We start from the raw sequence: 137505 nt of genomic DNA, 5'->3' as shown, positions 1-137505 counted from the left end.
TGGAGTAAGAGAAAATGGGCATAGTGTGATGCTGCAAGAAGATTTAGCGCTTCGAGCCGCGCATGGGAGCTGTGCCGTAAGAGGTGACTTTGTCTGGTGGAAGCCCCTGCAGCAAAGCCAGGCTGCAGATGTCAACCCTAAGCCAGCAACATCACGTGGCTGTGTCAAGAGGATCAAAGGGTCAAAAGGATCCTGGTGTCACCAAGGCTGAGGTCCTGGGATTAAGGAGATGGGATCCTGCCACTTCTGTGCTGCTGTTGTCCACCATGTGCCCTTGTCCTCTCCCTCTCCTGGGAAGCACACACCCATGGTGGAGCTGTGCACAGGCCTTCATGAAGTTCCCCGAGGTCCTGGAGGCTGCCCAGTGTCTCATGGCCATCTCCTGCCCAGCCACTTGCTGGACTGGCTGCTGATGCTGGCGGGGGGGTATCTGGACCGCTCAGAGGAGGTGACAGAAGTACTGCTTGGCCTCGGCTCACTAGAGGGACCTGATGGTCGAAGTTTCACCAGAGCTCCCAAGGAAACAAGGGAACTGCCACTGCCAAAGAACATCTCAGAGAAGGAATAGGCATCTTTCAGGTGTCCGTGTGGGACTGGAGGTGTCTCTGGCCCATGGGATGGGCTCCTGGAGGCTTCACACTGGGCATCCCAAGCACGTGGTGTGGCTGAGACAAGCTGGACTGCTCCCAAGTCACGGGGAGACTAAAACAGAAGGAAACACCCACCTTTATCTGACTCAGAAGGAAGGTTGTGAGGACCCACCTTGCTGCTGGGAGCCCAAGAGGGCGCAGGGCATGAGAAGGAGCTACAGGGCTACGAACTAAAGGGAGTTATCAGCCACCGGACGTCCTGGCTGGCAGATACCCGAGCCTGAGCCTGGGACGGTCTCCCAGCCGGGGAACAGGGCCAGCAGAGGCACGAGGCTGGGGACGGGGATGGGGATGACGGCGGTTCTTGGCCACAGGTCTGCCAGGGCAAAGCCTGGGCAGGAGGTTGGTTTCCTCTGGGAGGCGAGCTTGTGGCGGAGATCGTGGCACACTCCTTGCCCATGGGAGCGAGCCGGGGGCACGTGGGGAGAGCAGCCGTCCCTGCCGGGGCAGCCCATGGCAGGGCAAGATCTGGCACAGGGCGACTCCTTTCAGGAAGGCTCACCCGCACAGCTCTCCAGGACTCGCTGTCTGGCACCGGGAGCCAACTTCCAGGAACTCCTGGCTGCCTGGGAAAGCCTCGGCCGCTTGCACATCTCCAGCCTTTTATGGAGCTTGTCCTCCACTGCTGAACTCCCCCTGCCTTCTCCCATCATCCCGGATGGCGTGGCACAGGCATGGCCGGCTGCGCTCCCGCACGCCTTGATCAGCCAAACGGGCAGCCCCTGCCATGGGGACTGGCTGCCGGCACTGCCAGGCATGGGCAGGAGGAACCGGGGACCCTGCAGTACCTGGGCTCCGGAGGCAGCGGAGGGGACCACCGGGCGGGAAAGAGCTTGGGCAAGGATTTGAGGTCTCTCTGGATCTGAGCGCTGGCAGAAGGTGTTGATGTGCATCACCGTGACACCTCCTCTGAGCACCACAGTGTGTGTGGGTAGAGCACACGGCCGCTGGGCTGGGGCTGTGTGTCTGCGCAGGGGCAAAGGCATGGGGCAGCACAGCAGGAGGGCATCCGCGGCTGCGTGTGAGCACCCACACACTGCTTCACCTCCTTCCCTGCACGCGCTCGCGTGTGTGGGCACCATCCCATTGGTGCACGTTTGCCTGGGTCCCCCCGTGCACAGCCCCAGTTTGTGTCTGCGTCCTGAGATGCATGGACAACCCCGGTCCAGCATGTCTGACCCCCCCCAGCAGACATGGGGGTCTGGGCAGGGGGCTGCATGCAGGGCAGGGGAGGACACAGCTCCGGCTGTGATGGTTGGGGCCGCACCGGTCCCTGCGTGGGGCGTCATCCCCTGCCAGCTCTCCCGACAGTTGTCACTTCCAGAAGAAATCTCAGGGTTTGCCAAGGGACATGGCTTCCTCCAATTGTCCCCCCGAGCAGCGGTGCCGGGCTGGGCACAGGGCTGTGATTAGCCCATGGCCTTGGCACCGGGGCCAGCAGGGCCAGCACTGTGCTAGGTGGGGCAGCGAGATAAGGGTCCCAGACGTAAATAACAGCAAAGCCAAGGCTGCCAAGGCACCCAGACAGGAGATTTGAAGACATGCACCTTCCGCAGGGACACCTTGTTCTTAGCAGAGAGGTCATGGCCAGTGGAGGTCCCCTCCATGCCCTGGTGCTGTGGAGACACAGGGGCACCTTGCTGTGGTGTCCTGTGTCCTGCTGGCGCGGTGGGCTGCAAAGCAGGGTTGGTGGGTGGCAGAGGATGGTGGAGCTGGGAAGCAAGGAGAGGCCATCGCTGCTGGCCTCTGCCTCCCAGCTCACAGCAGAGAGGTAGAGCCCGGGGCTCAGCCGCCTCGCGCAGATCCTTGCAGCAGGAGCCCTGGAGTATCCTGAGGTCTGAGCAAGTGTTTTGCGGGGGGACGGGAGCCTCCAGCGCTGGCAGAGCTTCCTGGGGCTTGCAACAGGGGCTGTGCCTGGGCGAGAGGCTCAGCCCCGGGCAGGCAGCACGGGACCCTCTGAGCACAGCCCGGGCTGGGGGGCTCAGCGCTGACCCAGCAGAGCAGGGACCCTGGGGGCAAGGCTGTGGGGCGGCCCCCGGCACCAAGGTGGGGTTGGGAGAGGGAGAAAGCACTGGGTGGGCTGAGTCCTCTCCAGCCATGGGGGGACGGGAGCCATGAGGAAAATCCAGGATAGAGCCAGGTGCAGGGAGCCTGGCCAGCACGGACCACATCTTCCCCAGGAACGTGCCTGTTTAGAGGCACATCTCATGGAAAAAGTGATCTGTGGGGCTCCAGCTTTAGCTTCTCACCGCACATCTTGTGCATTTTTTAGGCTACTTCGGTTTTTAATCAGCAGTTGGGAAAAAAGTTATGCAAACTGTTTCATTGAAAGCTTCTTATTTTACATGACTCGTTATAACTGAGCATCTGGGTCCTCAGACTTACTCGTGACTCTCTCCACCTGACAATGGTGCAGTGGAAATCCCTGCGAGGCCTCTGGTTCTCCTGCTGGGATTTTCCACAACCATGAGCAGAAGCCCAAGGGCGGCAGCAGCTCTCCAGGCACTGCCTTGGGGCACTGATTTTGGGGACAAACTTTTTAGCAGGGCCTGTTGTGATAGGACAAGGGGTTTCAAAATAAAAGAGGGTAGATTTAGACTAGATATAAGGAAGAAATTCTTTACAATGAGGGTGGTGAGACACTGGCCCAGGTTGCCCAGAGAGGTGGTCGATGCCCCATCCCTGGAAACATTCATGGTCGGGTTGGACGGGGCTCTGAGCAACCTGATGCGGTTGAAGATTTCCCTGCTCATGGCAGGGGGGTTGGACTAGAGACCTTTAAAAGTCTGTTCCAACCCAAACTACTCTATGATTCTACGATTCTCTGATTCCTTGATTTGTCAGTGGCCAGGGATCCAAACTCTTTGCTCCCCCATTCCCGGGCAGCTTGGTCCAGACACACCCCACAGTGCCTTAACACAGTATTTTACAGCCTTTCCAGCTACTTGTTCCCCACATCCCTCTTCAGCATCAAGAATGTGTCCTTTAGCACCAGCTCCTGCTCAGCCCAACCTCTGCTGGCTGCCAGGGGCATTTTAGGGGGCTGGAGGTGGCCTGACAGTGTTTCGTCCTTCTGGCACACTTTGGGCATCCCGCTCCATCCCATCCCATCCCGACTGCGCTTCCTCTGAACACTGCCCATCCCATCCCGCCTGGCAGCCACTGCTGGACAATTTCTCATCCAGAAACAACTCCTGATAGTCAGGGTGACTCCTGGGCAGGGAGAGCTTCCTGCACAGCCCTCAATAGGCATTTTGGCCAGCCAAGGGGCCGTGGGAAGGCAGAAAGCCTGGAAAGACCCATCTTCTTCCAGTGTCTCCAAGGCTGCTGTTCCCCAAGGTCCCCTCATGTAGATAATGGCCTCTTCATCCTGTTGGCCAGCTCTGCTGTCCCAAAACCACCAAAAGCTTGTTGAGAGGATCAAGGTCATGGTTCTGCCTGTCACGTGTCATCAGGGTGTAATAACCACCCCGATGCAAAGGAAAGGGCCGGAGCAGAGTGGGCAGGGTTTGGACGCAGGCCGCAGGGCCACCTGGGGAAGGAGAAGAGCTTCAGGAAGGAGGAGAAAAGGCCAAGGGGTCCCCAGTGGGGGCACGGGACTGGCCACCAAGACATTGGCACATGCCTGTCCTGGCACCGCTTGTGGCACTGCTCACAATGTGCCCAGCCCATCGATGCCGTTTGGAGGTGCCCGTGGGGCACAAGCGAGGAAGAAGAGAGGCTGGGTCTGTGCAAGGAAAGCCCACGCCAGTCCAGCTTTGCCCCTCCATGCATCTGGGAGGGGGAGCAGGCGCTGGCAGTGCTGGCTGGACCCCTGTGCTGGGACCAGCCCCTGGCAGCGCTGCCACAGCATTGCAGCAAGCACAGAGTTTGCTCTGGCGCTTTGTCATCCCTCTGGGAGAAGCTCTTTGGAGGCATTTCCCACGTTACCCAGATGCCTGGACCCCCTCGTGCCCAGGGCATTCATCCTGCATGCTGCCAAAGAGGCCGGGGTGGGCAGGAGGTCATGTGCTGAAATGGTGAGCAGCCGACAGTTGGCGGTGCCCAGGCAGAGCGGGCAGGTGGGCTGCGGGCAGCCTGCCACCTTCTCCATCCTGGTCCGACCTGGACGAGGGCCCGGGCAGGCAAGGGGGGAAGGCTGCAGGAACTTGATAATGGGTGTGGAGGGTGGGGATGCGGGGCTGGCTCCGGGCTGCCCAAGGAGAGCCGTGGTCGCAGCCGGGATCTCAGGGCCGGCAGCAGCTGAGGGATGCTGAGGGGCACACAGGAGCCCTGTCTCTTGGAGCTGCAAGGGGCTTTGGCTGGAGCCCAGTGTCTGTCTAAGACACCAGAGTCCATAGCTTCCTCCTGGGGTCCTCTGAACGCATCCCCAAGATCACCCCACCCCACCGCCATGCTGCCCATGGCCAACTAGTCCACCAATAGTTGGGTGTGCTCATCCCCCCACTCCACAGGCAAGGGGAGGGTCTGGCACCATCACAGTGGTGCTGTGTGCCTCAGTTTCCTCTGTCATCCTAGACATGGGCAGATAGGACGCCAGGGCTGGAATACGGCTTGTGTGGCCCCATCAGAGCAGGCCTGGGGAAGGATGATGGTCTGAGATCCACAGGGCATCACAGTGAGACCTCAGGCAAGGTGGGAACCTGCTGGCACCTGTGCCAGGGGTTTCCCAGCAGGATGACTCTGTCTGGTGCCATAGCCGTGGGTCAGGGAGCCATGGCGGGGTGCAGAGGGCAGCCCCATGCTGCTGCCGTGCCCTGCCTTGCCCTGGCAGCTGGGCTCCTGCCCCTCTGCTCTCCATGCTCCCATCCACTGCTCAGACCACGGACAATTTGCTCCTCCTGACGTGTCCTTGCATTTCCCTATAGCACATCTCCGAGGGATGCTCTCCCCATGGCACTCTGGGGATTCAGCTCCATGCTGCCAGATGGGGGCTGCTCTGGCTGCCGCTGCCCGCCAGGACGCTCCTGCTGCTGCGCTGCATCACCTCTCATCTCCGCTTCAGCAACCGAAACAGCCGACGTTCTCGCAGCCTGCCCAGCCCCAGCCCCTCGTGTGACCCAGACAGGCCCTGCTGTGAGGGAACAGGGGGTCAAGGGCCACGCAAACATCTGGAGGGAGGTGCAGCCCGTCCCGCATCCGTGCGGAGGGCCTCCCTGCAGACAGGCAGCGCTTGGGGGTCAGGGGGAGCCCCAGGGGCTGTGCCCCCAGTCCCCTGCCGTGTCGGGGTGGGGGTGTGCTGGCAGCATCCCTCAGACGCAGCCGGTCTGAGGACTCCCAGCAGCAGCACACAGCTGGCTCGCCGGCACATCTGGAGCCGCTCAGGCAGGTCCAGGCAGCTGCCCACGGAGTGCACAGCAGTGAGGGCAGGGCCGCTCTGCCGGGAGGCAGGCCAGCCTTGGGGCAACGGGGGTGCCACTGCACCCCACTAGAGCCACACCAGGGCATGCTGCTGTCCCCACTCACTCCCCTGCCCCATCCCTGGAGGACCTCATCCCTTGTCCCCGGCACTGGCATGGCACTCGAGGGCTAGGCTGCAGGGATCGGCTGAGCAGCAGAGGTGGGGCAAGGTGCTATATGTCTGCTGTACCAGCCACCCCGTCCAGGATGGATGGGCTGCTCTACCAGCACCCCCTTGCTGCCCATGGGTGTCTCCTGGAGGGACAGACAGATGGATGGACAGGAACAAAGGACAAGAGCAAACTGCAGAGGGAGCATGGCAGCAAGGCACGGGCACGACTGATTGGAGAGGGTCAGCCAGAGCAGCCCAAGTACCCCCTGTCTTGTTGGACCTGGGCGTTAGTATCGGCTGTCCCTATGGACTTTGGGGTCCTCCTCCCATGCAGCCGGTGTCCTTTGCCTGGGATTCCTGCATATTCCCAAGCGAGGAGCCAAGAAGGTCTCAGGTAGGCTTTGGAGAATCTCCTGGAGATGGCCACCACATGGTGAGTGGGTGAGTGGGGCTACCAGCACAAGGAAAACATGTCCCAGAACCACTCCTGCCCAACAACTCCACCAGCAGCCCAGTGGAGAGCCCCAGCACAGCCCTCCTACCTCACTACCACTCTTTAGGCAACCTGCCTCTCCCTCTGTATAAGACCCCTGGCCAGCCAGGGTCCTCTCATATGAGCTTCCACCGGGTGATGATAGAGCCCTCCAGAGCAGATGATACCTGGATGCCCTCCTGGGGCTGGAGGCTCGGTCTCTCTGCTCTTGTTGTCAGTGCCACGAGCATCGCTTCTGCATAGAACAGGAAAAAGTGCTGGTTACGTTGAAACAGGGCACAGATCTGGAGGTGAAACCCATCCTGTCTCCTGGCCTTGCTGCCAAGCAAGCCCAGATCTGCCTGTTCTGCTTCCTGAGCAGATGAGCCAAGCCTCTGTGGTGCCCCCACGCATTTCCCTACCAGGCACCACCAAGCTCTGCCCAGAGGACAACTCGGTCCAGCCAGTCTGCCAGAACCTGTTCCCCACCACCAAATGTGCTCAGCTCTGGCGAACACAGCAGAGCAGAGCACGGCCACCAGGAAGAGGTGTTCCCCTTGCCTCTCCAAGGCATGGCTGTCTGCTTCAGAGCAAAGAGTCTCGATCCATGTGGTTTCTCCATGCCAGCTTGAACAATTTCTACCAACCTACCAGCCCAGGGAGGCTCTTGCCTGTACACGTGGTGGAGTCTGTGCTGCCCGCTGTGTCAGTGGGACCACCTCCAGAGCATCTGCTGACCACCAACCCTTCTCCAGCCAGAGAGGACCCACCGCTGCCCACCAGCAAGCTGGCAAGGGAAGGGGAGAGAGGGAGTGGTGTCCCAGTGCCGGAGTAGAAAACATCATTAACGAAGCATCAGTAGCTCATCAGGGGAAAGCAAGGCTGTTCTCAATTAGCTCAGATCTAGATTAGGCAAGAGAGGTGAGTAACAGCGTGGGCTGGACCCATGTAAAGTTATTGGCTCAAACAGACTAAAAAATAAACTATAAAAAAAAAAGAGAGAAGAAATACCATATTCAGGTCTGGTTTGTTTATTCAGAAATAGAGAAAATTAAAACATAAGTACTAGGACAAAATATGCCAGCTCTAAATTCTGCCTGAGATGATGATTTTATTAGCAAAGAATCTGGATCTCAAGTTATGTCTCAAAACAACACAAAACCAGATGCAGAGGTCAATACTCTCATGCCTAATAACAATGCTTTCAGTGACATCCTTAAGGAAGAGACGGACTCATCGGTATTGCAAGAGACTTTTCAAACATATTTGGACAGCAAAGAAGACAGCAAGATTTTGCCATTAGAACCTGCAATTTAAGTTGAGACAGAGCATAATGAAAGCTCTGTTCCAAATGCAATCCCATGACATCACTAAGACTCAACAATTAGCATCAGCTGCTTCCCAAGTAGTTTGAAAAATGGAGATAAAGTCATAACTCATTAGCTAAAGTCATCCCCTAAGAAAAATCAGCGGTATCCTGAAAGAAAAGGAGGTTTGAAGTCTCAACCTAAAGCTGTTTCCAAAGGGAATAACAGCAAAACTAGTAGGAAATAAAAAGTATGTGAAAGTCATACAACTCGAAATGTTCACGACAGAACTAAGACAAATGTCAAAAAATAAAACCCTTGCAGCAGAATCCAGTCCTGTGGACAAAACACTCTCCCCGCTACCAACCAAAGAAAAGAAATCTCGCAGGTCAGCAGGAGCAGATCCAAACTTTCCAGGTTTGGAAGAGGCTATCCACTTCCACAGAACAATGTGGGCGTGACAGCAGTGTTGTCCACTTTGAAAGAAGATATTAAAAAAAAAAAAACTAAGGATTGTCACAGAAACGGTTCGGAGATCCTGCAACAAAAACAAGGACTGGGAGCACTGGGACCAGATGGCATCTGTTATGTGTCTTAAAATCTTTTCTCGGTTGCACTCATTTGTGTGCAAAACTTGAACATTTTTCACCCCGTTGCAAAACTTCCCAAGCAGAGTGGCACAAGGGAGGTGAGAGCTAACGATGAAGAATGAAGGTTTGGACAGCAAAGTGTCTGGCTAAAGGGATGTCTCCCAACTATTTGAAAAGTTAGGATTGATCAGATGAGAGCTATGACCACTTTGGCAGACACCGGTATCTCCCATGGCAACAAAAATGGAGGCAGATGAATGAGACACTCTCCGCAGGTTGACTTCTGATTGCCTGTCAAGTGCAATGGCTCTGCATGGATGTGACATGAGCACCTCCTCCAGCTCCACTCCTATGGACGTGAGAGGCACTGCAAGTTCCATCGGTGGTATCATAGCCTGCTTTCAGCAAGCCAGATCTCCAATCCAAAGCTGCGATCTAGACATGGCTCATGTCTGGCAGAGAGTCTCCCAGGAGGACTTGTTGGCCTTGCTTACTGCTATCTGGAAAAGCTGATGAGTCTCCACCACAAAAAAATGCCACTATGAGTCCCTGCTCATTACTGGCATTTAAGATCTCATAACATTATGCCAGCATCGGAGAAGATATGAAACCTTTTGCAGTTTGGGATAGACAAATATGGTACTGTAATCGTTATACAGGCGCCCAGTGGGGGTGGGAATAGAGTCTCCAATACCATGGGGAACCCTCTCTTATCTTTGAAGAAAGCTACAAAATACATGGCATTTGGCATTTTAAAGGGTGTGTATCAGCAACGCTGATGGTAAAAAGAAGCTTCTTTAACTCTTGAAAGTCAAACAGTGAAAAAAACTATTTCGGACACTTTTTACTTACAGTCGTGTCTTATGGTCTCAGTGTGGGAAGATTAGTGACTGAGATGGTTGGATGGGATGACCACAAAATAAGCCATCGTGACCTGAGGGCAGGTGCTTGCAGCACATTTGCACCTAAACAGCAAATAATGCACAGAAAAGCAGTAAAGTCTTTGTGTTTAGGGACTCTCAGAGAAGGTACAAGGCTGATCTCAGAGGAGCGGATGGCAGAAAAGTAAAAGAAATGGAAATGGAAGGACGTGGAGGTGAAGGCTGCCCATCTGCACCCATTCAGCTCCTGGGAGTAGAGAGCCGCTTACACCCTGCATGGTCCCCTCCCTGGGTTGCTGCAGGTGCTGCTTGAGCCCACTGGTCCCCCAAAAGCTGCTGCTCTGGCAGCTCATGCTCTCCTGACTCTTGCTGACCATCGTTTCAGGGTGGCCAGAGGAAAGCACACCTGGTGCAGCCACAGGGCCGGCTCCTTTCCCTGCTAAGTCCCCCTCCTAATTGTGGGTTTGGTCTGTGGGTTTGGTTTCCTCTCTCCTCCTGGGCCCTCGGGTCTGCAGACAGGAGCTTCCAGCAGCCCTGTGCAGTGAGGAGGGTCCGGCCCCGTGAGACCCCGACCCAGCTCTTGCTGCCTACAGAACCCCAGAAGTGACTGTGGGTTTCTAGAGAAAACCAAATCACTGTCAAGGCTTGGTCCCTGTCTGGTGGCCTTCTCTGAGCAACTCAAGCACACAGGTGAAGGCTGTGGTTAGTAAATATTGTGGCTTTTCCTATGGTGTCTCCAGCTTGGTGATACGGGAAAAGCTCATCTGCCTGGGGACACGGTCCAGGTCCACAGACTCACTGCTCTCCCACTTCCAACCCATGTCCTGGGGGTCTGGCTCTGACCATGCCCTCTCTAACGGGAATATAAACGCCATAGGAACCTTTTTTCACCTTAAAAAGACCCACATTTCGCCTGGCGAAGCAAAGAGAGCGCAGAAGATGCGCAATGGCCGCTGATGTGATTGCTTGACTGCCTGGAGGCAACCAGGCGGCTGATGAGCACCACTGAACGGGAGCCAGCAGCAGGGCAGTGTGGATGTTCACTTTCAGATGCACCAAATTTACAGCCGTGAGCCCATAGATATGACTTGAACATCAGAGCCCTGACAACGTTGTCCCATGACCATCAAGACCATGAACCATCTTTTGGCTAAAGATCCCCTGCCGGAAAGGCATCCAGTCTGCGTGTGACGATACTGAGGAGAATTCAACCTCTGCCCTCTGCAATTAGTTCCAGTCACGGTCAGTGTTGAAATATGCGCTAGTCCACATTCGAGCAGGTCTAACTTTAACTTCCAGCCTTTGGGTCTCATTATATTAATTCCTCTGCGAAATAAAAGAGCTCCCGAGTACTTATGTCATGTTTTGATTTTGCAAGGAAGAAACTGCGTCTGTCATACCTTCCTAATACGTGAAGTAAATTCAGGCAAATTTGACAGTTAGTGGCCTTAGGAGGTACTTTCTAAGGGTTTTTTAAAGTCGGGCAAGTGTGTGGGAGGAGAGAAGCTCTGCTGGTTTCTCTCCCTTCCCATAAAATTCCTCCAGGGAGGAGTGTGGAAAAAGCTTTTGTCGGTGCCCACATCTTTATAGAGTAGATGATCCGGGAGGGGATCTGTTACTCAGACCTTCGTTATCTCAATTAAAATATTGACCCACCAGGAGACATCCCCTTGGAAAATTCCTGCGTGGAACAGGACACCCACCCCACGAGCTCCTTGTCACCAGTAATGAACTATCCCACAGTCTCCCACCCAGCCTGAGCTCCGGCTGCCGGCTCCTGCTCCTCGGTGCGTGGTCCCTTGAGCCCTGCTATCACAGGAGCACTTGCGCCCCGGGGTATCGGTGCCTGGGGATGAGCGGGGACCTCGGAGACAGCCTCTCTGCCTGCACAGCACTGGGATGCTCCCCCCTCCCTCCAGATCTGTGCATCACGGGATTTTGCAAGGGGGTTTTTCCAGGATAAACAGTTGAGATGAACTCATGGAAATCTGAGGCTTGTTAACCCTTGTTAACAGCCACTGGCAGGAGCCCAGGGACTCGGAGTCCCCGCGGAGGGCAGCCTGGGTCAGGTTTTTAGGGAGAGATGCTGGACAGGAGGGGCTGCGCAGGTGACCGTGGCAGTGGGGCTGGCGGGGCTGGACGTCTTGTTCTCCTGTCTCTCAGCCCAATTAACATCACCTCAGAGAATGAGGTCATCGTAACGGCCAGACAGTCTGGGAAAACACTTTCACAGCTCCAGGAGGATTTCCTTTTTCCTCTTTTCAATTGTTCCTCTGTGCTGCCTCCTCCGCTTGCCCCTCCCCATCCATGTCCTCAGGCCTCCTTTGCACTTGGGCAGAGGCAGGCGCCTGGATGCTGCGCTCGCACTGTTCCTTGGGGGAGGCAGGAGAGGCAGCCACAGCCCACAGAAGGGCTACGTGAGTGCTGGGGGAGACCCCAGTTGCTGCAGCGTGTTCTGCTCTGCCCGTGCTGTCGCACGGCCATGGGAAGGAGGTGGCTGCAGAGCTGCTCCTGGCTGCGTCTGGTCAGCACCAACAAGCACATCCCACCCCTGGGAGTGATGAGAAGTGACAGGGACAGTAGCTCTGTCCTTATCCTCCTGTCACCTGTTTAGGACAGTGATGCCTGATCAGTGTGACAGGCGGGAGGACCCCTATACTTTGTCACCAAGAACATGGAAGTCCTCAAAGATGGAAGTCTTCAGAGCAGATATTTATCCAAAAACATGTCTTGCAGCAGCATTTGCCAGGATTGCAGTGATGGTCCCTTTGCTTCCTCACTGCATCTCTGATCTAGAGATGCAAAAGTCTGGAGATGTCCCCCAAGGTCAGTCTGTGGCTCCTTCTGAAGTTGTCCCTGCAGGGCCCCTCCAGAAATCCGGCGATGGCAGCTGCCGTTGCCCTCCAGGGCCATGCTCAGCCACCCGGCTCTCTGCACTTGGAGATGCTCCCCCTCCTCTGATGTCCCTCCCAGCCCCAGCACATGGCTGCACAGCCTTGAGCCCTCCCTGGTTCACCAGAGACTCCTTGGCAGGACCCAAGAGTTACTCTCATGTGTAACAGTGACCACCGCGTCCTCCATCACGCTGCAGGATGGGTCCCTGCCCTGCGCAGGTGATGAGAGATCCAGGGTCAACCTGCAAGGCAAATCCTTCCCAGCCTGCGGGGCCTGGGAGCTACAGTGGGGTGTGGGAAGGAGGGAGGGATGGGGCGTAAGAGAGCGAATGGGTTGCACTGGCCAAGCTCTTGTGCAATACATCAGGGCTGCCCTGGGGGTCCCGAGGAAGACTCCCTCTGCCCCAGTAGGCCAGCACTGGGCACTTGAAAAGGATCTGCCTGACCCCCGTCCCCCTGTAATGCCGTTACCATAAAGACACAGGGATGTGCTTCATTTGCCCAGATGTCAGGTCCCACCAGCAGAGCACTCAAGGCTGCTCCAAGGGAGATAAACCCAGCCGTGGAGGATCCCGCAAGGCAGGTCCCGGGCAGGGCTGGCAGCACCTGCACGGGGGTCCCTGTCTGTGCTGAGATGGACCCCGTTCCCCTCCCAAACCCCACTGCTGAGCCCAGCCACCGCCCACAGGAGCCCCGCAGCCAACCTTGGCGGTTTGAACCCATCCGTGACCAGGGGTGCAGGGCTCAGGGACCACACTGGGTGCTGGGTTCAGCTATATCACCTACAGTTTTCCTAAAACGTTTGTGCACATCGCTGTCTCGCCCCTTTTATCACAACCCAGCACAACCTGAGTATTTAGCAGCTGTCTTCACATCACTTTGCTCCTGATTTCCTTGCTTACAAACTCATTCAACACGTACAGCCATCAGCTTTGTGGGGAAGCAGCTGGTGTTTTGGGGGCACAAACAGCAGTTTGGTAAGGGACTGGCTCAGCGAATTTAACTGTACCAAAATAGGGATCACTGGTTCACCATCCCCAGTGCTCCCCATCACCCATCGCCCCTGCCAGCCACCCAGCTCATCACGCTGCCGACCTACGTCCACCCCACTGCTCGTGGGCATCCAAAGGCCTTGCACTGAAGGGCAATAGGACCGTGTGGGCAGCAGCTATCGCTGAACCACATGGCATTCATTCAGCAGCATCGCTCTCCCAGCTGCTGGTGGTTTGTCTTGTACATCTCATCCTAAACTCCTTGGCCCCGCATCCCCAGGATCCTGCTCCCTGACCTCCTCGGGTGCTGCACGGTCACTGTGGTACTTGAGGACTCAAGAAAATGAAGAAGTGGGGCACAACACAGGACCCACACTGCATGGAGTGGCAGGTCTGGGGCACGCCAAGGACAGCGTTTGGAGAGCTCATGTGTCTGTGGCTCTCTGATGGTGCTTTGGGGCACCTCTTCATTCCGATATTGAAGAGGAACATCCAGCGTGGCCAAGACACCGAGTAAGAGGGATCCTCCGGACTTGGTGTGCTGGCAGTCACCCACAGGCAGAGATGGTCCTGACACTCCTGGGCCAGGCTGGACTCAGAGGGGAGACGTGCCTGCAGAACAGACCATGTCCCACCGCCACCTTCTCACGCTCTGCAAAACATCCAGGGAAAGAACTACAAATTCACTTTTCCAAAGGAGCTGACAGTCTTTTCCATGGCGACACCATGGCCTTGGGCTGTTGCACTCACAAGTCACTGCCATCTTATCCTCTCTGCACCTCAATGTTTATTCCCATCAGTGTCCACCATCTCTCCTCACCTTGGAAAGTGCTCCCATATGCAGCATCACTCTCCCCTCGAGCTCGCCGCCTGCCCTCTGCTCAGACCAAGCATTCCAGCGAGAGTTTGCCAGGCTGCCGTTAGACATGACCTCAGGCCAGTGTGCAACATGCTCCAGAGGTGCCTGTTTTCCTCTGGGGGGAATCCACAGCACAGCTCAGATACAGGGATACACAAACCCATCTGATATGTTCAAAGAATTACTGAGCATCTGCAAGGAGAGGGAAAGAAAAACAAACACGCGGATGAAAGGATTCCTGGAACATGACAAAGAGGAAAGAAAAGGAGACAGGGATGAATAAGGCCACCCAGACAGGTCCCAGGCTTTTCTGGGAGCCCACCATCCCCTTGAGGAGAGAGGTCCCTCAGCACCTGCTTGGTGGCCAGACTGTCACCGTCTGCCTGTCCCCTCTGTTCCTCCTCTCTGAAACATGCAGTCAGACAAGCCATTTGATGCAACTTCACCAGTAAAGAACCCTTTTCTGCAAAGCAGGGACATTGTGCCTTAACTCCCTGACCTCTGCCCCGACCACTTGGAGCAACTAATGGTTCTGCAGCTATTAAATGTGCCTCATATCTCATCCTGTCCCTCTTACATCCTCCCCAAGGAGCTCTTCTTTGCTTTCTTCACATGAAACATGCAGCCCAAGACAGACTTTTCTTACTGTCCTTGGCAGTCCACACATCCATCCGTCTTCCAGAGCTCACTCCATTGACATTCGGAAGTCTCCCAGATATTGTTCCACAGTTCCTTATTCCTGCCCAATATCAAGCACATGGTTTCATCCATTTAAAAAAAAAATAAAATAAAAATTAGGGCAACCTATTGTCTTCCAGAATAACCAGAGGAGCCGCAGCTCTAGCTGTACCTAGGGAGACCACTGGAGGAGGATGCTGAGAGCAGTTCACGTCTCTCAGGAGATGCTCAGGACTGGTCTACAAACCCCACGCTGCAGTGCTGAGGTCCCAGGCAGGGATGACCCTTCAGTTCCTGTGCTGTTGAAACCCCCGTGGTCCCCAGCAAGGACCAGGGATGAGGCTGCAGATCTCTAGGAAAGACACCTTCAGCAGCTTGAAGTCCACTCTGCCCCGGTGGACCTCCCATCTGCATCTCTGCTTTTCTCCACAACCCCCAAACGCTGATGAGGCAGGGATGGGTCTACTTGGTGTCACCTACTCTCAGGTGTCCTGGGATTTGGAGTCACTGCACCGCTTTGAAGCTCAGAGCCGCTCTTCGCTGCTGTGAGGATCAGACTCACGGTGAGAGAGGATGGGCTTACAAAAAGGAGGGATGAGGGAGGATTGCGCCCTTGGTCCCGGCGTGCAGGCAGCAGTGCTGCGGCTGGTCACTGGCCATGGGGACAGAAACAAGTCCACGCTGCCCATAGTCAGTGCTGCCTTCGTGGAGAGAAGCAGCGCCCAGGCACAGCTTGCTCACCTGCAACGCACAGACCTCTGCTGCTTTGAGGACACTTCTACAGCACTGTCGGTGTCTTCACAACCAGCTGCGGCTGCATGGGACAGTCCTGCTCCTGCTGTGCTGAGCCAAACCACGGAGCTGACCCAGCAGGAGGCTGTTTGCCATCAGGACTGGTTCCGCCCTGCACTGCACCATCGGATGAGGGGGTGCAGGTGGATGGGGAGCAGTGGGGAAACAGAGGTCTCCAGCAAGGGAGGGAGACAGACCCTTTTAGTGGCTTTAGCCTTTGGATAGACTTTGCTGGCTCATAAAACAAATCAGGATGGGATTAAGAGAGCTTTCAGTTTGGGACCAGTGCGAGCTGAGAGATCCCATGGGAGACTGACTCAGGACATCACAGCATCAGCACGGTGGAGGAAGAAAGCAGGGAAGGGACCAGCACCAGTGGGGCATCACTTGTTCCCCAGGAGCCAGAGGCTCTGGGGCACATGGGGAGGTCAGTGGCACATTGGCAGCTCTCCACTGCCACATGTGCAACCCCAGGGCCAACACCAAGGCCAGGTCCAGGTCCAGGTCCAGGTCCAGGTCCAACTACTGCTCAATGCACAGCTGGACAGCAGGAGCCACTCAAAAAGGGGCACAAGGCAGAACATGCCCTCAGGGGGTGGCTGACACAGGGACAGGAGGAGGATACTGGCAGGGAACCTGTCCCTACTACTTCTTGCCCACGTGTCCTCTCTACAGAGACCTCTCAGGCGCTCCTGTCCTTACCTGCTCCCTCCCCACAGGACCCAGCCCCTGCCCCTTGTCTGTCTCCCACCATGACCATCTCCCCTATACATCCGTCCAGCAGTGAGCTGGTCCCAGGGGATGCTGTGTGGCTGCACAGACTTTTTGCAGCTGTTTTGGTGGGTACTGTTTGACTCCATGGAGGTGAGACCTTCTGGGATCCTCCTCCAGCAGGGATGGGGAGGAATCATGGCTTGATGTGGCGTGCAATGGCAGTATCAGCCGGTGCCAGCACAAGGCACTCTGAGCATACCAGTTTATGGGTACAGCACTGGGAGAAAGCAGGGCACGGCCGACACAAGACATGGATGGAAGCTCAGCGGCTCTTTCTCGGCTGCACAGACATTACTGCTCCTGGGTCCCAGGCTTAGCTGTCGAGTCACCGAGCGCCAGGACCATTAATAGTGCAGTGACAGTGTTTAAATTGGAGCTGCCACCGCCGCAGACACAATATCTCCTCGTGCCCGAGGAACTGATTAGCAATGGCCCCGTGCTGCATTTTCCATCACCCTCTGCGGGGCGAGGGACGGATGGGGCTGGAGAGAAAAGGGTGCAAAGCGGACCTCTGGGGCTATGGTGCACCCTGCCATCACCAGGTCCTGCCCTGTAGCTCTGCCCCGTGCCCTCTCCCTCCTGTCCTTCCGCTGGAGCCCCTTCTGCAGAGCTTCAGGGCTGCGCTGCGACTTATTGTCGAGTGTTTACTGTCATTGCCGAGGAGACATTAGTTCAGATTATGTCAAAACAAAGTTATTCCAAGCTCAATCCTAGAGAAAAATATTATTGTAAGCAGTGATTGGCGAGGGGCGGTGTGTCCACCGCCAGCAATCCGAAAGCCCAGGGGGTGGGGGGGAGATAGGATCTTTGTTTTCAAGCCAGGCTCCCAGCCAAGAGCGGCCAAAGCTGAGGTAGAAGGGAGATTTTGTGAGGCAGCCAGAAATTCAGGTCAAAGCTTCGTCTCCTCCAGAAAAAAAAAAAAATCTTTTAAACTGTAAAGAGAAAGTCATGTTCCAGCCCCAGCTTTGGCCAGAGAGCATATGTGCCATATTGTCCAGGAATTGAATGTAAGGAATCCAGATATGCCATGTTATCCAAGAATCACATGTAGGAAATCCAGGAGTGACTTGTTATCTAGGAATCACATGCTGGGAAGCCAGACACAGCCTGTTAGACAGGGATTGTATGCAAGGAATCCAGATGTGGCACATCAGATGGAGGCTGGATGCAAGGAATCCAGATGTGCTGCGTTACCACGGAGCTGCAGGGAGGGATGAGAAACAGGCAAACACGTGCAGGCTGCACCTAGCCTGAAAGTGCAGGTACCCAGCTGGCTCAAGTCTTAGCTCAGAAAGATGAAAAGTAAAAAGCGACCTCAAAACCAGCGGCTGAGAGCAGGGCCAGGCCAGGCACCAGCTAGCAGGGTGGGGGACGCGGTGGCTAGCCTGCAGCAGGGCAAAGAGGAACTGGATGGGGGTGGAGGCAGCTCTGTGGGTTCAGAGACCGGCCCTGGAGATGGGGGTCAGCAGGGAGAGGTGATGGTCCTTCTCACCAGTACTGGACAATGGCCCCAGCACCGCCAAAAGAGGTCCAGGAACAAGAGGGGCCTCGAGGGCAGCTGGTGGAGGGCAGGAGATGCACCAAGGAGGAGAAGAGATGATGCGAGGGTATAAATGAGCCTGAAGAGGTGCAAATAAGGACAGCAAAATGCAGGCAAAGTCTCAGGAGAAATTCCCAGACGGTGAGATAGAGCGGGCAATGGACACCTCTCCGCAGGGCTGGAAGGGGATGGATGGGAGCTGTGGAGCTGGCTCCCCGGGGAGGGCAAAGGACGGAGCTGAGAGCCGCCTGGCTGGGCAGGGCGCCCGGCGGCGGGAGCCACCTGGCCCGAGCCCCAGGGAGCTGCGCGGGGACATCTCAGCGGGGTGGTCGCTGAGACCACCCCGGGTCCCGTCCCAGCCGGAGCAGCAGGTCAGGGGTAGCACAGCCCGCTCAGCCGGGGACACGGGCACCACAGGAGGCTGTATGGTATGGATGCTACCACCACCCCGGCAGCCCTTTCACGACCCTGGGCAGCGCTGAGGAAAAGATCTTCCCCAACACACATCCCCTGGGACCACCACCCGGCTCAGCTGGGGAGACACCTCTGCAGAGTTACAGTCCCACTCCCAGCCTTTCCCATGCCGCCTGGACATCTTCCCAGGAGTTGGGTAGAGCTTCAAAGCCGCTGGTACCATCCCCTAGCAGTCAAGGTTTGTCTGGTCCCATCCCTGAGGGAGACTGGGAATGGGTCCCGTCACTCTGGTGCTGGGGTGATTTGGTACCAGCCAATGATCCAGTGCTGTGAGCTCCCCCTAAGAGTGCCCTACAGGGCTCAGGTGCGCTGCTCTGACCACATCCCCTGCCCTTCAGGGTGTGGTCTCTCATCTGCTTCTTCTCTCAGCCTCTATTTTCGTCGGTCCCTCCCGCCCGTTGAACAAGTGCCACAGAAATAAAGCACTGGGCAGCTCTGGGGACTGGCCAAAGCACGAGCTGTGTAAATGGCACCAGGCAAAATGCCCAGTATTATTCTGGCACTGAAACAGGCTCTTTAGAGGCTGGCCAGAGCCCTCCCCTTCCACAGAGCTCCTGGAGGAAGGGGCACCCGCAAGGTGGAGGTAAATCGTGCCCCAGCCACGGCGATGCACAGAATCAGCAGATCACAGAATCACAGAATGGCAGGGGTTGGAAGGGACCTCTGGAGATCATCTGGTCCAATCCCCCTGCCACAGCAGGGTCACCCAGAGCAAGTGGCACAGGAACGCCTCCAGGCGGGTTTGGAATGTCTCCAGAGATGGAGACTCCACCACCTCTCTGGGCAGCCTGTGCCAGGGCTCTGCCACCCTCACAGCAAAGAAGTTCCTCCTCATGTTGAGATGGAATTTCCTGTGTTCCAGTTTGTGCCCGCTGTCCCTTCTCCTGTCCACGGGCATCACTGAAAAGAGTCTGGCCCCATCCTCCTGACACCCACCCTTTAGCTATTGCTGAGCATCAATGAGATCCCTCTCGTCTGCTCCTCTCCAGCTGAACAGCCCCAGGGCTCTCAGCCTTTCCTCAGCACGCAGATGCTCCAGGCCCTTGACCATCTTCGTAGCTTCTGCTGCACCCTCTCCAGCAGTTCCCCATCTTTCTTGAACCAGGGAGCCCAGAACTGGACACAGTGCTCCAGGTGCGGCCTCCCCAGGGCAGAGCAGAGGGGGAGGATGACCTCCCTCCACCTGCTGGCCACACTCCTCTTGATGCCCCCCAGGATGCCATTGGCCTTCTTGACCACCAGGGCACATTGCTGGCTCATGGTCATCCTGTTGTCCACCAGGGCTCCCAGGTCTCTTTCCACAGAGCTGCTCTCCAGCAGGTCAGCCCCAACCTGTCCTGGTGTGGGGGGTTATTCCTCCTCCCCAGGTGCAGCACCCTACACTTGCCCTTGTTGAATTTCATGAGGTTCCTCTCTGCCCAGCTCTCCAGCCTGTCCAGGTCTCTCTGGATGGCAGCACAGCCTTCTGGTGTGTCAGCCACCCCCCCCAGCTTTGTGTCATTGGCAAACCAGCTGAGGGTGCACTCTGTCCCCTCATCCAGGTCTTGATGAATATATTGAACAAGACCAGACCCAGTGCTGACCCCTGGGGGTCCAGGCCTCCAACAGGACTCTGTGCCGCTGATCACAACCCTCTGAGCTCTGCCATTCAACCATTTCTCCATCCACCTCACTGTCCACTCATCTAACCCACACTTCCTAAGCTTACCTATGAGGATGTTATGTCCTCCCTCGCTTTTTGAGGTTGGGCTGTTGGAGGGAGCAGGGAGGGGTGGGACAACAAGGATGCCCCCAGGCAGATGGGCAAAACAGCAGCAAGCATCTGAGCACATCGGTGGTTGTTCCGGAAAAAGAGCTGCACCCAGTGTCTGACCCTGCCCATGCCATCCTCTGGGTACCTCTGCTGGGTGATGATGAGCAGATTGGAGACCATTTCACAGACTAAGCGAGTTCCTTTTGCAGACACACGGTAAGTGTCAACACCACCAGCTGTACTCATGTCCTCAGCACTGTCTGATGCTTGTCTGTATTATCACATTTGGTGACTTATATCTCTATCCCATAGCATCTGCCATTCCTCTGCACTGTCTTGTCTGTCTCCTACATAATTTCTGATGTCCACCACCATGCTGGTTTCATGGTCTTCTCTGGGTGGCCTGTGGCCCAAGCAGCTCTTTGCTGCTGGACTGATCCCAGACCCACTCTCCTGCAGGGACTCTGACCCTTTGCTTAGCTGGATACCTCCTGCCAAAGGGTAAAGACCTTTTCCCCCCATTAAAACTGCTCTGTCCCCTCTCGGCAGCCTCTCCTCACCAGGGAGGAAGGAGACACGAGTAGGCGCTTGCTCCTGCTGTGGGAATCTCTTCCATGCATGGTCTTGCTGGTCCTGTTGGACAGCCTGGAGTGGCTCTCAGTGATGTGACAGTGCTGTGGTATGTGAGCAGACACCATGCCTCCCTCTCCTCTGCAGCTTGTGGCCTTGTGCTACCTGGCCGAGGCATTCCCATCCTCTTCCAGTTCCCAGCTCAGGTACCAGAACTGGCACCCTTTAGCTCATGCACCCGGACTGCCTTGCATGTCAACCTTGACAGCAGAGAGGTGACAACCTGAGTCCCACCCTCTCATGGACCTGGGTCACAGTAGGTGCCCTTCCAGCCCTGGAAGCTGCAACATGGTCCCAGATCCTCCAGTTCAACCACAACACTGTCTCCATGTCTTCCACCCCGGTGCTGCCTGGAGCCCTGAGGCTGATCAGAAACCTTCCTTTAAGAAGAAACTGTGCACACCATGAGCCCACCAGCTGGTTCCCCACAAGGGCCATGAAGGAACAGGGTGAACACCATGATTTGATCCTCGTCAGCAAAGGTTACCTGGAGAATTTCTCCTACAAGCTGGCCCAAAGCCTGGCTTGCAGGAAGACATTGTGCTGCCGTGCCAAAGTTCCAGGCAACTGTGAATCCTTCCAACATCCAAAAATCTCCTCTGGTGCCTGGTGACCCTCGAGGAGTGGGAAACTGCAGCTTGTTTCAAGCCTGAATTTGTCTAAATTAGGTTTCCAGCCAGTGGACCGTAGCATGCTTTTGTCAACACTCCCAAAAGCCTCCCCACCAGGAAACATCTTTATGTGCAATTACCTATAAAAATGCTCACGTCACCTCCCAGGCTTCTCTGAGCAAGCGGGATAAACCAAGCCTCGCATTCTGCAGTTCATTTCCCAGCCCGTGGGACCAGGGGTCCATGACAAGTGGACACCACGTCTGGTTGCACATCCCCCTCCCTGGGCCATCACGCCCGGGCTCCTGGCAGGTCTCCAAGCCCTCAGTATTGTCCTGTCTTTCCAAGACTTGTTCAATGTCAATGTCAGCATTTCAGGGGCTCTTCCGGCAGCTCGTTCCCAGCTTAAGGGTGTAAGTTAACTAGGTCTGTTGGTCCGCAGTTGCACAGCCTTCTCCTTTACAGATGTTAATTTTTTAAACCCTCCCCCGCCAGAATTGAATGTGTCTCTATGCTTCAACCCAAGCACAGGCTGGAGTCATCTATTGAATACTTATGGTTTTGCTTGTTACAATTAGACTCCATTTGTTTCATGCAGGGCTGGACTTGGTGGTTGGCTTGATTTGGTCATCCTAAATGTATATTTTCAAAGGCTTCTCACTGCCATTAGCCAGCGACAGCTCATTGATTTCTTTGGCTTCCCTTCTACCACCAGCAGTTCTTTACATTGCTGCAGCCTTCCCTTTTCCCCCATCCTCCCTGGGGTGCTCCACCTTCTCCAGCCCATGGAGGCTGGTTTTTGACACGTCCCAGGCTCTCGTCAGGACACCTTCTCCGTGAAGGAGGAGATGTCTCCTTCCTGCTCTGCACAAGAGATGGCAGGATGGATGGGAGCATCCCGTGGACCACAGGGACTCTGCCTGAAATGCTAACCCTGGGTATTTCATCATCACATGTACAACCTTCTCCTGTGTCTGTCCACAGCCAACTTGCCAGAGCTCTTCCCAAGGTGGATGGAGCATCCCAGTCACAATTGCTGGGTCTAGGGGCAGACCCTTTCCAAGGTCTTCACCAGCTGCCGTCATCCCACAGTCCCAGGAGATGTCACCAAGGTCTCTTTTCTCCTCTGATGGACGCTCTGCTCCACACCACCAGCTTTCCCATCATCTGACTCTGCCTGCTCAGCATGTCACCCTTCCAAAATGCACGGCTGAAGCAGAAGGAGAATGAGGAGAGGGAATGCTGCCCTCTCCAAGGCAGTGAAACAGAGTAAGCACTTCGGCCTTCATTCAGCTTCCTTCCCTCTACCCCAGATGCCAGCCAGGCTCCCGCCTGGTTACCACCTGCTGCATCACTCAGGGTAGAGTGGTCCTCCCCCTCCGGCTGCGGGCCACCACGCTCACACGTCCAAACCGCCTCTGACAGCTTCTTCCCTGGGAGAATTATTTTGGTCTATGAAATCATGGGGTTTGGGGCACTGTTGGGATGTCCTTGAACGAGTCCCAGTTTTTGCTAACACCTCCCACTCTAAATTTACAGTCCCAGCCTGTCACGCCAACGATTGTTTTGCATTTTAGCAAATTGACCTTTCAAATGTTCAAATAAACACTCTGTTCATTGATGTCCAAGGCAAGCGCAGCCACGCCGCTCTCCGGTGCCTACAGATCCCCCACGAGCCCAGCAATTAGCCTGTCGTTAGCAGAGCAGAGCCCGCTTGCTCGTTGCCCTGACAGTGTCCAGAGCTTTCCGTAACGACTGACCCTTATCTGTGATTTTTAGAAACTCTCAAGCAGTTACACTGCTGGCTGCACAAGACATCCGTTAAGCCTCTACCAGGCATCTCCAGGGAAAGAGCTCTTTCCCTCCGCAAGCCTTTCCTCTAGGCTGCAATCGCGTTTCCCCTAAACGACCTCGTCTCTAATTAAAGAAGCTCGGCTCTCTGCGGGGCTGCACGCGGGTGCCAGAGCTGTCGGTGACGGCATCTGTTCCTCTCCTGCCCCTGAGTGGAGCCAGCGCATCTCCCCGCAGCCACTGCCTGCCCGGGGTCACGGTGCTCATCGAGCCTTTTTATCAGCTGTTCCAGTGCTTGAACAACCCCTCCTGGCAGCAGCGCTTCATTCATTCCTCATCCCGTTCTTCCCTCCCTGGGAGGCAGTAAAATACTTTACCTTTGGGGCTTTTTTTTTTTTCCCATTATTCGCCACGGACAGCTCTGCAAACACCCTGAGCTCGGACTAGTCCTTTGCCACGTTTCTGGCAGCCCCGAGGACCGAGTCCCTCCCAGCCGCCTTCGTTCCTAAGAGCCGGTTTGTTTGCCGTAACTCGCACTATTTCTGGCGATAGTTTCGCTAGACTGACTGCTGCCACTATATTTGTATGGAGTGTTGGGCAATAGCACGAGGAGACTTCATGTTGCTAAAACCAGCTATTTTTGGGACACGTGCGTAGCGATGCTGCGGATGAGGTCAGCCATCCAGCCACGCGCACACGCCGTCCTCCTGGAGAATCCTCCACCCCGTCCCGCCTCGTGGGACATGCTCTGACACCCAGGTGCTCCGAACCTGTGCCAAAGGGCTCCTCTCATCAGCACAGGTCACTCACAGTGGGGACCATCCAGCAGCAGCCGACCTGGGCTTCTGTGCCCACCAGGCTCCCCTCACCATACATACAGTCCACAACAAGCTCCCAGGACCTCCTTGATCTCCCAGGTGGTGGGATCATTTGCAGGAGAATGGTTGGTAAGGTTTGTATGCCAAGTTTATGAGGTCTCCACATGCGGTTGGGTACCAGGCACACTTTGCTAGGCACTGGAGATGATGTCGCTTGCTCCTCACACTAAGAACCGCTGCTCCAGGACATGCCTGTCCAGTGCTGCTTGCTGTCTCTCACCCCCGTGTTACCCAACAGCACATGAGACTGGTCCATCAGCTGTGGTGTGTGCGAACCTGGCTCCAAGCATGTTGCAAGGACCATTCCCTCTCAAGGCACCTCTAGTGGCATCCGGCCATAGCATCCCTTGGATCTCCTTCCCACCCAGGCAGAAGGGATGGGAAAGGCCATTGGGTCTCCTCCAGCAGAGTCCTTGTCCCATGGGACAGACCCTTCACCTTGAAGATCTGCATCGAGTCATGCTGTCAGACTCGGGACCCTGGGAGGAAGACCCAGGTCCAGATGACAAGATGGCAAGAGCTGTCCAGGCTGCTGCTGGCAGTAGACAAAGGTGTCCAGGGGGGTCTCATCGGTCCCGATGGACACCAGTACCCATGTGAACTCCCCATGGGTGTGGAGCAGCTCTGCTCCCGGTGTCCATGGCAAATCCAACGTGGAGCAGCCCCTGGACCACCACGTGGGGTTTCAGAGGCACCGTCAGCGGCAGCGCAGGCGTCGGTGACTCATGGAGTGAGAACAGGCAGTTCTGCGGGACCGGGGAGCCCAGGGAGACAACAACAGTCTGAGATTTATTCCACAAAGCAGCCTGAAAACAAACCCGAGGAATGTTTATTATTTTTCCTATGTGGCAGGGAAATAAAGCACGATTGTCTCTCGCCTGGAAATGCTGGCATCTCCACACACGGCTCCTCCGCTGAGATAGCGTCCGCAGCTGGACACTCCCAGCCCTGAGTCAGGGCTGCCTCTCCGTGGTCCACACCGCAGAGGAATGGAGATTTATGGAGTGATTGAATCCCTGGGACAGAGCCCACTGGGAAAGGTCATCCCGAGCCGCAAGAGCACCTGCCATGGACACGGCTGCTTGGGTTTTCTTTCCCTCCGGCACAGCCCCAGGCTGGGAGTGATGGATGTGCCTCCAGGAGGGATGCCATCACCCTCCCAGAGCTGTTTCCCCACTGACTGGGGGAATGCGTTGGTGCCACGAGGGGGTTGGGGACCGGCTGAGGGGCTGCTGCATCGGGATGCTTGTGTTAAGTCCACAACTTGCACGCCGGCTGCACCCTCCCTTGGCATCCTCCCAGCCCACAGCCCCACTCCCTTCCCTCCCCGGCCCCCCACGCCCCTCCTGGCTCCAGCAACGGCCAAGCAAGGTAACACTTGGGACATCGTTGGTCAAACAGCACCCAGCCCAGCCTAGGTCCTCTGCAACGAGCAGCCAGCAGTGCTGGAGTCACTGGGCGAGATGTTAGAGACTATGCAGACTAGGGCATATCCAGCGCTAGTGCCCAGACACCCCACAGACAGCACAGATTGACCCCAAAACCCAGCTGGTCTCACCCTATGGCACATCCCACCCAGGTGCTCTGTTTTGCTCTGCTAACACACCAAAAGAGGCAGACCTTTGCATCCCATCCTGGGGTGCCATTCCCCAAAGCTGCACCCTCCCTTTCCCGGGATCAGGAATAGCAGCGCTGAGACTGTGAGAAGGGATTTGGGAAGGGCAGAAGTTGGCAGCACTCGGATTAGCAGCTCATCAAGATGCTAAGGCATCTATGTTCAGCCTCACTGGGTACCCAGGCTGGAAAAACAAAGGACAGACTGCTCCAAAGGGTGGATTGAAGCCACTAAAAGTTGATGTCAGGAAGATGGGGAACGGATTGGAGTCATGAAACTCCCAGGTGAGGAGACAGAGGGCCATCAGCAGCACCGCCGACGCACGATTCCCGAAGGTGCAGGAGGATGGAGAGAGGAAAGACAGGCAGGCATCGAATGCCCGCACACACCCACTGCAGCCACCCCCAGACCGTGTTTTCCACAGGCCGCCATCCCCTCCGCAAGCCAGCCTGCAAGCCAGGCTCCCGCTGGCCTTCTCTGTGATGTGGTCTTGCAAGTTTTTCCAGCTTTGACCTCAGTTCTGCAGCAGTACACACAGGCTCCGCAGGCTTGGGAGGGCTGGAGCCCGTCCTGCTCCCTGCCCTGTCTCGCAGGGCCCAGCCCTTTACAAATCAAGAATGTTTATTTAAAATTATTTATAAAAAAAAAAAAAAAATCCTCACGTAGATCTAGGGAAGCCCTGAGACAACAAACGAACATGAGTGTGATACTGAGCTTCAAAAGGGCAGGCAGAACCGGTCTGTGCCTCATAAAGTAATGAGTGAGTATTAGGAAAAGATCCTTAAATACCACAGATAAAAAAAGCAAAAGCATCTGGCACGGACCGTTTGCAAAGAACATCTCTTGCCTGAGAAACTTAATTGTTTTGTCAGGAAGAATCACGGGACGAGGCCAATTAGAGCTGGATTTTGGTTCAGTGCCTGGTCTGATGGCCCCGAAGATTATCACCCACACGCATCTCAGTGTCCCAAGCAGTGTCACACCAGCCCTGGCCCGGCGTGCGCAACCATGCCTGGGAACTGCCGGGGGGCACAGAGATGTGTCCTGGTTTACGTGGCCACCAGCCGCCCTAGGAGAGGGTGCAGGGTCTGCTCCTCAGCCCTGGGGACACCAGGACAGGAGGGCCTGGACAGCTATTGCACAGGGAGACACCAGAGGAGCAAAGCAAAGCCCTCAAACTCAGGGATCCCGCAGCTGGTCCATGGGGGACATCTTCTGAAGGGTCTGGGAAACCGAACTGCAGCGAGCGGCCCTGAGAGCTGGAGAGGAGGGTGAGGACAGACGAGTTTGCACTGTGACGGGGCAGCAGGACTGTCCCTGGGCTGCAGGCTCATGCTCAGAGGCACCACGTCCAGGAGCAGCTCATCACAACCAGCTCTGGTACCTGGGAGAGGACACACAGCTCCATCAGCAGAGTGACGCTCTCAGGTCGGGACCATCCTGCCGTCGGGTCAGGTACTGGAGCCAGGAATTGGGTCAAATCCCAGACAACGATCGGATGAGGGCTCAGTAACGAGGTCAGGATCCCGGGGCACACTCAGGGAGCATCCCCCACCCTGCGTCTCCTCCACCCCTTTTCTGCAAACCTCCTCCGTGGTTTGTCCCTTCTTTGACAGCCCCCGCTGGTGCCACCTCTCAGTGCCTTCAGCTCCCCAGGAATGACTGGGGAAATGTCTCCGTCCGCTATCAGTAAATAAATGAGTAACTGAGGTTGGGAGGGTCGTGTGGAGGCATCCAGCCCCGCTCCCCCCAGCACAGCAGGTCCAACGTGATGAGGTTGGCTGGGGTTGGCTGGCAGTCAAGTCCTGAACATCTCCAAGAGCAGACATCCCACCACCTCTCTGGGCCCTCCTTCCCGTGTTTCACCACCTCATGGTGGGGAAAAAAATTTCCATCGGGAAAAATTCTAATGACAATTCCCCATGTTGCAACTAGTACCCACCACCTCCGGTTCTCCTGCTGCACCCCAGCAAGCCGAGGCTACCACGCCATGCGGGTCAGGGAACGGTGCAGCCCCCGGTGCCCCTTCCCTGCTGCTCCCCTCCTCCTCCTCACCCCCATGGTTCTGCTACATCGCCCTGGACAGCCTCCCAGCCAAAACGGACCCGTGCCCTGCCGAGGGGACGGGTGGCTGGTGGGAGCACTTGCCCTCGTGGTGGGTCCTGGTTTGCAGGTGCCGTGCATCCCGGCGGCCCTTGCCCTGCCCACACCGCAGGGGCTCTGGGCTCAGTGCCGAGGGGAGCACGGAGGTCTGCGAGGGCAGCGCGGGAAGTGGAAAAGAGCAGAGACAGGGAAAGCTTTGGAACAGCCCTTGCAAACAGAGGAGACATCCATTCACAGCAGACAGCGGCCCAAAGCATGAGTGAAACCAGACCCTGGCGGAGAGATAACAGAATAATTACAGTGAAACTGGAATTCAAATCATGGCTTGCTCGCTCTCAGCCCGGGACAAAATTGCTCTCAGACAAAATAACAAAAGCCCCACCACACACACACGGCCCCGGGCACCGGCCGCTGCCGGGCGGGCACTGGCCCAGCGAGCTGGCCCTCGGCAGCAGCTGGGGCAGGGGTTGTGCCCACAGTCAGATGGGGCTGGTGGCACTCAGGGATGCTCTGTGGGGATCTGTATGGTATGTGAGCTCTGTGGAGTACTGCCAGACCGGGAGCCGGGTAAGCACCCCCACCACCACCCTGGGGGCTATGCCCACTGGCCCCCACAGGGTGGGAAAAGAGGGGTCTGAAACGCCATGGGGACAGCACCAGCCCTAATCCCCCACCGTGCTTTGGAGGCATAGACATGGGGGGGGAGGCAGGCAAGGCAGAGCCGGGCAGGGGCCTGCGGGAGCCCGGGGAAGGGGGAAACGCTTTCCCCGCGTTGCCCCTCACAGCAGGGCTGCAAAGGGTACCCAGGACCTCACTTATTTAATTAAAGGCTGGGATTTTTTTTTTTTTTTTTGCAAAACCGGCTGCAGTCACGGGGTCTTAGCCCTGGCAAGACACATCCCTGGTGTTTCACAGTTATGGCCATGGCAGGGCAGGGGTGGGTGACCCAAGGCAATTCCTTCTTCCAGGCTGCATCCCCGTAACTGCGAAAATCGCTGCTCCTCCTTCTACACAAGCAGGATGCTGAGGACAAAGCAGGGGAGAGCCAGGGGAGACCCCGCTGTCAGCAGGGAGCCAGCGGCTGGGGGCTGGTGGGGTGGGAGCCGGAGGCACATGGAGGAGAGACCCTGTCCTCCACCTCGACCTCAGCCTCACCCAGGGACGCAGCCCTGAGCTCGAGCCTGTCTCGAGTTGCCTCGAGCCAGGATGGAGGTCTGACAGGGCCATGGGGATGCAGGCTGCTCCCACCCAAAGCCCAGTCAGAGAGCACAAAATACCAGCAAGCCTGGTGGCCGCCAGGTCTCCAGGGCTTGCTCCCCACCGCAGCACCGCTGCCGTGTCCCATCACTAACCCACTCCCCCACCAATATCCGTCACCCTTGCAGAGGGCAATCGGTGACAGCCAACCCACTCACTGACTGCTCTGAGAGGAGCAGAGCGTCTGCTGTGGATGCATTGCCCTGAGCTCTACATCACTGGCGTTTTTGGGGTCTCACGACACCACCGGGGGCCATGCCTCCATGCCCACCAGCCCCACGGCACAGCACCCACGTAGCAAAGGTCCTGGAGCAACGTACGCCCTTGCACAGCCTGTCCCCCCAATCCCAGCAGTGACAGACCCCTGCAGAGAGCTGCACATCGGTGGTGGGCTTCCCTGCCTGGGCGGATTTCTGGGCTGGGAAGCACCCGTTTCCCCAGCCTGGGAACAGGGCAGCCAGGGGGCTGCCAATTTGGGATGATGGGGTGTAAATCTGGGACATTGGATCCCTGGCGCTCTCACCATGGGACAGAAAACATAAAGCTAGTCCCTGGGAAAATACATGGAGGAGGCTCCCAGGGGTGGTGGGAGGCTGCCCCTTCTCTGCCCACCAGCCCCTGGAAGGGGACGGGCAGCTCCACGGGGCACCGCCGGCCCCAGACAGCCACGAGCTCCCCTCTCTCCGCTCGGTGCAGAAGCACCATCCCAGGATGTGCTTGTCAGGAGGAGGAGAGCAGGCCATAAATCACTCCAGCTGTGATGGGAGCTGGGTCCGGGCCATGACCGTGGCAGCCCCTTCTGCTCCCCGTGCCAAAGGGAACAAGCAGGGCACGGGGGTGCTGGCTGCGCGGCTGCGAGACGCAATCCGTCTGCAATGCTGCTTGTCCAGCCAGGGGGCTGGGCAGCTGCGGCGTGTATTTATATCAAACAGGGGAAAGGGTTGTATTATTTAATTTTTATAATTTTCTTTTTTTTTTTTTTTTTTTTTTGCAGTACAGCAGGAAATAGCTGGGATAGTTACATACCTGGCGAGATGGCCGAGGGACCGGGGGCCAAGAAACATAGAAGATCTGGCATCACCCGGAGCATCTGTGCTGCACACAGCTTGCAAGCATCCAGGGCTGCCTGTGTATCTGCGTGCCTGACAGGGGAGCAGTGGGTCACAGCGAGGACCCCCACGCACGGCCAACGCTTTGGGAAGGGGTGGTGAGCAGCCAGCATCTGCGAGGTGTCCCGAGGTGAAGCGCTGAGCTCCGTCCACCCGGCGGTGAAGCACGGCTCTCCAGCCAGATGCAAGCAAGCACACAGAACCCAGCCACCGTCCCACCTCGGGGCAGGTTCAGACACCCCCTCACATCCCCAACACCTGGTTTATCTGCTGACCCACAGCCCAGAAAGGGGCAGGCTTTTCCGCAGCCCACGGGGACCATAGGACAAAGGTCTAAAGCAGGAGCTGTGGAGTCCTTGTGCTTCCTCCCATCCCAGCCATGATCCTGGACGTCACCGCAGAGCAGTTCTCTGCTCCCGTGTTGGGGGGTGCTGCCCACAACCCACCAAGCCCCAGCATGGGACTGGTCTCTGGTGGTGGCAGTAGTAGAGGTTGCACTAGGGACTTCCTGAGGTCTCTTCCACCCAGCTCTGCCGTCGTTTCTGTCCCGGAGCCAATGCACATCAAGCTCTGCTGTCCATCCCGGACACCCCGTGGTGAACCCCAGACCAGACATCCTCCTCCAAGGCCCACTGTGCCAGCAGGAGACCAGACCCGGTGAAGGTCACTTGGCTGTGGCACCAAGGGGTGACCTCCCTGCCTCAGCCTTGCGGCAGGACGGCTCCAGCGGAGAGCAGACGTGAGTACATCTCAGTCTGGAAGAGGAAGGCTGTCTCTGGCTTGGCCAAGCATGTGATGTCAAGTGGGCTGCAAGAGACCAACCCTCAAAAGCAGGGGTAGGATAAACCTGGACTCTCCTAGGGCTTTGGGCACAGAAGTGTCCTCACCGCTGCCATCTGGACCCCCAAATCCCAGTCCTACCAGCAGAGCGTGCTTTTGAGGATTGCTCTTTGGGAACCACGTTTGCGCACAGGTTGTAGCAGTCCCAGTGACACTTGCTGCAGAAGGCGTTTCGCTGCCTTCCCCCTGCGCCGAAAGGCGGGTGCAGTGCCCAGGAGCACCCTGCAGCCTTGCACATCGCCGCCCGCGGAGGTGAGACGCAGAAACACAGGACCCACACAGGGTCACACATCCTCAAATACTTTCCCAGCTTACAGCAGTTTGCAGTTCAGGGACCTCCTGAGCCAGAGCTGAGCCTTTTTATGTGATAATCCCTGGTGGATTTTTCTTCCATGAACTTGAGCTGAACCCACCCTTTGAACCCACATGAGCTCCTAGTTTACTTGTTCTCAAAGATAATCCACAGACGAGGTTTCTTCAGCCGTTGTTCGAAGTGCCGTAAGACAAAAGCCCATCACCAGGCTTTTGAAAATACAAGGTTTATGCAAACACCCTTCGCCCAGACCTCCAGCCCACCCACGGCTGAGCTCTCAGCCCTGCCGAGAGGACATCGACTGCGCTCCCTACCCAACGCCAAAGCAGAAAAGGAAAGTAACCAACCAGCCATCCCAAAGCCAGCCATGGTCACACCTCCCCAGGACCACCGGGACCACCAGGAACCACCTTCCCCTTCCCTGTAAACCCTTGGAAACACACCAGCCATCTCCAGCAGGTCGTGCTGCGTCTGCCCATGCAATCGCGTTACCCTGTCTCTAATGATTTAATGTTGTTTCCGCTGTCTGGGCCCCTCCTCCTTGTTCTTGAGATAATTGCAGAGATTTCCATTTTGCCAGATTCCTAGCCTCTCTCTGAACTTACTCCCTTAAAACTGTTTCTGAAGGACCAGGCAGCTGCCCTGCGGTATCCTCCCTCGCACGTGCTTCCCAAGAGTTATTACGTAGCAGTTCTCAGTCCGTAGCCTTCGTTTTGCTGCTCTCCCTCCTTCCTTTTCCAAGACATTAATTGCACATCCTCTTCCAGCTGCAACTGTGAGTTAGGATAGCCCCACCACTGCACTGCCTAACCAGGTCATTTGGATCAACATGGGTTGGAGAGCATTCAGACCAGCAGCTCAAGCCAGGAAATCCAAAGATGCAATCCTCCGGCACAGTCCTCCAAAGCTGAAATCCTCCGGCAAAGGCAAGGCAAGACTCAAGAACCAGGAGTGATGGGTTGACGTGGTTTCAACCACAAGAGGACACGTCATTGAGCTCTGGGACAAACGAACTCTCAGTCCATGGTCACCATCACCATCACACCATCACCATCACCACACCATCATCATCACCATCACCTGTTGTCATTTACTCAGCCCATTACTCTCTGCTGGTCAACCCAGACTCAAAGCCACTTCTTCCTCTACCTCCTGCACGTGCTTTCCCTGATGTGTTACACGGGCCGTGTCTGGTGATTTGGTTCCAGTTGGAATTGGCGAAGCAAAGCTCAGGTTCAGCTCAGTTCAAAAAAAAAATAAAAAAAAAATAATGGTTTGACCTATTTGGCTCCACTCCCCCAGGGAACCCCACAACCCTCATTTGGGCAGGATGGGCAGGGGGTGAAACAACCGAGGGATCCTTCATCCCTCCTACCAAAAGTGAGCTGCTGGGCTCACAGCAGAGCTGGGATTCACAGGTGCCCCGGCAAAAGGAAGGCCTGGGCTGCAGGAGATAATGCAAGAGCCTGAGGGTAAGATAAATAGTGGCAATCGGGTGCAGCAGCCCATCCTTCTTCCTGAATATCTGTAGGGTTGGGTGCCGGTGGAGGGAATTACAAATTGCTTTTTAAGATTCAGATACCCAAATGCCACCTAAGTACCGGTATAAACAGAGTTGAGATGGCCTGACCTCACCAAATGTCCAGAATTGCTTTAGGATCATCAAGATGGACCTCAACAGATAAGGTCCAGACTACCCAGGGCTCACCCCGCTGTCTGCTTCGGCTACACCCAGCCTCCCGAAAGCAATGAGTCATCTCTTACAAGCCACAAGAAATCCTTTGTTTATTTATGGCCACTAATCCATTCATTAATTCCCCCTCCAGCGAAAGTTTGCACCTTATTACTGAGCTGAACTTATTGACTCCAGCTTCCACCCCCTGGCTCTCATCCAGCCCGTCCCTGACCGGTCCCAGGAGGGGGCAGTCACTTTCCGAAACAGATCTCAGGGATGAGACCTTGGAGCGGGGCTGAGCCTCATGGGTGCAACCTGGGCAGCAGGCCGGTGGCAGGGGAGGTGATCGGGGGGATTCGCACCCGGCCATGGGTGCGACGGTGAGAAATGGGAATGTCACCAATGCCCCTGTGATGCACTGGTCTGCAGCCCTACCTGGAGTCCCAGGGACACGCTCCGGGATTTACACGGAGGGGCAGGGATGTGATCAGCGAGTCACGCTGAATCTCAGGGCGGACCAGGGAGCTGCTGGGGTGCGCCGGGGAGGGACGCCGAGTGACGAGGGTGCTGTGCCATGAGGGATGCTGACTCACGGGGCTGAGGTCTGCCGAGGTGTTCACCACGCCATGGCACTGCCTGTGTGGACGTGGGGACAGGGAGGTGGCAGTGTGAGGCACCCGGCTGCGGGAAGGGCTGCCAGGGAGGGGAGACAGGTACGGCACATGGTGGGGTGTGACAGGGCAGGCAGGGGTTGTATGGGGGTGGCGGGGGGAGCCCAAGCTGAGGAGCAGGCTCACAAGGGGTGTTGACATGGGCAGGGTGGGAAGTCCCTGGTCGGGGGAAGAGAGGGGACGGCAATGGGGACAACGAGAGGGAGCAAGGGGGAAAGTGCGGCTGGGGCAGAGGTGGGAGTGAGGTCCGTGGGCTGGGGCGGTGGACGTGGGCTGTGGTGAGGAAGAGGTTGATCTGGGCAGCGGGTGCTCGGGTGAGAGCTGCAGAAGGAGTGCACGTTGCTGGCTTTTGGGATGGGGATGGTGAGAAATGGGAATGTCACCCATGCCCCCGCGATGTACTGACGTGGGACTGCTGTGCCCTGGGGGTGCAGGGGGGCATGGGAGCACCAAGCACTGGGGGTACGGAAGGGTGGGAGCACCGTACATCCGGGGTGCAGGAGGTGTGGGAACACGGTGCATTGGGATGCAGGAGGAATGGGAACACCACACATCTGGGGGTGCAGGAGGGATGGGAACGCCGTGCATTGGGGATGCAGGAGGGATGGGAACACCACACATCTGGGGGTGCAGGAGAGATGGGAATACTGTGCATTGGGGATGCAGGAGGGATGGGAACACCACACATTTGGGGGTGCAGGAGGGATGGGAACACTGTACGCTGGGGGTGTAGGAGGGATGGGATGCAGCTGACACATGTAGAGAGGTTGGGGCTGATGTGGGAGTGCTGTGGCCTGGGGATGTTCTCAGCATGACAGAGTCATCTTGCTGCGACCTTTCCCTGGCGGGCAGCGGCGGTCAGAGCCCCGCAGGGTGGCAGGACTCAGCCGGGGACCATATCAGGTCCTCGGGGGTTGCATGTGGCGTGGGCAGCGTGGCTCGCTGGCAGGAGGACAACCCTTCCCGGCCATGCAAGCAGTCATGAATCAGCTATGTGAGCTGCTCCCCCGGTCTGCCCGCCTGCTCCGCCGGTCTGATCTCCGGCCAGCTCTGCACCGTGCCGTGATGATTTATATCTCAGCCTCTTCTTGCTACCTGGTCATGAGCCATGCGGGCATTAAGGGGCTGGTGCAGATGGTTTAGTGACAGCAGCCCTGGCTGCCATCAATCACAGCAACGCTCGGATTTACGAACTGAGAAGTCGGGCAGGAGCCCAGCAATCCGGGGCCAGGGGGGAGGCTGGTGGTGCTGAGTGGTGTGTGTCAGGGGGACAAAATCCACTTGTCCCTGGACACCAGAGGGCTGGGCTTTAGGGAAGGACTGGACAGTTCAGGGGCCGATGGACTCCGGCCATGTTTGGATGCTGGGAAAGGAAAACGCTGCGTCCTCCACGCGTGCAAGCGCAGAGCCATATCCCAGCCCCCAGCAGCGCTGATGAGCAAAACCCCACCGGCCGCCCCATCCATCCTGCTGCCTGCCGCCTCCTCAGCCACAGGGAGATGCACCCTCCTGCCTCTGCCTCCCCACGAGGGCTCTCCAGGTCCCACCCGGCTGTCCCCCCACAGGGCTTTCCTGGCCTGCCCTGCTCATGGGCCAGCTCTGCTCCATGGGGCGAACCACTGAACATCCCACTTCAGCAGGGCAAGTCCTGCATCGTGTGGGGCTTGAGTGCCCCACAGGATGTGCAGCAGAGAGCTCAGAGTACCATCAGGGGTCCCTTCCCAGTGCCTGCCTTGGGCTGCCCTGAGGACATTCCCTGGCTCTGGCATCCTCCCCACACCGCCAAGGAGGACCCAGAGAATGGAGGGGGTATGGAGATGAAACATGCACCCCCTGACCCTGACACCCTTTGATGACAGTCACCAAGACCATGGTGACTGCCACCAAAGTCCCCTGGCCCAGAAGCTGCCAAGTCCCCAGCTGGCGCCATCGAGCATCTGTCCCCCCTGCCGTCCAGCCCCAGGGAACACCCCACAGGTGGATCTAGGGGCTGGAAAACACCCAAGTGCCAGGCTCTGAGTGCCCATGAGTGAGAATATTTGGGACCAGAGAAGCTTGTGCAAACCCCGCACAACACGGAGCCACCCAGGCAGCGTGTCCCTGCCCCTGCAGAACGTCCCTCCTGCCTGTTTGTCGTGTCTGAGGGCTACGTGGAGAAGCTGGACTCTCAGCTGCTGATGAGGGCAGCATCATGCTGCTCTTGCGGGGGGGTCTTTTGGACTTTGTGGCACCCAGGACCCGCAGGGCCCTTGTCCCCCGGGGCTGTGTAGGGCAGAGCAGCTCCGGGGCAGGGCGATGCACCGGGCTGTGGTGCTGGGGGTGGGACAAGCAGAGGGAAGGCACCTGGGAAGGCTGGCAAAGTACAAGCTGAAGGGGTCTGATTGCTCCGTAAACTGGAGATGGATGTGGGTGCCAAAGCCCCGGCAGGGAACGGCTGGGCTCGGCTCCTGTGAGCTCCCAGCAGCCCATGCCAAAGGAGGAGCAGGAGCAGGACACAGGGATGCTCACTGCAGCCTCCAGCCCGCGTCCCGACCCTCACCCCACAAGCACAGCCGAAGTGGCTGCTGATGGCCCGGGGACACAGGGACACGTGTGTGACCGCACTCCCTCCTCTGCAGACCACTGCGCGGGTCCGCGCGCTCCCAAGCTCTCAGCTGAGCACTGATGGATGTCATCTTAAGCTACTGGGACCTGTCGGGGTGCCCACAAAAGCACAAGCCTCGTGCGCATACCTCCCTCCATGCTCTTGTTGGGGACCATCTATCTATCACTGATGCCACTGGGCTCATGCATGTCCACGTGGGCAACCCAGCAAACGTCTGCAGTACGCGCAGCCATGGCACTGAGCATCCCATGGCTCCACTTCAATGGAGAGACCCAGGGACTTCCCTCCAGCATCAGTTTGTCCAGGGGACAGCGTTAGTCCCACCCTGAGGGCCAAGGCCATGCCAGGGATGCCCTGTACTGCTCTTTGGAAATGCAAGCCCACCTGCCTCGCACATCAACTGGCACCACACACATTACCCAGGGGTCGGGGACCAGCTTGGATGTAGGACGTGCAGGCAGGTCAGGAGCAGATGACATTGCTAGAACTGGAAGAGCCCAGCCTGCAGATGCCCAGCCCGGAGACGCCCAGCCCCGCAGAGGATCCAAACCGAGCTCAGACCCGGTCTTTCCCATTACCTGTCCCAGCTCAGTGGCAGGTTCGAGGGCAAGGGACCCATCCCAGCCGCCCTTCCACCTCTGCACCTCCTTCTTGGCGAGGGAGGGCAGGCGAGGTCATGCCAGACGTCTGTGGGCTCAGGGTGACCAGCCAAGGCCCTGCTTTGGGGACACACATCCCCCCAGCCTCCCCACTGAGGGGTGATGGGACACCCCACCGCAAGGGTTGCACTGAGCCCCAGGGTCCCAGCGACGCGGCCAGCACAGTCAGGGCACAGTCAGGGCACAGCCAGACCCCTGTCCCCAGCAGGGGACAAGGACAGGACCCCAAGGAACCGCATCACAGCAGCAGGACGGTATGTGCCCAGTTGGTTGCCCTCCAGTGCCGGGCCACGTGCCAGGGCAAAGTCCAGCCTCAGCACTGGCACCGGCCACGGGGCAGATCCAACCTGCTGCAAACTCCTGCCACCCCTCGAGGGGGTCCCCACCGTCCCACCGTGCACCCTCAGGGGACAGCCTGGGTCTTCCGACGTTGGCACCGGGTCCGGTCCAAGCCCCGGCTGGCCGGTGCTGGGTCCATGCCAGCCCAAAGCCGCCGTGCCGTGGGGCGAAGCTGTTTGCACAGCTGTGTGCAGCGTGGCGGAGCGAGCCAGCCCCGGGAAGGCGATGTTTGGAAAAGCACCGGCTAATTTGGGACTGGATCCGTGCGGGCCAAGGCTCGGGGATGGCGCGACCCAGCTGCAGGCCGGAGGGGCTGGGCGAGGGCAGCAGAGCCAGGGGCAGGGCAGTGCTGGCGGCGTACCCTGCCTCCGGCGTACCTTGTAAGCGAAGGTCAGGCTATAATTAGTGGCGGAAACCGTGTTGGGAGTGTGAACGCCTGTATTAGAGGCCTGACCGCGCAGGTGTCCCGTAGTCCCCGCAGTGACAGGGATGGAGGTGCAGAGTTCAGGGGGCAGGATCGGACCCGTGCTGGCGGCTGCAGAGGGGACAAAGAGCCCGTGTGCGGTGGCAGGAGCTGTGGCAGGGCCTGACCCCCATCCAGGAGCCATCCGTGTCCTTGGCGTGGGTGGGGGTGGCCATCCGTGTCCTTTGGCGACCCCTCGCCGCCCGCCCCAGCCCCACGCGTCCCCTCTGCCACCCCCCGGGGGATGCTCCGAGGGTGTCACCGGGGGGGTGACACCGCGGGTGCTGCTCGCCGGGAGCCGGCGCGGCGGCCGGGGCCGAGGCGGGCGGGGGTGGCGGGGTCCCGCGGCGGGCACGGCGGGGCGGCGGTGGCCCAGCGCGGGCGGAGGGCTCCCTCTCGAGGTCCCCGGCCAGCACTGCCCGGCCGAGGGGCACCGCCAGCCCCACGCCTGACGGCGGGCCCGGGCACACAGCAGCTGGGTGGACAGGCGGTGACAGCGGCGTCCCTCAGGGCTGCGTACCGGCACCAGCGCTGCTCGATGTCCGCATCAATGACATAGGCAGTGGGATCCTCAGCAAGTTGGCTGACGACACCGAGCTGAGTGGTGTGGCGAAACGCCGGAGGGACGGGATGCCATCCAGAGGGACATGGACAGGCTGGAGAAGTCGCTCCATGTGAATCTCGTGAGGTTCAACCAGCCCAAGTGCGGGGTCCTGCACCTGGGTCAGGGTAACCCCGGGTCTCAGCACAGGCTGGGGATGGAGAGTTGGAGACCAGCCCTGAGGAGAAGGACTTGGGGGCATCGGTGGGGGAAAAGCTGGACATGAGCCGGCAACGTGCACCCATAGCCCAGAAAGCCCCCCACATCCTGGGCTGCATCCCCAGCAGCGTGGGCAGCAGGGCGAGGGGGGGATTCTGCCCCTCTGCTCCGCTCTGTGAGACCCCCCTGCAGTGCTGCCTCCAGCTCTGGGGCACCAACAGCAGAAGGACACGGAGCTGTTGGAGCAGGGCCAGAGGAGGCCCCGGAGATGCTGGGAGGGCTGGAGCCCCTCTGCTGTGAGGACAGGCTGAGAGAGCTGGGGGGGTTCAGCCTGGAGAAGAGAAGGCTCCGGGGAGACCTTCCAGCGCCTTCCAGTACCCAGAGGGGCTACAGGAAATATGGTGACAAACTTTTTTTGCAGGGCCTGTTGTGATAAGACAAAGGGTAATGGCTTTAAACTAAAAGAGGGAAGATTCATCTAGAAATAAGGAAGAAATTCTTTGCTGTGAGGGTGGTGAGCCCCTGGCGCAGGTTGCCCAGAGAGGTGGTCAATGCCCCATCCCTGAAAACATTTCACATTAGGCTGGACGGGGCTCTGAGCAACCTGATCTAGTTGAAGATGTCCCTGCTTATGGCAGGGGGGTTGGACTGGATGGCCTTTAAAAGTCCCTTCCAACCCAAACCATTCTATGATTCTACAGAGGTGAAGCGGCCATCACTGGGGATGGTGGCCAGGAGGACACAGGGACAATGGAGAAGCATCAGCAAGCTGCCTGAGCTGCCAAGCAAGAGGTGATGAGAGCAACGAGTGTGGCCTTGGGGCAGCCACTGGCTCCTTCAGGGCAACCTCATTTTCTTTCCATCGTTAATTAGTGGCTGGATTTGTCTGTTTGGCTCCTGGAAAAAGCCAGAAGCCAAATGATGGGTGACAACAGTTGAGGGTGGTCCCATGAGCCAGAGCTTGTCCCACATCCTCCACTACGAATACCAAAGGTTGGTCTAGCAGAAGACAAGACTCACTCCCTATGCAGTGGAGACTCACAGAGCAACAAGCACGTTACCTCCTACGGAGAGCACCTCCAGTTGGTGTCTTTTCTACCCAAGAGCTAACGAACTTCTGTCATTAATCAGCTGGATATGGTATGTTACAAATGCTGGGCATCTGGATCAAGGGAGAAAGCGTCTTACCACCTCCTTGTGCATCGTTTTGGCACTCGGTGACATTTCTTGTCCTGCTTCCCCGGAGCAAAACCCAAACTTGACATAGCCAAGATGTTCTGCCTGCCTCACAGCCACAGTCCCGTCCTCTGTCCCCAACCTCTGCCTGCTGCTGCTACACACTTTGTCCATGGGCAAGGGGCAGTGCCAAATGACCACCCCATGGGAGTGGTTGGGCAGCTGGAGATGGGTGGAACACATCAGGACATGAAGGACCTGCTCTGGTGGTGGGTGCCCTCTTCCCCAGGCGCTGGGAGAGCTGCTCAGCGTTAGGATGTCACCTTTACGCGTGGTGGGACAGGATGGGTTCGGGTGGTGGCAGAGGAGTGTGGTCACCACTCGGTGGTGGGGACAAGTGGCAGACGAAGATGCAGATGCAGGTGTGGAGGTGACTGCGCGGCATCAGGGGCTGGGACAAGTGGTGGGGCAGGAGGTGACCTGTCCGGGGAGCAGAGTCGCCATGCATGGGTGACACGAGGGAGCAAGCAGACAGTGCCTGACCCGTGCTGGGGACTGAGCAGATCTTCAGCAGCAGCATGGTGGGAAAGGGCCTGGGGACACTGCAGGGACAGAGTGGTGACCCCGGGACGCTCGGTACCTGCTCTGCCAGGGCACTTGGTATCAACCCCGCCAAGGGCGCCTGGTGCCGCCCCCCCAGAACGGTTGGTGTCACCATCCCCAGAACAGTTGGTCAATTCCCCCTGGGGCATCGGGTGCCACCCCCCTCCAAGGGCCCTTGGTCACCCTCCCCGGGGCACTTCGTCACCCCCCGGGGCACTGCGTGCCACCCCCGAGGCACTCGGACACCCCTCCGGGACACATGGTCGCACCCGGAGCTCTTGGTGTGTCCCCCGCCCCGGCGCACTTGGTCGCGCCCGGCTCGCCGTTCCCCCTATAACGGAGCGGGACGGAGGCGGTGGCGGCGCAGGTCCGGCGGAGCCAATGGCGCGCTGGGGGCGTGTCCGGGGCGGGCGCACGGAGCCAATGGTGAGCGGGGGGCGTCGCCTGGGAGGAAGCAGAGAGCCAATGGGGAGCGGGAGGCGTGTCCGGGGCGGGCTCACGAAGCCAATGGGGGGCGGGGGGCGGGGCCGTGCCGGCGCGGCGGGGGATGAGGCTGCCGGCGGGGGTGCGGGAGCGGGTGGCGGCGGTGCACTGCGGGGCGGCGCTGCCCGAGCGCCTGCGGCTGTACGATGGCTGGGCCGACCGCTACGAGGAGGTAATGGGGGGACCGGGACCGGGACCGGGACCGGGGTGGCTCCGCTGCTCGGCGTCTCTGACCCGCCGCGTCTCCGCAGGATGTGGCGGCGCTGGAGTACCGGGCACCGCACCTGGCCGCCGCTTCGCTCGCCTTCGCCTTCCCCGCGCCGCCCGCCGGGGCGCGGCTGCTCGACGTGGCCTGTGGCACCGGGCTGGTAGCGCGGGAGGTACCGGAGGGGTCGGGCCGGGGCGGGCCGGGCCGGGGCGGGAGGTGACGGTGCCCCCGTGTGTCCGTCTGTCCCTCTGTCCCCGCAGCTCCATCGCCGCGGCTTCCGCTGCCTGCACGGCGTGGACGGCAGCGAGGGGATGCTGGAGCGGGCGCGGAGCACCGGGCTGTACCGGCAGCTGCGGCGGTGTGTGGTGGGCCGGGAGCCTCTGCCCGCGCCCGCAGGTAACGGGCCGGCACCGGGCAGGGTCGGGGCGAGGGGGGGCCGGTGACACCCCCCCTGTGACACCACGCGTGTCCCCGCAGAGCACTACGATGCCGTGACAGTGGTGGGGGCCCTGGGCGAGGGGCAGGTGCCGAGCACGGCCGTCACCGAGCTGCTGCGCGTCACCAAACCGGGTGAGGGTTTGGTGTCCCCCTCCCCGCCGGGACCACCGGGGTGGCTGGACGCACACACTGGGTCCCGGTGGCTGGGCGCTGGCCCCGTGGCACGGCCGGGACGTGGCCTTGTCCCTGCTGCCAAGTACTGGCAGGGACACGCGGTGCCACCCCGGTCCCCAGCAAGGGGACATGGTAGGAGGTGGCAGTGGCACTTCTGATGCATGACAGCCAATGCTCAGGTGTGACCACCCGCCTGTCACCTGCCTGCTGGCCTCCTGGCCTGCTCGTGCCCTGTCCCCTGCCCGCTGGCCTCCCTGTCCCTGTCCTGCCTGTCCCCTGCCCACTGGCCTCCCTGTCCTGCCTGTCCCCTGTCCCCTGCCCGCTGGCCTCCCTGTCCCTGTCCTGCCTGTCCCCTGCCCGCTGGCCTCCCTGTCCTGCCTGTCCCCTGTCCCCTGCCCGCTGGCCTCCCTGTCCCTGTCCTGCCTGTCCCCTGCCCGCTGCCCTGCCAGCTGATTCCCAGCAGGGTCTGGGTGCTTCCCCTTGCCCCACTCCTTTCCGAGGGGATGCCATCCCCAGCGGGGTGACACCCGGCATCAGCGTCACCCATCCCCTCTCACGGCAGGAGGTTTCTTGTGCCTGACGACGAGGAGCAACCCCTCCAACCTGCGGTACAAGGCGGAGCTGGAGGCAGCGCTGGCAGAGCTGGAGCGACAGGGAGCCTGGCAGAAGGTGCTGGCCCAGGAGGTGGAGCGCTGGGAGAGGGCCACCTCCGAGGAGGAGAGCACCCAGGGCACCGGCTACATCTCCGGGGTGGTCTACATCTATCAGAAATGTCCCGTGCCCCCCCTCGAGGAAGGCTGAGAGCCCAGGCGGCTCTGGGGATGTGGGGGGGGAGCACTTGGCCCCTTGTAAAACCCAGCCCCGTGACCCCCTCCCAGAGCAGGGTGGCTGCTAGGGGGTGACGAGGGTCATGGGGAGCTCCCAGAGCCAAAACGTCCCCATTCCCTTCCCCAACTCCTTCCCCTCAAGGTCTGGGCTCTGGGGACATTGCCCACTCTGCAGCTTGGGGAGGGTCTCCTGGTTTCACCAGGGTCTCCTGGGCACCACCATTAGCTGTGACATTCTGGTACCGTCTCTGTCACCTCGATCCTCGCCATGACATCTCGCAGACCCACCTCACGCTTCACAGCCATCTCCTGTCTGGGGTGTCTTCTCCCCTCTGGGCCCACCTCAGTCAAAATCTGGATCCTTCTTCATCTTCCCCAGCCCAGACCCCTGTGATCTTTACCGGGGGACCATTGGAGGTGGATCCCCATCACCACGTCCTGCCGGTCCCCCTCCTCGTCCTCCCCAGGAGCCTTCCCACATGGCCATGGTCAAAATCTAGATCCGCCTTCATCTTCCCCACCCCAGACCCCTGTGGTCTCTACCGGGGTACTGTTGGAGGTGGGTCCCCATTGCCACATCCTGTGGTCCCCCATCCTCATCCTTCCCAGGAGTTAACCCAGCGCACCCTGAGGTGCAGGAGACCTCGGCATCCAAACCAGGAGCCGCTGTGCCAACACGACGCCCAGCCAGAGGAGCTTTCCAAGCACCCTGTCAGCCTGTCATCCCGCGACAGCTGCATTAAGTCTCTCATTTTCCTACAGCTTTGTAGTTCATGGCCTGGGTGGGAAAGGAGGCTGGAAGGGACTCCAGGAGCCGCCCGGCATCGCCTGCCCAGCCTGTTCTCCGAGCCCTGAGCCACGCTGCCTCCGCATCTCCTCCTCCGCTGCTCCCTTGGGAAGCTTTTTACCCAAATCTCTTGCTGGGATGTTTCCTTTTCCCGTTTTTCTCTTCCCCCCAGACCTGTTCCTGCTCGTCCCGTTCCCATGGCTCTGGGGAACCGGTTACTTCCTTCCCTTCAGGAGCTTTTCTCCAGTGGCCGTGTCTGTCCCCATCACCCACCTGGGGCATCCCACATCTCCCGCATTCCCCCTCCCCGTGGCTCTTGTCACCCCTCCACATTGTCCCCGAAGGTCTTGGCATCCCTGCGCCCATCGTGGGGAGCTGCCCTGCGCCCCTCTCCCCCCATTTGTCTCCAGCACTGTCCCCTGGGCACTTGGGTGAGGTGGGAGGGTTGTGGCTGTCCCCATCCCTGCACTTGGCTGTTGAATAAACCCTTTGCCTCCGCTGCCCGTGTGTTGTTCCTGGAGCCGTGGGGACCGTGGGCAGGGGAGGGTGGCCAGGAACCAGGGGGCAATTTGGCCTTTCTCTTGGGTCCCCTCCCAGCCCCTGGGGCCTCAAAGGACGGAGCTCTGGGAGTCCGTTGTCCCCCCGTGCCCCGCTTGGCTCTCAGCACCCTCTCCCTGCCTCTGTTTCCCTGGCTGACCACTGCCACATCCTTGTGGGGACAGCAGGCTGGCAGGGTGTGACACCCATAGGACATGTCACCGTCCTCCCCCCACCGCGCTGCTTCGAAATGAGCCCAGGCAGCCTCGGTGGCACCAAGATGTTTATAGTCCATGGGGAGCGCAGCCCCAGCACAGTGGGGGAGGGCACAGGCGGGGGGGACAATGCCAGGGGCGCAGCCAGCGTGGGGACGGGCGGGAGGAGGCAGCGCGTGGGCAGGGGGGGTGACACGTGGAGGCAGGACGGGGACGGTGGTGTGCTCCCTTGGGCTGGTGCCCGGGCACAGTGGCTCATACGTAGTCCCTCATGGGATAGCCCATCGGGGCGCAGCTCTTCACCGCTCTGTACTTCTTGGGGTAGGGGTCCTGCTGGGACGGGGGACCCGAGCAGCACAGGATGCCCCCGCCAAAGAGCTGGAGGGCACTGGAGGCCCAGCCAATGTAGAGGGCAGCCCCCAGCTCCCTCTTGAGGGCCTCGGGCACCATGGGGTTGTAGAAGTTGCTGACAATGGTGTTGGCGGACCAGGACACTGGGATGAGCAGCATGATGCTGGCCAGGACGAAGATGGCACCTGCCACGATGGAGATCCTGGTCTTGGTGTTCTTGTCATCCACGCAGCGGGTGCAGTCTGCACCCGAGATGGCGGTGAGGAAGGCAATGAAGGCCACGAAGATGGAGGTGATCACCAGGGCACGAGCCGCTTGCAGGTCGGAGGTGAGCTCCAGCAGGGAGTCGTAGACCTTGCACTGCATCTGCCCCGTGCTCTCGTACACGCAGTTCATCCACAGCCCTTCCCAGAAGACCTGGGCCACCACGATGTTGGAGCCGATGAAGGCCGTCACCTTCCACATGGGTAGGGCGCAGGTGAGGATGGAGCCCAGCCAGCCCAGCACGGCCAGCGTCAGCCCACCCAGCTGCATCGTCATCATCGCCATCGACAGCACCTGCGGGGACAGGGCACAGCCGTCACAGACATGGCCCCGAGCCAGGGGGGCTTTCTGAAGAGCGTGGCCTTCATGCTGGGTGCGTCCTGTTCCCTATCTGGGTGGGAACGGCTGCAGGACGGCATGGGGACATGTATGGCGTGGGGCATTGCTGCAGGACAGCATGGGGACACGTGTGGCATGGGGCATTGCTGCAGGACGGCGTGGGGACACATGTGACATGGGGCATTGCTGCAGACCAGCATGGGGACTGGTGGCATAGGGCATTGCTGCAGGTCAACGTGGGGTCACGTGTGTCACTGAGCACCCAGGAGGCCGAGGGGCAGGAGCCCCCATGGGTCATGTTTCCCCCTGCAATGTCCCCATGGCACAGGGCCGTCCCCTGCCACCGCCCCATCCCAGCTGGGCCGAGCATGTGGCAAGTGTTGGGGAGGGGACGGCTTTCGGGGAGCAGGACGAGGGGATCGCTGTGCCCTCCCAAGCACAGACACCCCTCACCCCCCCCCAGCTCACCCCATGTTCTGCTGTGGCAGTCACCCCCCAGCGCCCACCCCATGTCCTGCTCCATTGCTTCAGCCTCCTTGGCCAGCAGCACGGCGCAGGGGGGCCCGGGCAGGCGAGGCAGCCCCCTGCCCGCCCTGCAGCACTGGCTGCTCCCGGGCCAAGGGCAGGTGTTGCTCTGCCCTCGGCTGCCGTGCTGCAATGCCCTTTGGACCCAGGATTTCCTCTGGAAAGAGGTCAGAGCTCAGTTCTGCCTCCAATCCTGACGCTGGCGCTCAGCACTTTCAGTGAGACGCGTTCTTCCGTCGCACCAGGAGCAGCACCAAGACACCAAACACCCCCGGCAAGGGGCTACAAAGCCCGGTGTCACCGCAGGTGTCACCCCTGTAAGAGGGGTGGCTGGTACAGGTGGACATACTGGGGATGCTGGTGGCTCCTCCACAGTCACACATAGAAACATAGAATTGCCAGGGTTGGAAGGGACCTTAAAGATCATCTAGTTCCAACCCCTCTGCCGTGGGCAGGGACACCTCCCACTAGATCAGGTTGCTCAGAGCCCCGTCCAGCCTGGCCTTAAAAACTTCCAGGGATGGGGCTTCCACCACCTCTCTGGGCAACCTGGGCCAGTGTCTCACCACCCTCACGGTGAAGAACTTCTTCCTAACGTCCAATCTGAATCGACCCACTGTGGCCCTGGCCTCAGCCCAAATGACTGCTCAGCCCCACGTGGAGCAGAGCCTTCGCACCGCCGTGGGGCAGAGCGCACCCATGGGTGCTCTCACCCGCTCTCAGCACCTGCAACCAGCTGATTTTTTATGGGCCCTGGACGGCAGCGGGGTATCGGCTGTGCCCGGCACGCCCTGCGGCGCTTGTGGCAGGTTTCGCCATCATTTCCCCGTTCCCGGTATCGGTTTCTCTCCTCCCCTGTTGCGTCCCCACTCCTTCCGCAGCACCTTTCGTCCCTCGGCATCCTGACAGACACCCGGCACTGGGACTTTGCCTCCCCTGGTCCATGAAAGCCATTTTGGGCCAAAAATAAAGTCCCTCTCCCCATGAAAGGCAGACCAGCCTCCCAGGAGGCCAGGATGAGGGGAAGCCACCCCAGGCAGCCTTCCTCAGCCAGCGGGACCTGGACCACAGGGGACACCCAAAACGGAGAGCACGACATCCCGCAGGAGGGATGAGTGGTGTCCCTGTGGATGCTGGCAGGGGATGCTCACCAGAGCATCGCGCTCACATTTCCACCCCGCCACTGGCACCACGGGACACTTTTCCACCGTGTCCCAGTGAATGGACAGGGGAGCTGGGAGCCCTCCAACCCCCAGACCCAGATGAGACACCCAGAGCCAGGCAGCCGGCGTCACCTGGTGTTCCTGCACACCCTGAGGCGGGAGGGAAGGATGCTCCCAAGCCGGTGGAGCACTGGCTGCACCCCGGCACAACTCACTGTGCCGGAAGCCAGATAGGCAAAACACTCGGCGTTGCCCACGCCGGCCCCGGGGTGCTCCCAGCCAGGGCTGTCAGGTGGCCCCAGGGCCAGCGTGCCCCGACCTGCCCTTGCTGGCGCCCGTCACCTTCTTCCTCCTCGGGTGGGAAGATGGTGCCGGGACAGGTGTGGGGCAGCCCCGATGCGGCGGCAGGCACCACCAAGGCATCGTGCCATGGAGACACCCATTGCCACCCCTCAGGGAGCAGTGGCTCCGGGTGGCCCGGGGAGGGGATGGCAGGGCTAGAGCAGGGGTCAGGGGGCGGCTGGGATCGCGGGAGGCTCCGGAGAGCGGATTTGGGGGATCTCGGTAGGACGGGGGTCGGCAGCACAGGAGCGCCAGGCCGTCCCCCCACTGAGGCGGGTGTTGGAGAGGGTGAAGAAAACGAAGCACAGCGCGGTCTGAGCAGCTGCCATTTTAATGTGGGAAAGCTGCGACACGGGGACGGACGGCAGCACAACCGGTGGGGGAACACCGCCAGCCACCCCCTCCCGCCCCCGGCACCCCACTCGAGGGATGCCATGGGGCTGGGCACACCCCCCGGGACGCGGTCGGGTCCGGGAGTCGCTCCCCTCCGTGCACAGCCCGGATCCGCTCCCTCTTCCCGGACCGGTTCTCCCAGACGGGCCGCTGCCTTCCCACTCCCAGGATAATGATGTCCCCGCCCCGGGGAGCCGCCACCAGAAATCCCATGTCGGGTGCAGCCGCTCCGAGCCCCGAAAACAGGTCACAGTCAAAATTCGGGGCGCCAGCAGGCGAGACACCACCACCCCCACCCCCCCCCCACCGCCCCTCAAGACCCTGCCGGGGTTCGCAGAGCTGCCACGTCCCCAAGGCCGTGTGGGACAGGATCGTTGTCCCCACCAGCACCGGCACCCACCCCGAGGGATTTTATCCCTGGGAGCCGCGTCACCGCCCGGCACACCCCGATACCGGGAGCCAGGAGATGCTCCGGGTGGGGGAACGGGTGTTGTCTCGGAGAAGATGCTGCTGTTGGGTGCTCCGGGGGGGGGAGCGGAACCCCCGCCGGGGTTGGAGAGGGACAGCCAGGACAGGATCTCCCCGTTCCCCGTCTCAACCAAGATTAAAGAACCAGCTTCAATCCCCCGGTGAACAAAGGCAGCTCTGTCTGCGCTCTCTCACACCGCCCTGGCAGCCGGCCCTCCCCGCCCCGGCACCCAGCCAGCCCCCAGCCCGGCTGGGGGGGGGGGTGTCCGCGGGCCAGGGGCGCCCCAGGAAGTCCCAATCCAGGTGGGCACGGAGGCTCCTAGACGTAGTTGCTGGCAGGCAGCGAGCGAGCGGCCGTGAACTTGGCGGAGTAGGGCTTCTCGCCCCGGGGGGGGCAGGTGCAGCAGAGGATGCCCCCCCCCAGCAGCAGGAGCGCGGAGGCCGCCCAGCCCACGTAGAGGGACGAGCCCAGGTCCCGCTTCTGGGAGTCAGTGACCAGCGGGTTGTAGAAGTCCCGGATGATGGTGTTGGCCGACCAGCAGACGGGAATGAGGATGAGGAGGCCAGCGACAATGAAGATGACTCCGGAAAGGATCATGACCTTGGCTTTGGCGGTGTCGTCCTCCACGCAGTTGGTGCACTTGCCGCCAGCGACGGCGAGCAGGGTGCCCAGGATGGCTAAGACAATGGCCACCACCACCATGGCGCGGGCGGCTTGCAGGTCCTGCGGCAGGGCCAGCATGGAGTCGTAGACCTTGCACTGCATCTGCCCCGTGCTCTGCACCACGCAGTTCATCCACAGCCCTTCCCAGATGATCTGGGCCACCACGATGTTGTTGCCGACGAAGGCCGTCTCCCGCCACATGGGCAAGGCGCAGCAGAGGATGGAGGCCAACCAGCCGATGACGGAGAGGGCAATGCCCAGCACCTGCATCCCCATGGAGGCCATCGCTCGCTGCCGGCGCCCCTGCCCGCCTCCCGCAGCGCAGTGCCGGCTGCCAGGACCATGGCAGGCGTTATATGCCTTCGCCAAGGGAGGAGCGCCGCCACCGCCGCCGTCCTGCCGCCGGCACCGGACGGAGGGGTAGAACCAGTTTCCCAGGATTCCTCCGCTTGCATTTCTCCCTGCAGCGATGACACTTAATATCCTGGCTGCTCCCACGGAGGAGGATGCAGGGGGACCAGGATCAGGCCACCCAGGCATGGGAATGTGTCCCATCGCTGCCCATGGGGCCAAGGATGCTGATGGGGAAGGGCCAGTGTCCAGGCACCAGGATGTCTCTGCCATCACTGCCAGCATCTCCTGCTCCATCTCCCGGATGGGGTCCCTCCATGTTTTTGTGCCTCAGTTTCCCCACAGCTCGTGGGGCGGCTGCTGCAGCAGCATTCCAGCCCCCGGCCCCCGTCGCCCCGCTCTGGGGGAGCAGCACGTCCCTGCCCCGCTGCTGGGCTCCGTGCCCGGCAGGACACAAGCGGCTCTTGTTTGTTCCTTGGCGTCCGTACCAGCTCTTCCCAGCCCTCCATCGGGCCTCGGGCGGGAGGTGTCACCGCCCAGACCCACAAACCGGTTGAAGCGGCTGCCGGCTCCCCACAGAGGAGAGACAGCGCTGCCCGGGGCGAGGCGGGGGGCAGACCCCAAAACCCACCCCACCTTACGCTCCACCGCCCAGCTGGCGTTCGCACGGCGGCCCTCGGTCCCAGCGCCACCGCTGTCCCGCTGCCTGCGCTGCCCACACTGCTGGAGGGGCTCAGTGGGCCAGGGCTGCAGGGAGCAGAGGTGGCCTCGAGGTGTCCCGGTGGGGACCGGGGTGCCAGGCGCAGGCAGGGACATGCGGTGCTGGCAGCATTTTGGCACGACTGGTCATACCCGCTGGCAGGTTGTGCCGATACCAATGCCGATGCCGATACCAATGCCAATGCCAATGCTGATGCCAATGCCAATACCAATGCCGAAACCAATGCCAGTGCTGATGCTAATGAGATGCCAATGCCGATGCCGACGCTTTGGGCACTGCCTGACCTCTCCTCCTCTAACCCACGACCTGCCCCCCCGCCCCGCACACATCCCCTCCTCGCTCCCTCCAAAGCCCCTCCAGCACCTGCAGGCGCAGCACGAGGCCGGACAGACCCCAAGGACAGACAGATGGACATTGCACCATTCCCCCACCCTGGCTTAATCCTGGGCCTCTGGAAAAGATAACAGGGCCTGAGATAATCTTGGTTTTTCCAAGCACTGGGGTTACTGGTACGATCTAATCACCTGTGCTAATTGTTCGGTGTGACAGGCTCTAGAGCTGCCCACACTGGGAGTCCCCGGCCATCGCGCCCTGATGATGGGACGAGCCGGGTGGCCGGCGCACGGCAGTGCCATGAGGATGCCAGCGGCACCTGGGCTAAAGGTGCCGGCGCCGGCGCGGCAGGAGTGGGCAGGACAGAGCCCGGCGGCTGGGGACTTGGGTCTCGTTGCAGACCCTGACATGCGGGAACGAGCCGGGGTCCCGCCTGCCCGACCCGTGACGGAGGATCCACCCAGGCACCCGGCCATGCTGGGGTGCTCTATCCGTCCGTCTGTCCTGCCAGAGCACCCACATTGCTGGCATACCGGCATGGCCACCCCGGGGCTGCAGCCTTGTGGTCAAGAGTTCCCTTTAATCTGATGGGTCCGGAGCATCCCCGCTGGGGCCGGCTCTGCCTGCGGCTGAGCGTGGTTTCACCGCCCAGACGGCTGCTGCGGCCACCGCATCATTTGGGGTTGGGGAGAGGCACGCGCCCACGCGTGCGTGCTCCTCACATGGGCCGTGTCACCGCCAGCGCGGCGCGTGGGGACATGCCTCTGAGCTGGGGACAAATAGCAAGGTGGGGACAGGGACTCCTCCGCGCGCGGAGCATCAAACGCCCGAGCCGCTCACGCTCCCCCTCGGAGCCAGAGCAGGCGCCAGCACGGCCCTCCGACAGCCAATTACTGTAATTAAAGCCAGAACGTGACATATATTCAAACTGCCACCCAGGAACAGCCCCCGTGCCCATCCCCACGTCCCCCAGCAGCGCAGCACGGGCAGCACAGCCAGCCCTGTGTCCCCAACACTGCCGGCCAGAAGGACAGACGGACACGGGCTTGGCGAGGAGCGGAGAAGCAATGGGTGACGCTCAGGCAGCACCCTGTCCCCAGCGCCGAGCCAGAGGATGCTGCGGCAATGCGGGTGGGACCACAGCACCGCCGAGCGTCTCGGCACACACTGGTTGGGGACGTCACCCCATGGACACCATCCCCACAGCCCCGGCCCAGCTGCCCACAGCCGGGTGCATCCCGCAGGACCTCAGTCCTGGCTTCGTCCCAGTGCCACCTGCAAGGGGACACGGCACAGGGACACGCCACGATGGGACCACAGCCCACCTGCTCAGCAGGGAGCTCCTCCACACCAAAACGGGGTGCTCCCCCCAATCCCAAGCCTTCACCACCCAGCACCTGCCCCAGTGCCCAGCCGGGTGTGCGTGCCCTGCCCCGAATCCATCGGGATTTGCAGGACGGGGTGACCTGAGCTCCCAGCCCTGCTCCACCGCACACTAACGGGGTCGGTGACGGCAGAGATCCCATCCGGCCCATTGACCACCGGCCCTTTGTGGCTCAGGAAATGTCTTCCGCCCATTGTCCCCGCTTCACTGGGATGGGGACGTGCCACAGCCCCACGGCTGGGCAGCAAGGCCATCCCCGGGCAGGGAGGTGACATCAAATCCAGTGTCACCACAATGCCGGGCACCGCCAGGTAAACGGCAGAGGCTGTGTCACCCTGACCTTGCTCAGGGCACAGCACACCCTGCGGGGAGAGGGCTCCGGGCACGAATCCTCCACCAACGGGCTCGGGGACATCCCCCTCCGAGACATGGGTGACATTCCCACGTCGCGCACACACCCAGCACCAGCTCAGCCCCGCGCCAGGGAGCTGAGAGCCCCTCGTCCCCCGGCCCCCGCGCACGAACTCGCCGCCCTGGCTACCTCGAGTCCCAAAAAGGCGGGAGAGACTTGCCAGTGAGCGGTGATCCACCGTGATCTCCGGCTTCACATCTGCCAAGCGAGGCACGGCCACCTGCCCTCCCGCTCCCCCGGCACTGAGTCGGGCCGCCTCTCCCTGCCGGCGGCCGCGGATTAGTTACTGGCAGCCTAGAGACTGAATGTTCCCAAAAACCGTCCTTGCCCAACATAAACCCCCCCCAACCGGCTCAAATATGCGGAGTCAGGTTGTTTCCCGCTATGGGAAAGCACACTCTTATCGGCTCGGCAGGAGCTGGGAGCGGCGGGGTCCCGGGGAGGGGGGGGAGACAGCCACCAGGCAGTGAGTCCTGCTGCAAGAAACAGCACCTTCGGCCTGACGTCGCTCCGAAAAGAAAAGCCCTGAGCAAAAAGTGGTTCTGAACGGGGAAAATACGCCCAAGCGCTGCCGAGATGGTCGTCAAAGGGATGGGGGAGATGACGGGCAAAGCTGAGGAAGGGGGATGCGGGCGGTTGCAATGGGGTTCCCCCCCCGGGCGACGCTCGAAGGAAGCGGGATGCTGCGGCCAAGCCCCTTGGAAGCTGCTCTGGAGCCGTCGGGGTGGGGATGCCCCGGGCATGCTGAGATTTCGGGCGTCCCGGCATCCCCCAGGCGAGCTGCCAGCCTCCCCCTTCCCCCTGCCAGGTCCCGCCGGACCGTGCCCCCCGCCGCCCCCCAGCTCCCCGTGTGCCGGCCGGGCGCCGACGCTGCCGGCAGCTCCATCCCCGCCCCGCCGGCAGACAGAGCCACCATTGATGCTCAGAGCTGCCTTACCTGCTCTCCGCCACCGCCGAAGGGGCTTCAACAATGGGCTGCCTGTGTGCCCTGGCCGGGGCAGAGCCAGCAGCCCCGCGCCTGAAATATAAGCAGCCGCGGCAGCATTTACCGCCCCGGCCCAGCTCCCCCGGGGGGGGAAACGTGCCGTCACTCCCAAGACCGCAGGGGAAGGGGGAAACACCCCAAACCCCACGCCGGGTGCCCAGGCGCACGTGAGCGGGACGCAGGCCCCGGGGCGGTTTCTGCTGTCACCTCCTGCTCCCCCCTGGGGTGCTGGGGACACCGTGGGGACACGGGGATGTCCGCCGTGGGTGTCCCTCCGCCCCACCACCCATGTCAGCGCAGGTGTCCTTCCCGCGCCACCAAACCGGGGATGCTCCCATGACCTTTGGTCTGACCTTCGTCTGGGGTCACCAGGCATCGGTGGCTCCATGTGGCCACCCCACCTTGTCCCCATCCAGGGGGACCTGCTGCGGGTGACGCTCCCCATCCCTTCCCAGCTGCAGGGGCCGAGCAGAGGGGCTTCCCCGGGGTGGGGGACGCAGGAGAAGGAGGGATGGGGATGCTCCCAGGACCCCCACAGGGATACTGGCCCATCTCAGCTGTTTTGGGTAAACACCGGCAAGCCGGTTTGCTCGCCACAAGAATGCACCCTGAAGCGCGCGGCGGCACCCCGAAACCCCAGTGATTTGCCCCTTCCTCCGCCGTGAGTCAGGCAGCAGCGGCAGCCGCCCCGGGCTGGCACGGCACCGCGCGCAGCCTGTACTTTGGGCAATTTGGGATGACAAAGTGGGGACGCGGCGTGTGGGGCTTCTGATTGCAGGGTCGGGGGCTGCGGTGCTTCGCCTGCCCCGTCTCACCCCACCCCTGCCCCAGTGGCCCCTACCCCAGGGGTATCCCCACCGACCCACATACCTGCCGGGGGTATCCCCCTCTGCCCCTGCCCCACACCCCTACCTGGGGTATCTCCCCGTACCCCATACCCCTACCTGGGGTATCCCCCTGCCCCACACCCCTACCTGGGGTGCCCCCATTGCCTCACACACCTGCATGGGGTATCCTCCTCCCCCCAACCCTACTCGGGGTGTCCCCCCTGCCCCTACCCCTGCCCCACAGCCCTGCCTGGTGTATCCCCATAGCCCCACAGTCCTACCTGGGTTGTCCCTCTGACCCACACCCCTGCATGAGGTGTGTCCCCCTGCCCCACATCCCTACCCAGGGGTATCCCCCCTCCACCCCACACCCCTTCCTGGGGTATCCTCATTGCCCCACACACCTGCATGGGGTATTCCCCCGCCCCACACTCCTTCCTGATGTACAGGGGGGATACATCAGGGGGGATACATCAGGGGGGATACCCCTGCCCCACAGCCCTGCATGAGGTGTGTGTCCCTGCCCCACATCCCTACCCAGGGTTATCCCCCCATACCCCACACCCCTGCCTGGGGTATCCCCCTGCCCCACACCCCTACCTGGGGTGCCCCCATTGCCTCACACACCTGCATGGGGTGTCCCCCTCCCCACAACCCTACTCGGGGTGTCCCCCCTGCCCCTACCCCTGCCCCAGACCCCTGCCTGGTGTATCCCCAGTGCCCCACACACACGCATGGGGTGTCCCCCTGCCCCACCTCCCTACCTGGGTTGTCTCTCCCGCCCCACAGCCCTGCCCGGGGGGTACCCCTTGCCCCACGGCCCCCGCAGCCGTGGGCGCGCCGTGGGGCGCGTGTGTGCACCTGCAACCGCTGTCGTGTGCCTGTTTGCCTCTGCCTGTGTCTGTCTGCCTGTCTGCGTGGCCGGGTGTCGCTGCCAGCAGAGGGGGGTGTGAGTTTGTGTGTGTGTGTGTGTGTGTACGCGCCTGTGCGCATTCGCACCCCGGGGTGCTGGCACAGCCCTGCCCGCCGTGCGCGCTGCCAGCACCTGCTGTCACCTGCCACCAGCACGGGCACCATGGGTCCCCGAGCGCCCGGACCCCCAGCACCCCCCAGTGACAAGGACACAAGGCCCAGGGGGTGCTGCTTGACGGGCTCCCCCTCAGCAGGTACGGGGTCACCCCTCTGTACCTTCACGGCCACCAACCCTGGCCAGCTTGGGGGGGGGCTTGGGGTGCCCTTGGTGGGGTGTTTTGGGGTACAATGGTGTGGCAGAAGCTCACCCAGATGGACACACAGGATTGACGGGTGCCACGGGGTGGCAGTAGCCCACCTGGCCAGATACAGTGTGTTTCGGGGTGCCATGGAGTGGCAGAAGCCCACCCAGATGGACACAGGGGGCTTTGGGGTGCCACAGGGGAGACAGAAGCCCACCTGGCCAGATACAGGGTGTTTTGGGACCAGATACAGTGTGTTTCAGGGTGCCATGGGGTAGCAGAAGCCCACCCAGATGGACACAGGGGGCTTTGGGGTGCCACGGGGGAGACAGAAGCCCACCTGTCCAGATACAGGGTGTTTCAGGGTGCCATGGGGTAGGAGAAGCCCTCCCAGGTGGACACAGGGGTTTTTGGGATGTCACGGGGTGACAGAAGCCCACCCAGATAGGTACAGCATGTTTCGGGGTGCCATGGCATGATGGAAGCCCACCCAGATGGACACAGGGGGCTTTGGGGTGCCACGGGAGAGACAGAAGCCCACCTGGCCAGATACGGGGTGTTTTGGGGCTGGATACAGGGTGTTTATGGGTGCCACAGGGTGACAGAAGCCTTCCCAGATGGATCCAGGGTGGTTTTAGGTGCCATGGGGTGACAGAAGCCCACCCGGATGGATCCAGGGGGTTCTGGGGTGCCACAGGGGAGACAGAAGCCTACCTGGGCAGACACAGGGGGTATCAGGGTGCCATGGGGTGGCAGAAACCCACCCAGATGGACACAGGGGGCTTTGGGGTGCCACAGGGGAGACAGAAGCCCACCTGGCCAGATACAGGGTGTTTTGGGGCCAGATACAGGGTGTTTCGTGGTGACACGGGGTAGCAGAAGCCCTCCCAGATGGATCCAGGGTGTTTTTTGGTGCCATGGGGTGACAGAAGCCCTCCCGGATGGATCCAGGGGGTTTTGGGGTGCCACAGGGGAGACATAAGTTCACTCAGATGGATACAGGGTGTTTTGGGGTGCCATGGGGTGACAGAAGCCCATCCGGCCAGATACAGGGTGTTTCGGGGTGCCATGGGGTAGCAGAGGCTACCCTGGCTGGATACAGGGTTTCGGGGGGCCGGGGGGCCAACCCGGCTGGATGGACACAGGGTGCTGGGGTGACATGGGGTGACAACAGCTGACCCCAGTCACATTCGGGGTGTCGGGGTGCTCTCTCCCCCCGCCCCCCCATCGCAGACCTCGGATGCGGGAGCGGTGAGACGTCCCTCGTCAGCATCCCGCTTGTTGAGTAGTTAATGAGTCGTAAAAGGAGATTTCGGCACAGGCAGGAAAAATATATTTATATTTTTTATAAATCCCATCCACCGGGATCCCATGGGATGGTGGAATGGGAGCACGAAGCATCCCGGCCCGGCGAGAAGGGGATTGCACTTTGCACGGCGATGCAAAGGTGGCTGGTAAAGTTTGGCCGAACCCCGGATTTTAAACGTGAGCCCTGATAAGATGTTCCAGAAATAAAACCAAACTCTGACCTGGGAAGCGAGGGAAGGGAAGGGGTGGGTGCGGGGGGGGGAATGGGAAATGGGAATGGCGATGCTGAAGGGACTTCCAGGTGCCCCCAAGGAGGGAGGGTGGGGGAGGAATGAGCATCCCAGTATCCATCACCCCAAAACCAAAGGGATGGCAGTGGAAAGTGACGTCTCTCTCTCCTTCTCTTTCTCTTTCCCCCCTCCCGCCCTTCTCCGGTAACCCGGCGCCATCTCTGCAAACAAAGGGGAGGGTGTGGGACGGCAGGTGACGGTGACGGAGAGGAGCGTCCAGCACTGAAACCCCACCCCGGGCGGGCGCTGGAGCTCGGCCCCGCCAGCCCTTATAACCGCAGGTGCACCCAGGTGTAAGCTGATCCCAAGGGCTGCGAGCGGCGAAGGGTGACGGACACGGTTTCGGTCCCTGGGTCCTTCTCCGCCATCGCCCGGAGAGCGGCAAGTCAAGTGGCAGCAGCGGCCACCATGTCGATGGGTTTGGAGATCGGCGGGGTGTCCTTGTCAGTGCTGGGTTGGTTGTGCAGCATCATCTGCTGCGCCTTGCCCATGTGGCGGGTGACGGCCTTCATCGGCAACAACATCGTGACGGCCCAGATCATCTGGGAAGGGCTGTGGATGAACTGCGTGGTGCAGAGCACGGGGCAGATGCAGTGCAAGGTCTACGACTCCATGCTGGCCCTGCCGCAGGACCTGCAAGCCGCCCGCGCCCTGCTGGTGGTGGCTATCGTCTTAGCCGTCCTGGGTCTAATGGTGGCCATCGTGGGCGCCCAGTGCACCCGCTGCGTGGAGGACGAGAGCACCAAAGCCAAGATCACCATCGTCTCCGGCGTCATCTTCCTCCTCTCCGGCGTCATGACCCTCATCCCCGTCTCCTGGTCGGCCAACACCATCATCCGGGATTTCTACAACCCGCTGGTGCTGGACGCGCAGAAGCGGGAGCTGGGCACCTCGCTCTACGTGGGCTGGGCGGCCTCCGCGCTCCTGCTGCTGGGGGGGGCCCTGCTCTGCTGCTCCTGCCCCCCCAAAGACGACAGGTACCCCACCGGCAAGGTGGCCTACTCCGCCCCACGCTCCGCCGTCACCAGCTACGACAAGAGGAACTATGTCTGAGCCCCCCCGGCACCCCCCCGACATCCCATGTACACCCCCCCCCGACCCCACCCCGAAACCCTCATCGCCCTCCGCGGGGAACCGGGGACGCGCGGTGGGGGGGAACGCGAAGGAGGGGACGGGGACGAGGACGGCGGCGGGGTCAGGGCCGGGCTATGTAAATAGAGACGGTTTCGGTTAAACAAGAGGCGGTTTCGGGTCGGCGGGAGACGCGGGGCCCGCGGTGCCCCTGCCCGCGCCGGTGGGACGGGACGGGGACAGGGATGGGGACGGTGCCTCCCCCCCGCCCCGGGTGTGTGTGTGTGTGTCCCTCTCCCCCATCGCGACCGGCCGGGCACCGTCTGTCCCTGTTACGCGTGGTCTGTACCGGTTACATTTGTCAATAAACACGTCCTGTTTTGGTAAAACGAGTGTTCCTGGGGCGGCGGCGGGGAACCACCGGGAACCAGTATCCTCGGGGCGGGGCGATCCCCCCGGGAACGTGTAACCCTGGAGGGGTGGGGGATGGGAACCCACCGGGAACGGAGTGAGGGGGGGCTGCAGCCCCGCCCGCGGAGCCAGCCCACCACCCCCTCCGGTACGGCAGCACCGGCGCTGGGGACGGGGCTCCGCGGGTGGGGGCGGGCGGCGGCGGGGCCGCCATGGGGAGCGGCGCTCCCGGGGCCAAAGTCTGGCTGCGCGGCGGGACACAGCGGGACACACACACACACACACGGGCCGCTCCCACCGGCCCGGCCCACGCCCTCCCCGCCACGCTCCGGCGGGCAGGGACAAAGCGGGCGGGAGCCGCTGCCGGTGCGCGGCCCGCCCCGGGGGCTGGCGGCTCGGATGGCCCCCGGCCCCCCCGCCCCGCGCCGGGCGCGGCCATGGGGGTGGGGGACGGCCCTGACCTTGCCGCCCGCGGAACCCGCCACGCCGCGCCCGTCCGCCGCCAGGGGGCGCCCCCCGCCGGCGGGGCGGGGCGGGGCCGAGCGCGCGCACTGCGTCGCCGCCGCCGCCGCCGCCGCCATGATGCTCCGCCGGCTGCCGCGCGCCCCCGCCCCGCTGCGGCGCCCGCGCCCCCTCCCGCCGCCCGCCGCGGCCCGCTCCGTGGTGACGTAAGGGCCCGGCCGCGCGCGGGACGGGGGCGGCGGGAGGGGTCTCCAGGGGACGGGCGGGGCCGGTAACGGGGACGGGCCACGCGCTCCGGGCGCTGACCTCGCCCCCCTTGTTAGCCCCGCCCCGAGTTAGCCCCGCCTTCGCGTTAGCACCGCCCCCGCGTTAGCACCGCCCCCGTGCCCCGGTTCCCCCCCCAGGGTCTGGGGTCTGGCTCTGGCCCCGCCCCCGGGCCCCCCTATGGCAGCAAGGCAGCCTCGCCCCGGCCACGCCCTCACAGGCCCCGCCCCACGCCCCCTCTCTCCGCAGCGCCGTGCCGCTGGCCCACGCCGTGCTGGGGGGCCGCGGGGACCGGCCGCCCCTGGTGCTGCTCCACGGGCTCTTCGGTAGCCACGGCAACTTCCAGACGGTGGCCAAGGCGCTGGTGCGCGGTGGCAGCGGCAAGGTGAGGCCCTGGGGGGCGGGTGGGGGGGTGCGAGGGTCGGGCGGCAGCTGGGGCTGGGGTAACGGGGTGCCCCTGCCCAGGCAGGTGGTGACGGTGGATGCCCGGAACCACGGCGGCAGCCCCCACAGCCCGCTGATGACCTACGAAGCCATGAGCCTGGACGTGCAGCACCTCCTGACCCGCCTGGGCATCGCCAAGTGCATCCTGCTGGGACACAGCATGGGGGGCAAGACGGCCATGACGCTGGCCTTGCAGCGGGTCGGCGGGCGGGGGGCTCCCGGGGCTGGGTGGGGGGAGCAGGAGGCTGCGGGAAGGGGGGGTGGCACCTGCGGGGGCTGCTGTCAAGTGCCAGCCTTGCTCACTGCCCCGCGGGGGGTGGCTTTTCTCCGTGACGGTCAGGGTGCCGTCCCACTGTAAGCTGGGAGCAGGAGAAGTCTCTGTCCACCAGCCCATGCTCCGGTGCTGATTGCAAGGGGGCTTGGAGATCTCCCGTGCTAAGGCGCAGGGAAATGGGAACGCGGGGAAGGGGACACGGAGGCAGCAGGGAGTGAAAAGCCTCCAGGGAGTCTGGGTGTGAGCAGAGCCCCATGCCTGGCCCTGCTGGGGACATGTCGGCTGGCATCTATCTGCCCTGCTTGTGTCCCCAGCCAGACCTGGTGGAGCGCCTCATCTCCGTAGACATTAGTCCCGTTACAACCGCGCCCGTCTCCGAATTCTCTGCCTACATCTCTGCCATGAAGTCGGTGAAGATCCCGGATGGTCTGTCCCGCTCTGCTGCCCGCCAGCTGGCTGACGATCAGCTGCGTCCGGTGGTCCAGGTAGGACATCCCACTCCTCGGATGGGGTTTCCACTTCCAGCCTGTCCCTGGGACTGGAGCACGGGGCTTTAGGACCACAGTCCCAGCGGGACTCTCTTCACCCCTGCTCACTCGCCGCTGGAGGACATCTCACCAGGGCTGCAGGAGTCATGGGGAATGGGAGACAGGCAGAAAGGGGTGAAGAGGAGGACAGAGGGTGACAGGACATCTTGAGGGCTTGTTGCTCTTACTGAAGAGCGTTTGATCCTCTTTTGTGGCAGCTCCCGCAGCTGAGACAGTTCCTCCTCACCAACCTGGTGGAGGTGGAGGGCCGCTTCGTCTGGCGGGTGAACCTGGAGGCTATTTCCTACCACTTGGCAGATATCATGAACTTCCCTGTCTTCCACAAGCCTTATCCTGGCCCTGCACTCTTCCTGGGAGGATCCAACTCACCCTATATCAGGTGAGACTGGAGAGAAGCGGTTCGAAGTCTGTGGTTTGACCCCTTGTGCTCTTCTGCAGCTGCCAAGGGTGGGAGGAAGCCACCGAGATGGGGAAGGTCCTGGAGCGAGCACTGTGCCTCCAGCAGCTGGTGACACCAACGTGCTGGAGAGCCAGGGGGAACCTGGAGGCAGCCCTGGGCTTTCCCAGCAGGGAAGGGGACGTGGTCAGAGCTGGCATCCCCTGGGGAGGGTGTGGGAAGGCACCTGGGTGGCCCTCTGACCACACTTCCCTTGTCCTGCAGCTCCAAAGACTACCCGGAGATCCAGCGCCTCTTCCCCAAGGCAAACGTCCAGCACATCAAAGGTGCAGGCCACATAGTCCATCAGGATAAATTTGAAGAATTCATCACTGCTGTTCTCAGTTTCCTGCCACCACCATAGTGCAGGGGACCAGGGTTTCTGCAAGCACTGCGTGGGACCTGAGGAGCTCCGGGCAGTGATGTGGGCTCTGTGAGAAGGGGCTCGGCCCAGGACTGGCCGCCCACTTTCCAGTCCCGTCCTGCCTGCAAGGCCTATCCCACCCCAGGTCTCCCGGAGCCGGAGTGGACAGGCACCTCCCACTGAGCTCTCCTGACACGCTGCAGGGACGAAGGGTGGCACCAGCCCAGGACACTGCCCTTCCTGTGCAGCCTGTCCTGCCTGCGCTGGAGGGGACACTCAGAGGGGACAGGAGAGCCCTCTTGTTTTCCTGCTGCCAGACCACCTGGTTGTGGAGCTGGGTGTGACTTTGCAGAATGCGCAATAAAGTTGAATCCATGCCAAGGCAGAAAACGGTTTGGATGTGGCCGCGGAGGACAGGAAGGGGGGTGGTGGCAGGGGAAGGGGCTCTCGCCAGCGGGGATGCTGGTGGGAGGTGACAATTGGCCTGTAACCTGTGAGCTGTAGGAGCAGTGTGCGGAAGACATAGCTTTGAGGATCCTTCGTGGGTCCCAGGGGGAATCGTGTCCTCCCTCCACATCAGGGGCAGCGGCAAGATCGGGAAGTGGGGCAAGCTGCCTCCTGACAAGGAGATGCTGTGAGCCTGCAAGAGGGAGGCATGGAAATCCACCCCCCCAGCGCATCTGCCCAGCCTGCCCTGAAGGCAGGCATCTCCTCCTCCATCAGCTCCCTCTGATTTCCCACCTCCCGCTTACTCAGTCTCCCCAAGGACATGTAACAGCAGCTACTGCCAGATGTAAGGACTATCTGGCCCCCAAGGGCTAAAGGCAGAGAAGTGGTGCTGTCTGACATGAAAACCCTTGATTAGACGACGGTTAAAGACAGAGATGGGGCGGAAGCAGCTCTGGGGCTGACAGATCGTCTCTGTCGCAGCTGGGGACAGGCTCTGTCTAGGGACAGTTAAGAGAGACACTAACCAGCTTTGCGTTTGGTGCTCCAGAGCCAAGTGTCTCTGCTGCTTCCTGGGAAGAGTTTGCTCAGTTTGGGGCTGTTTGGAGGCCACGAAAGGAAGGAAGGCCAAGAGACCAAGGACTGTTTTATTCCAGGTCTGTAATTTGCCTAGCAGAGGGGCGTGAGTAGCTGGTTTGGAGATTGACTGTGTTTCTGCAAAGCTGTTCTTGGCTTTTCCTCTTGTCCTTTCCTTCTCTGAAGAAGTGCATCTCTCTGGCACAGGGCTGCGTTCACCTAGAGCTTGAGCTTTCTGCTGTATTATCCCAAATTCAACCACTTGTGCTGTCCGTGTATTATTTTTTCACCTGTGAAGAACATTAGACCGAGAAGCTCCTGAGACACTTGCTACTGAAATGAGTTCTTTGAGCACCTGTCTCTGCAACAGCCAGCTCGGAGGTGGGGATGGAATCAGGCCACTGCGTGGCACCGGCTACCAGCAAACAAGTCCTTTGGATATCCTGACCGAGCTGCAAGGTCTAGAGCCCAGGAGCGATGGGGAATTTCTCCCCGCTCCTCTCCACTGGCCGGGTACCGGGTCTGGAGCACAGACAAGGGCTGCCGCAGAGGTGCGAGGTGAAGAGACTCACCTCGGGCAGGAGATCAGTGGCCTGGGAAGAGGTAGAACTTCCTCAGCATCGTAGTCCGTTCTTGTGATGGCAACTGACGAGGGAATTTTCCAAAGGAATATTGGATCTGGGGTGAGAGAGACAGTGGGGGGAAATCAGAGCAGCTCTGTTCCCAGCGCGGGAAGAGTGCAGGGAGTCAGGAGGCATCCCCAGGGGCATCTCCAGGCATATGTCTGGTGGCACAAAGGATGCCATGGGCTGTGCCAACATGCCGGGCTGGTGCAAGCACACCACGTGGCAAGGTGCTGACGCCTCCAGAGATCCAGCAGAATCTCCAGGCCAACCAGACCCCTTTTTGACAGAGCCTGCTCCTAAGGGGCCTGCCGAAAAACGGCCTGCCCTGGCCCGAGCTCCGCTCTGAGCAGCGTTTCTGCAGCTGGCATGGCTGCATCTGCTGGCACACCTGCAGTTAACTACAAAGCCTCACCTTTCGGAAGATCTCCTGTAAATCACTGTTACAGGCGTGGTTTTGAAACTGCTCTATCAGGTGCTGGATGAAAAGGGAGCCTCTTACTGGGCATCTCCAGGAGACAGTATCTGGGGAGGGAGAAGATGCCACATGTGATTTCACTGGTGTCCCTTACTGCAACAGTGATTAACGCTGGGTGCTGGAGCAGGAGACTGGGGCACCTTCTTCAAGATCATTATATTTGGCTCAGCCAGCCCGCAGCATGGGAAAAAGACAGGGCATCCCAGGGAAGACAGAAGTGATGTGAATATTTTCTTCAAGCCTCTCTGCTCTCCAATGCTCCCAGGAGCCATCCGTGACCCAGTAGGAGAAGACAGTTTCCCCCAGCCAGCCACTGCAGTGAAATAAATCGGCTGGGGAAGCAGTGCAGGCAGAGCTGGTGGGGAGGGCTGGGGCGGAGGCAAGGGAAGGCAGCCAGGCAGGGACACAAAGCTCTGGCTCTGGTGCCACTAAGAGGGATCTGTGGGTGTCCTGGAGCAGCCTTGTACCCTGGCATCAGGGGACACTGCCTTCTCCAGAGGTTGTTGGAGCAATGCCCAAGCAGTCACCAGATGGAGGCAACCCCCGGCAACCCACCCGGAGCAGGAGGAGGTGTGGAGGAGACCCCTGGCATCAGGAATGGGAGTCCTGTCTGCCCTCAGGCAGGGCAACTATCTCCAGGAACTGCTTACCAGGCGTGGAGGAATGTAAAGTTGCAAAATCACTCTCCAGGTGGACTTTAAAGATTGCATCATCTTCCAGCCCTGCAGAGATCGGGTCAGCCGAGCTGGGAGCGGGCATGGCAGGGTCTCCAGAGTCACTCACAAACGTGTACCCTTCTTTTCCTAAGAAGGCAGGGCCAGCCATCAGTCATGATGAAGTGTCCCATCCCCACCTGTGCCCAGGGCTCACGTGCCCTGGGAGAGCCTTGCCGGCTCGCTTGCCTTGCAGGCATCTCATAGCGGGGATTCACCTCCACGGCAGGACTGGATAATGACCACTTTGGGTTTGCCCAGCAGCGCACGGCAGCTCTTGTTGTTGAATGTCTCGTAGATGGTGTCAAGGGAAAGGATGTCTGTGGTCCCATCTCTGCTCTTGGTCCCACAGAGCCCAGCCCTGACCCCATGGGACATGAAAACCAGGAAGGTGCTATCAGAGGTGCAGTGCTCTTTGCGATCCGCAAAATCCTTCATGACCGTAGCCATCCCCTACAAACCACCACAAGGAAGGAACATCAGCCACCTGTGACCAGCTGCATGGAGACCTAGCCACCAGCTGTGGGCAGGAGCCACTGACACTGGGGACACAGGTGTCCCTGCGGTGCCAGAGCCCCCCATCACCAACACATGCCAATCCTGGGGCTGGTGGCAGCTGCTTTGTGCGGTCCTTTACCTGGGAAGTTAAGTTGCAATGGATGTCCACCACGTAGCCCAGCCCTTCAAGCAGCTTTGTCATCCCCTCCACATCCACTTCCGCCCCATTCCGCCTGCTCAAGTGCTCAAACTCAATGTTGCAGATGAGCAGGGCTCTACGGGTTCGCGTCTCCCTCGGTAGGTGGATGGGATAGATCTGTGAGGATGGAGAGAGGCAGCACTCAGTGGTGGGTGGGTGCAGGGGGCCTTTCTTGGGAGGCAGCTAATAGCAGAGAAGGCCCATGGGTGCAGCCACCACCAGGGGCACCCCAGGATGTCCCTGGGGCATCTCCCCACATCTCCTGCCCCACTCCTGGGTTAGTGAAGACCCTGTCTCCCCTTGGCAAGCCCCTGTCCGCTCCGGGAGAGCGGACGGGCCACGCTCCAGCCCTCCTCTCATCTCCTCTGTCTGCAGCACCTGGTCTCCCTCTGTGTCCCTGATGCACTGGTACTTGCTCAGGGAGCACTGCTGGATCCGCTGTTGCTGGCCCTGGATGCCAGTGGGGGGTTCAGGGGAGGCCAACTGCTCACCGGGGCTCCCTGCAAGCAGAAAGCCCCACAGTTACACTGGGAAGCGCCTGCAGCAAGAGGGGACTGTCACAGGGCACGGACAGACAAGCGGAGATGTTCCCCCCCATGGGGGACAGCCACTCCTGAGAGCCCTGTTGTCGCTGCATGGCAAGGGGGACTCAGTGCCCCAGCAGTGACACCAGGGGTGCCCAACTGCCCCTTGCCTTCAGGCCTCAGACACTCTCCAGGGCCAGCACCCCCCCTCCAGCACCCCACTGGAAGCACTGGGAGCCCCAGCATGGCCAGGAGCAGATCACAGCCCTGCATCTCTCACCTGACTCAGTGGCCAGACCCAGCTGCTGTGCCAAGGTGCCATCACGCTTCCTGAGGCTGTCAATGAAGATCTGGCTGGCCCTGGTGCCCTTCAGGCGCACGCTGTCGATGAGGCAGCGGGCCTTGTCGGCGCGCACCGTGTATCTATCCTGCACCTCGTCCACCTCCTCGAGGCGCAGCACCCGTTGGTCCAGCAGGTCATCCAGCAGCCCAGAGATCACCGGCTTGCTCACACGCTCCACAAAGGCTGTCCGCGCTTTCAGGAGCAGGTTGTCTGCAAGAGCAGCCCCGTCAGTGCCCAGACGCCCCATGCCACGGCTCCTGCTGCCTCACCACCTGTTCTGGGTGCTTCCTCTTCCCCGTCGCCTCCCCAAGGTGCTGATCACTTCCCCATCACCCCTCTAACTGCTTCCCCTTCCCCATCACTTCCTTGGGTGCTGCCCCCTTCCCTATTGCCCCCCCCGCCAGCTGCCGATTCCTCCCCCACCAGCCACCTTGGGTGCTCCCCCTCCCCATTGCCCACCCAGGGTACTGCTCCCTCCTTCATTGCCCAACCTGGGGGCTTCCCCTGCCATCACCCACCTCCCCCTTTCCCCCCACCCCCACGCACAGAGTGCATTTGCAAGGAGCAGGGCCCCAGCTACTCAGGGTTGCAGTATCGTGGGCCCTGCCCCGCATGTCGCGCCGTGTCTCTGCGCGTCAGGCTGACCAGGGAAAGCAGGACCCAGGCAGGACCCCGTCCCACCACCAAGCCCCAGCACTGCTGGTCGTACTCACCAGCCATCTACCCTTCAGGCCCAGGCCTGCCAAAAAAAGCGACGAAGCCTGTTTCTTCTCCGTGAGGGGAATGAAAGCAAAAGTTCGTTCTGGGGAAAAAGTGCTCCACGTCACAGCCAGCTTCACTTCCTGTCTCCCTGCTCGCTTGGGCCCCTCTCCTGCGCTGTTGCCATTCCCCGCTGTAGTGAACTGCCAGATCCCTTAAACAGAAATGGCACTTACTTATTTTATTATAGGGACAAAGTCAATAAAGCAAAAGCACAGCGCTGGGTGCATGACTCAAGTCAGCTAATACTTCACCCACGTCTTATATACATTCAATATTGCATACGTATTCACTGTTTTAGGCAGAGTAATTGTTTATGATGATTGATTATCATTAGTCCCTTTTCTCTTGTATTTGTGTGTTTCCTTCTGACAATTGTTTCTGAGGATCGATGATCTTCAGCTCCCTTTTCCCATGCATCTGTTTCCTTCTGGTAGGATCAGCTCCCTTTTCCCATGCATTTGTTTCTTCTGGTAGGATCGATTATCATCAACTCCCTTCTCCTATGCATCTGTTTCCTTCTGTTAATCATTTGTGGGGTCTTTTGGAGAAGTTCTCTTTTGGTTCTCTCGGATGTTTTTCTTCGTAGCTGCTGTTAGTTGTTATCTTGGAGGTTTCTCATGTTTCCTAATTTACTAAAGGTTAGTTATCCTTATAAGTCAAATATTTATAGCATTGTTATTATGGCGAAAGCCAACAATACCTTCACTATTTTTCACAATTCCCCCTTTTCGTCTTTTATACTACATTTGGCTTGAGCCATAACTTTCATTTTGCTTAATCCATTTGTTTTGTTCATAGATCAGTTCTGCTCTTTCCAATTGTTGTGGAGTATTTCTTATTTTCCTTAATATCATTATCTTTTTAGTTGAGCCTGAGGCTGCCAATTTTGGATTCTTGGGTATGGAAACTACTTTCATGCTTTGGACTACTGCTGTAATTAAGTGTATAAAACAAGGGATTAAGCAAGGAAGAAATAATAAACCAGCGATTGAACATAAGAGAATGTAGCCTAGTTTATTCCACCAGGTTCCCCCAAAAACATTATTCCACCAATTATCATTTAACATAGATTCTCATTTTTGAACCAGTACATGCGCAATTTTCCAGATTTCTTCTGTTATTTCCAATATTGCATCCCCATTGTCATCTATCTTTAAACAACAATTCGAAGTGTTCCATTTTCCACCAGTAAGTAGTCTAAGGCTAATCGGTTTTGGTAGATAGCAGCCCTCACTATTTTGGCTTTTATAATATCTTGTACCCCACCTCCATCTGATACGTCCCAATGCCCAGCTTTAGTAAAGCAGAGCCATTGTTCCCCTCTAGGACAATGTACTCCTAGTCTTGTTCCGCCTATTCCTAAATTCTTCCCAACCCAATATTCGTGTTGGTCGTATTTGCACACTGTTAACTCACGGCGGTTATAACAGTGGCTGTTGATATGCGAATGCACCGTCATAGTGGAAACCATCTTCCTATTCCAGGAGACCTGCTGGTAACACTTCATGTGTTCATTACTGGATACTAAGGATACCGCTAATAACAATACGAGGAGTGGAGGTCCAGTATGGCTTATATTCCTACCTCTCATGCCTATTGGGGTGCTTCCAACAGCCGAGAAATAATTCTTCTTGGCAGCGAATACAGTGGCCAACCTGGTCTTGCCCTCCATCCTCTTTCGATTCGGTATCCCTGGCTCTTGTAGCAGGTAGGGTTCTTATCTCTTTTTCCAAGCAAATCGTTTTTTACACTTAGAGACCACTGTTTCCCACCATTCTTCAGGAATTTCCCACAGAACCGGCACTAGCAATTCCCACCCACAAATTAATGTTACGATATTGGTATATCGTATCTGAGTTCGAGCCAAACTCGAATTTTGCTTCCGGAAATTTAAACAGAAGGGATGTCTTCGGGATGAATGGTAATACCAATTTTGCTTACAACCTAAGCATTCGCACTTTACCCAACTATGATGTCTAGCATAGGGATGTATCAGACAAGGTATACTACGGGGTACTGGAGGGGGCTGTAGTTCTTCCTCAAGGTTAGGATATAGCCGACTATCTTCTTTATATAAATCACATGCAAGTGCAAACAGAGAGTTTTCAGTTTTATACAACCCTGACCCTCCTGTCTGTAATGGGAGTGCTCTTCCCCAAGGAGGATATCTAATTTTCCTTAGGGTTTGTCCCGGCCGTACCCGAAACCAACGATAAAGTTCTGATTTCACTCCCCAAGTTTCTGTTATTTCTAAGTTATTATTCAGTTCCTCTCCCATACATCACCGCATTGGTTGGCGTTTTAAGGTGAGTCTGGTGTCCCTGGGAGTTGAAGTCAGAGTCCAATCTCTAGGTTCTTCTACTGGTCCCTTTATTCTGCTGGCGTGAGTCCACCCTTTTTCCTTTGTCCGTACTGCAGCTTCCGTAGTCAACAGCACCTGAAAGGGACCCTCCTGTTGGGGAGTTAAAGATTGCTCTCTCCATGTTTAAAACCCATTCTCCAATTTTAATGTTATGGATCTTAAAATCCAACAGGGTAGTTTGTGGGAGCAACCCTTTATTTCTTAGTTGTTCCAAGTTCTTTGCAATCTGATTCACCTCCCATAAGTCTTGCACCAACCTATATGTCCTGTCAGGTTTCTTTACAGGTAGGATAGGAGTGTTATGAGGAGACATACAGGGTTCGAGGGTCCCATCAGAGATGAGTCCTTCAATTACTGGCTGGAGACCTTTTTTTTTTTCCCTCCATTGAAATGGGGCACTGCCTGACTTGTATGGGGTGATTTTCCCTTTCTATAGAGGCTTTGATTGGTTGGATATTCAGACCTCCTCTGTTACCAGCTGCAGCCCAAACTTGCTGATTAATTTTGGATTCGTCCTCCTGACTTAATATTTTTGCAATCATTTTCCCCTCTTCATGGATTACTCCAACCCCCAGCTGGATCTGTAAGTCTCTTCCTAACAAATTGCACCCAGCTCCAGGCACTAACAAGATATTCCCTACACCTATTTTGTCATTACCTTCAAAAACCACCTGCTTGATCACCGGGGCTTTAAAACTTTCCCCCTTTGCTCCCATTACATTAATTACTTCTTTACTTATAATGCATCCTTTAGGTATGTTACAAACGCAAGTTCGCTCAGCTCCTGTATCTACTAGAAATTCTAATACTTCCTCCTGGGGACCCACTCTTAGGTTTATCAAGGGCTCAAGGTGATAGCTATCCCCCAGGAGGTAGAGCCCCTGACACCCCTAATCCTCAATTTCTCTAAACATTTTCTGATCTTTATCCCTTTGAGGACATTCCTCCTTAAAATGCCCAAGTTTCCCACAATAGAAACATCCACTTCCTTCATTCCTTTTCTCAGTTCCTGATGGTCCCCTTCTGGGAGGGATCTGATTCCGTCTAAAAGTCTCCTCCCGCCTCTCAGGATTCCGTCCCATCCCCCCCATCGCCCTGGGATTTTTCTGAATATTTCCTTCCCTCATGGTGGCTACCATGATTTTAGCTTTTGCTGTAGCCTTCTCCTCATCTCTTCATACATATACTTTCTGAGCTTCCCTCAATAATTCGTTCAGGCCCCAATCCTGCCAGTCCTCTAGTTTCTCTAATTTTCTTCGAATGTCTGGCCAGGCGTGTGTAACAAATTGAACTCTCAGTAACGTTTGCCCCGCGGGACTCTCTGAATCTATTCCTGAGTACTGTCTCATGTTACGTCGCAGCCTTTCAAGCCATTCGGTCGGGGTTTCCTCCCTTCCCTGCTGCCCATCGAATGCTTTGGTTACATTCTGCCCTCTAGGAGCAGCTTCTTTTATACCTTTAATAATTAAAGTTCAATAATCACTCATGTTCCTACGACCCTCTACATCATTTTGATTCCAATTTGGGTGTACTATTGGCATCTTCTGGTCCCCAGGTGGGCCTTGCTGATTTTCCCTTTCCCAAATTCTCATTCCAGCCGTTCTAATCATTTGCCGTTCTTCGGGAGAAAATATTATACGTATTATTGACTGCATTTCCTCCCAGGTATAAATATTAGGGCATAGGAATTGGTCTAATTGTTCTGATAGGCCTATTGGATCTTCCAGTAACCCTTTTAATTCCTTTTTAAAGTTCCTGACTTCAGTGGGAGTCAAAGGAACGTTTACAAATCCTATCCCCCCTTGTGCTCCCCCCAGGGGTACTTCCCTTAAGGGGAATAAACTAACTCCTGGTGTTTCTTGCACCGTGTCTTGGTCTTCCGGTTCCTTTACTTTAACAGAAGTTTTCCTCTGTAACCTACGAGAGTTTGTAAGTGACACTTTTTCAATTAACCTCTGAGACCTGTCCGACCTTCCCCTAGCACTAGGTGTCAGCGCTTTCCCTGGAGAAGGGGGGCTGTTGGAGGGAGGTGGTAGGGAGGGGGCAAAACTTCCAGAGGATCCCACCACTTCTCCTTTTCTTCCCTTGAGATCTCAGGTATTTTAAAGGTACTAACTCCTTTTGGCCAAATCTCCCCTTTCCAGCAGGAGGCATATTCACTCTCCTCTGGGCTGAATGATTCTTCAGCGTTTCCATAAAGGTTTAAAGCCTGGCATATCCACCCTTCAAAGGACCCATATCTAGGCCAATACAAATGGTCTGCTCGTATAGGTTCCTTTGTCCATTCTATCATACAATACTGAATCATTTTAACTTTATCCTTACTTTTAGTATCCAGATCAATATTCCAATTAGCCAATTTTATCCCCGAAGGACTGTCTTGGGGTATATCTGCCGGCACTTTCCCGCTCCCCTTTTCCCTGGGACTCTCTTTTGTCCCATTTCCCTGGGGCTGTCTTCCGCTCACCACAGCAGTCAAGCACCCAATTTTCCCGGGCTGTCTTTCACTCAATCTCTGACGCTTCGTCTCTTCACCGGCCAATTCCCTCGCGGGAGACTGGAACTGCGGTTAGAAAGACTCCACACTTGCTCCCCAGATCCGGACTGTCCGGTCCGAGTTCCACACACACACCAATCAAGCCCCAAACCCGCCCAACCAAGCAGTACTTACAGTTCTGTTTTCTTGCCTGGGTCTTCGTGCACAAGAATTGTGGGCTACCGCGATTTTTCCTGGGGAGGCTTACCCCTTTTGCTTTATGAGTCCCTCCTCTCGTGGGATTATCATCTTGGAGTCTCAACAGGCACCGGGAAGTCCTCTGAGCAGGCTGCCGAAATCGGTGGGGTGCACCTCCTGCTTGGGGTCTCGGAGCCCACTGGGACCAAGTGAATTCTCCTGGACGAGCCCCCAAAATTGTAATAAACAGCCAGACCCCTTAAACAGAAATGGCACTTATTTTATTATAGGGACAAAGTCAATAAAGCAAAAGCACAGCGCTGGGTGCATGACTCAAGTCAGAGGCACACCAGCTAATACTTCACCCATGTCTTACATACATTCAATATTGCATACGTATTCACTATTTTAGGCAGAGTAATTGTTTATGATGATTGATTATCATTAGTCCCTTTTCTCTTGTATTTGTGTGTTTCCTTCTGACAATTGTTTCTGAGGATCGATGATCTTCAGCTCCCTTTTCCCATGCATCTGTTTCCTTCTGGTAGGATCAGCTCCCTTTTCCCATGCATTTGTTTCTTCTGGTAGGATCGATTATCATCAACTCCCTTCTCCTATGCATCTGTTTCCTTCTGTTAATCATTGGTGGGGTCTTTTGGAGAAGTTCTCTTTTGGTTCTCTCGGATGTTTTTCTTCGTAGCTGCTGTTAGTTGTTATCTTGGAGGTTTCTCATGTTTCCTAATTTACTAAAGGTTAGTTATCCTTGTAAGTCAAATATTTATAGCATTGTTATTATGGCGAAAGCCAACAATACCTTCACTATTTTTCACACCTGCCCATGCCCCCATGGTCACCTATAGCCCTGTACACGCCTGCGAGCGCAGCGGCTGTGGGGCCAGAGTCCCTGTGCCCTTGCCAGCCATGCTTGGATTTCCTCCTGGGGGTGCTCAGCACATCCCTGCAACGCTGGCGCATCATGAACGCATGTAACTAGCCCCAGCACCCCAACCCAGCACCCGCGGGGTGAGGAGGAAGCTCCCAGCCCTCCTGCATCTCTCAGGGACAGGCACTGGCCAGCTCTGCCCACAGGCCCTGGGCCAGGCAGAGGTGAAAGTCCTCTGCAAAGGACCAACATCACCTTCGTCCCCACACCCTCAAACCCTCCAGACCTGTCTGGGGCTGAGCTCGTGCTGCCCTGTTCAGGCGCTGGCAGGGAGACACTGCCTTGGCCAGCAGCATCCTCATCCGCTCAAGGGATCACCATCCCCGTCTGCATCCCGCAGCCTCCAGGGGGAAGAGGTGCCTGCCTGAAATGTGAAATCTGGACTGTAAGAAAGGCTGAGGTTGCCCCACAAGTATATCAGCAGGGCTGTTTCGCAGGGCAGGTTGAGTGTAGGGTGAGACCTGTGTGGTAATGGCAGAAGTCATGCCAATGATGGGGAAAACCAGGGATGAGCCGTGGGGGAGGGGGACATCCAGCCCTTTGGGAAGCAGAGGCAAGCAGCGGCTAGCCATGGAGCAGGGCGATAACACAGGGAGGCCTTACAAGCTTTTTACTGCCCCAAAGGCTTCTGCAGGCCTGTTCCACAGACACCCCGCACACCGAGGTGCCCCGACCCTGTGCCAAGGCCCCAGCGTCACGCTGCCTGGGCCAGGCCACCTCGGGGTGGGCAGCGGCGCTGCCCGTGAGGGGCTCCCCCGATGCCTGCCTGCACCAGGGGCCCGGTGGGCGGCTCCTGCCTGCGGGAGAGGCCGGCGCGGGGGACGCCTCCGACGCCTCCTCGGCCTGCCCCCTCCCGCGGGCCCTGCGGCGGGGCGTGGGGGTGAGTGGTTACCGTGCGATCACGTGAGGGGGCGGCTTCCCCCCCCGCCCAGTATTGCCCCCCGCTGACTTCCCCCGCCCCCCCTCTGACCGCCCGCCCTTTTCTGAGGGGAAGCGCTGACCGGCCGCCGATTGGCTGCGGCGGGACGCGCTGTGATTTCTCATTGGGCGCCGGGCCCCGGGTTCCCACCCCGGCGCCGCGCGCCGCGGCGGGTCACGGGATAGGCTTGCGGGCGAGGAGAAGGGCGTGCCCCGGCGGCCGGCGGCGCTGGGCGGGGACGCGTTCGCTCCGTTCATTGGCCGGCGGTGCCGGCGGCGCCGGGCGCTGATTGGCTGCGCCGCGCGGGCCGGAGGGGGGGGCAGGGCGGGGAGCCGCACGCGGCAGAGGCGGGAGCGGCGCGGACGGAGCTAGGTGAGACCCCGCCGGTCCCCCCGCCCCTTCCCGCGCCCGACCCTGGCCCTCGGCCCTCCTCAGGCGTAGTCCCCCCGCCCCCCCTTCGGACCCCGCTCCTCCTCCTCGCCGCCGCTCGGTGAGCGGGGCCTCCCCAGGGCCTGTCTGTGAGGGGCGGCTGCCGGCCCGGTGGCGGCAGCGCTGAGGCGGCGGTGGCGGGCCCGGTGTCGGTAGGGGCGGGCCCGGTGTTGGTGGGGCCTGCTGCGCTGCGGGGTGGTCGGTGACGGCGGGGTGCGGCCCCGAGGTGCCGCCAGGGGGAAGAAGGAAGGAGACGCGGGGCGGCCGCTGGCTCAGGCCTGGGGCCGAGGCAGCCAGCCCGGCCCGGCCCCGCCGTACCGGCAGCAGCAGCCCCAGGGCGGGCGGCTCGCCGGCCTCGGCCCTGGGAGGGGAGCGCGGCCGTTGCCCTCTTGCCCTGGGCCGGCCCTGCCTCCCAGCCGGCGGGGGATCCCACCGGGAAGGGCCTCGCGTGTGGGGTGTGCTTGTGCCGCACCGGCCGCTGTAGCGGCGCGGAGCTGCTTATTCTGCCGGAGGATGCTCTCGCCTGCAGCCCCCCCGGTGGGGTTTGCCCGGTGGCCCCCCCAGACGTTGCTGGTTCTTGGAGAAGGTGCCTCCCCTCCTTGCTGGGTTTGAAACTGCTAGGGGCCAGAGTTTGGTGTGGCGACAGTGTTGTTGCAGGTTTGACACTTAGTGAAAAAGCCTCAAACAACTATTTGTTGTAAACATAGGTTTCCCTAAAGCGTTTGATGCAGTGCCTTTGGGTTTTCCTGCTGAATTAACTGAAGGGGGGTGAGCTTAAATAATGATAACCGGTGTTAAATTGGTGACTCCCAGAACATCACTGGGGACATGACGTTAATGATCTGGTAAGGGCCCTACTGCTGATTTTGTCAGTGACCTGAAGAAAGTTTGCAGCTAAAAGCTGATGAAGTGCATAAGCAACTGGGAGTGCTAAGCGGAAAATGAGAGATGAGGATCCAATATGGTGGTCTGATTCGTTTGGCACTGTGCTTTTGGTGAGGCCACACATCTATTACTAGAGCAAGCAAACTGCTTGGGAAAAGTCTGTTACACCAACAGAGAAGCAAGGGAGGAAGGGGTGAGGCCCATCCTAGGGAGCAGTAGTTTTTGCATGGGTTCATGGCGGTGTTGAACATAGAGCTGGGTGGGCAGAGGGGGGCTTTGGTACCTCACTGCGGCTGTGGAGAAGGAGCAGAGGCTGCGTTTGTTCAGCTCTCGTTGGTGTAAATGCTGCTGCACCCGTGTGTGGTGCAAAGGCAGGTAGAAAGCTGGGCAGAGTTCAGAGATGAGGTATGAGGATAGGATTAAAGGTGAAAAAAGCTGCTGTGCAGTGACGAGAACTCCATCTGCTTCATCCAAGAAGTTGAGAGAAGATTTGGTCAGTCTGCGGTTACGTGTGGACAGAAGTTGGACTGTGGGAATTCAGCGTGGCTGGTGGTGGTATACCAGTGTGTGCGTGGAAACCAAAGCGTATATTTTAAGTGGTAGAGATTCAAGCATGAGAGCAAACTTCCCAAAATCAATGATGACTTTGTATTTTCTGGCAACTTTTACATCAGGTCTCAATACTTTTCTTTTTTTTTAATAAAAGCAATGGCAAGTATTGCAGCTCAGCTAACAGCCTGGGAAGTTCTGTGGTCTGCTCTGCTTGGGAGTAAAGTGGCCGTAATGTCTTTCAGGGTGTTCGCTGGAAGATGAATAAATAAGTAAATGAAGATGAATACTGGGAAATAAATTTAAAAGTTTTACTTACAGTTATTAATTTCTAGGAACATCTGGTTTCCCCTTTTCTTTACTGCATTTGCAGCAATCTGTTTACCCTGGCAGTGACAGTTATTTGATTTTTCTGAGAGAGCCTGAACAAGGAAGTTTCCTCAGATGTATCATTGCAGTTGGTTTCATGGCAGTGTCCTTCCAGCCCTTCTGTCTTGCCAACAGGGTTGCATAGTCAACTATCAAAATCGTCTGTAGCAAGCTAAAAGGGAAAAAAGAAAACCAAATTCAAGGGAAGCTTTAGGGTTAGATCTCACCACGATTGCGAGGCTTTGGAGAATCCCACTGTGCCAGCTTTTAGTGTTATCTCAATCTGCCAAAATGTGCACTGGCTTGCTTTTGTTTTTCATTCACGTGGGGCTTGTCAAAGTTCGCCTTGTCCCGGCTGTGGTGGGGGCGAAGGGGAGGGTGCGTGCTGCGATTCCCCCTCCCAGTAGCCTGCGTCTCGCTGAGCTCTGCTCACCTGAAGGGTGGCACCAGGCCTGGATGGCTCTTGCCTGCCCCGTTTGTGAAGACTGCTCTGGGAGCTGGGCCTTCTCCTCCAAGAGATGTGGCTTTAACCTGTGCTGCTTGAGACAGAGCTATTTCCCCTCCTATTCTGTATCCTCAGCTCATCTTTAGAGGTTGCTGTCATCTAAGGGGGAGAGTTGTTCTCAGTAATGGTTTGGTAAGTGAATAAAAGGAGGCTAGAGAGAAAATGAGGTTGTTGGGGCTGTGTGTTGTTGCATTGAGTGTGTGCAGTTGCGTTGGAAATGACTGAGCATTGTTTTACAAGAAAGTCAAGCAGTATAATCTATCCCAGATTATTTTTATCAGGGAGAAGTGTGAGCAGGAGAAAAAGGGGAAAAAAAAAATCAGCGCTGCATACTTGCATATCACGCTCAACTTCCCAGGGCAGGAATAATTAATAACTAGCAAGCAATTATGAAAGTTCATACCTTTCTTTTCCGTCCTTGCTTCCCCACCGTCCAAGGTAGCTCCAGCCAGCCACAGTTTTCTGCTTGTTGGTGTGGATTTCGATGCGGGCGCTTATTGTGAGGCTCTCCTCTATTGCTGCCTGCAGGAAAATGTCAACATTTGCAGAACTAGATCAGAGCCCTTTTTAGATAATGATGAATGGAGAAGAGAGCTATTTAAAAAATTACTTTGCTCTTAGCAAATTAGCGTAACAGATTAATCCCTGCTCGTAATCCCTGGCTTGTTCTCCAGGAGGATGCCTGCGCTGTTATGGAGCAGGGAGGAATTTTGTCTGGGCACTTTGAGTGCACTCCTCTCCGGTATAATTGCTTCCCTTCTGTTCCTTCCTAGCAGTCCTGCTGAGACTGTGCAGTTACGTGCACTCCCAACAGCCTGAAAGGATAGGATTTCCCTTAGGAGGGATCAGATGATTAGCTTATAAATAGTAAATACCCGTTCAGGCCTACTTTCGAGTGCGTGTTGTTTGTTTGCTCTCTTGCGCTCTGCCTTTGCAACAAGTAGAACCGCATCTGCACCTTGTGGCCCACAACTAAATCCCAGGAAACTGGGCATACTTTCTGTCGGAGATGATGAATTTCTGCGAGGAAGGAAGCTGCCTAGTGCGAGGTGTTTCAGCTTTGCAGCCGGAGCGTTAGACGTTGTGTTTGATTTGAAAGGCTCCAGCAGCAGTTAATGCACTGTGCTGCTGTGTACGCTAACGTGGTGCCCCATTCCTTGCCTATACAGGAAAATCGGTTCTCTTCACTGGGAACTTGAGCTGAAATGAAACTGAATCGCATCCAGTGGTTGAATCCCTCTTGAAAGGAGCCTGTTTTCCTGCCAGAGAGCACATGCTGGTACCGCAGAGCCCTTCTCTCTAAGCTCTTGAGGTCCTTTTTGGGCTGCACACACACATCCCCCTTACCTGCCATCTATTTCCCTCCAGCTTTGCTTCATTTATCTCTGGTTTGGTCAGTCTGACGGCTGCCGAGAGGGTTTGGCACACATGGAGGTTCAGGGTCTGTCGAGACTCCTTCCAACACGGCCCCCTGACAGCCCTCCCGCTGGGTTGTGCTCAGCTTCCTTGTGCTGGGCTTTGGGCCTGGAGCCTCCATTCCTCTGCTGTACCTGGGTCTGCCTCTGGGCTAGGGGGTCCTGCTCCTTCTCTTTCCCTGGAGATGGGAATCGAATTGTGCAAGGTGTTTTGCATGGGTTTTGTTTTGCAGCATCTTTCTGCAGATTGTAGTGATCTATGGTATATTTGAAAGCAGTGTCTTGCCTTTCCTAGGGGAGATAATGTCAGTGGGACATAGCAACACCAAAACTAAACAGGCAGCTCCTGCTTTTAGCAGTGGGAGTGACTTTGTTGTTACTTATTATTTTGACTTTGTTGCTCTTTCCCAGTTGAGAGATGCCCTCAGATTTCTTTTTCAAGAGGGAGAAGCCTGCCCAGGGCCTATCCCAAGAGGGGAGAGTTATGTGTCTGTATATTGTGCTTCAACACGTATCAAGTTATTGGCCTCAGAGGCTTCCTTTTTTGTTGTGTACATTTGAAGGTGTCTTATTCCTTATAGTCTCTGATATGAGCAATACCAGTCTTCCTTCCCTTGCTGATCATATCGCTTATCTTCTAGGTGGAGTCTTTGCTCAACACTGTGTTTGATACTGCTGATCTCATGCACTCTAAACCCCGTGAAGGTCAGCTGTCCTGGGCATGCACAATAGAGTTTTGCTTTTGCCAATATTTATTTTCCTGGGGGAAAGAAATATCATGCTGTCTCTTGCAAGAGTGCAGATCTGATTGCGCTGCACAGGATGTGGCATGGCACTCACAGGAGGGATGGCGATGAGGACTGAGATTTACCAAAGCTTTGGGAATGGTATTAGCTAGGAATAAAGTGGATGGAACTGTTCTGATAGCAAAGTATGAGCTCTGTGTTGGCCTGAGACATAGCAAGAGGCCAAATCTGGTGACTTTGCTGAGGCTGCTGACTGCTGTCAGCTCCACCCCTCTTTGGAGGAGTCTGTCCTGGCAGCAGAGGCATAGGTAGACACGGCTCACAAGTTATCTGCTCGGGGGCAAAGTCTTGTATCTGAACTTAAGCCCACATTCACAACAGGGTATTCACTAGAGCTCGGCTTTCTTCCATTTCATGGCTCAACACAGACTGGAAAGCGGAGTCATAGTTCCTTTTCCAACCTGACCAGTTCTTCGTTGCAAAATGAAATTGTGGAATTGTTCTCTCTGGCAGAACGTGCTTGGACATGGTACTGCTTGTGAGTGACAGCTTTATGGTAAGGACCCTCAGAGCATTTATATTTTTACAGTCAGTTCAATTGCTTAAACTCTGCCAGTCTTTTTCTCTGATGGTCTCTGTTGAAACCGAGAACTGCTCCGAGCGAGGGGTGCAGTTTGCATTGTTCCTTCTGGAAGCTTCAGAGGGTTTTGTTGTTTTGTTTTATTCTATAAACTTGTTGAAGTAGCCAGCTTTCTCTGAGTGGATGAGTGCCTTGTGGCAAACCAGCATAAATCTATTCAGTGGCCTCTGTTATTTCAACTGGATTCACAATAAATTTTTTTTTTTAAAAATCTTTCAAAGTGGTTGGCGGAATTTCACTTTATTGCTGGAGCATGACTGGCACATAGCACTTGGTACCACCAGCACACAACGTGACGAGCCAGGTAGAACTCTATGTCACTCTCTTAATGTGACCGAGAAGCCATTGTCCTCTTTAGTATCTCATTTATGAGGCACCTACACCCAGTTTTGAGAACATCTTGCCGAGGGTACTCGGGGAGAGCGTGGCTGGCTGCCAGCCCTGAGCTTGGGTCGGTGCCTGTGCTTCCTGCAGCACGGCTTGCCTGCAGGTACCACCCATCACCTGAGGGGTTCCTCGTGATCCGGGGGGTTCAGCTGTAGGTTTAGGAGGCTGTAAGGAGCCCTGGAGTCATTGTCTCTCACCCCAGTCGGCATCATTTGCTTCTGCTTTCTGGCCAGACTGCACAGCCCCCTTCCTGCCTCCCACCAGGTCAGGGCTGCGGCTGCCCCAGTGCCAAAGCCACTTCTGCCTGCCTTCTCTAATGTTAGACTGAATTCCCCAACGGCTAAAATGCTCTAATCTTGCTGAAATCTTTGGAGCGATCCCATGGCATCTGGGTGCAGACCAAAAAGCCTGTGCTGCCCTGAAGGTCCTGCTTGGGTAGGTGGAAGTCAGTCTCTTCAGGCACAGGGCTGGAGGAAGCTGCAGTCAGGTGTGAAACGGAGCAGCCTGTGGCGGGGGTGCAGAAGGCTGTGTTTGGAGGGGGGAAAAACAGCTGTAACATATTTGGAGGGGTTGGCGGGAAGATGCACAGCAAAGTGGAATTTGGTGAGGTCCTCTGGAAGCACCAGAGATTTATTTTTTTTTTTTAAAGATGCTTTATGTACTGCTAAAGATGCTGTGTCTGCTGTACATTACCAGTGTCCTGGAGTGTTAAATTTTCCCTCTGTCTGGGCTGAAGTACAGCTGATGTTTTGGAATCCTGTTGTCAACTTTCCTGCACCCTTGGGTAGATCTGGGCCCTTGTCAGACCTTCGTTCCCTCTCTGATGCTCCTGCAGTGCGACGAGTGGTGTGACTCCAGGGTTTGTCACAGCCTGACACTTTTATGTCCTCTATATGTGGGAGTTATTTCCTTTGATGCTACAGTTCACTGCTGCCTTTTTTTTTTTTTTTTTTTTTTTTTTTAAAGCTGAGATCCTCGTGACTTGGGGAACTGCTGCTGAGTCCTGGTGTGATGAATATCTGCCTGCCTCTGTGTCTGCCGTGCTCCTGGGCAGCCATTTCCCTACAGTCCCAATGGGTTAGACGCTGTAATGGCTGGGATCCCCGCAGGGCGATTTATTTGTCCCCTCTGTCTGGGGTATCAGCTTTTCTTTCTGTCTATTTGAATCCTTTGTGCTTTTAGACAACGTGCCTGGCTCTTCTCAGTCCTCTGCAAACATCTCTCTCACCTGTACAAGGCCGTTCGTCACCTGCCTGGTATGGAAGGGAGATCATCTGCTTCTAGAAAGTGCCAGCGCTTAATATTTCTCTGTCGGGGAGCTACTGGTTTGCATTTTTCATATCCACGCCCTTTACAAGCGGCTGACGAGGCGACTAGGAAAGCTCTCAGTGCCCCCTGTTTCTGTGCACCTTCTCCAGCGATGTAGTGACATCCGGAGGCCATGGATATCCGTGTGAACCCAGCAAGTAGCTGTGAACAGGGAGAAAGGGAGTCTGGGCAAAGAGAAATCTCAGCTTGCTTGCCGCAAGGCAGCTCCTCCATCTGTGGACCTGGTTTCCACAAGGCTCTGGTGCTGCCTCTTTTCCTTTTGTGGGAAGAGGGAATAACACCGTGTCCAGGGAGAGGGACAGAGCTGAGGTCAGCAGTGGCTCTTCGCATAAAAGTTGTAGCCTAGCTGAGCCGATGGTATGTTAACCAAATGATTGTGAATTTTGGTACTGATGCTGGCTCTGACACCGCTGTGCTCGGGTTGGTACTAGAGCTCATGCAGTACAGTGCCTTGATAGAGTAATTCTATTACTAGATTTAGGGAGCTTTACTATCCCTGGGATAACCCAGTGTTGTGTATCCTTTCTGTTCCAGCTCCCACCCTGCTGCCTTCCTCAGGGCCTTGTTGCCTCTAACTTAGGCAGGTGAAAAGTATATTGAGCTCTGAATGTCTGTTATTGATGTATGCTGTGCTTTCATGTTTGGATTTAGCTGCCTATGGGGAAGAGAAAGTACCTTGATTTCAAAGGAGAAGTGCTTGTTTAAGCTGTGAAGTCCCTGTTTTCCAGGGGATTTTGAACCTGTGGTGCGTCGTCCTAGCAGCAGTTGTAACTAAAAGGCACATAACAGCAAGAACACACGATCTTTTCATGAGAAGTCCTGCGGTAAGGGAAGGGGCCGTGGTGGGAGACTCCGGTGTATTGGAGATAGGCGCAGAAATCCCCAAGGGGACCAAAGAGCAAGTCCCAGACTTTCCCTGTAACTTTGCCAGATTGCACCATCTCATAAGGCAGTGCCAAGTGCTCCTCTGCCTGGAGTCGAAACAGTACCTTAAAGTTGCTGGTGGAGCAGCTTTGCTCTGGTTCTTCTGCTGATGCTGTCCCAGTGGCTGCGACAGCCCCATTTCTGTTCCTCAGCCTGGCGGCTGTGATCCTTCGAGTGGGCATCTGCCGTGCCTGGTGAGAATACCCAGTGGGAGCGTTGGGAAGGCAGCGTCATTCGGAGAGGTGACCTGAGCAAAATTAATCTTTGCCTTAAACGTTAAGTGATGATGTTGATTCTGTTTGTGATACTGTGAATTATCAGAGTGGCAACCCTGGAAGAGCAGATGCTTTCTGTCTGTAGCGCAGCAGGGTGGTAGCATGAAGAACCATGTTGGAGAGGAGCTTTTCTGCGTGCTGAAGGTGAGGGATGAGACTTGGTGCAGGAAGTGATAATTAATGGAGCTGCCTCAGGCTGACATATGATGGACTTAAAGAGGAGTAGGGCCTTCGGGGAAGCCCCTGCAGTACCTTAAGACGAATAAATGATCAGAAGAAATGAATGAACAGGCATGCTTTTGTCTGAAGAATTGGTAATGTCCTTTCTTGTGCCTGTGGCTGACTCACACCACTGACTGTTCCCGTTAGGAGAGCCAGTAGCTTCTAGCATCCAAGGTACTGTGCTCATTACAGGGCGGCCTGGAGACATATTGCAGGCAGCTGCCAGAGGGAATGTCGCGTTACCGGAGGGAATGCCACGTTACCGGCAGGCAGCCAGCACCAACTGGATGCGTATCCACAGGGGGAGTAGATGCCAGGGCTGGGATGTGCCAGCAAGAGACTGACTCATACCCCTCCCTCCTGTCCTTTGTACTTCTTGGACTGGCATGAGATCTTTTCTTACCTTTTCTGTTCTTTGCTCTTTCCCCTTTCTGTAATTCCAAAGGTTAATATATTCAGCCTGCTAGCCCTGCTCTCTGGGGAGTGTCACCCCCCCCCCGGCACGCCAGCGGGCAGACAGATACCTTTCTGCTGCCCGCACTCTGCGTTTCATCGGAAAGAGGGTAGCCAAGCACCTCTCGGTGCCGGATAAGGTGATCTGAGACAGAGCTTGTTTTGTTCAGCAAGGAGAGTAAATGGAGATTATTTTTTAATATAAAACTGTTGAATGCAGAGGTTCTGCGCAGATCGCCGAAATGCCTCGTTAGGAAACAGCGTGCAGAGCTTTCATTGCCATTGCTAAATGAGGCAAAAGAGGAAGCAAAAGTATTTTTGCCCTGTGAAGTGAACTAACAGTTTTGTTTTATAATAAAACACAGACTTGATGAAAAGCTAAACCCTCTCCCTCCCCTTCTCTCTCTTCTACTGCATCTTTCCTTCTTCAACAGGTGTTTTTAGTAGAGAAATTTCCAGAAGTACGACAGAAACTGTTCTGCCTGTAGGCTTGCCTTCTTTTATTGAAATACAAGAGGAAGTTGCTTAGACTTGTAGCAGAGGAAGTCACATTTTCAGGATGTTTTGCTAATGACAAAGCAGTCAGAGTTTGAACGAGCAGCCAGCTCATCCATGGGAGATCCCTGGGGAGCTGGGAGCCCGGCAGGTGGGATCCCACCGCTCTTGTGCTGCGGATGGCTGTGCTGCTGCTCCCGCTTCCCCTGGCCCCCAAAAATCGCAGAGAAAGGGTTGTTACTGGAGCAACAGAGGATGGGGAGCGGGACACCTCCTTGAATGCTGTGACTCTGGCTTCTTTCAAAGACGCAGCTTTTGGCTCTGCCTGTTCTCCGGTGCGTCTGGCACAGAGAGGTGCTGTGCTGCAGCCCTGGGTGCTGGCTTGCATGGCAGAGCGTGTGCTGAAATGAAAACGCAATGCTGAGGAAAATCTGGCTTTGGCTGAAATTGCTAATAGATCTGCCGCTGGTTTTGGTGGCCACAGGATTTCATCTGTGCATGTTAGTTATGTGCTGATGGGAGGAAGGTGACTATCTCGTATTTGAGCAAAGACGATAGAAATCCCTTTGCCTCCTGAGATTTGTCTTTGTGTTTAGATATGCTTCATTTTTATCCTAAACCTTTTAGAGGCAGGAATTTGATCCTTAATCAGTTTTAATACAGTCAGTTATTAAAGGTAAGAAATCCCAGGCTCTGTTCCTAGCGCTAAAAAAAAATTTGTGTGAACTACAGCAGGTGAGTATAAATGCTCAGGCTTCTTTCAGTACCAAGGTTATCATGTGGCCGTCTTCATACCCTGTCCTGGTGGAAGCTGGCAGCGGGGAAGGGACAGTGTGTGTGATTTATGCAGTTCTTGCTGCTAGATAAGCAGGGGACTTGCTATATATATCAAATTGCCTTCTCTTTCCTTTTATTGATTGGTTGGGGGTTTCCCTTTCTCAGAGTGCCTTTTGAGAGGACGTCATGGTCAGCACTGTTTTTAGAAACAGTTAAGCTCATGGTAGAGAGCAGAGATGGTAGCAGTTAAGCTCACCTGAACTTAGTGTCCTGCCCATGTCATCTGAGGTGAGTTTATTAATTGAAAGCAGGTCAGTGTGCAAGGCAATCCCTTCAGACGATTTTCTAATGCTAAAGCGCAAAACATTTTTGAAGGCTCCAGATACCTAGAAATTAAAGACCAGAGGCTCCAGTTTAACCTTCTTAAACTAGAGATTTTGGGGGCTTAGGGTGGAAAGGGGAATTGCTAAAGGCCAGGTTAGGTATTGCTTGGTACTGGGAGGGAAACCACCCCCACAAAAGCCTTGTGAAGGGCAAGTTTCTGAGTTCATTGCTGTATGTGCCTGGTTGGAAGAGCAGCGGTGACAACACAAAGTCCTGAGAGGGCTCCTCTCCGCAGTGGCACAAAGAAGGAGGACGTCCAAGCTGTCATTATAACGTACCATCCAGATAAGCTGCCCACAAACTCGGCACTTCTGCAGGAGCTGGCAGGTTTGACCGTTGGATGACCATGCTCAGCAAAAAGCGAGAGATTTCAAGCTGAATGTGCAATTGAAAGTGAGCTCTTAGCTTATTAATAACAACTCTCAAGGGTTTTCCTCTCATCTTGTGGTCATCTGTCTTCCTGTAGCTTGATGGTAGAAACCCCGAGCAGATGTTTGTCGCTCTGCTTTAGAGCGTTCTTCCTGTGGAAGGTGGAGTTGTGTATTTAATTTGATAATGGTGCAATTATTGCAAGTGTTAGAGAGGAACTGGGTTTCCACCAGGAGCGTTCAGCAGAGACGTGTGTTCCCAGACACATTTCAAGCAGTTAGACATCACTGTCAGCGCTGCAGGATCCTCCTCGTCTCGTCAGTGCAGCTGGTTGTGGGGAGGCTGCTGGGGAAACTGGACTTGTTTTGGGTGACTTGATTTGGGTGAGTCAAGAGAAGAAATCTTGATGCTCTGTTGTCCTCTCAGACCTGCTTTAGTTTCGGTGGTAGCTTTTTCACGTACGTGTTCATGCAAGTAACTAAAAATGGTTCATTTTTCTTCCTGCGGAGGAAAATTACCCTTGGAGAAAACAGGATCTCCTAGAAATTTTGTATGCGAATGATGGTGCATGGATTCTGGCCTGGGCCAGAACATGCAGAATAAGCCCCGGGGTTTCAGCGCAGAGGAGACACAGCCGGAGCTGGGAGCGTGGCCATCTCAGGGCTGTCAAACCTAGTCGTGTTGCAGGACCGTTATAGGGCATATGATCACCTGGAATAACAGCAATATTTCTTTTTCACACACTTTCTGTTGAATCCCAGGGGGCATTCAGATGCTTGCAGGCAGGTACCAGTTTAGTGTAGTACCAGTTTGGATGCTAAAGGTGTCCTGCCTGGCCTCCCCTTTACCGAGGGCTGTGGTTCCCCCAACAGTCCTGTCTTCTGGCTGCAGGCAGATGCCTTACAAACCTCAGGACTTCTAAAATACTTTTATACACACCTGTTTAAAAGAATAATAGAAGTTATATTTGTAATAGCAACTGGGCTGAAATTGTGTTGCTGCTGTTTACTTGAAATTACTTTAAAATACCCAGATGGTGAGTACGAGCGCATCGCAATGGGGTGCTCTGAAGAGCCGTGAGCTTGGCTGGGGAGCATTGGTGCAGGGTGGAGAGGGGGAGCGGCACACTTCAGGACTTTATCTTTTGATTTCTGAGCCTTCTGGTGCATTTGGGTCACGTATTTCAGGCTTCTTTTTTCTGCAGTCACAAAGACTGCCTCTCAAAGAGAACCGCGGCTGTCAAAGGCTACATGAGTTGACGGGAATTAAAAGGTGAATTCTCCTGATGCATACGAAGAAATGAGTGTTTGCACAGAGACTGGTTTAGACAGCACTTCTCCAGGCTGGAGACTTGGGATGTGACCTCAGTAGTGCAGGCACCGTTTCCTTGAAGTTGTTGCTGCTTCCTTCCTGAGATTGAGTTAAAATCTGAGCTCGGCGCAGTGTGGAGGGAGGTAACGGGGCTGCCAGCAGCCAAGGGAGCCCAGCGCCCACGCGTCCCCCCAGGGCTGCAGGCAGAGGGTTGGGAGCAGGCAGGAGCCTGGACTGCAGCTGGGATGGGTCCATCTGCACCGCTTTGGGTAGGGACCAGGCAATTGTTTGTACTTGAATAAAGGCTTAATTGTGACTCGAAATGTCCCAACTGCTTTTTTAAAGAAAAGCAAACAAAACTGGAGAACAACAGCCTGGAGTTACAGGGGGCTTTGGAAATGCTTGCCAAAGCTGTGCTTCCTGTCTCCGTTAGTCCTGTGGTTATGAAGAGTTCAGCTCGGAGCCTTGGCTTCAAATCCCTTCTCTGCCGGCTCAGGATGAAAGGCCTGGAGGGCAGGGATGGCATGGGGGCGGTGGGGGCTCTTTAGGTCCATGGTTTCTCCATGTGCCCCTGGAATAAATGAAGGGTCTGTCTGGTGCTCTGCTGGCATCTCAGCTTCTTGTTGTCTGCAATGGGAGATGAATCAGTGCAGTGATGGCAGGGCAAGTGGCATGGTGCAGAGCCTTCGCCAGGCCCTGTTCTCTGCCAGTTCGTTCAGAAGATGGAGGAGGCGGCAGAGGCTGACCTGGCAGGGGAGCATCCCTAGCGTGCTGCTGCCACCTGGTGCCACCGGCTGTCCCCAGCTCCTTGGCTGCTTCACCAGCACAGGAAGGTATTTCGTTGCCACAGCTTTGGTAAGAGAAAGGAGATGGTCTTGAGTAAGACACTAATGGTCCTCACTCTGCGGTATGTGGGGCTTCCTTTGCAGTTACTGGTTTCCCCTTGAAAGTCTGATTTCACTGTCATTAATGTAAAGAGTGGAGTCAGCTGGCAGGCAGGCATGCTGCTGAAATTAATTATGCTTACAATCATTGCAGTGATGAATAGCAGTGCTCGTTAGGGGTCTGGCAAAGTGCTGGGCTCTGTTCTCTTCCCTCATAATCCTGCACACCTTGATGACATCTGGGTGGCACTGCTGGACCCTTCTTGCCATAGGTGTCCTACAAGCTGGAGTCCATCAGCCTGTCTGCCCATGCATGTGGTCTAAACTCTTACTGGCTCCTCTGTGTATCCATCCCTCCTGACTCCTGTCTGAGCGAGACGTGGCAGGGTGACCTTGGTGGAGGAAAGGATGGGATGGGCACAGTGGTGCTGGAGAAGTGGTCCTGCAGCTTAGATGTGCTGTAAGGATTTTCCCCCTCGCCTTTTTCTTTGCTCTTCCACAAAACAAATTGTCATTAGACTGGTTTGATATTGTCCCCAGGCTAATAAGCTATTCCCTGGGCCTGAAGCGCAGAGATGGGTGGCAGGTCTTCACTGCATGCATGTATCTGGCCCAGCCTATTGACTTAGACATTTTTCAAATTCTGGTGATATTTTCCTCCCCCGAGCTCTAGGCTTGCTTGCCCATTTCTCCCTCCAGCTCTCCACACCCTCTTCTGCATTCCTGCATCCTTCCTTTCACGGCTGCCGCTTTCGCTGTTTCTTTCACCCTCGGCACTCCTCACTTCTATGCTGTTCGAACCCCGAAACTGCCCATGCCCTGGTGCTGGTCCCGCCCTGGGGTCCTCACCGCAGCCCAGTTCGAGCAGAGACCCTGTAGCCACCAGCATCTCTGCCCTCAGGGTCTGCGTTGCTGTTGCCAGGCTCTGTGATCTCCAGCCCATCTCTCCTCTCATCTGTTTACATTTCCAAAACGTGTCACGTTCATTCTCACTTTTGGCAGTGGCGCATCCAATGCAGCACTCCGGGGCCAGGCTGCCTGCAGAGTTGTGGGCTCAAGGCTCATGTTGGATCTGCTCTGCTCATCGCTAAACAAGAGCTTTGCTTTGCCAGGCATTAAGCCCGTGGCTGCTCTGGGCACACCTCTGGCTTCTCCAGTCTTTTCCCCTTCCTTTTTACTGCAGAGGACCTTGTTTCTGCAGAGGGGAAAAAGACAAAATACTGTGTCAACATCCCCTCTTCCCTCCCTGCATTTCACTCTTCTCCTTCCCCTGCACCAGGCACAAGTTCTCCTCTGGCTTCTCTTCTTGCCTCTCACCCCATGCTGTCTCTTCCTCCCTGTTACACCATTCCCCTTCCCCCTTATTCTCGGTTTCTCATCTGCCTCTGAATCCTTCCCCATGCTGTGTAGTGTCTCCGTTCTTAAAGCCAAAGCTCACCTCTGCTCCTGCTTAACTCGTTGACTTTTTTCCTACTTTCATGGTCAGTCCCTTGTAGGTAGCCCATGCAGACTGAAGTCCCTCCTCTCCTCAACCTGCTGTACCTGCTCTACTAGAACTGCTGGTGCAAAAACCTTGAGCTTGGCAAAATCTTCAAATTATCCTCACCCCCTTCACTGTTCCGGAGGTTTGACTCCATGGCAGTTGTGCTCCTGAAATCCCTTCCTTAAACTTGCTCTGCCTGTTCTCTCCCTCACTCTGCTGCTTCCTCGGCACTCCCTCAGGGATCAGCTCTCACAGCATGGCTCTGGTTTCCATCCTCCTGTTGCTCTGCACTCACAGTAATCTTATCCATGTGCACACGTTCAGCTTCCCTCCTCTGCAGCTGGCACATGCCTATCCTGTTTCTCTGCTCGATGCCTAGCTATGAGTCCAGCAGGGCTGGATAACCTGTCCCGATGTCACCCGTGTGACTCTGTGACCAGTAATGGTACTGGCTCAGGGGACGGCTTCTGCCATCTTCACTGCACAGCTGTATCAACTTGGACTGAGAATGTGCATGAGGACTAGTGATGCACTAGCCAAATCTGGGTATGTTTTGGGGGGCCAAAAGGTGAATTTCCTGTCTAGGACGGTGCTGTGTAGTCGGGAATGTTTCTGGCTGCGGCAGCTTTCCCTGGTCTCTCTGCCGTCCTGCAAAGAGCTGCTTTATGTGTCCTGGTCTGATCTCTCAGGTGCAATCCTATGTTTGGTATTCTTGCTTTGAATGCAAGTGGAGCCTAATCAGTCTTCAAAGAGGTTTTTAAACAGGAAGGAAAACACTTTCAGGGCATTTTAATCATGAACTGACTCTTGGGTTGGACGGCCAGGAAGGGTTTGCAGGCCGTTACCCTCTCCTGGCTGCCATGGTGGCTGTGGGGCAGTCAGGGCGGTTCAGCTCTCGGGCAGGACATGGTTCTGCGCCCTGGGCTGAGCAAGATGATGCCCGTGTGTTGTTCCTTGTTGGTCTGAGACCGTCCCCTGGTACTTGGGACGGGTGATGCATATGCAGCATTGGGGTACCTGCATTCCTGTGGGAGAACATCCCTTTCCCTCCCCACATCTTGCAGGTAGGTTGACGTTGAGTGTGAGACGGTCTGTAATCCTGAGTCACCCATCTCCTCGAGAAGAGCAGCCGGAGCTGGGGTGTGCCAAGGGCATCGTGGGCAGCTCTGCTTACTCACAGGCCTGTCAGGATTCACATATTTAGACCTGCACAAAAAATAGTATCTGATCCCTTTTAAGTACTCTAATCAATAAAAAGGCCAGCTTTTTTTCATAAGCTTTATGGAATTTATCCAATTTTGAAACTTCATCTACCAGTAACTGGATTGAGTTATATCCTTGTCAGCAGAGTTCCCCAGAGCTGCCTGTACTTTGCATAAATACTTAAACATATTGAGCAAGTCTTCTTTTTATTATTTTTTTTTTTAAGCTGCTTATGCAAGCTTGGTTTTTTGCTTTGGATGACTAGATGGGTTTTGTCTTTATGCGTCAAACTTGCTGTGGCCACCTGGAGGCAGTTGTAGTCACGGCCCCAGCAGCACTGGGAACAGAAATGCCATCAATTCACCGCCTCTGCTGTTTACTACTTTAATATATTACTGCAGTAGACTTTCTGCCTGCTCCTTCTTGGGCAGCTCGTGTGGAGGTGACTGTGGTGTCCTCTAAGGTACACGGCCTGGAAAACAGCAGCCCTTCGTCTTGTGGGTAGTTCTGGGTCTCTGAATTCATACCTTGCCTCTGGTCATACCCGTACGCACTTCAGTTACAGTCACTTAGCATTGCAGAGCAATCCGAATACTTTGGCAACTTGTCATCATCATCTGCTGTTACTGTGACATTCCTAAGCTCTGGTAGCCCAATCTTTTCTTTTAATAGTTATTCATCAGTAAAAAGCTTTTTGTTGTTGAAACCAGCTGGTAGCGGTCTTCATTTGAAAGAGCCCTCGGACCTGTAATTTTGCTTAAAATAACAAGGACTGTCCCATACAATCCGCTTTGCATGTAACTATGTGGTCTGACAATTATATTTTTAGCCTCTAATTAGTTGAGAGGCTTGAGATGGCTGTTCTGTTTCATTTGGGATCAAAATAAGGCTAATAGGGTTCCTGGTTGTTTCTTCTAACATCTGTTTAATACTAGGACTTGTTTTTCCCGGTTAAGTACATAAGGACTAACTCTACTATTTTAGCTGAAATTAAAACAAAATCACTGCCTGGGGCAGGCGCTGAGTGCAGAGAGCTTCACTCCAACTGCAAACAATTGGCAAAGTTTTATAAGCAATTAAAAACGAGTCTCGTAGCGGGAAGCGTGGAGCTGCCAGCGAGGCCACCCACCATGCCGGGGGGGTGGGGCGGGTGCACCAAAAGCCATGTCACAGCAGTGCTAACGAGGCTGGAAGCCATAGTGGGCGCTTGCTGTGTTTCCCACCTTTCCAAAGCTCCACATGCGCATCCAAAATACCCCCATGTGCCCCAATGGGTATCCTTCCTCCCTCCCAAGGGACCCCTGCTCCCCACGGCGTGCTGGTGGCCGGCCATGGCAGGGACCGGCCCTGCCGTGCCGTATTATTCAGCATTTCCTGAGCCTGGCTTGCCATCGTTAATCAAGCTCTGCTGAAGGCAGGGCTATTAAGCTTTTCACAAGCTTTTCTGTGAGGCTCCCATAAATACACACTGGTGAAGCAACGATAGGCTTTCGTGGCACCTCTGTGAGATGTGGAGAGGCAGAGAGAGAATAAATGTTTCTTCTTATTTTTTGACAGCCTAATTGTTTGCTTGGAGAGTCGGGTTTTCCAGCACATGTAGTTTGTATCACACCTTGACTTGGCTTGTAGCTGAGAGGCAACCCGGGTGTTTGAGTCCGGAGCTGCAATCCAGAAAATGGAGAATAGTCGCTGATTGTCTGTGACATGTCTGGCTTGGGTGGTGGGTGACAATGGGTCCAGCTCTGCGGGCAGAGCTCGCTCCTGCTGCCCAGGCTCTTTTCTGCAAGCCCTTGCATCTCTGTTAGCAGCAAACCAGGGCAGAGGTTTCAAGACGGCCGCTGCTTCGGTCCCTGCAGCTCTGTTTCGCTCTGGGAGAGGCAAAGATCCCTGGAGGAAATCAGGCGTTTGCCTAACGAAGTGTGCAATAAGGCACGTGAGTCACATGGGCTTGGGGAGAGCAAACTGAGGTTTTTACGAGTGTTCTCAACCCTGACACTTCCTTATTATCTGAGGGTTTGGCTCTGAGATTTGTAGTTCCAGGGTAGGATACAAGCTATAAAAACGCTCAAGTGAAGCGAGTTATTTTCTCTGCTTCCCCCAGCTGCGGTGTGTCAGGCAGCATCACCTGCTGGCCTCGTCAGCAGGACCGGCACCAGCAGCACTGTCCTGCGCCTGTCCCAGGCGAGCAGTGGGGAGGGCAAGGGGCTGCTGGCTTTGCTGGCCCCCAGCTGTGGGGCACAAGCTCTGCCTGTGATTGCATGGCAGCAGAACACCTGGGGCTCTGGGCTGTGGTTTCCATCTGTGTGGGAAAGGGCATCACGCTCTTTTATCTTCCCCCCAGTTTCATCCTTTTTGTCTTGTCTTTCTCTGGTCCCCTCTTGGTTTAATTTGGCAGCGTCAGCCTCCACTTTGGCTGGGTATAGTGGGTGGCCAGCTCCAGCCCGGCCCCTGTGACTGATATTTTACAGAAGCTTCTGACCTGGATTTTGGGGGAATCCAACCTCCTGCATGGGAAAGCGCTCCTTGAGCAGACACGAGGCCACACATGTGACTCCTGCAGGAGAGGTGGCAGGTGCCAGCCTGGAGGGGTGTCGTCCTCCCTCCCAAGGGCTGGGGGGCCACAGTGGCAAAGCCGGGAGCCTCTGAAAGGAGGAGGACCACAGCCAGCCCTGGAGCCGGGGGATGTGTTTGGGATGCCAGCACGTGGAGCTGCACAAGCGCATGGGCAAAGCTGCCTGCGGATGGGTGGACTGAGCCACGTGTATTTCGGGTAGTGCTGAAGGTCCTTGGTGGGATAAGCAGCACTTGGGGTATTTGTGGTATCCCCTGGCTTCCTTCATTCCACAAATCCTCAGGAGCCCCTTCAGCTTTATGGCTTCCCTGGGGCGGAGGAGGAAGGCCTGGGGGCGGAGGAGCATTCCTGCGGGCTGAGCTAATGCGGCTTGCGGAGCCCCGGCCGCCCTGGCCTGCTTTCCTCTGGGCAACTGGCTTCCGAGAGCAGCGGGGGGGTGGGAGCGAGGAGGAACATCCTCAAACATGACGTAGCCAAAGAGAGTCGCAGTTTCTAGCGATGACTGACTTCTCCTACAAGGAAGGAAGTGAGAAACTGAAGTAGCCATTAGCGATGATTTAATAAATTGGTACAAAGCGTACTGCAGGAAAAGTACTCATGTGTCATTCGGTGTTATCAATAATTCAGATATCTTCAGTCTAGTGAACAAAGCGTACTTAACATTTTACTTCCCTTGCTAATTGTGCTTTTCACCTAATTTGGAAGTTGCCAGTTAGTAGCGACTCTTGCTGGTGGTGTGGTAAGCTGCTACTACTATTTTATTTTTTTTTTCACTATATGAAGTCTGATAAGTGTGGTCATTTTGCGAAATAGTGGGGGAAAAAGGCTTTTATAGTTGAAAAGAGACAGGCTGGATCCGGGTCTGAAGTGAGATATTGCACTGTTTGGCTTTTTCTGTTTTCCTAGGGAAAAAAGTTAATTCCCATCATAGATTTTTTTTTCCTTATTTTTCTGGAACTCGGTGATCTACTCTTAAATGTCAGGTAATATAGCGCACAAGTTTTGAATCCTTTCTGAACTCCCATTCTTTTATCCTGTCCTTTCTCATCAAGTGCATGGCAGGACAGGAGAAATCAGCTGAAAGTCCAAGGGTAATTATTGCTGGCTGGCAGCGCGGCTGGGGCTCCCTCCTGCGTGGCGTGGCCGTGCTGGGGGAGCTGGAGGACGTGCATGCTGCCTGCTCACCGGGATGATTACATTTCAAAAATGAGTCCTTAGTGCTGGCATCCAGCTTGGCCTTCTGATGCAGGGGTGTCAAGCCTCGCTTAATTCTGGGCTGGGAGAGAAATCCCTGAGTGGAAGGAAAGCCTTGAGGAGCTATTCCGAAACTCTTCTGTCGCCAACCCGATCCCGCAATGGTGGAAGGAGAAGTAATTCTCAGGCGGGGTATGTTATGCAAGATGTTTAGATTGTCTCCAGTTCCACATTTGTTGACATTTTGTATTTCATCTAAGGAGGAAAAAGGTTAAAATAAATGGTGGCAAAACTTACCAAAGATCTTGAGTGTTCCTGGAGCTTTGGTGCGACTGGCACAAATCGGGTTTGGTTGGTGAAATCTAAGCCATCTTCAGGCTACACTTAAATACTGAACATCCCCACTTAAAACATGGTTATTTTTCAAACTGGTTGGGACACGTGTGCAGATTTCCGTGCTACAGAGAAGGGGCTGCGCAGCCGGGTGAGTGGCACCGGGAACAGGAGGGCACAGAGCAGCTGCCAACCCATTTCCGATGACAATGTTTAATCGCGTGTAGTTCAGTCCCCTGAGTGGGGCTGGAAGAGCAGAACAGAGGGCAGAATTTGGACAGACAAGAAAGATGTTGGTAATCAAGTGATCCCATATCGGAGAGATCTGAAAACCTTCAGGAAGGGTCTGTTCCTCCATGGAAATCCCAGGATCACCTTGGGATCATCCAGTGCTGTTGGAAAGGATCTTTTTAGAGCAGGACCATGCTCAAGCCTTGCTGCTTGGCTGTTCCCCTCCTGCAGAGCACCTGTTCCCTGCTAATGTGGGGAAAGGTGGCAGAAGGGGCTGCTGGCTTTTGCATGGCACTTTGAGCTCTTGCATCCTGCCCTGCCTCCTTGGTAGGAAAAGTTTTGATTTTAGAGATGATTTCCTCCCAAAACCACAGCGATCTTCTCCAAGCACTGGAGTTTTGTAGGAAGAAGGATCCTACCCAGGTCCTGGAACTGTAATGACCATGTCTTTCTTCCTTCAGCTCCCTGCCGCTGCCCCGAGGTGTGTTGTTTGCACTTCTTGGGTACTGGTTGGTGTGTGCTGGTGGGTACCAAGCCCTGCATGCTGTGTGTAGTGCCTGACCGAAGGGATTTGGTGTGTCCCCTGCGGTGTTGAGTCTGATTTCCAGCAGCTCCCGAAAAGGCCACTAAATAGAGGTTGGCAGCGATAGGTACAGGGTGTGGGCCTCGTGGGATCTTGGGGTTTTTTTCCCCCCCCTCTATGTTCATACTGAAGTATCATTCCTGTTGATCTAAACTTCTGCTCTGGGTTGTCTCTTCTTCGCTGCAGGTGAGACTAGTGGAAGAACGAGAAGAGACTGAGTTGTGATTGAACCAGGCGATTTTGGAGGGTGTCTGAGGATGGTGAGTATATATTCTAGTCTGCCTCAGTCCTCTGTGGGTGGTTTTGTTCTTTCTTTGTGTGTCCAAATTTTCTACCGCTGCTAAATGTATGAGACTAAATACAAGAATGGGAAAGAAGAGTGCTATAGTATTGTGTATTATATATAATAATATGATACAGAGGGGTTTTATTACTGTGGCCAAGATGCTGTTGGTAGGGTAAGTTTACCCCTAAACTTGTTACTGAAACATACCAGGCAAAAAAAGTAAATAAGACTGGAATCCCCTTTTGCTTCCTTGGACTACTGACATAGTCGTCCAGGTTTTGTGGCTTACTGATTTATTTTTGCTTTTCAAAGTTAGTGCTGGAGTTTCTCATTCTAGTTCCTCTGTCATCTCTCAATAAAGATTTAACACCGTGTTAATAACGTGCCACCAAAGTAGCAGAAATTTCACAATAGTTAGTCACAGAAAAATATGGTGTAAAAGAACCTGGAAAGACTGAAATACAGCCAAAACAGCCAGATTGCTGATAAACTCAGGTAAAGTGCCTCTAATGCCTCCAGCAAGAAATAACCCAAAATGTGCGTGATCTGATGGGAGGAAGGAAGCTGGAGCTCAGGAATGTTGGAAGATATGCTGAAAGCATCATTAGGGGGATAGTTTGAATCAGGGTTAGAAGGCGACATGGTGGTCTGCATATTGGGCTGTGGGTGGGCAGGAGCCTGAGCATTGCTGCAGTAACAATGTGTTATCATCAGCTCCGGGCTCACCACTGCCAGAAGCGTTATCGTTATGTTGGAAGGAGTGCAGAGAAGAGCAGCAGAAACAGTCAAAGGGCTGGAATTTCAAATTGAGGACATGAAAATTTAGGTTAAACATGTTAAAAAAATAAAAAATAAATCTGGCAGACTGCTGGAGGAAACAGTGACATCTCCTATGGGATTGTCCCCCATGTGATCTATTAGCAGCTGGAATAGAGAAGGAAATGTGCTCTCTGCATTAATTGAACTGTCAGCTCCAGTAGTCACACACAGAGCGTTTTTGGTGTAGTCCCTATCCTCGTGCTCCTGGTTTGGCTTCAAGATGTCTTGTGCTTTCCGTTGGAAGAGCTTCTTGCACACCTCAGGTTGAGGAGTGTGCTCTGGGGTGGAGAGATGAAAGTATGGCCTTGTTGTAACCTGGTGAAGGGTCTTACACTTCAAGTTGGAATTACCCTGGTGTCAGACTGGGTGCATAAAAAAAAAAAACCCCAACTTCTCTGGATGGGATTGAGTTGAGAGTGGTGCAGATGTATCCGGCTATGAATGGGGAAAAAAAAAAAGTCAATAAACACATGGAACAGCCAACAAAAAAGCCGCACCCCCCTCACTCACTGTTTTGGGAAGAGAGTACAGGCTTTTTATCCCCCATGGCAAGGGAGAGAAAGCAACTTATAGTTGCAAGGTGTACAAATAAGCACTTGCCTCCACCTACCTACCTGAGCTTCTGTCAGCGGTTGGAGGTAGAGAGCTGATATAAACTCTTGACAACCTCCTTTGAGTCCTTTTGTGACCTCTCTGGAGGGTTGTGATCCTGAGTTAAGCACCGTTCTGCAGGGACGGATGGAGGTTGGGTGCTGGTTAATGGATGCTCCGTGGGATTGTCTGCTTCAGCCAGCTGCGAGGAGGGTTGGTTGGAAACCCTGTTTCCTCACGCATGCTGAGTGCTTAGGTAATTACCTGTGATCTCAGCAGTCAGAGGGCACAGCACCAATGCCCTCTGGTCAGCAAGGGCGTGCCCAAAAGCTTCTCCCTTACTCAGCAGCACCCCAAACATGGATCACCAGCTGCTCTCCCCTTTGTGCCGCTACAAACACTTGGGCTAGTGTCGGTTAAGAGCTTTCTTTGCTTTGATTGTAAGACTCTCCTCATTTCTTCACTGAGGACTCCCTGTTGATGAAAATGACCTTGAAAACAGCAGTAGTGGTGGTTTAATCCTTAACTTTGACTAATGGAAATCCTAACGAGGACACAGCACCTTAATACATTACTTAAAACTAACCTGGCGGGTAAGTTAGTGCAGCTGCTGTGCGACTCTGCCAGCAGCTCAGGGCTCAGCTCTTACCGCACACCGTAACTCCCACAGCAGATTCCCTTTTCTTACTACTGGGGACACTGGGACTGTAGACATCTGGATTTCCACAGTGGAAATCCACTTTGGAATACCCTTTGGAGTGGAAATACCCTTTGGAGGGGACCATGACTGTTAGTCTAGGCGGCGTTTTGCAGGTTAGCCGTCCCTCGTCCCCTCTTGCTGGCATACAGAGTTGATAGCCCTTGACTTTTGTCTGTTTGTCCCTCATCTCAAAGGCTTCTTGCTTCATATTTCTGGTATGTGCTCACCTCTGAGCACCTTTCTGAACAGATGTTAAATGCAGTATTACAGATCTATAAGCTCTTCTCTCATCCTGTAAAGACGAAAAGATGGCATTCACCATCCCAGTCCTGATTTACAGGGTATAAAATAGTAACTTCTTTTCACATAAGTTTAGGGGTTTATTTCTGGGAGGCCACCTCAGTGGCTCAGCAGCCTTTCAGTTCACCCAAGGACCTCTTTAGGCTTTGAGGAAATGGACTATTTTTGTAGAGGGACCTGAAACAAAGATGCCCTTCGTGCAACAGAAGTAGAGAAGGCAGAACAAGAAGTCCCTTTGGCCACAGCGAGTCAGTTCTGTGCATCAGCCTATGTCAAACCCTTGCCTGGGCGGTGGAGAGAAATAGAAATAACCTGTTTTAAGTGCAATTCATCTCACCTTGATGTAGGTATCTGCTAAGCAGAGAGGATAAATTTTAACTTTTAGGATGAACTAAATGATACAAGTCTCTCCCTTCCTCTCCTTACCCGTAAAAAGATCTAGATAATCAGTTCCTACCTAATCTTCATCAAAAATATTCAGACCTGGGCAGATATAAACTAGAGTTCCCTGGTAACACCTCTGCTGCTGGGAACATCTCAGCCTACAGCGGCTGGCAAAGGCTCGGTGGCTGCTGGAGCCCCAGGCTGTCCGCCTGAGCTGCCCTGTCTCCTGTCGATTTGCTTCCGATATCCTCAGAGTACCTTCCCAGGACAGTCACCTCCTCCTGCCAATTTTTCTGTCATTTTTCTCCAGCTGGAGGCAGATTAGGACAGTCTGTGCAATGGATGCGCTACCAGATCCCTGCTATCCGTGGCCATTGCCCCTTGCTTTGCCTCTTCTCCGTCTGCGGGGTGATGCACTGTGCTGTGGTGATGAAAAGCCTACCCTTAATAATGGCTTGGATGGGTGTAGGCTTTGCTGGGTAAAAAACTGGCTGGATGGCCGGCCTAAAGAGTTGTGATGAATGGAGTTAACTCCAGTTGGCGGCCGGTCACGAGTGGTGTTCCCCAGGGCTTGGTATTGGGGCCAATTCCATTTAATATCTTTATCAATAACCTGGACGAGAGGATCAAGTGCACCCGCAGTAAGTCCGCAGAGGACACCAAGTTGATCTGCTGGAGGGCAGGAAGGCTCTACAGAGGGGTCTGGCCAGGCTGGGTCAATGGACCGAGGCCAATGGTGTGAGGTTCACCAAGGCCAAGTGCCACGTCCTGCCCTTGGGTCACCCCAACCCCATGGGTGCTCTGGGCCGGGGGCAGAGTGGCTGGAGAGCTGCCCGGGGGAAAAGGACCTGGGGGTGTTGGTCGACAGCAACTGAATACGAGCCAGCAGTGTGCCCAGGGGGTCAAGAAGGCCAACAGCATCCTGGCCCGTATCAGGGACAGTGTGGCCAGCAGGACTGGGGCAGTGATGGTCCCCCTGTACTGGGCACTGGTGAGGCCCCACCTCGAGTGCTGTGTCCAGTTTTGGGCCTCTCGCCACAAGAAGGACATTGAGGTGCTGGAGTGTGTCCAGAGAAGGGCAACGGAGCTGGTGAGGGGTCTGGAGCACAAGTCTTGTGAGGAGCGGCTGAGGGAGCTGGGGGTGTTCAGCCTGGAGAAGAGGAGGCTGAGGGGAGACCTTCTCGCTCTCTGCAGCTCCCTGAAAGGAGGGGGTAGCCAGGGGGGGTCGGTCTCTTCTCCCAAGGAACAGGCAATGGGACGAGAGGAAACGGCCTCAAGTTGCACCAGGGAAGGTTTAGTTTGGGTATTAGGAAAAATGTCTTCACCAAAACATTGTTTTCAATGTTAACAAACATTGGAAGAGGCTTCCCAGGGAAGTGGTGGAGTCGCCATCCCTGGAGGGATTTAAAAGCTGGGCAGACGTGGTGCTGAGGAACATGGGTTAGTGGTGGTTTTGTGAGTGTTAGGCTGATGGTTGGACTCCCTTCCAACCTAGACGATTTGATGATAATACATAGAAGGGGTGGAAGTGGTGCGCTCTACCTAGTAAAAGAGTTTTTACAGTAATTTTATTTGGGGTGCCGAAAAGAAATGGAGGATAAAGATATGTCGGGGTTGGGATGGGTATACCTGTACTCAGAAGTCCAAGTCCGTTGCGCTGGCAGTGGCACCTCCCTGCAGAGGACAGGGCCACTTCTCTCACCCTTTGGCTTCTTGCTTCCACCTTTCTGTGAGTGTGAGACTGCCTGTGTTTTGCCGGGGGTGGGTGTTGCTGCGCTTTGAACCACCCTTTTCCTTGTCTTGCAGAAAGCTGGGCTCGTCCTTGGTTAAAACGATGCAGTCCGGGGTGTTGACTGGCTCCAGGCCACAAGAGAGGTTTCAGCATCTCGGTGGCTGTCCTGTGCTCCCAGTACGGATTCCCTGGGCGTGTGGGACCAGGTGGCAACTCACCCCTGTGAACCCCTGTGCTGGGCTCCTGGTGCGTGCAGGCATGTCTCCGTAGGGAATATCGTCTCCCTCGGAGGCTGCAGGATGGCCCCTTGAATGCCAGTCCTATCTTTGCCAAGCACTATGCTATCTTAGGGCCTCCAAATCCCTCCTGGGACCTTCAAGAGAGGTTGCAAGCTGTTTACCTGCAGTGTGGAAGCAGAGCAGTACGGGAAGGTGGGAGGAGCGGCACAGGAGAGAGCCATTGCAGCACAAACAGCGTGCATTGCTCGTGGGAGGAAAAAGGGTTAGTTACCACCAACTGGCCTGAAGAACATGCTGCCCATGTTCTGTTCGCCTCCTCTCTTCCTCAAAGTGTGAGAGACCTTTAGGGTTGTAGTGATTAGGAGAAAACAAGGGAGGTTTCTCTCTCCCCCTGCATGAACGTGGACTCGGAGGAGCCCGGTTATGTGAAAATAACCTTGTCTTCTGTGTTCAGGCCGGTAGTGGTTGGCACTAATGGAGTGAATACCAGCTGTTCAGCCGGGAAGGCATCTGAGGTGGCATTTAGGAAATCCCTGTAGCTAAGCCAGCTAAACCAGGCTGCGAGCGCCCGGCGTTCCTACGCCTGGCTGCCCAGGCTGCCTGGCACCGGGCGGGCTCGCTGACATCCCTCCTGGCTTCCTCTGCTTGATTGCATGGAAAGGAGAGCAGGTATTTTGTGAACTGTTGGAGGAAGAGGTGAAGAACGGTGGAGTTTGAATCCGGTTCCTCCTGAAACTCCACAAGCCTCTGAGACACTGCTGAACTTCAGGTTAAGGTCTACTTCTGCTCTGCACCAGGCTCAGCTCTCGGGCAGAAGTTCCTAAGCTATGTGTGAATCTTTTTCTAAAGCTAAAAGTGCAAAAATATTCCAGCGAAAGCAGGAGAAGATCTATTTGTGGATGTTCAGGTCAGCTTAGGTTGGAAATTCCAAGTAATGATCTGATGAACAACCTTTTAACTCTGGGCAGCTGCAGCTTAGGGTTACAAAGGTCCTTCTGCAACTCGAGCTGAAACGGTCCCCGTGCCAGGCCCTGAACTGAGCGCTGGTCCTAAAAATCTCACCGTGGGTCGGAGCAGAGCTCTCACCTGCCTTGTCTATGTTTTTGTATGTTGTAAATGCTGGTCGTGTGTTGAATGCACTTAATATGTTAAATGGTGATGTATGCTCTGACTCTGTACCAAAGAGACTTCTGTGCTTCAGCCGTTATTGACAGACGTGCTGTGTTGCTGTTCTCCTGATACATGTCAGGAAAAAAACAATATTGGTCTTACAGTTTTTATAGGTACACTTTCTCTCCAGGTTCCTTCTACCTTTTGCTGCTCTGGTTTTGCAGCAGGCCTCTGGCGTTCACCGCAGAGAACCTGCGGGGAGCGGGGCACCTCTCCCGCTACTCCAATTTGGCCGAGACAAATCCATAACCTTGTCCATAACCCGCTGTTCTCCTTGTGTTGACTTTGTAATGCAAATGCCTTTTGGTTTGCAAGTGCCAGCTGGAGTCGGGTGCCCCTGAGGCTGGGCAAGACGTTTGCCCACCGTGCATCACATAAACAGCGGAGCGGGACGGAGCCGAGGTGGTGATGGGATTTCCTGGCTCACCTCCAGGTGTGGTCGCATTTTCTTCTAGGGCTTTTGTCCTGAATGGTGAAGCCCACATGACTGTGGCCTGTGGGGTAGTCGGTGTGTTTGCTTTCTCAGCCGGGGAGTTCACTCAAGGGCTTTTTGCCCAGACACTGCCACCCTGCAGTGACAACGGGCAGCAGGTCTGGGTGCTGCAAAGCTCTTTCTTGGTCGAAACAGCTCAGAATAATCTAACACTTAATGATCTTGCGGATAAATGCCCAAATCCTCTATCTGACTTGAGAAAAAACCTTTTGAGAAAAACCTTTTTCAGGAAGAAATTCTTTGCTGTGAGGGTGGTGAGCCCCTGGCCCAGGTTGCCCAGAGAAGCTGTGGCTGCCCCATCCCTGGAGGGGTTCAAGGCCAGGTTGGAAGGGGCTTGGAGCAACCTGGTCTGGTGGAAGGTGTCCCTGCCCAGGGCAGGGGGTGGCACTGGGTGGGCTTTAAGGTCCCTTCCAACCCAAACCATTCTGTGATTCTGTGAGATGCTGTCGGTGTCACTAGGTAGAGCTGTCTGTGGTGGCTTTGGGGCAACCACATCTAAGACGAGCTTAATGGCTACAGGCTGTGCTCTGTTTTGGTGGCCCAGGAGTGAAAAAGCTGGTATGATTTGAGCAAAATAGTCGGGCCTGGGCCTTGGAGGATTGATGAAGGGCTGGGGTTTAATTTTGCATTTTAAGAAAGAGATTCTTACTCTGGCTCAGTGGAGGGGCTGAGTGGCAGCTGGTGATGGAAATGGAGATGGCACTGCCCAGGCTGCTGTCTTGTGGCTTTGGGGGTGGGTTGTGACCTGGGCAGCTTGCTGGTTGCTCGTGGACTTGACAAAGAGCAGGTAGTAAAAAAACAGCTCCTGGGGGGCTGAGGCAGGGAGCTGGGTGTTCAACTCGCCGCCTTTCCTGTACCCGAGGCATTTCCACGATGTTTGCAAGCGTTGCTAGACCAGAGTCGGGGAAACTTCCTGCGGGAGCCAACCCTCCAGGCAGTCAGCGAGGGGAGTGGGGCCGTGCTCTGGCACATGGGTGCTGGTGGGAGCCGGAGACATCCAGCTACTCCCCGCATGCACGGCAGCACCTGGGAAGGAGGACTTAAAGGCTTGGTCGTATTCAGCAGCGAGAAAGCAGCCCCTTTGTCCTCTCCTCCCTGGCCAGAGAGGGCCGCGGGCAGCCAGAGCATCACGGGCAAAGGTTGGCAGCAGGAGGATCCTGGCTGGGCATCGGGAAGCGTCAGCCAGGGCGGAGGGCTCGGTGCCGGGGCAGAAGGCTCAGTGCCAGGGCACAAATAGCCCTCTGCTATTGTTCCCGGCACTCCCCCACATGCCATCAGTGCGGCATGAGGCAGGTGCCGGCCACTCGGAGTGTGGCGGCTGCGACTGCATCTCCCGGCAAGCCGCTCCGCTCGGCGAGGAAGGGGATGCATCGCTGGCGTCCGCCCACGGGCAGGATGCCGGCTCTGCCTATGGGGAGGGGTGATCCCTCCATCGCTCGCTCCATTTTCTGTCTCGCCTGTCAGGGAGACACTTAGATGGCAGAGCTGTGCTCGGCGGCCTGGAGAGGTAGGTGGAGTCTGGCCGTCCTCCGCCCGCCCTCCCTCCATTGTCAGCGGCAGCCGGCGGTGGTGGTGGCGGCGGTGGCGGGCACCTGCTGGGGCCGCCAGCGGCAGGGATGCTCCCACCCTTCGCGGCGGAGCGGGGAGGCTGCCGCAGTCCCAGCGCGAGGGTTTCGGAGCCGCTGCCGGCAGCAGCCGAGGGACGGAGGAAGGAGATGCTGCTTGTGCCTGCCCGGCCCTGCTGCCGCCTCGGGAAATGAACATGAGTCTGCCAGGCCGCGTCTCCTGCTCCATGCTCAACTGCTTTGTAAGTGCTGCTTTCCCTCCCCCCCTCCTCTCCTCCATGTAAGCCAGTTTCTCTTTCCAGCTCCCATGCTGAGTTGGCTGCCCCAGATCAGGCCTGTCCTTGAGGCCAGGGCCGTGTGCGGATCCTCCTGCCCCGGATCTGCCCAGCCTGTCGTGCAGCCCCCTGCCAAGGGAGGTCCCCTTCTCCTCCCTCCCATGTGCCACCGGAGGATGCTGTGGCCCCTGCCGGTGCTGTGCTGTTGTCCTGCTCGAGCCCAAGGGCACAGCAGGCTGAGTCGGCCGGAAGGCCCCAGTGATGGTGCCGTGCCACGCAGGCTCCGGCCCGTCCTTGCCTGGAGCTGGAAAATTACCGTGAGAGAGCAGGCAGCCCCAGGGGAGCCCTGCGCTCCCGCCATGGCTGTGGTGTGCAAGGCAGGGGTGTGCAAGGCCCCCTCCTGTGCTGAGGCTGCCAGGAGGGTGGTGTGGGAGGGAATCCCAAGCTCTGCGTCTTCTATACCTTCGGGGAAAGGAGTTTGCTTGCTCAGAGGCAGATCTGATGGCCCTTCCGGCATAAGCCCCCCTGAAAATGACTCATGGACAAATGGGCTCTGAGGGTGTCAGGAGGTGGGTGGCTTGTGAAGAGAGCGGGGTCCTGAGCCCCCCCCCCGCCCTGCTGATACCCTGGGATGGGGCTGTGGCAGGAGGAGATGCTCAGCCTCCCGCCTGTCCTGTGCTGCAGGCGAGGAGGAGCTCAAGGGCACTCAGGCCGGTGGAGAGCTTGGGCTGCCCTGTTCCAGTTCCTGCTGCTCACTGGGATTTCTTTGCAAGCTGCAAAGTGGTGATGGGAGAGGAGGGTACCTCTGCTCCCTGCCTGCTGCACCGGCACGCACCTTTCCTTTGCACTCTCCTGGGCTAGCACCTCGGCCTCGGAGCGAGCCACTGGCAGGAGAGGCCCCTGAGAGCCCCGTGGTCTCCAGCCTCACGCAGGGACCAGGTGAGTGGGTGAGGAGGGGCAGCGCCTTTGCCTCCGGCCGGGGCTGATGCCGAGTTCTGTGCTAGCCACGAGCAGTGGGTGCGCAGGTACTGCTGCACCCGGGCAGGAGATGGACTGCGGGGTCTGAGATCCGGGGAGCGCCCCGGGTACCTGGGGGTGCTCTCAGCAACGTATGGGGATTCAGCCTTATTTAAATATAACTTTATAACTGAGACAAAAGGGTTGGGTTCTCGTTTCTTCAGGTTGAAATTCAGTGTTTTGGCTTCGGTGACTTACCCAGAAAGATATATCATTGTAAAATATTATTTAATGCTTGCAGAACAGAGTATTTCCTAATAATTGCTGGACCCTAGAGGAGCTGTAGTTAGAGAGCAATAGGCATTCTGCAGAATACATTCCCACACCAAATACACACGGAATTAACACTGTCCCGGGCTCGCAGCAGGGGAGCATCCTCAGCTGAGTGTCTGGATGATGCTCACTTGTTCAGCAGTGTGGCAGAAGGTGGGGGGAGGGTTGGTGAAAATGAGCACTGGGATTTTAATGAGGGACTGAAGATTCACAGGTCCCAAACGGAGACACGCTCTCCACTTTTCCAAGGATGGCGTGTCCAGGCTCTCTGTCTCCTCTCAGACCACTTCTCTGAGGCCTCCATGGGCTTCCCAGGGTTTCCGTCTGAGCAGGTTGGACACGTTCAGCTGCTCTGAGGACAAATGCCCTGCTTGGGTGCTGTCGCCAGTCAGTGGCGCATGTTGGGTGCGCTTAGATGCAGTTGTTATAGGGCTACGTTTCATACTCACATATTCTCCTGGAAAAGCTTCAGGCTCTTCCCAGATTTCTTATGTGAAATCATAGAATCATCTGGGTTGGAAGGGACCTTTAAGATCATCAAGTCCAACCATGACCGGAATAAGAACTCCCCAAAGAAAGCAGTCCTTGTGAACATAAGAGGAGGAAGAGCAGGCCGAAGCTGGACTGTAGATGGAAACCCTTTGTGTTACGGTGTTTGCTGCGGTGCCGTAGTGAAGGTAATGGGGTAACCTTTGACATGACAAACTCCTGTCGCATCGGTCTGAGATCCTATGTGTGGTCAAGGTGCATCTGCTTGGCTTTCCAAATACCACGCAACTGGAAGGGACAGGACTTGGAGACCTGTTTTCGGTCAGTCACTGTGCAGTGGGTATTCTGCAATGGCAGGAGGAACTGCTGGGGTCCTGCAATGCAGAGAGCACAGCCTGGAGGTGTTTCCATGCACAGGTCCAGGGGATCCCCAAGGTATTGGGGTGCCAAGAGTATCCAACAGCCTCAATTTTTGCCTTTTCATAAAAAATACAGTCCGACTGTGTGTTTTGTTTGCAATGCAGGGTGAGGAGGGCCCTCCCAGTTTGGAGTATATCCAGGCCAAGGACTTGTTTCCCCCGAAAGAGCTTGTAAAGGAGGAAGAGTCATTGCAGGTAAGGAAGTAAGAAAACCGAAACAGTCCGCTTCGGGATGCGGCAGGCTCGACTCGGGTAGTGTGAAACCTGAGAGCAGCTCTCCAGCCCGGGCCGTGTTCTGGAGGCGGCTGGCTCGCTGGTGCTGTAGGTCACATTCGGACCGGCGAGTCTTTCCGCCTGCATGGAGGCTGCTGACGGCAGTTCTGTACGCCCTGGCCCTGCCTTCCCGGCCCTGCCAAGGCGCTGTGATTTGTACAGCATCGCATCTGCCGCTTGGAAATAACAGCTGGAGCATGATGCAATACAGAGCCATCCTGGGTATTCCCTGTCCTCCACTTGTGCTGACAGTGAGAAACTGTGACGCTGCCTGCGTAGCTCTCTGCAGCAGGTAGACGTTGTCTGGGACAGGCCGAATATCAGGGATAGACTGTGCTCTGCGTAGCCATGGTGTTCATCGCAATGGATGATTTGGCCCTAATATACGTTGCTCGTGGCGTTTTCCTGCTGCAGAGCTGTTGGAAAGAGAAATCTCCATGTGGTGCCAGCCTCCTGCTGCAAAAGGCCCTTGAAAGAGCCCTGGGTACTGTTGCTGCTGTGCAGCAAGGGCAGTATTCTGAGCGGTGGGAGCCAAAGCCTCCCGGTGTTTGCTGCTTCCTTTAACGTAGCCCACTGCCACCTTATCCCTGTGCTCATCATCCTCCTCCTACGGCTGGCCAAACTCGCGTTGTATGTTCTCACTGCTGCTGCAGTATTTGAGTTTGCTCTGAGCGGCATCGTCTCGGTAAACGGTGCTGATAAAAGCAAGGACTGAAGCGTGGCACCGGGAGGATTGGTGTGAAGGAGCGAAGGCGGGCTGAGGAGGTGCAGGGGGCCAAGGCTGCAGGTCGGCGGCCCTCGGGAGGTGAAGCCACTGAGCCGGGACCGCCTGGAGAAGAGCAGAATCCGCTTAAGTCTTCTGCGTGGAGGACCGTAAAGTCCACCCCTCCCAAAGGGTAATTTGCGTTCAGTAAATTGTTATTCTCTTAATGTAAAGCGAAGTCTAAAAGGACGCCATGGGCTTGATAACAAGCTGTATTCAGGCATCTGTCAGTTTATTCCAGGATTTCCCTCTCTCAGTTCTCGCGGCTTTACCATCCCGTTTCTAATCTGTCTCCCTTCTGTTGCTGTGTGAAAGAGCCACGTAAGCAGAAGAAACACATGCCAACTAAAAACAGCTCTGGCAAGCATGCATAAATAAACCGCTGGAATAAAGAGAGTATATTCTCTTAATGTCAAATAATTAACATTTTTAAAGGGTTTTCAGACAGGTGCCAGCCTAAGGTTGTTATTTGTTGTACAAGTAACTTAAGAAGAGAGAAGTTGTTAGTACAATTGTCACTTGAACACGAAGTCTGACATTTAGGAAATTCAATTTTTAGGCAGCATATACCCAAGCCATGGAAACAACTTCGTAATAAAGACAAGGCGGTCTGGCTTGTACTAATTACAGTGTAATGAAATGGTTTCATCAGATGCCCTGTCTGGCAAGTAAAAGGCTCTGGCCAAAATAATTCTTCGTGACATTTTTTGCGTAATTGATTACCAACGTCACCTGGTGTAGGTGGCATTCAGGGAGCAATGGGGAGTCTACTTAGCTAAGGAAAATGGACCTGGGGAATTTTAGGCTGTTCTGCCTTTTTTTTTTTTTTTTTTTAATACAAGAAAAGAAAATCACATTTGGCTGTCTGCCAGGATCCCCTGTTTTAAAAATAGTTATGGCATGTCCGGGCTGATAGGGAAAACCAGAAAGACACTTGATTATCCGGATTTTTTTAAAAAAAGTTCTAATACAGGTAACTTTAATGACATTTCCTTGGTTATAAATAACTATAGACAGAGATTCTCTCAGAACCTTGTTAGCAGAAATTGGTCAAAACTCTGGTTCATTTACTTGCCTGCATTGGTACCAGCGAGTCTCGTAGTGCTGTTAAGAGCCCCCTTCACTTAAATGCTGCAGCAGGATCCCATATGTGACACCTTCTCTTGGGACAAAGGGCTCTGATTGTTTCGGGCTCTGCCTGGAGCTATGCAGAGCACTCCCCAGCTTGTGTCTGAGCGGTGCCTGACGTGTTCTTCATCACTCGTGCTAGTGCTGTGTTCACCCTCTCTAAAAAGCAGGGACCATAACGCCCTCTGCCCCCATGCAGCACCCTCGCGGCCAGATGCCCACAGTTGGCGTCCGTGATATTTGCAGTCACACCTCTCCTCCACAAGTAATTGTCCATCGGGAGGTTCCCGATGGACAGTGGGTCCCGAGGCATCCTTAGAAGAAGATCCATCATGTGGGGTTGGACAGTGGGTGCCGGTGCTGTTGGTCTCGTTGCCTGCTCTCGGTGCACAAAGAACACGTTGCTGTGTGATTTCCCGCAGGAGATGCAGCGCGGGGGCTGTCGGAAGGGCAGCTTGTGGCATTTATGGTGCACAAAGTACTCTGCGTGTGTCTTGAATTAGTGATGTCTCCCTTCCAGGTCCCATTCACTGTGTTGCAGGGCGAGGGAGTGGAGTATCTTGGCCATGCAAACGATGCTGTGATCGCCATCTCCAACTACCGGCTTCATATCAAGTTCAAGGATTCTGTGATCAATGTAAGTTCTGCCTGTTCCTGCTGCCTGAACCATCACCTCTCGCAGTATGTGGGGAGGGCGGGCAGGGGTGGCATAAGCCCTTTCGGTGGTCTGTGGCGTTGGGAACTGTGCCTCTTGAAGGATGCCACGTCTGATGCTGTCTCTAGTTACTGCTGGTCTAGTTGCTGTTTTGCTGCTGCATTTTGCGGTGTGCATGGGGTTTTCCTTTGGATAATAACGAGGTCTTTCCTTTGCTGTTCTCTTAAAATTCAAGCCTTAAATGTGGCAGTTCTAAGACTGTTAAGGTCTCTTGCAGGCTAGTCTTAATGAGACTACTTCTACCTGCAGACCAGCAACCGACAGTCAGCCAGTGGGAGCCTGAGGCGTTCTCTCACTCTCTTCACTTGCCATCTTTGATTGCAGCTTTTGTTTGGCTCGGTTACCTGTGCTGCTCTGGATGTGATTTAGTCAGTAACTGGCCCCAGGTGGGAAACTACCCAAGGACAGAATAGAAATTGGAATAGTAATTGTTGAAGGAGGCTCTGCGCTGAGTCATGAAGCTTCATAAGCCTCCGAGTGGGTTTGTAGTTTGAACTAGAAGCTCACGATTGTTGATAGAGCCATGACTGTGCGTGATGGGCCTGCGGGCAAGGCTGCTATGGGATGTGAGATGTCTTGTCATGCCCTACATCTGTCCCTTGCAGGTGCCTTTGAGGATGATGGAAAGCGTGGAGTGTCGGGATATGTTCCAGCTTCACATCGTCTGCAAGGACTCCAAAGTGATCAGGTATCCGTTTTATTGCTGTATTGTAGGTGCCACTGCAGGCCAGTTGCCATGATCAGCTCTGGTGTCTCCCTCTCTGCTGCCGTTGGAATTGAGCTGTTCGTGGCCAAGGTTACTAAGACTTGGTGCTTTGCTCCTTTTCGTGGTTAAGTGGAGCAGAGCTGTGTGTCTTGGCTGTATGAGCGTACCCACTGAGGATGATTTGCATTTGGTTTGCAGGTGCCATTTTTCCACCTTTAAGCAGTGCCAGGAGTGGCTAAAGAGGCTAACTCGAGCCATTGCCCGCCCTGCTAAGCCTGAGGACCTCTTTGCATTTGCCTATCATGCGTGGTGCTTAGGAGTCTGTGTTGATGAGGAAGATCAACATGCACATCTCTGCCGTCCAGGTAAGCTCCTGGCGCTGAGGTCCCCTTCCTGCTCTTCTGGCCAGAAGCACTGCAATGCAATTTGAACCCTTGTTCATAAACTCATGTCTGGCTAGGTCTTAGGCTCTGCTGTGGCTATAGCCCAAGTTCATCTTGCTGAGGGACATCCTGTACCTGGCCTAGAGATCCAGCTGATGGCCAGATGCGGCTGGATAACAAGCATGGTAAAAAGAATAATAGTGATAAGCACAATAAGGAGCATTCTGAGCCAGAAACACATAAGCAGCTTTTCCCTTTCTCCTTGTGAATGAAGAAAACATACTTCAGTATTCTCATCATGATGATAGAGAGCTCAAGCAGTCTCAGCCCTGGATGGTAAACATCATCAGTTTTGAGGCAGCATAATTAATACGAGTCCATCTACATCTCTTCTCCAACACCTAGAAATGCCATGACATTCTGAGGATAGCTCCATGGAGACGGCTGGCTCCTGCTTATACAGGGACAAGTGAAATCTTTGAATCCATAAGGAGAAAACCAGAGCTCTGTGATGGTGCCCTCGTGTGGATCAGGAGTTCCCCTTCTCTGGGAACACAAAGTTCACTGGCAGTTGCTTTGTCATTAAACAGCTTCACCACGAATAGAAGGGGATTAAAATGAGTGACAAACCTGTCTCTTAGAGTTGAAAATGCGCTGCTATTTGAGAAGAGAAGTGGTAGCCTGAATGAAATGTCCATACGCAGGTTGGGCTGGAGCATTGTTGTTGAATAGCATAACTGAAAGAGATACCAAAAAGAAATTAACAGAGAAAAGGTAAACTATGTGTTCTTACCCGGTCCCAAACACCAGCAATTAGGAGATATTTGCTGTCTCTCCTTTAGAGGAAGTATTATTCTGTGTATAAACAAACTTATCCGTGGAAATTGTTGCTGCAGGATATGAATGAGGCAAAGAGCTTTGTAGTATTTATTTATTAACAACATTAGAGACTCGAGCAACAAAGACATCCAGGATTTGTAAGGCGAGGCCAAAACATAAGAGAGCAAACCCTGAGTCAGTCTCTGAGAGCGCAGCCTGGAAGAAGGAACTGCCTGGGGTGGGTACTCTGTACTCCTCTGCCCTGGGGTTCCTGACATCCACTTTGGAAGCCATCTCTGTCAGAAGGGCAAAAGGGGATTAAATTAACCCCCTACACTCCGATATCGACGTGAGAAGGCTGCTTCCATGCCGCTGTGTGCCTGGAGACTGAGAGGTGATCTGGCTTGATAAAATACATAGAGGAACCCCCATGAGGGACAGGTCTTTTTGGCTTCTGAAGCAAGATCCCTGCCATCCAGCTGTCCTGTAGTTTCTCTCCAGCCTGTGATAGTTGCTGTGGAGCTGCCACTAACATGGTGGCAGTTGTGCTTAGCTGTCAGTAAATACCCTGTGCTCTGCTCTTCCAGGAGACCATGTGAGATACCGATTTGAGATGGAGCTGGTGAGGATGGGCTTTGACTTGCAGAACGTCTGGCGCGTCTCTGACATCAACAACAATTACAAGTGAGTGTTTCACCGCGAGGCTCTCCCCAGTCTCCTCTTTCCTTACCTTCTTCCCTTTGCAGTCCCCGTGCAGAGCAGTGGATGAGTCAGACTCCAGCTAATCCTCCTTCCTGGCCTTGATAACCCTCAGGCAGATCAGCATATGAGCCAGATCCCCCTTCTTTCTGCCTTTCTCATCATGGGATTGAAGAAGGAATACAGCCCAAACATCAGAGCTAGCAGCAACTGTAAATGCTGACTCAGGTAGTTTAAATTGTGGCAGCCATCTTTCATCCTTGAAGATGTTCTGGAGTCTTGGAGGAACTGTCCGTCATAGGGTTGCCTTTCTGGTCAGTCGTTCTCTCTAAAATGCTCGCAGTGTTTGAAATGAAAAATACAAAGTGTTCATAAAGTCGGGCAGCTCTTCAACTCCATTGAGAAACAGGATGAGCCAGTGGAGGGCTGTCAGGATGCTCAGAAGTCTGGGGAATCATAGAATCACAGAATGGTTTGGGTGGGAAGGGACCTTAAAGCCCACCCAGTGCCACCCCCTGCCCTGGGCAGGGACACCTCCCACCAGACCAGGTTGCTCCAAGCCCCATCCAACCTGGCCTTGAACCCCTCCAGGGATGGGGCAGCCACAGCTTCTCTGGGCAACCTGGGCCAGGGGCTCACCACCCTCACAGCCAAGAATTTCTTCCTCGGATCTCATCTAAATCTCCCCTCTTTCAGTTTGAAGCCATTACCCCTCGTCCTGTCACTACAAGCCTGTGTAAAAAGTCCCTCCCCAGCTTTCCTGGAGCCCCTTTAGGGACTGGAAGGGGCTGGAAGGTCTCCCCGGAGCCTTCTCTTCTCCAGGCTGAACCCCCCCAGCTCTCTCAGCCTGTCCTCACAGCAGAAGGGCTCCAGCCCTCCCAGCATCTCTGTGGCCTCCTCTGGACTCTCTCCAACAGCTCCGTGTCCTTCCTGTGCTGTGAACGAGCGAGGCTCATTCACTCTGGCACAGAAGAGGCCAAAGGGTGATGTGCTTGCAGCCTGCAGCTGCTGGAAGGGCAGTTACAAAGCTAATACAGTGAAACGCATCTTCTGACAGTGGCAGTCACAAGTTGCAGCTTGGGAGGTTCACACTGGACATGGGAGGAAAAACATCATTCCCCAGGAGAGTGGTGCTGTGCTGGGACAGTTTCCCAGAGAGGTGGGGGTTCTCCATCGCAGCGTTTCAAGTCTCGGATGATCTAGTGTTGGAGGTGGTCCCCTATGAGTGGGTGGCAGGAGTGGAGATCTCCAGAATCTTTCCCACATAGTCTTTCCCACCAGCAGATCAGGGATTCCAACCTGTCCTCTACTCCTGGAGAAGAGCACAGGAGCTCTTAGAGAAGCGCTGCTGCATTCTTTGCAGCAGGTGGCATTAAGCCAACAGGGTTTTATTAAGCTTTGACAGATGTATTCATGTCTTCGTTCCCTATAATTCGTTTCTCTTTCCATGAAATGACTGGTATCCCTCAGTCTTTTCTCTATGTCTCAGCCAGTAAAGGCATCTCCGTCACCTAGATATCGAACAGTTCCAGGTCACTGGTTTGTTGTGGAGACCATGAGAAGCCTCGGGCACGCTGGCGGGGGGAAATCCCGGCAGAGTTTTGCAGTTTGCTGCCTGTACTCTTCTCTCTTCCTCAGGAATCCAGGCAGCAAGCACTAGATTTGGGGGGCGATTTACAGTTTTTACTTGGCCATACTGATCACATTGTTGCTTTTGGACCTTTAATGGGACTTCGATGGCATTTACACAGTTTCTCAAAGGATGTCAAATAAAAATTGCTTTCCTGACCTGCTCAGTTTTGGAACATGGAACGTGTAGGTCCCTGCCCTCGGTAGAGTCTCTGCGTGTCTTTGAGAGCAGTCAGGCTTTCTCCTGCTGCTGGATGTTGGGATGTGGTTCCCTCTGACTATTTCAGAAAGTTCAGCTTAGATTGACCATCTGTGGTTCGCTTCCTGGCCAGTAATACACAGCAATTAGCCAACTTCTCTAAAGACAGATGTTTTATTTCCAACCAAACCAGGGAAGAAACAACTTGAAACAAACCTCAGCAAGCTGGATGAAGGCCTGGTTTTGCTTTCCTCCATCTGCCGAGTTCCTACCTGGGGATCCTGGCAGGTCTGGGCTTCCTGCAGACATCCCGAGATCTTAAAGGTGGTGTAATTTGCTTGTGCAACTCAGAAACCAGTTCTCTCTCGCTGCTGCTGCTTCGGGGAGTGTGTCTTTAAATCCTGCCTTGGCTTTTGATCATTGCCACCTGCCTCTATTCACAGGAATCGGGTTACTTTTTAACTGTTTATAGTCCTTTTATCTTTTATTTCCCAGCATTGGCAAAACAGTGTTGTTAGAGACAGGATGCTCCAAGGTAATGGCTTTGTTCGTTGTCTTTCAAGTCTGTACCGAGATGTCCTTATCTGGAAATTATTATCTTCTTCCTGGCGACAGCCATCATAACATTAGAGCAATACAAGCATATAATAACCACTCCTTCGGTCTTGATAAAAGTCTACTATTTCGGCATACAATGACAATAAAATTATTACATGATCTCCCTGTGGCTCTCCCATCTTCGGTGATGTGCATACCCAGAGAAATGGGCGCACTCTGGCATTCCCTGTCTGCCACAGCCATGCTGTCCGAGACAGGAGTGCGTTTGGCTGCTGGGTTTGGTGCACGCGTGGTTCCTTCCAAAAGGAAAAACCGCTTATCTTGCCTTCAGTTGTTGATGCTCATTTTCAACTTCGATCTTTTCACAATTGTGGTTTTATTTATTTTTGACTTTATGAGGAAAAAGCTGTCTGGAGTTCTCTATTACTGGTTTAGACAGCTGATGTTCCCTACTTGTTTCTGTGGCTGGTCTTAATTCATATTTTGTTTTACTTTGTTATAATTCTCTACAAACTTTAATGCTATCCTTCGCTTTTATTGGAAAAGTGATAATTAATGTTATTGCTTGTATTTGCCATATGAACGTGTAGCCAAAAAGTCTGCAAGGACCATTAGCAATAACATGTGTGGCTTAGCCTAGATCTCCCAAGGGAGATCTCTCCCGATGGACTTTGTGGTAAGAAGAGGCTTCGTCGTAGTTGTGGCTTGTGCCGATGGACGCGTTTGTGGTGTTACAGCCACCTTTTCTGGGATCAAACCTCACAGTTTCAGAAATGTCTCATCCTTTGTTTTGGGTCCCAGGGGTGTTTCAGGCCCCTCCTCCGTGACCCACGTGGCTTCGCCCTTGGTCTCTTCCGCGTGGCAAGTGAGCGTTTTGCACAGCGCAGGGACAAGCGTGGTTCCCCTTAGGACTCCCTTTGACGTGAAAAATGACCATTGAAGTTCTGCACGATTTCTTATCTTTTCAAGAGTTGCTGTTTCGGAAGAAGAGCCTCCTTCAAGTCTTTGGTGAGCCACCCGATAAAACACACACACAAATTTCAGAAAAACCCCTTCTGAAAATCCAAATCAAGTGTCAGCCACAGGAGCTCTAGCTGTGCGCCCAGTGATGTTTCCAGCAAACTCTACATGCGTGCGGTGCCACTTCCCTCCGCAAAAGCCGTGTTGACTTTTCCCAAGTGCGCCGTATTTGCCCTTGCACCAACTGTGGCAGCCAGGGGCTTTGCACAGAAGTCAGACTCCGGTGGTTTCCCACGTTCGCCCCAGAGACCTTTTTTACAAAATTGATATCGTGTTTGCCACCCTTCATTCCTCTGGCACCCGGGCCAATGTAAGCAATGGCTTACACATCTCGATTAATCATTCACCTGGTGCGCATCTGGGTTGCTGTAGAAATGTTGAGCATTATCTAGTCCTGGTGATTAGTTGCTCCTGGTTCCTAGCAGATTGTTCTAAAACTTCCCCTGCAGAAGTTTCCACGTTAATTTCTTCTTGCGCCCCGTCCCTTGTAAAACAGGTTAGGTCTGGCAGCTTCTCCGTGGGCTCTTCTGCTGAGCACCAACGCAAATAGTTTCGATTTTCTGCTGTGATCTTCCTGATCTGTCACACCTTCAACCTCAGTAGCAGGCCGATCCCCCCGGGATGTTTGAAAAAGGTCTTCAGAGTTTTAATCTTCACAGGTCATTTCTGAAAAACTGCCAGACGTGTCTCCTTTTCACTGTTTTTTAATTCAGGTGCACACTTGGCTCCTCTCATGTCCTTTGGAAACATCTCCCCTCTTTGAAGGATGTCCTTTTATTTCTAAAATCCTTCTGTTGTTCACTGTTTAGCTCTGCCAGCTCTTTCTGATCTTTTTGATGTTTGATGCATTTTATATTACCATTGAATAGTATGTTTAAGTAACCATCACATCATCTGCAAGCTTTTTTTTTTTTTTTTCTCCCCCCCCCTTTTCTGAAACTGATCGTTGACTGTCATGGGAGGCTTGTCCCCTCTAAAAATATTGTTGAATTCTACTGTGTGATGAATACTGTAACAAAGTGATTTTTCAGTTACTCTGTTCTGGAGCAGCTTAGGACCAAAGGAAGAGTTACGTACTTTGGTGTTATTTGGCTGGTAGCGCTAAGCAGCAGCTGATCATGTCTAAAAATGTCGCCTTTGTCTCATGCATTATCGTGGCGCTTATGCATTTTATGTGGAAGCAACACAAGTCTCCCGTGGCGATTTCAGTGCTCGCAGCCTTTATGAATCTCTTCCAGCCTCCCATGGATGTCATTACTGTCACCCCAGTGGTTGATGATGTGGCCTCAGTGCTGTCCTGTTTCTCTCTAGGCTTGGGATTTGAGTCCATGCACGTTCTACATTGCTTGTGGGTGCTGGTAGCTCTTAGCCTCGCGCTTTTACCTTCGCATTTTCCTGGAATGTACCGCACTTTGTTCACTAGCTCCGGTCTTCCTACAAAGCTTGTACTCTGAAATTTAGGATACCAGTAATAATCTTCCTTATATCAAGTTCATAGATGCTATTAGGCCAACGTCCTCATTTATCCTGGCTTTTCAGCCCCTCTGTTTTTTGGAATTCTAGCCTAGAAGCACAGGTTTATTTGCCTCATTGCCTGTTTTTGTGCACCCAGCTTAAATTTGGCTTAACTTCTTGAGGCTGTCCTGTTTTCTACCTGGATTTTTATTGAATTCTGTCTTACTGTTTTCCTAAGGCTACAGAGATTCAGTGATTTAACTCTTAGAAGACATGCTCCTGAACCTCTCCTGTACTGACTGTCCCCGGGTTTTGGTTACAGACATCTGTAACGTTTAATTGGAAGTGCCAGGGAACTGATTCTATTCTCATTTCGATGAAGCCCATTCTTCCTGTATAGACTCAGCTATTCCAAAAGTTCCTCGAAATCTTTTAACAAGTGCCAATCCTGTTCCTCCTACCTTTTATTCGCAGTCACACTTCAATACTTCTCTTCAATGATTTCCTGACCAGCTTTACACATGGAATCCGAGGCATTTCAGAGATGTCCAGGCCTAGACATCCTACCACAGACATCCTGGTCTTTGGCTTCTTACCTGACTGCTTTAATTTTGCTTCCTGGATTCCTCTTCCTCACTCTGTTGTTTTTATCCCAGAGACAGCCTTGCTTTCTGCCTGGGGCTTTCTGAGAAGCTGTCTAGACGCTGTGTGAAGTGCCATCTTCTAACGTGGCAGGCAGCTCCTTGCTAGCATCACAAACTCAATAATACGAAGCGCTGTGTCGTGCCTGTTGCCATCAGCAGGGACAGCCTGGGCTCAGGGGAACAGCAGGCCACCCTCTGGAGCCTACCAGCTGGATAGTTTCGCCCCCTCAGTTTGCTTTCCATCTGCCCTGAAACATTCCTTCTAAATGATGTGGTTATAGCCTGGAGCTGGAGCTGCCTTTTGATGTTCGAGTCCTGCAGGGCTGTGTCTGCCTGGGCTGCTGGAGCTCAGCTGGTCCAGCCCAGGCAGGGCTTTGCCGCAGGGGCAGGGTGGGAGCTGGGGTAACCAGGAGGCCCCTGCGCTCCTGGATTCTTTACCTGTGCTTCATTTTACTTGTGTCGCTCTCTCCCCTTCTCCCCAGCACGCTGTTTGGCTCTTCCCCCTTTTTCCCTTGGCTCCCCTCTTGCCCTGCTGTTAACGGACTTGCAGTTGGGTTTTCAACGGTTGTCTTGAGACTTAAGCATTGACAGTCTTATTGCCTCTTCCACCACTCCCCACAGGCTGAATTTCCATTTCAACCAAACTGCTTTACGCTCCAGGTTCGTTACGATGTGGGTCTCTTTTGCCCGTGGAAGAGTTGGGTGCCCCGCTATTAGCTGTGCAGGCTGTGAGGTTCTTCTCCAGGGGACTGGATTGGAAGGGACTTGCCCATGGCATTCCTCTCACTGCTGCCACGTGTTCAGATGTGTATTAGGAATGTGATTTCTTGGCAGCCCACCAAACAAGATATTCTTTTAGATCTCCTTTATGTCATTTTATTATAGCATACACCAAACCACCGTTGCCATCTTTCTGGGCAGAGTTATGTCTTCCTTGCAGAGAAACATGTAATGTTTATCAGTGGTGACCTGTTTTCTGCGAGGCAGAAAGTGGCAGATCATCATTTACCCAAAGCTGTGTTTCTGGGTTTGCAAGTGCTGCAAGAAAACCAAAACCCCAATAAATTAATAACTGTTCTTCTAAATGCTCACGAATTCTTAAATCCAGAGGATGCTCCAAAGGCACCCTTGGGAAGTACTGGGGTACTTAGCATGATCCCAGAGGTGAGGCCTGAGGGGAAAGGAGGTTGTTGTCTCTTGGCTCACTCCTGACATCATTTTTTGGGTCACTCTTCCCACTTTGAGACTGTACTGAGACAGATACGAAGAGAAACAGTGGAAGTCCTGCATGCTGAGTTTGGGGAAATGTGAGCTGCTGCTGCCTTCTCTCTGCACAGTTTCCCTGGTGCAGATTTTTGATTGCTCAGTCCTCATCGTCGTGCTTTCTTTCCTCCAGGCTTTGTTCCAGTTATCCCCAGAAGCTGCTGGTCCCTGTCTGGATCACCGATAAGGAGCTAGAGAACGTGGCTTCGTTTAGGTCGTGGAAAAGGATCCCTGTGGTGGTGTACAGGTAAATGCAAAACCAAACCAGTGCTTTCCTTCAAACCCACGACAGCCGCCCTTGTCCTTTACTCTTTCACTGGGCGCTGTGGAGCCAGGTTGGCAGAGCATGCGTATGGGGCTGTGGAGCAAGGCATGATGTCCTGGTCCTCACGCTGCCTGTTCCTTTTGCCTCCCATCTGAAAACACGCTGCTGTCAGGACTCCTCCTCCCAGCACACACACATCAGCCGCTCTAGGCACACAGTCTGCAACAGTAACGCAGGCTGTTCTCCGGAAGGGAGAAACAGCGTTTCGTTAGCTGTTGCTTCTTCCCTGCTTTCGCTTAGATCTGAAGATGTGGGTGACTTTCTTCCTATGGGAGATGCAGCAAGAGCACTGTGTTGAATTAAGGTTCTCTTTTTGAGTTTCAGAACTCCTTCACTGTTTGGTACTTGCCTAGCTGCTACTTCAGAAAGAAATCTCAGCCAAAAAGGGCCTGCTGCTTGGCCCTGCTCTCAACTAGGTGTTCAGGCCTGGAAGTAGCTTTCAATACCCAAGTGCAAATCACTTCTGTTTTGGCCGAGTTCTGAGAGTTTGACAACATTTAGGTAACTGAATGAAATGTTTGTGTGCAGCTGAACTTTGTTGATTCAATAGCTGGTAAATAGTCTCTAGTCGGCCTTCCAAAAATAATCCATAGAGGAGGATGCAGGAGGCCAGGCAGCAAATAAAGCAGGGCTTTTCCGGGGGTGGGGAGGTTTCTCATTTAACTTGTCTTCCGGGAGGCTGACATGTTTGAAACAAACAGGAGGCTGGCTGGGTAGCTGCACCCAGGCAGTGAGCGTGTTGTCGAATATACGTTATGGTTTCTAGCCTTAAACTCTGTGGTAGCAATTCCTAAATCCAAATATAAAAAAACTTTGAAAATATTAGGGCTGCAGAACAAAGGACAGTCCTGGAAAGTACAAAAGCCAGGAAACAAACCCAGTGAATTTACACGTACCTTAACTCTACATTTCCGTGTTACGTGATTTGCTGTTAGATGCCGGCAAAACACAGCGTATTGCTTCTAGAAGAGCGAAATCCTGCAGCAGAGTCCTAACGAGTGCTGCTTATCGTGTGGAGCCTTTCCCTCTTTGTAGCCAAGTCAGCTAAGAAGTTAATTGTATTTGTGATTACTTTTGCTAAAAATGGCCTGGCGCTGGAGACTGTCCCAGTGTGCCTCCCCACCCGAGGGCAAGGCCCTGTCTTTTTGCTACTCTAACACTTATTTTGTTCCTTGCTTTATAATATCACTGTAATGGTACCCAGTAATTTACAGGCTGAGGTGCAACGCTTTGCAGCCTGGGATCAGATTAGAAGATGCTGACAAGTGATGTCACAAGATGGGACAAGTGCTTGCCCACATGCGTCTCTCATTTTCACGCACTCTTGAGCCTTTGCCCTCAAGATTGAAGTCTTTTGGCCAGGAGGGTCCGTGAGGGCCATGGCTGCTTCTGGAGTGCCTTGTGCTGCGTGGAAGGGCCTCAGACTCAGCTCCTCCTCACCCATGGCTCAGGAGAAGCATGGACAAGTGCGCTGGGGTGCGTGCACCCTGGGGACTCTGTAGCCACAGGACTGTCTGATAGATTTCAGAGCTTTAGGAGAACAGGGCTGAATTCATTGGGTCACAGATCTGTAAAACATGACACCAAAGGTACCACATTATCAGTTTTCTTTTTTTTTTTTTTTTTTTTTTTTAAAAAGTGTAACTTAGCTGTTAAGCAAAGCAGAAATTCAGGTGTCCATCTCCAAGTCCTCAGTGGAGATGTGCAGGAGAGATGCAGGAACCTCCAGGCACAATTCACTTTTAAAACAACGCAAAGGATGCAATTAATTATTTAGCTGACTAGAGAGACAGACGGGCATTGCGTGCCAGCCGCTCCTCCTTATTACTCTCTGTCTACACAGCCACCTTCAGAAGACCTTGGGACTGCGTTAGCCAGAGAGCTCCTCGCAGATGCCCAGCATCCCCTTTGCCCGTGCTGGTGCTGCAGTGGATGCCAGGGAAGCAGCGGGCAAGCGGTGGACATTGCTCCAGCCCCGTGGTTCAGCGCTTGGTCTCAGGCTTTCAGATCGTGCCAGAGTGAGCCAGGAGCTTAAGCCAGAGGCTGCAGAAGCGAAAGCACTTGTGTACATGCATCGCAGTTGGGAAACTTTAGGCGGTAGCTCTGCAAACCCTCTCTCACCTCTTTCTTGTATTTTAAGCTACGCTGCTTGACTTGGCATTGATGAGACCTCTTATGGCCAGAAAGTAACAGAGAGGGGACTTGAGAGGTGTTAGTTGATGTTTTCTGGATGATTGTTGTGTGTTAAATGGCACGTACTAACAGTATCAGATGTGCCTCTAGCCTTGCGCTCTGAATGAATCAGGGAGTAAAACCTCAACTGCTAAACTACAGAGGCACCTCATACTCCAGCTTTGGATTCTGAAAGGGCCTGGAGTCATTAAAACTAAACTGAGGATCCTTAAAAGAATAGTTTTGTCCACGTTAAGTTAAAACACTGTGGCACCTTCTGCCATTCTAGTTTCCAGAAAGGAGCTTTTTTTCCTTTGAGGAAAAGCACAAAAATCCCCAGTAAGAAAAGACCTGAAATGCTTAATGCTTTCTCCTCATGCTGGGGAGATTAGGAAGGGAACGCCGAGTCGAGCTGTGGCTGCTCCCCTGACCTGGGAAGCTCGTTGCCAGCTCAGTTTTAGTTTGTCCGCTGGCACTTGCTATGTGTTCTGCTTGCTGATGACTTTATGCTCATCGATGCTGGCCATATTGCCTTGTGTTTATTGGCACCTCGTTCTGTCTCTTGAAACTGGCCACCTCCAGGCCATCCCCTGCCCCGTGCTTGTTGCAGTGCTGGGAGGTTTGTGCTACCAAGAAGTTTTCTGAGTTAATGTGACTCTTTGGCAATGTTTGTAGTATTGCGTTAAGCAGGCTACCGCTGACTTCGAGTGGCCTACGCAGCTAAACTCTTTTTCTATGCTCTGCACCCCAAAATGGTGCCATTGCATCCCAGCCGTGCCTGTTGGGAGCAGTCCTGGCACAGCTCCTGCATTTCCCCAAAACGTGCTCAGGCGCTGTCTGGGAAAGAGCTGGTTGGCACAGGCCAAGGACCGTGGGTGTGCTAACAAACAGGCTTGGATGATCACAGGCTGCTGCTTGAGTCCTTAGGTCCACACCTTGGCTCTGTTTCATTTACTAGTATAAACAAAGCTTTTACTGCTGTCTCTGTTAACCATCCTTGAGTGATCCTGAAGACAGGGATGGATATCCTGGGAGTGACGTCTCAGTAAGTCACCTCGCAAAACAAAACCGCAGCAGAGAGTGCTGACGGAAGGACCCCACGGTATTTTGACTTAGCCGAACATGAATATTACCTCTTTGGAAGTCTTCAGTTTAGAGTCTTCGCCATTGTTATCTATGAGATGTCATTAACATAATGCATTTTCTGCGTTTGGTGATAAGTTGCCTCAGGAGAACAAGGGGACCTTGTCTTTGAGAAGTAAACCCATCGCTGCAAACTGGGGTAGGTGCTGGTGAGATACTGTGCACCACCGTTAGAAGCTGTTCAAAGCTTCAAGGCATTTTCTTGGTGTGCTGCCTTACAGCGAATGACATGGACAGGCCCTGTCAGCCCCTGTGGCACAGCAGAGCCCCTCCTAGGGTGGCAGCATGTGAGATACCTTCAAGAGTGCTTCTAATAGCCCTCGCTAAAAACTAAACAGCCCTGGAGTAGTGGGATGAGGCTTGTGCTGGTGTGCTCTAGAATCTACAGTGTTACGTCCCCCGCTTTGCCACCAGGGCAACTTTTTCAGAGGTGTTGACCTACAAATAAGAAGAAAATACTTGGATGTGGTTTGTCAGGAGCTTTATCTATGTCTGTCTTCTTACTCCAGCTCATCTTCAGAGAGGTGCTGCATGAGTGAGGGTGGGACAGGGAGGGGCAAGCACTGGTAGGGTGAAGAGCTGAGGTCCAGTTTATCATCCTGTCTCCAAGGAGGGCCAGGCACCAGGAGTAGCGTCTCAGGGAAGTATAGCAGGAGTTCTGCCCTGGTGCATCTTTGGAGCAGCTGGTACCTTAGATGTTCTACAATGGATGTGCAGGAGAATATATGATTTTTTGCTTCCCAGTCACTTGCTAGGCCTGCCTTCCATGAATTTAATGTGTTCTGGAACCAGTTTATACTTCCCCTTTGCACTATGGCATTGAGTCCACCCTCTGTTATGTTTGCTGTCCAAAAAAGACTACTTGTTGTTCTTAAACTTATGGCAGGACCATTCCAATGCTCATTTGTCTTTGTCTTGGGGAAAAACAAGACTAATCTTCCAAACTCACTTCTCTTATATCATTCATGACCTTTTATGCCTCTTATCCATTCTTGTTGTTCTGCCATGGTGGAGGGTTGTTTCCTACTGAAGTTGTCCCTGTAGCAAAGCTCTCCTGTACCTCTGGTTGCCCTTGCCACCCTCCTCCGGAGGTCTGGGTACCACACTGTCCTTTTTGAGATGGATTAATGAGAAATTTTTGTCATTTTGGAGACGGGTAAGACGTGATGCCATAATATGTTCTGTCTTCTGTTCCAAATAACTACTAGCACATTCTTAAACTTCTTGCTTCTCTTGAGCATGGAGCTGAGGCTTTTTGAGAGCTTCACGGTGACTTCAAAGTCTTCAAGATTTGGCAGCCGGTTTGTACCGAACGGCTCCATGTCAATAGCTGGAGTTACGTTTTGATCATCTCTAAATACTTCTCATTTATTAATACTAAATTTCATACTCTATTTTTATCACCCAGTGTCACGAGATCCTTGACAACTTTTTCCAGACAGCCGCAGACTCTCCTGGATAATTCTGTATCACCAGCGACTTTGTCACCAAATGGCCCATTCCCTTTCCAGGTTGTTTGTGAATGACCTGACTGGTGTGTTCATGTGAAAAATGAACACTTCTTCCTACTTCAGGCCTTCTGCCAGGCGGCAGTGAGCGACAGCCAGGGGAGGGTTCACATTTTAGGGGTTGTTAATAAACACCAGCTCAGGCCTCCACCCAGAAACCAACCGGTCTGATGCCGAGTGAGCTAATCTTTCTAACTGACAAGTGATAAATGAAATGGTTGAACAACTGGTACATACTTTAAGGGAGGGAAAAAAGAAAAGAAAGAAAATGGGAGAACAGAACAGTATTAAAATAAAAAACTGTTACTGTCACGAAGTACAACCATAATTTGAAGTTCTCCTCTCTGTTTTAATCTACAAATATTTACATATGTCTATACATATAGTTTTTTATATTTATATTTTTATTTACAATAATATGTAAAGATATATTATAAAAATAGTTTAGTAGAGCAATGGCTGGAACACCTGGCAGCCTCCCCCTTGCTGCAGAAACTCCCCATTTGTTTCGCTGGCAGTCGAGCTCCGTGGGAGGCACAGCCCTCCATCCTGGAGGAGAATCACAGAATGGTTTGGGTTGGAAGGGACCTTGAAGCCCGCCCAGTGCCACCCCCTGCCCTGGGCAGGGACACCTCCCACCAGCCCAGGTTGCTCCAAGCCCTGTCCAACCTGGCCTTGAACCCCTCCAGGGATGGGGCAGCCACAGCTTCTCTGGGCAACCTGGGCCAGCGGCTCACCACCCTCACAGCAAAGAATTTCTTCCTCACGTCTCATCTAAATCTCCCCTCTTTCAGTGTAAAACTGCCCTCCCCTCGTCCCATGGCTCCCCTCCCTGATCCAGAGTCCCTCCCCAGCTTTCCTGGAGCCCCTTTAGGGACTGGAAGGGGCTGGAAGGTCTCCCTGGAGCCTTCTCTTCTCCAGGCTGAACCCCCCCAGCTCTCTCAGCCTGTCCTCACAGCAGAGGGGCTCCAGCCCCCCCAGCATCTCTGGGGCCTCCTCTGGCCCTGCTCCAACAGCTCCGTGTCCTTCTTAGTTGGGGCCTCTGGAGTTGGACACAGTGATGACCTGGGAGCTGCAGCTGACCCCAGAGCTGCCACCATCCGCTGGCACTGGCGGTTCCTGACGGCCACTCCTGCGACCTGCTCCTCCGCAGTCTCATTTTGCCAGCTGTTCCAGCCCCATTAGCCACTCCTGTGCTGCTCACAGCCATCTTTGTTCCTCACCGCCGTGATGCAAGTGACAGCCATGGCTCTGCTGGTGTTACAAATAATCATTATTTGAAATGCCCTGCCTTGTTTCACCACTTGGGTGCCAGAGTAAATGCTGTAGACGAAGCAGTGAGGAGGTCGCACAGGTGCTGCCTGTAGGTGAAGCCTCCTGGGGTTATTCCTCACCTCTCTGGGGGCTTCATTAGGCTCTTGCTTCCTTTGCAGACACGTGCGCAATGGGGCGGTGATTGCACGCTGCAGCCAACCTGAAATCAGCTGGTGGGGCTGGCGAAATGCTGACGACGAGTATCTTGTGACATCTATTGCCAAAGCCTGTGCCTTGAACCCTGGAGTAAAGGTACCTGGTGGCATGCCGCACAATGGGAGCAGCGACGGCAGCGAGGCCTGCGATGCTGACTTCGGTGAGACAGCTCGCTCCCTTCCCCTCTCTCCTAAACGTGCAAATTATTCAGCGCTTCCTACACCTAAATATTGCTGTGACAACGCAAGGTTTAAACCTGGTCTTCAGATGGATTGGCTGGGCCCTGTCACACCTTGACTGCGGTGTGTGGGACGGGTCTCTGGGCTTGTACGCGGCCGGTGTTGGGTGGCACTGGAGGCCCCTCGTAGGAGGGAGGGAGATGCTGGGAGCTCAGTCCGTGTCTGTCTCTGCAGACTCGTCCCTCACCGCATGTTCAGGTGTGGAGAACGCAGGAACTCCTCAGAAGCTGCTGATTCTAGATGCCAGGTCCTACACTGCGGCTGTGGCCAACAGAGCGAAGGGAGGCGGCTGTGAATGTGAAGGTACAGAGGGCTGAGCACATCCCAGAACGTCTTCGTCTTGGACCTGCTCTGTCAAGTGGGTCCTAGAGTGCAGTTGAGGGGGCGCAGCATTTTGCTACTCAGTTTCTGGGAGCACGTTCCCCTTCTTGCTCTTGTAAAGTCCATTATTCTGATATATTGCTGCTGACCCACAAGGCTTTTGTACAAAAACTGCCTGGAGACCAGAGATGGTGCTGTGAGGGGCTGGCTAAAGTGTGTGGAGGCAGTTGCTGCAGTGGCAGCAGCTCTCTCTGAGTGTTTCTGTCTGTTGTGTTCAGAGTATTACCCAAACTGTGAAGTCGTGTTCATGGGCATGGCCAACATCCACTCCATCCGCAACAGCTTCCAGTACCTGCGTGCGGTCTGCAGCCAGGTGCCAGACCCCAGCAAGTAAGTGACTGTTCTCTTGCTGAGTTTGACGCCACGTCTGTTAATGTCCTGGGGTTTTTTTTTTTCCCTCCTTCTTCCTTTTTCCCATCCCAGGTTTCTACCTCAGAAAACAGGGTTAAGAAAGTGCTCGCGGTGCTCGAATGCTGCTTGTTTTGATGCCTGGTAATCCAGAAGGGTTTGCAGCACTGCCATAGTGTCACTTGCTGTGTGTCCTCTGAGGGTTCCTGACATGTAGCCGTATGTGGGAAAAATTGACGTTAGGCGTTGGATTCTTTGCACTTATTCCCAGGCTGGCTGGCTCCTTTTGAACGTGTTTTAGAAAAGACTGATTTCCATTGAGGACTCAAAAAAGACTTTGGTTAAAATATATTTGGGGGGTGGTTTTGGTTTTGGTTGTGTTTTTGTTTTTTTCACTGGAGAGCTAAGCAACCATTTTCTTGCTTTTTGCGCCCCTCGTAGCTGGCTTTCAGCCCTGGAGAGTACCAAGTGGCTGCAGCACCTCTCTGTCATGCTGAAGGCAGCGGTGCTGGTCTCCAATGCGGTTGACAGAGAAGGGCGCCCGGTGCTGGTTCATTGCTCTGATGGCTGGGACAGGACTCCGCAGATTGTAGCGCTGGCAAAGATTCTTCTGGACCCTTACTACAGGACCATGGAGGTACGAGTTGTGCTGTGCTGCTAGTTCCTGGCTGTTAAAAGGCAGCTTTTGGCTTGGAGTCTCCGGAGAAAGGAGCAGGATCGCATTTGGCAATAAGCATTGTGGCATTTCAGAGCTACTGTTGTGGGTGTCGGGTTTTTCCATGTTCTGTTCTCGCCTGGTTTTGGTGAACTCCTCTGCCCAGCTTGGAGAAGTACTGTGGTAAATAACTTCTTGTGTTTAAGGTTTAGCTGCTTCCCTACTCTTAATTGTGCATCTTCTCCAAGCTGTTTCTTTTCTAGAAATAACAGCTGCTTGTGTTTGGAAACCTCTGACGTTCAGGTAGCTTTGCTCCCAAACCAAGCACCGCTGCACCCTCCTTTCCCTTCAGGAGTCCTGGGTTTGCCTGGCACTGCTGGTGGATGGGGCTTGGCTTGTCCTGCTACGTGCCTATAGCAAAGTGTCTGTAATTAGGTTTGGGTTTTTTTCTCTTATTCACAGGGCTTCCAGGTGCTTGTGGAATCAGATTGGCTGGATTTTGGTCACAAGTTCGGGGATCGCTGTGGTCACCAGGAGAAGGTGGAAGATCAGAATGAGCAGTGCCCAGTTTTTCTCCAGTGGCTGGATGCCGTTCATCAGCTTCTGAAGCAATTTCCTTGCCTCTTCGAATTTAACGAAGCTTTTTTGGTAAGAAATACACATGCAAGCATCTCTTTATCCCTCGCCAGTTGTGAGCAGAGGCAGAAGAAAGGCCGTGATATTTTACAGTGTTGTAGTTGAAAGAAAAAAAAACAACAACTGAATTCTTTAAAAACGGGGAAGTGTCCGGGTAGTGCTTGGGCTCTCTGCTGGCATTCCTGACATTCCTTCGCCGTGTGGGTCCAGCCCTGCCCTTCAGTTGCGGTATTTTGACCTGGTTCTCTGTGTGTGTGTGTGATGCTTTTGCTAGCCTCTGTTTAGCTGCCTGCAATTTCCTCCTCCTCCCAGCGGGTACCGCAGGCCCGGAGTACCGAGCAGATTGCACAGCGATGAAGGGTTTATATTCTCTGGTTTCTTTGCATCACTCCTTCTCCGGGTCCCTTTCTAGCCCAGTGAATTCAGATACCATCAGCAGCACTGTTGTGATTAAAAGCCTGATTGCCATATCTTGGAGCAATATGACTCTGAAGCATTTTAAAAAAATAAATTAGGGAAAAGATAGCTATTAAGCTCTCTCTTATCAAACAATACAGGTTAGGGCCATAGAGGGATGGGTATGGTATCAGTTATGAGTATGGTATTAGTTGGCTGCTGCTTTCACTTTAAGTGATTCCTGTTGCTGTCCCCTGGCTGTCCTGCCCTGTGTGGCAGACAGGACAGCAATCAGGTCACCAGGTGGGTAGGAAGTGCGTGAGCCATCCCAGTGGAGCAGAAGACGTTTCCCCTGTAGACAGGAGACACCGTTTCCCAATGGCCCTGACAGTTGTTCCCCCTCCGATGCTGCAGGTGAAGCTGGTGCAGCACACGTATTCCTGCCTCTACGGGACCTTCCTGGGGAACAGCCCCTGCGAGCGAGAGATGCACAACATCTACAAGCGTACCTGCTCTGTGTGGTCCCTCCTGCGGGCTGGCAATAAGAACTTCCACAATCTTCTCTATATGCCAGGCTCGGAGCAGGTCAGTAGAGCTCCTGGCCCAGCTTTCCAGGCTTTCCGCCTGCCGGGTACCAGGGACTGGGTAGGGAGAGGTTGGAGGGGTTTCCTTTTGCATTCATCTCTCATTGTCAGTGGTTGTTGCAGGTGCTGCACCCAGTGTGCCACGTGCGAGCGCTGCACGTCTGGACAGCAGTGTATCTCCCAGCTTCCTCGCCCCATCCCCTGGGACAGGATGATATGGATATTTACCTGCCCCCTGGATCTCAGAGCCAGGAGTTCAGTGGCAGATGTCTGGACAGGTAAGAACCTAGAATCCCCAATCCTGGGTTGCCTCCTCCCCGCAGGCCTTCTTTCCCTCCTTGCTCATTGTAGTTCCTCTGCTTTACCTGTTGTTCTCATCTTTCCTGTGGAGAGCAAGAGCTCTGTAGTGTTGTCCCAGCCACTTGGAGAAGAACGTGTACGGCTCCCTGCTGCACCTAGAAAGGCAGACTGCGAAGGCCACGCTATAGTGGTGTGCGTTTCAGCTCCTGCTGCTGCACTGCCCCTCCCCACCCACACCATCATCTGTAATTAGGAATATTTCCTGTCTCTCATTTCAGTTTCAACTGAATTGAGGAAAGTTTCAGGAGTTTTTGGTTTGCGATTTGTTTGCTTTTGGGTTCTAGATTACCAAAGACAAGATCTATGGATGACCTGCTCTCAGCCTGCGACTCCAGCAGCCCGCTGACCCGCACCTCTAGTGATCCCAACCTGAATAACCACTGCCAGGACGTCCGGGTGGGGCTGGAAGCCCGGCACGCTGCCGCTGAGGGAGCTGAGCTGCACTTGGGTGAAGGCAGCGCAGTGGCTGCGGGAGAGACACGGCAGGTGGAGGAGCAAGAGGAAAACGCTCCACTGCAAGCCAGCAGCGCTTGTAGCAGCCGTGCTGAGCACGAAGGGCACAGCAGGCAACTGAGCAGCTGGGCTTCTGTGCCAGCAGGCAGTGTCTCTCTGGAGGCAGAAAAGGGAAACGGAACACACATGGAGGAAGTGGATGGTACGTCTCCAGCTCCAAATCCTTCCGGACAGGAAAATGTTGACAAGGTTTCCAGCAGTTCCGGAAAGCAGTTAGAAACCGGTCCCCAGGAACTTCTGAAGGCTACTGGCATGGTGTCCAATGGAGGAGGCTGCCCCAAGAGAAGCACCTGCCAAGACATTCCTAGCCAGGAGGCCCTGGCACCAAGCACCCCTTGTCAGGACATCCCAGGCCCTGCCCCAGGCATCCCCTGCCCAGATGAAGACAGCGGCAAAGGTGATGCTGGAAGGAATGTGCCCTGCGAGGAGCCTGGCCGGCTGGGGAGAGTCCCGCTAGAGCAGTGGCACAAGCCTATTTCCCAGAGCCAAAGCAGCGAGTTCTCCTTCCTGGGGTCCAACTGGGACAGTTTTCAAGGAATGGTGACATCGCTCCCGAATGGGGAGCCTGCGCCCAGACACCTCCTCTCCTACGGCTGCTGCAGCAAGAGGTTGAACAGCAAAGCGCTGCGGGCGCCAGGCCTGTGCCTCAGTGGCCAGTGGGCTGCCAGGGAAGGTGCGAAACCCTCAGCCTGCTCTGGCCACGTCAGCACGCATTTTGCAGGCCCCGTGGGGAAGCCCAGCCGTTCGTGGCTACCCTACCACCTGAAACAAGCGTCTGGTCCCAAGCACGTGCCGCCAAAATGTCCTTCTCCTGTGCCTCCTCTCTACCTGGACGATGACGGGCTCCCCTTCCCCACGGACGTGATTCAGCACCGGCTGCGGCAGATCGAGGCCAGCTACAAGCAGGAGGTGGAGCAGCTGCGCAGGCAGGTGCGGGAGCTGCAGCTGCGCCTGGACATCCGCCACTTCTGCGCCCCTCCGGCCGAGCCGCCCATGGACTACGAGGATGACTTTGTAAGTAACTGCCTCTCACGCCCCGACAGAGTGTATCCTCAGCAAGTTCGCTGATGATACCAAACTGGGAGGGGTGGCTGACACTCCAGAGGGCCGTGCTGCCATCCAGCGTGACCTGGACAGGCTGAAGAGCTGGGCAGAGAAGAACCTAATGAGGTTCAACAAAAGCAAGTGCAAGGTCCTGCACCTGGGGAGGAAGAATGCTAAGCACCAGTATAGGTTAGGGGTGGACCTGCTGGGAAGTAGTTCTGAGGAGAAGCATCTGGGGTCCTGGTAGACAGTAAATTATCCATGAGCCAACAATGTGCCCTTGTTGCCAAAAAGGCCAATGGAATCCTGGGCTGCATAGGGAAGAGTGTGGCCAATAGGTCGAAGGAGATCATTCTCCCCGTCTACTCTGCACTGGTGAGGCCACAACTGGAATACTGCGTCCAGTTTTGGGCTCCCCAGTTCAAGAGGGACAGGGAACTGCTGGAGCGGGTCCAGCGTAGGGCAACTAAGATGACTGAGGGACTGGAGCATCTCCCTTATGAGGAAAGGCTGAGAGAGCTGGGACTCTTTAGCCTGGAGAAGAGAAGGCTGAGGGGAGACCTTATTATGGCATACAAGTATCTAAAGGGTGGGTTGAAGGAGGATGGTGCCAGGCTCTTTTCAATGGTTCCCAGTGACAGGACGAGGGGCGATGAGCACAAGTTAGAACATAGGAAGTTCCGATCAAATACACGGAAAATCTTCTTTACAGTGAGGGTGACAGAGGACTGGAACAGGCTGCCCAGGGAGGTTGTGGAGTCCCCTTCTCTGGAGATTTTCAAGGCTCGCCTGGATGCAGTCCTGAGTGATGTGCTCTAGGCAGTCCTGCTTTAGCAGGGGAGTTGGACTAGATGATCTCTAGAGGTCTCTTCCAACTCTGAAGATTCTGTGATTCTGTGACTCTGGCGGTGCGGTGGTCCCTGCGTCCCCCCGACCCACAGCTCTTGCTCTCTTACCTTTGGAGTGGGTGGTTAAGATTGTTCCTGTGTTTCCTCAGCCCTGTCCCCTCCTGTCCACATGCGGTGTCCTCATGCCACCCAAAGGTATCCCTGCTTCTTGAGGGCCAAGCAACGGCTCCTACATGGTCATGAGCGCTTTACCCCCTTGTGTGGGGAGCTGTGGAGCCACCCACATGCCCCTCAGAAGCACCCAGCGTGGCCAGGGCAGGGAATGCCCTTGACCCTGCAATTGAGGCAGATCTGTTGACTTTGTCTCTTTTTGCAGACATGTCTGAAGGAATCGGACGGCAGTGACACTGAGGATTTCTGTTCCGATCATAGTGAAGATTGTTTGTCAGAAGCGAGCTGGGAGCCTGTTGATAAGAAGGAGACTGAGGTACGTGTCCTGTTACAGCAGCTGTAATGCAGCAGGAGAGAATGTTTCTTTGCAGCTAACTTTGGTGGTTATGGCAGCAGAGAGTGGGCTGGAAGCAAGGCAGAAAGCAGCCACCCTAGTCCTTTAACACGTTCTCTGCTGCTGCTGTGCCCGGTAGAAGGGGGACCTGTGGGGTGGGCTTGCTCTGGGCTGGCCTGTGGTGGTCCAAAGCCACATCTCCACCTGCGCTGGTGTCTTGAGACCTGGCCATTGTCGTGTTCAAACTTAAAGCTGATGAGGATTGGTGTCTGCCCTAGGTCACGCGGTGGGTTCCGGACCACATGGCCTCGCATTGTTTTAACTGTGATTGTGAATTCTGGCTGGCCAAACGGAGGCATCACTGCAGGTAAACAATAGTATCGCTGTTCCCCTCTTCTCAGCCTGTTTCTCACCAAATGCCTGTCTGTGATGTTTGTTCCCTCCAGCTCCTAAGGAGAAAGTTTTAGGTCTTTCCTTTATTTGCCAGGCCTCATAAATTCCCTGCAGATTCCCATTCTGACCATGAGCCAGCAATGTGCCCTCGTGGCAGAGAAGGCCAATGGCATCCTGGGGTGCATCAAGAAGAGTGTGGCCAGCAGGTCAAGGGAGGTCATCCTCCCCCTCTGCTCTGTCCTGGGGAGGCCGCATCTGGAGCACTGTGTCCAGTTCTGGGCTCCCCGGTTCAAGAAGGACAGGAAACTGCTGGAGAGGGGACAGCAAAGGGCTACCGAGATGCTGAGGGGACTGGAACACCTCTCTTATGGAGAAAGGCTGAGGGATTTGGGTCTCTTCAGTCTGGAAAAAAGACGACTGAGGGGGGAATCTCATCAACGCTTATAAATACTGAAAGGGTGGGTGTCAGGAGGATGAGGCCAGGCTCTTTTCAGCGGTGCCCAGGGACAGGACAAGAGGTAACGGGCACAAACTTGATCATAGGAAGTTCCACCTAACCATGAGTAGGAACTTCTTTGCTGTGAGGGTGGCAGAGCCCTGGCACAGGCTGCCCAGAGAGGTGGTGGAGTCTCCGTCTCTGGAGACATTCCAAACCCGCCTGGTCGCGTTCCTGTGCCACTTGCTCTGGGTGACCCTGCTCTGGCAGGGGGTTGGACGGGATGATCTCCAGAGGTCCCTTCCAACCCTATGATTCTATGATTCTACATTGTTCTTGTTTCTATTTTTCCAAGGCCTTTGATCCTTAATGCCCATTAGTCCCTTTTCCGTGCCAGGCATCTTGCACTGGAGAGCACAGTGCTTTAAGAATATACTTTAAGGAACATGTTGACGAGCCCTAAGTAAGGCTGGTACTTCGCCCCTGAACTGGACCCTTTGCGCTGGCTGAAGTTTTGCTGCCGTCTTCCCAGCTCTCTGTTTACCGGTTTTCTTGCTCTTTGACAGGAACTGTGGGAACGTGTTTTGCGCTGGTTGCTGCCACCTGAAGTTGCCCATCCCTGATCAGCAGTTGTACGACCCTGTCCTCGTTTGTAACTCCTGTTATGACCACATCCAAGTGTCTCGTGCCAGGGAGCTCATGAGCCAACATCTGAAGAAACCCATTGCCACAGCTTCCAGCTGAATGCCAGACAAGGGACCTGTTGAAGCCCAGCCTTTTCTCTCGTGGGTTTGAAGGGTGACTCTGCCTCCACTGTAATTGTGAAGGCCGTTGGTGCAACACTTGAACACCAAGCTTGAATGCGCTGTCTTCAGCAGTCTTACTGTCAGTCCGGAGCAGAGGAGCTCAGATTAGAGTATGGTGTGTGTGTCCCCGCTCTGGTACTGGTGGGCCCGTACATTTAGTCTGACGACCTAGGGCTAAAGAGGGGATTGCGACCTCTTTCTTTTGTGGGCTGGAAAGCAATGTTTTCACAGATATTGCCTGTGCAAAGTACCCCCAAAGCAATAGAAAGGCATGTTTAGAACCATCTCCCCCTACCAAGGCAGGCTGCTGTACGAGACGGAAGCGGGCAGACTCCGGGTGGTGCCGTGTGCTTTGGAAGGGCCTCAGCCTGGAGCAGTTCTGTAGATTCTCTTTCCATGAGTGTGATTTGCGATCAGCTTGGTGAACAAGACTCATTAGCCATCACTAATTGATTTCTTTTTTTTTTTTTTTCTCTTGAGCGTTGAAGAGAAGTTCATTCGGGCTGAAAACGGGCCAAGCAGCTTTTGCCCGTTTTCACACTCCGCTAGAATTGGTGAACGCACTTGACTCTGCCCCTGCCCACCCCCGTACTGCAGGGCCAGGGGAGATCTGCTTTTTCACTTCTGCTCTGCCCGTCTGCTTTGTCTGCGGTAGTGTCACGGCCTGGTGCTAGCACAGGAGTGGCACCCTGATCCTCTCCTGGCATGGAAACAGAACTCGCTGTCCTGTGTTGCTCCTCCTCCCCTTTTCCGCCCTCAGCTCTCCACTTCCTACTGCTCTTTATTATCCTGAAAACTTGATACCTTGAGGGTATAGGCCATAACGTGTTGTTTTACCTCCTGGAATGTGCTGTCTGGTGTATGTGAGGGTTTCAGTCCAAATGCTGCTATATATTTCTGTGCACTTAATGTAACCCGAAGAAGGGAGAATGAAGCATCGATACCAAAATGGGGGTGGGGAAGGACACTGGCTGACAGAGACACTATGGTCTGTGCTTTTCACTTTAGGATGTATAACCAAGCTACAGCGATAAACACGGCACGTTCAGTGGTGGAAACAATCTCTCTGACTCGCCCCAGCGCTACCTAAAATGCCTCTCGAATTTGACTTCTTTTTTTGTCTCCTGTGCAGCGGTCAAAGTTCAGAGTTGCCAACTTGTAATTGCCTCTTTAAACTAGAGAGCAGGAATCCCAACTCATTCTAAGGAAAAGGAACTGGGTTTAGAAAGAAAGAAAGGTTTAGAAAGAAAGTGGGCTTTGGGTGGGCTTTTAAATCCCTGGATCCCTTGGGGAGTATCCATCCTGCCTCCTTTCTAAGAAATCTGTGGCTATTAATGAGGAAGAAGGGTTTGGAAGTGGGGCATTTCTTTGCAGAAATGCAGGTTTTCTCTCCAGCTAACTGAACACAGCTGGTGTATTCTGCACCTCCTGAGACCTGTGAGGACATTTGGTTTGCTAACAAGGCAAAGTACTTGACACTGTTTGGTCTCCCCAGTTTTTTGCTAACGGTTTGTCATCTCCGTCGGAGGGAACGGAACAATGACCCTTTCCTGCACTGTGGTATGTCAGCCTCTGGTGTTGTGAATCCCAATAGTGCGAGCAAAGCTAGCATCATCGGAAGACCCTGTACTTACTTGGACTCTGCTTCTTTTCCATACTGGGAACAACCAATATGGCTTTGGGAAGAGAAGGCACCTTGCTTCAGATTCTCCCCTGCCTTGTACCTTGCAGTCATTGCCCGACATGGAAGAGTGACCCTTGGGCTGGCAGAAGAAACTGGATCCGCTCCTGTTTTCCACGTGTTGGAGTGACTGCAAGCAATAAGGAAGCCAGAAACTAGGTACTCCTGGCCCTTCCGTTCAGGCCACTAGTTCAAACTGCTTTTAGCTCTTGTGAGTTTCAGCGTCACAATGTGCTGGCCAAAAAAAACTCTAAAATCAGTTCGATAGCATTGTGACAAACAAAATGTGCTGTACAACTCAATACAGTCGAAATAAAATCTCTATATTAGTGCTGCTGTGTTTGGACCCATTCTTTCGTTTGTGGTGAATTCTTGCACGATGTTTCCCAGGCTGCTGTCACTTGCTGCCTTTTCCCTTGATTAAGGAATGTTAGGAATTTAATATCCCTTCTCACAAATAAGAGTCAAGGGGAGGACGCAACTCTGAGGCCCTCTGCTCTCTTCCGAACAAACCTGCAGCTGCCCAGCATTCCAGTCCCTTCCAGCCTCTCCCGCAATGACTCGGTGAGAAATTTTTCTTTTCCAAGAAATTTTTTGGCAGGATTCACTAGCTCTTCACCAACAGGCTTCTACCACTTTTCCCTGGTGGGTTGTGTGTTGTGTTCCCCTGTGCAGGACGGCAGATGGGGACTGTTGTGCCCGGTCGGCTCGGTGCGCCAAGGGCAACGCAGGTCAGTTACAGTTTGTGGTGGAGCTGGAGAGAATCTTCTGGAAAGCCTGTCCACAATTTAAAGCATCCAGGGATCTTGGAATTGAGCCGATCACTGGTAAACTGCTCCCGTGGTTCAGGTCAGTGTTCATGTCAGACAGGTAGTACCTAAACGCTTTGTATTGGAAATGTTCAGAGCGAGATCGCTTGTCGCATTTAGAAATTAACCATTGCTCCTGAAGCAGCCACACGAAAGAAGATCCTCGTTGGAGGCGACGGTGCTGAATATTCATCGTGAACAAATTTTTTACAGAAAGGACGGTCTACTGATTAACTTCCAGGCTCTGGTTTTAACTGTTCCGATGTCATGTTGGCAGGCGGTGGAGGGCGAGCTGCTGGGGCTGTTGGGTGACACTTTGGCTTCCCAGCGCCAGCCGGGTCCGCGCTTCGGCAGCATTTCCCCCACTGCATTCCAAACTGAATAGAGGCCTTTTGCCGAGACACTTGTGACTTGCGATGTCAGGCTGGTCACGCCAGCAAAGCGCGCTTAAAAATCATGATTATTGAGCACAGAACAAAGCATTATCACTTAAAGAATATAAACCCATAATTTGCCAAGACGTTCAGCGTGAGGTAATCTATATGTGTGCTGAAATGTGTCTAAACCTCGCACAAACAGTGAGATCAAAGCCTTCCACTATCAGTGCACTAACTGCCATGAATTCTTAGCAAATTAACAACCGGAACTGCTTATGATGTACCATAATATCTCATCGGCCACTGAACAAAATAAACAGAGATTTAGGTGTAGTGAGAAGCCTGGTCAAGCTTGCAACGGTTGGTATCGTTCAGCTGCTAAGCCATTAATGGTAAAACTGCGGGGGGTGTGAAGGGACATGTCGAGCCTTGAGGGAGAAGGAGAGGGAGAGGAGCGCCGTGTGGCCTTGGGAGCCTGCGAGTCCTGAGCTGGGAAGGGCTCGGAGCAGGAGACGGGGGCGAGGAGCATGCAGGCTTTCGGAGGCGGCCATCGAGGGTGTCCGTCTATTCCATTTTCAGTGTAAGAAAGAAATAGGATATTTCTCTCCACAAAACGTTAGACTTCTGTGAAAGTGAACTCCAGGCATTGCCATTTGTTCGTGGTACGTGGGGCAGCTCTGTGTCTCTCAAGTTAAAACCAATCTGTCAGATTGACCCTGGGTACACTGGGGCCTGCATGCAGCATCTTTTGTTTAAAATCATAATTTAAAAAAAAAATGCAGCAAAGGAGCACCCAACTTCAGCCTCACAAAGTTTAGGCCAGTCATGCAACTCGACTCTCCCATGCAAGCGTAGTTTGTCCTGACGCGTTTGCAGGCAATTCTTACTGAAGGCCCAGTCCCTTCTACGTCCCCGTGCCCCCTCTGCGCTGAGAAGCCGGGTGCTGCCTGGCCCCACTGGAGAAGAGCGGAGTGCTCGAGAGAGGAGACAGCAGCGTCAGGGTAAGCACTGGGAGGGGGATTTGCAAGCGCTGTGCTCCTGGGACAAAGTATTCACCATTGCCATGCCACTGCTCTTTGTGGCTATAGGTTGTAAAGCGCTCACTGTCACCTGCTAACGAAGCAGTCCCGTTCAAGAACAAGCTAGGAAATTTGAGATAGTAGCAAAGAACAATGTCTCCTCACTCATAGTCAGAAAAAGATGCAGATTTCTTTTCGTGCAGATTTGCAGAAAGACAAAAAGTGAAGCCACGCATGTGGCTTAACAGGTCCAGGGTGTGCACTGTGCGGAGCGTCTTCCTTTCAAATGCAGGGTAAGTAAAGTATTCCCTAAAACAGGTGACTCCAGTGGTATTGAAAGACGGGAGGCGTGCAGCGTCACCGACTTGTAACAGGTGAGCGTTTGAAGAGGAACAACTGTAATAGAGACAGCAGAGGCAGCAGCGGTGCTGCCGGACCCACGGCTGGGTGTGAAGGAAACCCGGGCCGCGGGGAGGAGAGAACCCATGCCGCCGGGCGGGTTGTGCTCCTCACCTTGCTTCGGAGCCAGAGCATCGCAGTTTGGGGAAGAAAGAGTGAATGCTGTAGGTCAGTGTGGGGCGGGCAGGGTGAGCGAAGGCTGGAGGGGGAGAGGGAAGCATGAGAAGAGAGGCAGAGGGAACAGCATCAAGGCTGGTTGAAAGGGCTGGGCACTTTTTCAGCTGACAGCGTTACCTGTCAAGCCTGTGTAGTCCAACAGCTTTCAACTGAGCTACACCATTTCTTGCCAAAAAGCATTTCAGTATTATTGTTGCGTTCCAAGCGAGAGGAAACTTCCCGTGTTCCCCAGAACACGTTGTTCCAGAGAGCCCCTGCATGAAGTCCAAAGCACGAAGGGTTCGGAGGCTGATCTGCCAGGAGAGCTGAAGGGACCGTTACCTCGCTTCTCATCGTTAGCCTGGCGTGGCGTGGCAAGTGCCCTCCCTGCCAGGGCTACAAAGCCGTTCCCTTGGGCTGTACCTCCTGCTGTAAGACCCAGCATGAGCAGCGAGGCGCAAAGAGGTGCGAGCCGTGGCTTTGCTGGGAGCGAGCCACGCTCTGGATGCTCATGGAAAACATCGTTCTGTCTTTAAAAAGTCCTCTGTTTCACAGCTTCAAAGTACCGAAGGAAAGGCTTATAAAGGGACCCGTGTTTCGGGGCTTTAGTTTAAGGGATTCGGTCTGTACATGTTGCTGGCTCTGACCCGAGTTACGGGTGATAACAAAAAACCTCACCTGTCCCGCCATCAGGTAGTCGCAGTTGTCTTGCGCTCCTGCTGCACGGGGAGAGAGGGAAGAAGCCTTAAATCCTTTAATTGAAGTAACGCAAAAGGCAATCTCGGGAATACTGAGAAAATGTTTTTTTAGGGAAGTGGACTTTTTTCTTGATTTTTCAGGTTTGCATTCTGTATGCTTTACTGAAGTTTTGGCTGTTTACACTGAGCAGCCATCCCATAATTCTTAAGAGAATAAATATTTCCTCTTAAGAGGAAATAAAAATGCAAAGCCTCTTGGGAAGATGGCAGCATGAGTTCACTGGAATTGTAGGCCATTAATTCCTTGGGAAACGCAACATCCTTCTGTGGTGCAGGATTTTAGCTTTGATAACAACTCCGGCAAAATTTCTCCTCCTTCCTGCTGTTGGTACTGACTCAGAATAATGATAAATGTGCTAAATCTGCCCAAGACAGGCAGCGACTGAGAAATAATCAGCCAGTCTGCTGAAAAAGAGGCAAAAGTAAAATCTTCTAATCTCTCCTTATCATCGTTTTTCCTTGTCCCGTTTCCTGTTTTACCTGTCTGCTTTAATTTGAAGTGGGGAACTCTGTTAGCAACCCCACCCCAAATATTTAAGCTAGTCCGTCTAACATCTTTTTCCTCACCTCAGCTATGCGGAAAAGCAGAGTGATTTTGCTGTCAGTTTACAAATAGGAACAGTTTCCTGTCGGTTTATTCAGTTTTGTCCCCTTATCTGAAACTTACTGCGCTTTCACTTGCCATGCTGCTTTGGGGCTGTGCTGTAAACCAAAGCAATAGGAATGATTTCCGTGAAAGAAGGGGTTTGGTTTTGTACCTTCTTGCTAAGAAATCTTACGCCAACTCTAAGATAATGTATTTAAGGCCAGGAAATACACAGGTGCTCAGTCTTCTCACCGCTTTCTTGCTCTGAGGGCAGCCAAGAGAGAGGAATGTCATTTTCTTCTTCTGTCACTGCTGGTGACCCCTGGATAGGATGCAAGCGGAGAGAGAGAGATTACCACGCTCCTCCTTTCCCAGCTCCAACTCTTCCCCTTTTGGTTCGT

At 55.1% G+C, this 137505-nt stretch overlaps 7 protein-coding genes across 19 annotated transcripts; 4 read left to right on the top strand and 3 right to left on the bottom strand.

Annotated features, from left to right (window-relative positions):
• Positions 1 to 40805: 40805 nt before the first annotated feature.
• On the top strand, positions 40806 to 43701 carry METTL27 (methyltransferase like 27). 2 transcript variants are annotated; one of them, XM_054210298.1, is made up of 6 exons: positions 40806 to 40921; positions 41001 to 41129; positions 41218 to 41353; positions 41435 to 41527; positions 42132 to 42238; positions 43159 to 43701. In XM_054210298.1, the coding sequence occupies exons 1-6, from the start codon at positions 40814 to 40816 to the stop codon at positions 43249 to 43251; spliced, it is 666 nt and encodes a 221-aa protein (XP_054066273.1). In that variant the 5' UTR covers positions 40806 to 40813; the 3' UTR covers positions 43252 to 43701. The 2 variants fall into 2 exon arrangements, with proteins under 2 accessions (XP_054066273.1, XP_054066272.1); XM_054210297.1 differs by having other exon boundaries at positions 42132 to 43701.
• Positions 43702 to 44190: 489 nt separating this feature from the next.
• LOC128912708 (claudin-4-like) lies at positions 44191 to 44838 on the bottom strand. The gene has a single exon (XM_054209111.1). The coding sequence runs from the start codon at positions 44833 to 44835 to the stop codon at positions 44191 to 44193; it is 645 nt and encodes a 214-aa protein (XP_054065086.1). The 5' UTR covers positions 44836 to 44838.
• Positions 44839 to 48099: 3261 nt separating this feature from the next.
• LOC128912710 (claudin-4-like) lies at positions 48100 to 51980 on the bottom strand. The gene is given in 3 exon segments (XM_054209112.1): positions 48100 to 48731; positions 51802 to 51862; positions 51864 to 51980. Coding segments are annotated over 3 exon segments (810 nt in total).
• A 4462-nt stretch (positions 51981 to 56442) lies between these two features.
• On the top strand, positions 56443 to 57352 carry CLDN3 (claudin 3). The gene has a single exon (XM_054209698.1). It carries the CDS (start codon positions 56678 to 56680, stop codon positions 57320 to 57322), a length of 645 nt encoding a protein of 214 aa, XP_054065673.1. The 5' UTR covers positions 56443 to 56677; the 3' UTR covers positions 57323 to 57352.
• Positions 57353 to 58607: 1255 nt separating this feature from the next.
• On the top strand, positions 58608 to 60954 carry ABHD11 (abhydrolase domain containing 11). 2 transcript variants are annotated; one of them, XM_054209699.1, is made up of 5 exons: positions 58608 to 58862; positions 58943 to 59120; positions 59510 to 59680; positions 59941 to 60122; positions 60405 to 60954. In XM_054209699.1, the coding sequence occupies exons 2-5, from the start codon at positions 58998 to 59000 to the stop codon at positions 60541 to 60543; spliced, it is 615 nt and encodes a 204-aa protein (XP_054065674.1). In that variant the 5' UTR covers positions 58608 to 58862; positions 58943 to 58997; the 3' UTR covers positions 60544 to 60954. The 2 variants fall into 2 exon arrangements, with proteins under 2 accessions (XP_054065674.1, XP_054065675.1); XM_054209700.1 differs by having other exon boundaries at positions 58613 to 58862; positions 58947 to 59120.
• Positions 60955 to 61633: 679 nt separating this feature from the next.
• LOC128912921 (caspase-1-like) lies at positions 61634 to 65790 on the bottom strand. 2 transcript variants are annotated; one of them, XM_054209696.1, is made up of 9 exons: positions 65658 to 65790; positions 64882 to 65154; positions 64456 to 64577; positions 64018 to 64194; positions 63599 to 63833; positions 63318 to 63470; positions 62605 to 62714; positions 62139 to 62244; positions 61634 to 61856 (listed from the first exon to the last, which is right to left on the bottom strand). In XM_054209696.1, the coding sequence occupies exons 1-8, from the start codon at positions 65662 to 65664 to the stop codon at positions 62152 to 62154; spliced, it is 1170 nt and encodes a 389-aa protein (XP_054065671.1). In that variant the 5' UTR covers positions 65665 to 65790; the 3' UTR covers positions 61634 to 61856; positions 62139 to 62151. The 2 variants fall into 2 exon arrangements, with proteins under 2 accessions (XP_054065671.1, XP_054065670.1); XM_054209695.1 differs by lacking the exons at positions 61634 to 61856; positions 62139 to 62244; positions 62605 to 62714 and adding an exon at positions 62724 to 62980.
• Positions 65791 to 72912: 7122 nt separating this feature from the next.
• Positions 72913 to 133441, top strand: MTMR4 (myotubularin related protein 4). Of its 10 annotated transcripts, none has more exons than XM_054208884.1 (19): positions 72913 to 72976; positions 93738 to 93811; positions 104409 to 104498; positions 106988 to 107104; positions 107788 to 107870; positions 108087 to 108253; positions 109678 to 109774; positions 116691 to 116804; positions 123139 to 123335; positions 123589 to 123717; positions 124014 to 124125; positions 124585 to 124780; positions 125261 to 125446; positions 126245 to 126415; positions 126538 to 126692; positions 127059 to 128301; positions 129556 to 129666; positions 129963 to 130051; positions 131080 to 133438. In XM_054208884.1, the coding sequence occupies exons 2-19, from the start codon at positions 93809 to 93811 to the stop codon at positions 131255 to 131257; spliced, it is 3438 nt and encodes a 1145-aa protein (XP_054064859.1). In that variant the 5' UTR covers positions 72913 to 72976; positions 93738 to 93808; the 3' UTR covers positions 131258 to 133438. The 10 variants fall into 10 exon arrangements, with proteins under 10 accessions (XP_054064859.1, XP_054064861.1, XP_054064863.1 ...); XM_054208886.1 differs by lacking the exon at positions 72913 to 72976 and adding an exon at positions 73159 to 73185; XM_054208888.1 differs by lacking the exon at positions 72913 to 72976 and adding an exon at positions 73301 to 78058.
• Positions 133442 to 137505: the final 4064 nt, after the last annotated feature.

The sequence above is a fragment of the Rissa tridactyla genome, chromosome 7, assembly GCF_028500815.1.
Source record: "Rissa tridactyla isolate bRisTri1 chromosome 7, bRisTri1.patW.cur.20221130, whole genome shotgun sequence".
In the NCBI taxonomy this organism is placed as follows: domain Eukaryota; kingdom Metazoa; phylum Chordata; class Aves; order Charadriiformes; family Laridae; genus Rissa; species Rissa tridactyla.
The sequence above is the reverse complement of the archived record's forward strand: the minus strand, read 5'-3'. Positions and strand labels throughout refer to the sequence as shown.

Coding starts and splice junctions, on each gene's coding strand:
- LOC128912708 (XM_054209111.1), bottom strand. CDS start 44,835: ATGGCGATGATGACGATGCAGCTGGGTGGGCTGACGCTGGCCGTGCTG.
- METTL27 (XM_054210297.1), top strand. CDS start 40,814: ATGAGGCTGCCGGCGGGGGTGCGGGAGCGGGTGGCGGCGGTGCACTGC. Junction 40,922..41,000: donor GGGCCGACCGCTACGAGGAG/GTAATGGGGGGA, acceptor GCGTCTCCGCAG/GATGTGGCGGCGCTGGAGTA. Junction 41,354..41,434: donor GCCTCTGCCCGCGCCCGCAG/GTAACGGGCCGG, acceptor GTGTCCCCGCAG/AGCACTACGATGCCGTGACA.
- CLDN3 (XM_054209698.1), top strand. CDS start 56,678: ATGTCGATGGGTTTGGAGATCGGCGGGGTGTCCTTGTCAGTGCTGGGT.
- ABHD11 (XM_054209699.1), top strand. CDS start 58,998: ATGACCTACGAAGCCATGAGCCTGGACGTGCAGCACCTCCTGACCCGC. Junction 59,121..59,509: donor TGACGCTGGCCTTGCAGCGG/GTCGGCGGGCGG, acceptor TTGTGTCCCCAG/CCAGACCTGGTGGAGCGCCT. Junction 60,123..60,404: donor TCCAACTCACCCTATATCAG/GTGAGACTGGAG, acceptor CTTGTCCTGCAG/CTCCAAAGACTACCCGGAGA.
- MTMR4 (XM_054208881.1), top strand. CDS start 102,022: ATGAACATGAGTCTGCCAGGCCGCGTCTCCTGCTCCATGCTCAACTGC. Junction 107,105..107,787: donor TCAAGGATTCTGTGATCAAT/GTAAGTTCTGCC, acceptor TGTCCCTTGCAG/GTGCCTTTGAGGATGATGGA. Junction 116,805..123,138: donor ATCCCTGTGGTGGTGTACAG/GTAAATGCAAAA, acceptor CTTCCTTTGCAG/ACACGTGCGCAATGGGGCGG.
- LOC128912921 (XM_054209695.1), bottom strand. Junction 64,195..64,455: donor GGGACACAGAGGGAGACCAG/GTGCTGCAGACA, acceptor CCATCCTCACAG/ATCTATCCCATCCACCTACC. Junction 63,834..64,017: donor ATTGCAACTTAACTTCCCAG/GTAAAGGACCGC, acceptor GGTGGTTTGTAG/GGGATGGCTACGGTCATGAA.